At 46.4% G+C, this 104,569-nt stretch overlaps 2 protein-coding genes across 2 annotated transcripts; both read left to right on the forward strand.

Annotated features, from left to right (window-relative positions):
• Window positions 1-838: 838 nt before the first annotated feature.
• On the forward strand, window positions 839-56,645 carry KDM5B (lysine demethylase 5B). The gene is made up of 27 exons (XM_066203753.1): window positions 839-1,298; window positions 13,857-13,934; window positions 15,181-15,303; window positions 16,163-16,333; window positions 21,598-21,732; window positions 24,857-24,950; window positions 26,096-26,199; window positions 27,656-27,814; window positions 28,368-28,487; window positions 28,938-29,096; window positions 29,547-29,728; window positions 32,523-32,685; window positions 33,677-33,796; window positions 35,449-35,643; window positions 36,191-36,372; window positions 37,109-37,233; window positions 37,559-37,709; window positions 41,643-41,757; window positions 44,076-44,431; window positions 45,531-45,669; window positions 47,417-47,596; window positions 48,396-48,554; window positions 50,272-50,757; window positions 52,642-52,753; window positions 54,082-54,236; window positions 54,896-55,222; window positions 55,779-56,645. The coding sequence occupies exons 1-27, from the start codon at window positions 1,161-1,163 to the stop codon at window positions 55,914-55,916; spliced, it is 4,566 nt and encodes a 1,521-aa protein (XP_066059850.1). The 5' UTR covers window positions 839-1,160; the 3' UTR covers window positions 55,917-56,645.
• A 6,028-nt stretch (window positions 56,646-62,673) lies between these two features.
• Window positions 62,674-102,309, forward strand: IPO9 (importin 9). The gene is made up of 24 exons (XM_066203874.1): window positions 62,674-62,828; window positions 73,154-73,215; window positions 73,840-73,926; window positions 74,867-75,068; window positions 75,503-75,591; window positions 75,870-75,956; window positions 77,616-77,735; window positions 82,693-82,793; window positions 84,070-84,128; window positions 84,616-84,767; window positions 85,818-85,916; window positions 86,049-86,155; window positions 87,315-87,454; window positions 89,094-89,253; window positions 90,225-90,451; window positions 90,644-90,792; window positions 91,646-91,774; window positions 93,027-93,302; window positions 94,922-95,088; window positions 97,051-97,184; window positions 98,682-98,801; window positions 99,672-99,773; window positions 100,548-100,624; window positions 101,239-102,309. Exons 1-24 carry the CDS (start codon window positions 62,678-62,680, stop codon window positions 101,347-101,349), a joined length of 3,108 nt encoding a protein of 1,035 aa, XP_066059971.1. The 5' UTR covers window positions 62,674-62,677; the 3' UTR covers window positions 101,350-102,309.
• The last annotated feature ends 2,260 nt before the right edge of the window (window positions 102,310-104,569 follow it).

Here is a 104,569-nt window from a genome sequence, read left to right on the forward strand (position 1 = left end):
TTGTTTGTTTCATTGTCGGACGCGCCAGGACCCGGGTTGGCTCCGCACTGGGCCGGTGACTTGAAGCACCGAGGATGACTTTGTGTCTGCAGGGCCCGCGGAAGCCCCGGTCCCGGCGGTGCGGGGGTCCGTCCCGGGGGCGCGGGGCCGGGGCAGGGAGCGGGGCCGCCCCCCCGCGCACGTGCGCTACGTGCGGCGCCTGCTGCGGCGGGGCCGCCCCTCCCCCGCCCGGCCCCGCCCCCCGGCCCCGCCGCCGGGGCAGGGCCCGCCCAGTGCGGGACCCCCCGCCGGGGGGAGCCCCGGTAACCGCCGGGCCCTGGGGGGAGCGCCTCGCCGCGCTCCCTCGGGAACGGGAAGGCTCCTTACCCCGGCGCTGCCCGGGGCCGGCGGGCAGGACAATGGCCCGGCTCCCCCCGAACAAAGGGGCCGGGCCGGGGCCGCGGGGGCTCCGCGGCCGGAGCAGACAATGCGGCCGCGCGGAGGCGGACGGCCCCGCCCCGCGCGTGACGCGACCCCAGCGCAGCCAATGGCGGCGCGCGGAGAGGCTCTTTAAAAAAAGAAGCGCCGGCCGTGCTCCGCTGTCAGCTGTGCGGATCCCTCCGCGCATGTAAACACAGCGCCGGCGGCTCCGCGCGGGGGGGCGGGACCGGCCGGCCCGGGGCGCGGGGGCACGGCGGGCGGGGGGCGCGGCCCGGGGGCCTCCCCGAACCAGCGGTGCTGGGGGGAGCGGCGGCAGCGCCCCCGGGGCGAGGGGCCGCGCACAAAGGCGGCGGGAGCGGGGGGGGGGGGGGCGCGGGGCTGCGGCCCGGCGGGGCGGGGGGCACCGGGAGGGACTCCCAGCGGCCGCGGTAAGCGGCGCTCTTGGGGCCTCGCTCTCTCCGGGGCCCGGGTAGCGGGCGTGGGACCGGCGCCGCGCGGGCCAGGCCGCGCTCTCGAAAAGCCGCCGCTGCCTTCTCCTCTCACCCCCAAGGGGCCGTCCCCGGTCCGGCCTTGGCGCCCCCGCACAAAGGCGCGGGCGGGGCGGGGCAGCCGCGCCCCCTCCCCTGCCCGGGCCGGGCGGACTCTTTTCCCAGCCCCGGCCCCCCCGCGGACGCGCACGGAGCGCGGCGGCTGTGGAGATTGTTCGGAGCGCGGAGCGGAGCGGCCGCCCCGGCCGGGCCATGGCCGAGTTCTTGCCCCCACCCGAGTGCCCCGTCTTCGAGCCCAGCTGGGAGGAGTTCGCCGACCCCTTCGCCTTCATCCACAAGATCCGGCCCATCGCCGAGCAGACCGGCATCTGCAAGGTGCGGCCGCCGCCGGTGAGTGCCCGCATGGCGCCGCCGGGAGCGGCCTTTGTGTGGGGCCCGGCTCGGCCCCCCCCCCGGCCCGCGGCCGCACAGGTGACCCCGGGCAGGCGGGACCGCTCCGCCGCCCCTCGGAAGTTTCACCGGGCCGGGGCTGAGGAGACCGAAGGGACCGACCGCTCCCCCCGCGAAGTGGCTCCTAAGTGTCGGAGCTCCCGGTGGGGGAGTCGCCGGAGTGGCCGCGGAGGGAGCGGAGGTGGGGGGGCGGCTGCCCCGGCCGGGCCCGGCCTCTCCCCGGCTCCCGGCGTTGGCCGGGGCCTCGCGCCCGGAGCGGCCCCTCCGAGCCCCGGAGGAGGTGCTGGGGTGCTGCCCTCCATGTTGGCATTGTGGCGGTGTGGGGCCGGGGGGAGCCGCTCCCCGCCGCCCCCGGCCCCGCCACGGCCTCCCCGGCCTCGGCGCACTTTTAGCACAAGGAACTGTTTCTCAAGTTGGACAAGACCAAACTCCGCAGCCGTGAGTTTGGCTGGTGGCTCTGCGAGCTGAAGCCTAGACAGACATGGCCACCATTTTAGAATGCAATCCACAGTGGGAAGAAGTAGTAAGCCTTCATCTTCATCATCGTCATCTCGACCGATGGTGTAGAAAGCTCAAAATTAGGGTATGAATTCTGATTTCCCCTTGTTGGTCGACTCAATTTACTAAGAAACGGTGTGACGGTTTTAGAACCATAGTTTTGTGTAGTCAGAATTGTTAGTTTGTTTAAAGGTATGTACACCCACACCGGTGAGGAGAGGGGCTTCTTGAAGTAAAAATCGAATTAAACAATGTGTGAATCATCTCTATTTTGAGTGAATCGCTCTTCCCCTAAGTGGAGCGTGGTGCGAGTCTTGGGGTGGTGCAGCCGGGTAAGGCAGTTAACATGACGGCAACAACTAGAATGTTAAACAGGCATTGAGCTTACATCTCTCCTCCAGCAAGGGGGGAAACTGACAGAACAGTTCTGTAGACTGAAGTTTTGTGAGGGAGTCTTTGACTTCAAAGAAATAATGTTCGGAAACGCACACTCCTCACTTTTGTCTTTTGGTTGTTGCTGGAACTCCTGTTGTGTCCATCCTTTTCCTTCTGAATTAAAATAGTAGTAACTTGCTGAGTTAGTGTCTGAGGTGGCAGAAATGTTTGTAGCAGAGTGAATAATGTGAATCTTGCTGGAGAGGAAGGAAGGTTTCAGCTCTCTGGGGGAAGAATTCTCCCACCACCACCATTGCTGTGTGAAGATCGCTTTTGAATTTGTGTCCTGGTAGAATGTGCCAGGGCTTCTTTTCATGCAGGTCAGCCAGATGCTTAGAGTTAAGAGGGTGAGATGGTTTTTGTTAGAGTAACCACTGAAGTTCTGTAGTATTTATCAGTAGATGTTTTGGGGTTTTAAGTTGCCAACAGTGTTTCAGCAACTGTGACCAGAACTGCTTTTTTTGTTTGGTCGGGTTTCTTGGGGGGGGTTGTTCATTTGTTCGGGTGTTTTTGTTTTTGAGGGGGATGTCTTTTTATTTGTTTTAGAAACATCTCATCTAAGAAAATCCCATCTTTCTTGGCGGCTTGTCTAAAAAGCCAAAACCTAATCAGAAAACTGCTTGTAGGATGTTATCTGTTGGAGATCATAAATCGACAGCCCTCCAAAGGACTGAATTACTTATTGCAACTGCATTTTCAGCCGCTCTCATCATCTTTTCCTGAAGAGGCAGGTATTGTACCAGATATTGCACCAGGTGTTGTGCCTGCCTGGCCGTGTGATCAGCTCTTTGAGCATATTTAGAAGCAGGATGAAAATAGTTTGAGCTGCTGAGGGCTGAGCAGAGGTAGTTCTGTGGAGCCTGGCCTTGGGAGAGCTGAGCTCCCATGGCTTTATCTGCCCTGGATAATGCCTGGGATGACTTGTGAAGTGCGTGGTTGGTTCAGCGGCCTGGAGCATAGAGGGAGCTCTTCCAAAGCGACCAGAAAAGCCTTTAAGTTGACGTAGTTCCTGGCCTTCCCCCTCTGATCAGGAGCCGCAGTGGATATTCACTTATTGTTCTTTTTGGTGTAGTCGAGGGGTCTGTAATACTGTGAGCTAAAGACTGCACTACCCTTTGCACAGCAGTGTGTGCGTTCCAGCTGGATGCCTTGTTTGGTGATGGCTGAGGTTTGGAATCTTCCTGCATCTGAGGGAATCTCTTGCCGGCGTGCGCAGTCTGGTTACGTGCCGGGAAGCAGGTAGGCAGCACCATTAGCTGTCAGAATCTGTGCCGAGAGAGGAATTGAAAACTTGATGGTTGGACTGGCATTATTTTAGCTTCAACTCTGCTGTGTAGTTATCAGCAGATGAATTTGTGTTTCTGTATGTGAGCAGCAGTATGGAATAGTGTTGTGTGAGGCTGCTGGTGCCCAGCTGTAGCTTCCCCATTTGCTCACGGACAAGTCCTTGCTCCAGGGCTGGCTTTGATGCTCCAGCACTGGAACATGCACAGGAGAGCTCCCTGGACTCTGTAGGACTGGCAGCAGGGCTTTCTCTGCTCCCTTTGTGCTGGCATTAGCTAGGAACCAGGTGGGCCCAGAGAAAACCACACCTGCGGTATCTTCTTCTGTGGCAGCTTTGGAGGACAGTGTCTTGTTTAGGGAGGGGTAATCGAGGTAGCTGATGGGCAGAAGACATCTAGGTGGAAGACAGGATTCTGGGTGATCGCTGCATGTTCACAAGATGAAAGAAAGTCCAGGAATGTAACAGGAGGTGCAATTTCTGCATGGCAGTTTCCAGCTGAGCACTCAAAAGGAGTTTTTTTTCCCTCTTCATTCCAATTCAGTTTGTTCTAGCCATCACCAATGACTGAGTTTTGCTCTTATTTGGGGATTCTGAGATGCTGCAGTGACTGATGGAGGGTGCAGCAATAACCAACTCACTGGCCCTGTTCTCTGTGGCATTCTGTCAGCAGCGCAGAGCGTGAGTAGAGTCCCATTGGCAGCACAGTGCTCGGATGGTGGTTGTTCCTGGTGGTTAATGAGCTGCATAGGGTAGAGATTTAAATTTGAGTTTGTTGCAGATCTGTGGGGGAAGGGGCAGCTGGATACAGGAAAGTGGGTGGGGTACAACTTGCTTGCAGTCCATCAGGTGCCATTTTGTAGTTAAAATTTTCTTCTATGAGCCAAAACCACCTTTTATTAGGAATTCTTCATTTAAACAGTACCTGGTAGTTTGGAATAAAGTAAGTTTACTCCAAAACTTGGCGTGTCAAGTGGCGGCCTTGTACTCTAGAAGCTTCTGATAGCCCTGCAAATCAGTGGAGGCATTTAGGGCGTCAAATGAAGAATTTCTTGAGAATGGAGTTTAAAATGGAAGCAAGCAGTAACAAATGTGAAGGTTAGCTTCAAGAGTTAAGAGTACCATGTGGAGCAGGAGTGGTATCAAATGCTCCAAGCCTTTCTTGAAGATGGAGTCTTCCTTCACTTCATTGCATCGTTGCTTTGCTGCTGTGAAGAAATAATAAATGATGATTACTTAAGCCTTACTTACCATACAAATTCATTTCAAAATACAAGTTATACAATGTACTAGAGACATCATAACTTTCCCAAGGCCAAGCATGAAAATTGAGAACATCCAGACTAAATTTCATTGCTCTAAATAATGTGAATATGGAGAAGTACTGTTAAGGCTTCCAAGTAACTTAAACCAAGCACTTAAAGATTAGAACGTCTGTATTAGCAGAGCTGGAATTTTGAAGGCGTTGACACTGGAGTTATCAAAATTATTGACTGTTAGTTTTCAGTAAATCCTGGAATATTGGCGAACTTGAGAATGGGGAAAATTAATTTCCTTCATGGTTTAAGTTCTTTGTGGGTGCAAGAGTCGACCCCCTCTAGCTCCATAGTGGAAGAATGTCTGGAATAGTCTCGGATAGGAACTTGGAAGGTGATCGTATGGAATACAACTGTATGAACACTCCTGTGGTCAACTTAGTTTTATTTTTTTCCATGAGACCATGTATTTGGATAAGTCGGTTGGGTTGTTGTTGTCTGAGATCTAGAAATTGTGTTCAGTATTCTAATTATGGGAGTTACTATTGTGTAAAATTAATACACCAAATCCCAAATTATTTCAACTACGGTGCTTGTAAGGAACCCTTCCTAATGGTGTCTCACAACCTCAAGCCAAGGGTATGTAATTTTCATTACAAGTCGAGAAGACTTTCATTAGAAGTCTAGAGTGATTCTGAATGGAGTTATGGTGGTGGCTTGTTGCTTTACAGGGATCCCAGTTGCCCAGTAAACAATGGATATTATGAAACAGTAATCACTTAAGTAGGACTCAATGAGAAGGTTTACCTTTGGAACGAAGGGGCATAGAGCACCTTAGAGGAGGAAGGAGTGTAGAAAAATAACGGTGGATCCCTGTGAAAAGCAGGTTAATGGTGGAATGGGAGCTCTGGATCAGCCAGTGCATGCAGCTCTGGAGTTTCTTAGTGGTAAATGGGGGGGGTTTATCTCTGGTAGCACGAGAGTAGAAAATTCTGCATTCAGGATTCCACACTCATTGGAGGATTTTGAAAAGATTTGACTACTGGAGAGAGCACAGAGAAGCATCAGAAAAGTTTGGCACATGAAATCATGTATTTTGAAATATTTAACCTTAGCAGAACCTGAGTGGTGAAACCCAAAGGCTCAGGGCTTGGGAGAATTGGACCTGCTCCTCCAGGAACATATTTTGAGGAGCAACATTGATTTAAATGTTGTTTAAACCTCTTAAGGTCTGTTTAGGCTTTTCATTCAGCTGGCTGCTTGATTTATTTTCATTTTTCTGGAGAGAAACAAAACACAAAACAAAAAAACAATTCCGTTTTGGAGCAACTTGACTGAGGGTTCTGGCAGTCTGGTCCTGGAGCTGTAAAACAAGCCACCACTAAACCAGGAATGAATACAGAGAATTGTGATACTTTGTCTGAAACGGGAAGCTGCTGGTGATGATCCTTCATATTTGATAATTCACAGAGGCTCAGTCAGTTGATTTTATCAAACAGTAAACACAGAGATAACTCAATTAGAACACATAAGTGAGTTTCAGTGAGAGAAACCAAAGGTGCTGCCACGTCTGTCAGTCCTGGCGAGCTGAGCTGAGCCGCTGGTCCTGCTGAGCAGTGGCCAGGCTCAGGTGAGTCGGGAAACAGGGCATTTCTGACTGAGAGAGGATCAGTGGGAAGGGGAAAATGAAGGATATAAAGTGATGGATCTGCCACTTTTGGGAATTTTGGGATCAAGAATGAATGAAGTTTTGGGAGGGGAGGAGATATTTTAGTGCTGAGGTTCCTGTTCCTGTGCTGTCAATTCATGTAAAGAGAAATAGATCAGCTACCAAAGGTGATTAGGAAATATTGGCTTTAAATGAAGTCATATTCATCACAGGGGTCATGTTATGGAATTAGGTAAATTCAGAGTAGGTTATTTACTGATCTCTAATTAGCAAGAAAATATGCAAAAGAATAATTAGTTTTAGTTTATTATTTATTTTACTAATGACAGTGGCCATGCACAGGGCTGCTATGGTCACCATGGATGATTTCTGCTCTTCAGAAACACTGAAACATTGGGCCAGGCTTAAAAGACAATGAGAATTTCCTCTCCTTGCTTCACTTTCTTTCAGTGAGGGATTTTCGTCACACCCTCTTCAGCTCATCGAAAATTTAAGGTGAAACAATTTAGTCCAGAACTTTCCATATGGGGCAAGAATAACATGGATAAAATTTCTGTAGGTTTTTGTTTAAGGTAGTCAGTTAGCTAACAGCTGGAAATGGGGTTTGAAACTAAACATGGCTCCCTTGCCCAGCATTGAAACCAAAGCTGCCAGTGGATGGAAGCAAACCATGCCACGGATCCATTAGGATGTGTTTCCTCTCAGTCCCAGGTGGCTGGGTTATGTCTGAGATGTGTTGGGAGGGAATGCTGTGTCCATGTCCAGGAGACCAGGCTGAGTGTTTTTTAGGAGTCAGGAGGAGCTTGTGGGATCTTCCAGCCTGTCGCTCTTAGGAGTGTCTGAGTGGAAGGTCTTCCTTGGGAGCAGGTGCTGAGCTGGGGTGGTGAATCTGAGAGCTGGAAAGGGAGGATGTTGTGGAGAGCCAGGGCAGTGGATGGTGGGAGCTGCGGGGAATCCCTGGGCAGCCGAGGCTCCGCAGCTGTCACGGTTGAGGCTGGTGGAGTTGTCCATAGCTGTTCTGGATGGCTGTGAAGTTCAGGTCTTTTCCTAATCTGAGTTACACTGGGAGTGAAATGGAGGTTTGAAAGCTGCCAGTTACAGCTCTGAAGAGAGTATGGACTCACTCCAAGGGCTGTGGTGGGACAACCCGAGGAACAGGGTGCACTGTCTGTGCCGGTCACACACGCTCCAGGAGCCTACTGGGGATCAGAGCAAAGGTCTGTCCATGGGAGGTCCTGTGCCTTGAGGGGAGGTGACAGAGCTCTTGTGGTCTGGTGCCCTCAGACACTGACAGCTGGGTCTGGCCCCAGCCCTGATGGATGCTCTGTTTCAGGGTCTTGGTCAGTGCCTTGATGTGAATCAGGGATCTGGGATTTGCTGATCCCAACACCCCATCCGTCCCCAGCTGTGCTTGCAGTGCTGTTGGTACAGTGGTGGTGTATCTGCTCCTTGCATGCAGGTGTCTCCCTGGAGAGGAGCCTGGCATCTCCTGTGTGTGAGCCTGGCTGTCTGTTGTGTCTGCAGGTTCAAACCCTGTGTGTAGTTTCTGTCCTGTCTGCCTTTGGATGCCAAGGAGCAGCTGGCCCTGATGCTTGAGAATCATCTCCAGCTTACCTGAGCCTTTATTTGTCTCCAGGCGTGGAGCTGGCACAGAAACACTGGGGTTTAGAGAGGTGATTCCCACTGTACATTCATCCTTGGCTGTGCTTCTCAAATGGGAAGGATCAGTGGTAGTGTCTGTTCTACCTTGCAAGCCTGCAATACATAACAGAGCCCAATTTTGTCTCAAATAATAAATACTCCACCAGGTTTCTTTTTGGGGAGTATTGCACATGAGGTGGATTGGTGCACCCAGGGTCCTTTACTGGCAAGGAGGATTTCAGGGGGTTGATGGAAAAATCTCCTCCATTCATAATGACCAAGGAAGAACTGTTCATCACAAACTGGGTTAGCTGATGACTGGAGTTCCCAACTAATGTTAGCCTTTAACAGGGTCACAGAGGGATTAGTTCCCGTTAGACAGGAGCTTTGTGGCTGACCCACTGCCGGGTGATAATGGGTTTGTGTGGATTCTGCCATCTGAGCTCCAAGTGTGGTTTTAATGTAGTCATAAAACCAGGAGACTGAAGGGGACCTCCTGAGTCACTGAGTGTGCTCCCTTCCTCTCCGAGGCAGCAGTCATGGAACACCTTTGCCAAGGCAAGATCATAGATGTGGAAACAAAGAATGTAGGTCAGGCTCACAGGGTGGGCATCCCAGGAAGAGGGGAATTGCTGCACTTCACTGAATGAATGTGTTTCTCTGGCAAGAATTGCTAAGATATTCCTTTGGATCTTACTATGAACTGCTGTCTAGCAAAATAATGAAAGGGCTGTCTTTTTTTTGTGTGTGTGTCTGAGACTGGAGAGACTGCAAGTCAAATGCTACTTGCAGTTTTCAAAAGATGTTGAAAAAATATAAGAGACTTCAGAAAAAAGCCCAAGGAAAAAATAAACCCTTTTGTTTGCAGGACTGGAAAGCTGGTTCTGTAAAGAGAAGGAAAAAGGTATTTGTTTATTGAAAAATGCCTTGAAACATGTCTTCTGGGAAGGATTCAGGAATAGCTGCTTTGGCAGCCAGCAGTCAAGGGATTTGGTTATAAAGGACATGAGGATAAGGGAGGAAGAAAAGCTGAAGCCAACTAACTTGTAGAACAGCTTAGCAGGGACAGTGGTAATTCTTGTTCGCTTGAATTCATAAGGGTGGGGGGGGGTTAAATTTTAATTAGTAAGTTTGGGTGAGGTGCAGGTTTGCCAGCTGAAATGCAGTGCTCTGAAGCCTGACATCCCTGGAACAGCTCATTTGGGAGCTAGAATATGGAATATCCTTAATATCACAGAAATAATTCTGCTGGCCATTTGTAGTTTGCATTACTGCTTGAAATATTAATGTGCTCCATAGACATGCCTTCTGCATGGCTGGTTTTGTCCCTCAAGTTTAGAGAAGAGTTTGGAATTTTGCAGTCAGTCTCCTTTTTGCCTGGGTTTGATGACAGGTTTATAAGAATTGCAGGCTAAGGTGGGCGCAGGATTTTGTTTGTCTCTTGCAGTCTTATAACAGGGATGGACAACAGAACACAGTAGAGTCATTTGAGATGAAGAGTCCTGCTGGAGTAAGAACTCCTGATTTTTTTTAGGAAATTGATGTTTTCTTGCTTTCTGTGTATACTTAATGCTCAGCATGACTGTTGGAAGACACTTAAAACTGACCTTAAACTTCTTTTATTCATTTTTTAAAGCAGGAAGATCCAAACCAGTTCCTTTGAGGAGCTGGATGGAGAGGGCAAGTCTTACTGATTCCCAGACATGAGCTTTAGGGAAGAGGGCCTGGAGAGTTGGGGGTGGGGGCTGGTCTCTTCCCCAGCAAAGCTGCTTATGTGGCTCAGCAGCTTGGCAAGTGAATCCTGCACAATAAGGCTCCCTCTCGTGGTGCTGCTGCCTTTCCAAGTGCATAAAGGCATTTCTGTCACACAGAAATGTCTTTTCATGGGCCTGCAAGTGAGCATTGCATTTGGCTTGGTAACTTGTGCTTCGAAATGCGTCCAAGCTTTTTGTTGAGTCAATAGTACTTACTAAAGAAGGGTTGAAAATATCTTATTTAGGAATTGAAGAACTTGCCATACTGTGGCATAGAGAAAGATAAATGTTATCCTTATTGGTTATATCAACTTTGAGGAGTTTGGATGCTCCAAAATAAACTTGTTGTGACTTTAAAATGACTCAGTGACAGTCAGGATGGATTATCTTCTACACCTGCTGTCATTTCTCCAGATGGTGAATGGCTGTGGGTCTATAACAGTGTCATCTGACACAGTCTGTGTTCAGTGGGACGTGCTGTTGTGCGTTTGTAAAGCCAGGAGTGGTTTTCTAATAATCTAATGTGATATTATATATATATATATAAATTTATAATATAGGTATTATATATATATATTCATTTCCGTCAGCTCTACCTGCACTACTGCGGCCTCACCTCAAGTCCTTGGTGCAGTTTTGAGCACCACAATATAAAAAAAGACATTAAGCCATTGGAGAGCATCCTGAAGAGATGGTGAAGGGTCTGGAGGGGAAGCCTCATGAGGGGCAGCTGGGGTCACTTGGTTTGTTCAGCCTTGAGGAGACTGAGGGGAGACCTCTCTGGGGTCTTCAACATCCTCATGAGGGGCAACAGAGGGACAGGCACTGATCTGTTCCCTCTCATGACAAGTGACAGGACTCATAGGAATGGCTGGAGCTGAGCTGGGAGACGGTTAGGTTGGGTATCAGGAAAAGGTTCTTCCCCCAGAGAGTGCTGGGGCACTGAACAGGCTCCCCAGGACATGGTCACAGCTCCGAGCCTGTCTGAGTTCAAGAAGTGTTTGAACAACGCTCCCAGGCACAGGGCAGGATTGTTGGTGTGCCCTGTGCGAGGCCAGGAGGTGGGCTTGATGATCCTGATGGGTCCCTTCCAACTCAGTATACTCTATGGTACCTGCTTAAAAACCCCAGAAGCTTCAATCCATTGTAGCCTCTCATTAAGCCAATTTACCATCACCCAGCAGAAGCTCTTGCAATGGGTTTCTCCTTGCTAAAAGTGAAACACTTTTAAGGCTGTTAAATGTTTGATCTGGCTGTTGTGCCCATCTGCCTGACAGGCTGAAAAGTCACCTTCTGAAAATGTTGTTGAATAAATGGAGTTCCCAAAGCTTATCTTTGAGAAACAGCTGACGTGCCATCAGGGCGTCTTGGTGTGTGCGTTGGTCATTCAGTCATCAGTAAACTTCAAAACTGCAAGTGTAGGAAATGCCTGTTATGGCAGCTTGTGTTGTCTGGAGTCATGTTACTCTTCCAGCACAGTAGGTGGCTGGTGCTTTGCCAGAGCCGGTGTCTCTGGCCAAACAGGAAAGATTGTGCCCAACTATGCACCAGTCAGTAATAAATAGACACATGAAGATCATGGAGATAATCAGCTAATTCTGGAGCAGGATGTTTTGGGTGCCATGCTGTGAATGAGGTGTTTCTGTAAGATCATGCACATAAACTTTCTCATTTGCTTCCATAAGCAGAGGGGACTAGTCTGCTCTGTGCTGTCTGACATGGATTTGGTCTGTGTCTGCCCTAGGCACCCTTAGAGCTGGATGTCTTTAGTCTGAGCATGAGCCAGAGTCTGTAGGAGCAGGTCGAGATCCTGTTCCTCCTGTTGTGCCCAGTTGCATGCAGGCTTTCCTCTGGGCTCTGCCCAGAGCAGCAGCCTGTGCCAGCAGACATGTGGCCAGACCAGAAGAGTCTCCTGTGCTGTCCCCTTCCTCCCTTGGCTTCCCTGATGTGTTGCCAGTGCAGTAACTGCAGGTGGTGGCCCTGAAGCGCAGCCTCGACTGCTGACAGTTTCAGAGATGGTGTCATTGCCTCCTGAGCTGCATTCTTGCCCCTGTTCATCTTATTCCTGGTTCTTGTCCCCTGCAGAGCCTTATTAGAGGATCTGGTTTGGGGTAATGCACAGTCCACCCCAGGGACGGCCTTGGCTCACTGCTTAGCAAAGCCAGAGGCAGCACAACCCTCTTGGTTTCATTTACTCTCAGCCTAAGCAAAGCTCCCTACAGTTCTTCCTTGGGCAGTTTAATTCAGTCCCCAGTGTCTCAAGGGTCCTGTGTGTCATTGCCACTGTGTCCCCTCCTGGTCTCGGTGCCTGTCTCCTGTCTCCCTGTCTGTGGTACTCTGGAGCAGACTCCCGAGCTGTGACTAATGATGTAACCAGTTGGTTCAGCCTGAGAGTCAGATTTGTCCTGTTGAAGTACAATACTTCAAATCCTGCCCCACTGTTCCCACTTGTGCTTCTCATCTTACAGCTTGAGGGCCCTAAATGATTAATCAGACAACAGGATATTAGAAAAGAATGTCAGTTCTCTTCCTCAGACCTGATGGTTTCATTGCATTTGGTTTTCTGGCGTAGGGAATAGGCAGTCAAAGAAGGGTTAGTGTTATCGAGTTTCTCAAGAACATGTCTTTGGGCACCAGGCAGTCTTGTGGTTGAAAGCAAGAGAATAATCAAGAAATGTGTCCCACTGGTCTAGGATTGAGTGTTCTCTGGACAATTTGTCATCCTGACCCCCTACATTATCTAATTTCTGACTCAGATGTTAATTTCAACGGGCATTGTCAAGTTGTGATGTTCTGCAAGTGCCTTGCAGGATCAGAAAACTTCTATTACCAGTTTTGAGGTCTGAATTAGTCAATGCAAGCTTGGTGAAATGTATGGATTTGTGGCCCTCTTTGCGCTTCAGCTTCTCCATACTCTTGGTGAATCTTGCTCCTTACTTGTTTGTAAGGTAATTGCTTTGGAAATGACATATGGTTGGTTTTAACTCCAGTTTTCATATTCTCTGTGAATCTAAAATAAAAAATACTTAGGGTGCTAGTCTGACTTCAGTTGCCTCAGTCGCCCAATGCTGAAGAAAGGTTTTCTTTTTCCTGAAGGAAAGCTCTGTCTTACTCCACTGTCAGTAGCTCACTTGTGCGTTATCTTCATTCTGTAATTAGTGGTAACAAGATAACTTTATATGTAATAAATTCCTGTCAAGTTTAAATCAAATCTAATTTGGTTTTGTGAAGTTGTGTATTGCCAAACCAAGCGTGTGCAGTAGATGTCAGAGATCTAAAAGATAAAACAGCTTTGTAGTTGTGATTATAAATAACACCTAAGTTGCAGGCATTTTATCAAAGTAATAATAATCTTTTTTTTAAGTTGGTCATATTCCAGCTCTTCCTGAATGTTTGCAGCCAAGGAAATTGTCATGCATTGGCACAGGTCGCCCAGGGCAGTGGTGGAGTCACCATCCCTGGAAGTGTTCAAAAGATGTGTGGATGTGGCACTTGGGGACATGGGTTAGTGGTGAATGTGGTGGTGGTGGTGGGTTAAAAGTTGCACTCAATGATCTTAAAGGACCTTTCCAGCTTTTACGATTCCATGACTCTGTGGAGGCTTACAGTGCAGGGCAGATCTTCAGTTCCAAAATGTGATTGATTTTGTGGTTCCATTATCTATTTTTGAGGCACAGTGAAGTGTTCTAAGGGGTAGACTGTGGCACTCACTGAACGTGTCTCACCATTCCTGCTGTCCTGGCTCGTTCCCGGTGGGGCTTTGGGTGTCAGCTGAGCCCTGGCTCCCTGGCAGGCCGAGGTGTAACTGAGTCCCCTCCGCACCAAGTGCCGTGCTTTGGTGGGGCTGAGGAGGCTCTGGAGGCCACGGGGGCCTCTTCCTGCTTCAGGATCCCCTGGCTTTTCACTGTCACAGAAACTTCTCTCCTTTTCCTGATCTTTTGATGGAACCCTTCTGTTTTCCAGGACTGGCAGCCTCCATTCGCATGTGATGTCGACAAGCTTCACTTCACACCAAGGATCCAGAGGCTCAATGAACTGGAGGTAAACTGGAAAGCTGAGCAGTACTTCTGCTCCCAAATGTGTCTATGTGTTTTTGGGAGGTGATGTTTGCCAGAGTTGGCCATGAGCTGACAGCACTCTGGACCATGAACAGCAATTTTTAATTAGCACAGAAATTCATCTGTTTCAGAACCTAGTTAGAAACATTCCAGGCATAAAAGTAATGTTAATGCTCATTAAAGGAACATAATTTAGGCCTTTTCCACACATGTGCTTCTAAGTAGTTAAACTGTCCAGGGCCATAGATCTGTGTCTGTGTTTTGCACTCATACAGCATCTTTCAAAAGGAAAAGAGATGAAACACTTGGAGTGCTTTAAAAATAGCCAGCCTTTTGGAAGAAACAATTGCAAAATCTGGATTCACTTTGTGGAAATTTGCTGTTCACAAGCACTTTCATTCAGTTCTTCAATGAATTGACACTAAAGGGGAATGTGAGGAGTCCTGGTTGGCTCGGTACTGGTATCATTTGGGATGATGGTGACTCTGTGCCTGATTATTCTCCTGATTCTTGGTTTTCAAAGCCCTGACGTGGTTGTGTGAAGTGCTGGTGAGACCTCAGATGCTGGCTTGGAATGCTAAGGGAGGGATTTGTGTGTCCACAAGCTGTTCAGAGCTCCCTGGAGTTTGCAGACTAGCTAATCTGTACAGACATGGCCAGTTTTTACCTTAAGATTAGAAAATGTGCTGAAAATAAAACATGTCAAAATGTAAGTTACTGCTCTTACATAGCGGCATTGCAGTGATTTTACTGTGGTAATTGCTGTGCAACCAGCCAGGCTTTCCCTGCCTGTTTTGGTTGTGAGCGAGAGGGGATAATAGAAAAAAAACTTAAAAAATTATTTTGTTGAAAAATTACTAATTATTGCAAATAAACCAAATAGTAATAAACTACTGCAATAATTAATACAATAAATGCAATGAATCCTGACAACGCAGCTGGTTTAGAGAGTTTTTAGCAGTAGTAACTCACTGTTTGGCTGTTCTCCAAAAGTACTTTTTTCAGTGCAGTAAAAGGTAACAAAAAGTGACTCAAGGAAAGATACAGATGCCATCAATGGTATCTGCATGGAATTTATTTTTCTTCAAAAGATGAGAGGGAAAAATGCAAAATGACTCTTGCAGAGGGCAAAGCTGGGCAAGCAGCCGTGGCTGCAGTGCTGTAAACCTTAGACAAAACCTACATCTGCTTTTAGCATGCAGTTCACTTGTTTGGTTGGTTGGTTTCAGGCCCAAACTCGTGTAAAGCTGAATTTTCTGGACCAGATTGCGAAGTTTTGGGAGCTTCAAGGATGCACACTGAAAATTCCACATGTGGAGAGGAAGATCTTGGATTTATTTCAGCTTAACAGAGTAAGACCATTATGGAAAAACTAAAAACTGAAAAGCTGCTGCGTTACCTCAATTCCTGGGATGATATCACAGCTGGTCAGGGAAGGTTTTGTGGTATATCTAAGCTGGAAAAAGTATTCCTCAGCTAACATAGCTAATGGGGCAGTAAGAGTAAGAATACATTATCAAGGAAAGACAGTAAGTAATACATTATCATGGAAGTTTTCCTGTGAGCTAGGAGTTCATCTTAAATTTACAGCTCTTCTTTAAAATTGAACTTGGGTAAACTGGTCAGGAATAAACTTAGGCTTAATTGGAGGAGGTTCCTGTACAGTGACAAAAGTGAGAAAAAAAAATCCATTAGAAATATGGAAGAAAAGAAATCCAGGTACCTTTAGGATGAAACTTGTTAAACTTCTGGAAAAGTCAATGAATATTGGTAGTAAGAGATGGGATTCTCTGAAAGGATATGTTCTTTCTTTTTTCTTTATGTTTAGGGCAGTTTTTATTGGGAATTTTTGAGCTTATTTTATAGCACTTGTTCCAGGGTAAAGAACTGAGTGTCCTGTGCTAGAAAGTTGTGTTGGGATACAAAGTGACAAAGTGCAGCCAAATAAGTTCTCAGAGTAGGCTGGGTGACTGCGCATGGAACACAGGTGCTGACTTCTTTGTAAAGTAATTCTACAGGTTTGTAATTCCTGAGTAGGTTATGTGTTACATATTCCAGTTATTGCCTTAAAAGAACTTCGATGTCATGTGTGGTTTTTTAAATCCGTATTTTTGTGGTTTAAAATGTCATTTGGGATGTTGTCCTGCCTTTTTCCTCGCACGCTGGTAATTTTACCATTAAATATGTGACCGTTTTGTTTTCACTTTTTAGCTAGTTGCAGAACAAGGAGGATTTGATGTTGTTTGCAAGGAGAGAAAATGGACCAAAATAGCCACGAGGATGGGCTTTGCCCCTGGCAAAGCCGTGGGCTCTCACATCCGCGCGCATTACGAGCGAATTCTCTACCCCTACAACTTGTTCCAGTCAGGAGCGAGTCTCTTGGTAAGCTCTGCTGAAACCAACTGCTCAGTTAATGTAGCAGCCAGTCTGGGAGGGTTCTTTTGATTTCTGGGATATTTGTGAAGCTGCATTTCATGCTTGGTGTCATGCAGGTGACCAGATGTCACGGTCAGCAGTTCAGAAAGCCACAGGCAAACTTTTCATTAGAAGTCAAGTTTTTAGCAGTAGTCCTCGAGGTAACCCCTGACTCCTGCTTTGAACAGTGTCTGTTGGTAATTTCTCTCTGCAGTTTACAGAAGCCTCATGATAAGGGACGTTCCTGTAGTGATTTCTGTAAGGCCAAGAATATTCATGGAACATTCCAGATCCATCTCTGTGCCACAAGTGCTGTGGTCCTGTGTCCTGTGCCTAGAGTGACCGAGGGACTGTGCCAAGCCAGGCAGTGTTGTGGCACGTTCTCTAAGGGGTACGAGTTGCAGAAAACTTCCTGGCTGTTCTATTGATGTCAACAGCGTGACTTAGGATTTTTTCCAAGCTTAAATCTTCATCCTTCCTAGTCATCAATCTTTGATTTGGCCATTAAAGCAAAATTCAGGGTTCACAGAGAGTGGAGGCCACATAATCTCTAATGAGGAATAGGTCTGTTCTTTTAGAGCAGCAGTCATTTATTTGGAAAACCAGAATTGGTTGCAGTTGCCAACATCCATTTTTATTTCTTTGAAATGCTCTTTCCATGATGATCTTTCAAAGACAGGAGTGCTGACCTTTTTTAAGCAAAAAATGCCCTAATCCTGTTACAAGCAATATCTCTGTGTACAGAAATCAACACAGGCCTTTACGCAAAGCTACCAAAATGAGTAAGGAATTTGTTGTAAGTCCAGAGCAGTTAGAATTAGACTTCTTATTTAGGCAGTGACAATCACTTCTCAGTGAAGAACAGCTAAGTTGTACTGGCCCTTCAGAAAAAGGATCTTTTGCAAACAGTATAAGAACAAAATAAGAGTTGAAGATAAAAATCTTCATGCTGAGGAAACTGCTGGATCAAAAATATTTTGGCTTCCCTCAAACTTTCATGTTAAGTAATGGAAAGCAGCACCATTTTCTAAAGGCATTTAATTGAAAACTTGTCATTTGTATTAGGTCTGAAAACTCTGATTTCTGTTCGGAGTTTTTATTGAGCTTGTGTGTTTGTTCACCTGTCTTTGCTGCCATATTTTTGAGGTGCCATTGCACAGGGAAAGATCTAATTAGAAGTTGTAAAACAGTGAATGTGGTACCATAGTATCCTGGGAATGGAAATTTCCTGAGAGCATCTGTCACGCAGTGAATACTCACTTCATGGTTTGCTCAGTATTAAACCCTTTCAGAAGAGGGAAAACCTCCTTAGATGAGGACTTGCTTAATTTTAAATGACTTTTCAAGCTCTGTCTTGCAATGGGCACTGGACATCTGTCCAAACTGATGTGGAGGCAGTTCTAGACTGTGATGCATGTACGGTTAACTTACTTTTTTAGTTCCTCCCGTCCCCAGGCAGTTAAAATATTCCTGTCCTATATGTGGCAGACACAGATTTTTTTAATGACCTGAGAGAATCCACAGAAATAAGTTGGGTTTAGCTGACTTTCCACTCTAATTCTTTTTTTTTTTTCCCTGACAGTGTTGTCTTTCAAGTGAGTTTATTTTACAATACGATTTTTAAGTATCATCTCAAATGAGATTCTTTTTGATTTCTTTTCACATATTGTTATTAAGTGGTGCTTACCCAGATGCTTCTTGTGTAGGTGTCTGTTACTGTGTGTCTGTTCACTGTTTTCCTGGGAATCTAAGCACCTGAGGTGTGTTTTTGGAGAAGCTGTGGCTCTTCAATGTGACAGCTGTCAGTCGGAGATGTGCTTCCTCCTTCCTCCAGCCTGTTGAGAGAAGCTCTTCACGCAGCTCTGGTGATGATCCAGACAAGATTACTGCTTGTATCACTGAGTCTTTTGATATTTTTTTCTTTATTTGGTAATACTTGAAATATTCATTGCCTTCTTTCCTGCAAAAGCCAAAAATACAAAATTATGTCGTTTCCACGGACTGTGCCATAACTTTAATCTCATCTAGATCTGTGTATAGCATTAACTATTTGTGTGGCTTCAATACACGTTAAACTGGCTTCAGGAGTTATTTTGACAGATACTCCAGCTGGAGATATTTCGATCTACATGCTGAAATAGTGAAACTCTCTGGAGCTGTTCAGAAGGGAATAGAGTGGAATAGCATGTTTTCATTAAAGCTCATGTTCAGTCCAACAGCAAAAATTGCTTAAACCAGCCACTTTCTAATACCCAAAGCAGCTCTCTACACAGGATGTTTATTTTCCTCTTATTTTGAAATTGGACTACATAGGCCTCAGGTGTCTCTAGAGTAGCTGCAGTGAACCTGTTGGTGCTGCTTCCTGCCACCTGTGCCTCTCATTCCCAGCTGTAGTAACAGTGTGTCATCCCAGAGAGTCACACTGAATGCCCAGAGGGAAAAGTGTCCCCTGCACGAACTGAGGCATCCGGAATCTTCTGTCAGTGCATTTGCTGTGGTGCGTTGCCCAGATGTTTCATGATTTAAAGTGCAGCTACATTTTGGGGGCCTCGAGGTGGTCTTCTGTTTTTCAGTGAATCCAGCTGACTCAGTAGTTGTGCATCTGGTGTCTTTTCCAAACTAAGGCTTTAGTGGCCTTAGTGGGATTTGTATTTTCAAAGGTTTATATGTGTGTGCCTCTGATAAAGATGTTTCAGTGCAAGATGGTTCTCTGGCACCTTCATGGTTCCTGGAGATAAATGAGCACCTCTGGAGTTTGGTGGGTTTTCCCCTCCATGGATGTGTAGCAGGGTTAAACCAGTTGTGTTCTACAAGTACAGGGTTGGTTTTTTTTGATTGTTTGGGGGTGGGGATTTTGTTGTTTTTTTGGGGGGCTTTGGGGTTTTTTGTTGTTGGGAGTTTGGGGTGGGTTTTTGTTTGGTTTTTTGGGGGTTGTTTTAGGGTTTTGGGCTTTTTCTTGTTTGGGTTTTTTGGTTGTTTTGTGTGTGTTTTTGTTTGTTTTGGGGCTTTTTTTGTTTTGGGTTTATTTGGGCATTGCACTGAAGTGAGGCACAATCTGTTGGTTTTCAAGGTTTTCTTACACTTTTGTTTAGGAAAAGCTGTTTGCCTTCTAGATCTTTGTTCTCAAGGATCATATGTCCTTTATTATATGAAGCAGTAGAAACTCCTTTTTTTTTTTCCTGATAATTTTGGTTTTCACATGAGGAAATGATTCAAGGACCCAGATTTTAAAGAAATTCTTTTCTGTTCTCTCATTTTCAACCTTTTCTTACTGATTTGCTCTTTTTGCTTGCCTGTTTTCTGTTCTGAGAAATTGGATTTTTTTGCTTTCTTCCACTGACGTTGATGTCACATCATCTTCTTTCATCTTTGGTAGATGCCTCTTCCATGGGAACATTTAAGGCCAGGTTAGATGGGTCTCCACCTCGTTTAGTGCAAGGTGCTTAGAAGAAGGTGATCTTTGAGATCCTTCCATCCCAACCCCTTCTGTGATCCTGTGATTCCGGTTCCAGTGGGAGCTTTAAGGGACCAGGCTCTTGTGAAGAGGCAGCTGCAATGCTCTGTAGCTCCAGACCCAACCTCTGAGCATCTCTAAGGACTTACTGTTCATGAGCTGTGAAGTTGAGTGGTACTGTGTATTTAATGCTGAAATAAAGTCAGCTATTTGCTTTCAGAATATAAATCTAGGGTTTACAAAGTCTGAGGCTGAAGGCAGTCTCACAGCAAGCAGCAGTTCTAGAGGTTTCTTTGGTGAGTCTTGCGGGCTGTCTGTGGGTGATGGTTAGTGACATCCTGCTGCTCTTGACTGATACTGCTTTTTTGTTAAATACATCATTTTTCGGCATAGACTTCTCTTCTAAAATAACGTTTTTTCCTCCTTTTCACTCCCCCGTTCTGACTGTCATTTGTTTCTGAACGTCTGTTTTCTGTGCTGTCTATAGAGCACCATCGTCCTTACACCTCTCTGTCCTTTACTGCTCTCCCTTGCTGAGAAAATGCTTGTGATGGGAACAGAGTAACAGAACTGGGGAAATGTGGATCCAGCTATTTCATGAATTACTTCCTGGCAACATGAGATCTTTTCTTTCTGTAGGATTTGTTGTTTACTCATTAAAAACTGTTACATTTTGTCTGCAGTTACTGAGTGTTGTGTGGCTTGACAAATGGGGAATTGTCATTAATTATTCTGTTTCTTGCCTGAGGTATGCGCAGTTTTCAGCAATTAAATGTGTTCATTCAGCAGCTTGAAAGAACTAAAACTGTTTTTGCATCTTCTCCCTTCTGCCCTTAATTCAAGCAGCAGTTGTCCTCCCCAAAACATGTAAGGAAGGGAGCTCCTGCAATGTGTGTAGTGCAGAGCTGTTTTCAGTTAGGACAGGGGTGTTTGATAGCTTGTGATTTACTTTTATATTGCTCTGTATGTTGGCATCACAGCCACTCAACCTTAGGACATTCAGCAGTTCCAGAGTGCTGGTGACCCAGTCTGCAAAGGCCCCATCTGCCAGAAGAGTTGGCCTTGGTATTCCACACAAAGAAATGTTTGGTGCTCATTAACACTTAAAGGATGATTTCAGCTTTATTTAAGATCTATTATTATGGCTATTGCAGCTGTTAAACTGATAAGAAAAAGTGATGTTGTGTGAGGATCCCTATCTTTTCTTCATGTTGGAGCCGGCATTAATGCATGGGACGCAGTTTTCGTGTTCAGACTCAGATGTTTATTAATCCTTATCAATAGCACAATCTCACGAGTTGTGAGTTCTAGCTAACAAGGTAGGAAATAGCTCTGTCTCTAACTCTTTCCAATGTCTTTTAAGTGATAATTGCCCAATAACGAGATGACACCTATATTATTTATACTTTTAACCCAATAATTGACCACCCAAGGTCTGCAATGCGGATCCTTTCACCCAATAAGAAAAAGACACCTAAAACCATGAAGAAGAAGGAAGAAAGTGAAGAAGAATGACTTAGACAATGCCCAGAATCCTCCATATTGCTTCACGTATATCACTATATACCAAAATCTCAAATTCTAAGTTTCCAGAACGCCAACAACGTTGTGCCTAGTTCGGATAGGTAACGTTACCATTGTCAGACATGCTGTTCATTAACTCAGCACAGGAATCATTAGGACCCTGTCTATGTTCTTTCCATGAGCCAGGAAATTGTTCTACACGGTTCATATTGCAAGGGGAGGCAGAAATGAAGTGATCAAACTGTCTCTTTAGTGCTTGCAGAAGCCAGAGCTGAGCAGTGACACGAAGGACAAGGAGTACAAGCCCCACGACATCCCGCAGCGGCAGTCGGTGCCGCCGTCGGAGAGCTGCCCGCCCGCCCGCCGTGCCAAGCGCCTGACGCCCGAGGTGAGCCTGGGCAGGGCAGCAGAGCGCCCTGAGCACATCTCTGTGTGTGTGTGTGTGTGTGGGAACAGCTGCTTCACTCTCTCAGGGACCCCTGCACGTTTATAAATGCATAAATTGTAAATAAGGGGTAAGAATTGTCTGATACTTTACCAGCTGTGTTACTGGGGTTTGGAGTTCTGCGAGGCTCTGCTGTGGAAGCTGTTGGTGAGTGTGTACAGTAGGGTTATGCTTTCAGCATGATGTAGATACTGTGAGGCTCTTAGGTCAAAAAACGGGTGACAAATCCTGGAAATGACGCAGCTTTGATCTGTTGTTCCTCAGTCAGTGAGCAGCACTTATTCTTTAAATGTACCAGGAGGTTTTTGTACATCTCTCATGAGTTGAAGCCAGTTATTAGAGCAGAGAAGATTTTGATTATAACATTAGCATTGTTCTAATTCATTTTTCATTCTTGAGGTCTATCAATTTGTGTTAATTTACCCATGCAATATAAGGAAAAATGTATGCCATCAAGTCAGTGTGGTTTTGTACAATCTTACATGTCCCTAAGAAACAATATTTATTTGGGTAAGCATGAAAGGTATTGGTTATATCTCAGTATTTTCTGTGAAGGCATATTTTAGGAGATCATGTGTCTCCTTTGTTGCTGGAAAACAGTAATACTTTGGCTTCAGCCTTTCCAGCCTGATGATCCTATCTCCAGAGAGTTCCTATTTCTTTTGTTTGAGCAGTTGAAGGGTAGGGGAGGATATTCCCAGGAGAGGGTCTGATTAGTGGTGACATCATGAGTTAGGAAGGTCACAGTTTGTTTCAGACTCTTATTAACTCCCATTGTTCTGGTCTTGGTCTTTATTAGTACCAATAGTACGGCTTAGCTATTGCAAATTCTGCCTGTAATTATGCTTGGTTAATGAGGTACAATTAAGGGTTTCTAAAGCTTTTCAATTTAACTACCTGGTTACAAGTGGATTTGTAATTCTGAGCTTCAGTAAAACTTCAGTAGTTTGGGCTGAAACTTTCCATTTGAAGTGTCTGCCTGTGGTTGAAGGATACTTGTTCTCATGGATCCCTTAGGAATTGACAGCAGGACAAATACACACTAAAATTCCGGCTGTTTCTCTGGCAGTGGTGTCAGAGAGCATATTTTTGTCATTTTGGGGGAAACCAACTGCTCATCCTTAGCCAAAAGGCAAGGCTGCCCTCTCAGCTCTTGCCCCAAGCACCACTGATGTTGTATACCTCGGTTTTTTGGAAAGAAAATCCATAATTAAGATAGTAACTGGAACATACAGTGCTAAGGCTGAACTGAGCAATGGGGACTGGTTGGCTTAGCCAGGAGCTGTAGTCTTATAAAACAGTAATTTCCCGAAGTTAAGATTTGTTAATATGAATTTTGCTGCTCTATGTCAGTGGAGTCAGAGAAGTGATTAAATCCTTTTTATTCAACATTGGAGCTCCAAGCAGTTGGAATTTGCACTGACCTGGTTGCAAAACAGTAATGTTTGGTTCACGTCTCAGTTTTTGCTCTAATGAGATACACAACAATTTGTCAGTGTCTTAAACTGTGAGTCTTAAATTCATTCTCATGTTTGCCAGTTTGATGTTTCCTGCATTTCAAGGGTTGACCAAAAACATTTAGAAGAAGTGAACCACAGGGAAGTACTGGAAATTATTGTGGCCCATAGGATAAGTGTTAGTTTGCAGTTGTGAGACACACGCAGTTTTACCCTGCCCTTTTCCTACCTGGTGAGTAAACAGTCAGGAGAAAATGATAGTGAAAAGGGAAAAGGGCAATGACTGTCTAGGCTGGGTTTGAAATGCAAAGGCTTTAGGTGCTTGATGTAGAATAGTTCAGTGTGAAAGACCACAAGGATGCAGGGGAGGTGAAAGTGAGATGACTTGATGTGATAAAAGGCTCAGGCAAACCAAGAACTGCTCTTGTGAAGATCGGAATCAGCTGAAGCACAAAAGGCACAGCTCAGAGGAGCTGAAGATGCAAATGTTGGGGGTCTGTCCTTGCACTTGAGGTTCAGGGGACTGCTGCACGCAGTGAACAACTTCTGTTGGTGCTTATCTTAAGCAATGGGACCTCTGCCTGGTCTGATGGAGATATTTGCGCAAAGAGAACACAAAAAGTGATGAGGAAATAATGCCAAAACCAGCTCTGTAAAAATCAAAGTTAAGCAAACTATGCATACAAAAAGCACTAGATGAACAACAGTTCCCACCCCTTGGAGTAGCTGGGGCTGTGTCTAGTCCTGCCTTAGACCTGGGCCACACATCCCATCTTCTGGGCTTCAGGGGGTGCCTGAGAGTGACTGACTTGTTGCATGACCTCATTTCCTTAAAAAATGGTGTTGGAGAGACCTCTTGTAACACTGAGGGATTTGGGAATTGTTCTCCCACCATCCCAAAACTTCAGGGAAGAAATGTAAGAATTTAATGGAAGAGCATTATTCTATGTTGAAAGTTCCAAGATGCACCAACAAAGGTCCCTGCTTTGGAGGCTAGAGCGTGTTCTGCTCCTCAGGAGTACAAGAAAATCTGTGAAAGCACCGAGGTGCTTGTTCTTTGCTTCCTAATGGGTCCCACTGAAAGCAAAGCCAAATCCTGCTATCATTATTGGCATGGACATTTTGGAGGCTTTGCTTTTGAATCTTCCATGTTGTTCCCTGCATTATTTCTCTCTGAGCTACTTGTGTATAATTGAAGACAAGTATTTCAGAACTCCAGGTGTCTCTTTAGATTTAGTGGTTTGTAAGTATCAAATGGTTCTGAGTTTATTTGAAATCCTCAGAGTTCTCTGACTCTCACCTCCCCGCCTTTTTCCTGGGATGAGGCAAGTTACGAGTCTCAAGCCCTCCTGGTACCTCACTGAGGTGTTTGTGTCTCACACCAAGGAGTCGTGAAATGGAAGGGACCTTAGAAAATGTTTAGTTGGGACTGACAGAGCCAGCCTTTCTCATAGCCAGCTGGAGATTCCAAACTCATCTCACTGTGCTCGGGCAAGCGGCCAGATCAGCTGGCAGTGAGCATCTTCCCAAACACAAGTGGCAAACGAGAGTCTTCCAGCTAAGGATGTTACTGAGGCATTTTTCCTTGTTTTGTTTTTTCTTTTTTAAAGGCAACCAATGTTAAAACTGAGACTGACCCTCCAGAAGCCAGAACTCACAATCTGAGACGCAGAATGGGCTGTGCCCCTCCTAAGAGCGAAGGCGGTGAGTGAAACACAGCATGAATGCAGTTTGTTACTTTGCACAAATGCATTTTAAGACTAAAGCTCAAATCAGCAGTTGGAACTTTTCAAAGTATTTTATAAAAACCTCAACTTCCAGTTAATTTTAAAATTGGATTTTTTTGATAAAAGTTCTTTTATGGGTTTGAAGTATTTCTATTTCTTTTTCTTGTAAGTGGTTGAGTTTTCTTGAGGATGATATTTTTATTTGTAAAAGACTTACACTTTTTTGAATTTGGGTGTCTCTTCTGGAGCAATCAGAAATGAGACTGAAGCCATGTTTTTGGTTTGTATTTTAAATAACATCAGTCCATGAGCTTTAAATAGAATGAACTCTTCTAAGAATCTATCAGATATCAGACATTTTTAGGAAAGAATTTGGACTTGAAATCAGGAAATTAAACTCATGAAAGCAAAAGATAGTATGTTTTGAGCTTAATGATAAAGTTCTCGTAATATGATTAAATTGCTGCTATCAGCAGTCCTGAGTCTGTTCCTTCCTTAAGAAATAATTATTTGAGACTGAGAAAGAGTATTAAATGCTATCAAACAGTAGAACAAGTTTGCTAATAAATAGTTTAGCCAAATAAATACAGGAACCATTTACAACTCCTCAATAATTGAAATTACCTGAGCAATCTCTCAGTCTCATTTGTTCATTCAAAATCTTTTTTTCAGTAATTTGTTTAGATTATGGTGTTTGTAATTTGATTTTTTTTCTTCAAGGAGTCTCTAAGCGCTAGCCTCCCTCCCCCAAGAGTAGAAGGAAAAAGCTCCTGACAACATTCTTTAACACCACATGGAAGGAAAACTTTTGCTTATAAACCTGCTCATAATTTAATTAAAATTAATTGAAATGGCATATAAAGTACTGAAAAACTGTGGGCTGTGAAAACCAGTGCTGGTTCGTGGTGGTGTGCTGGGATTTTTGCATAATACTGGCTTCTGGAGGCATTGCAGGAGTTCAAGTCTTGCCCTGCACTGACTGAAGCAAGTCTAGGGGGGATAACAATTCACCAAATACCTTGTATGATGCAGTCTAACAAGCAATAAATAAAACAAATAATTACAAAGAAGCATTGAAACATTTTGTAATACTCTGTTCTTTTGGGGTTTTTTTTTGCCCAGACAAGGAAATACGCAGTGTGGTGAAACTCCCTGAGAAGAAAGAACTTTCTGGGGAGCCAGAGAAGGACAAATCCAAAGTCAGATCTAAAAAACCCACCAATGCTGTGAGTACCCCCTGCTGTCCTGCAGCTGCATGTTTTGCAGGGGTTTCTGGATTTCTCTGGGGTGTGTAGTAAAATCTGTTGTCACTTTGTCATGTGGAAGACTCTTGTCTTCTTGTTGGAGGCCTGGGCTGAAGCACAGCAGTGTTTGTGCCTGCTGGAATATCAACACTACCAAAGCTTCCTGCTTCACAAAGCTGGAAATGACAGGATGGTTAAGTTTCGTTATCTATAACTAAAGTAACTTATTTTCTGTCTCCAAAGTACAGTCTCAAAATAAGCATTTTGAAAGCATAGTCCAGTGGAAGTGGTTCTTGTGTTACCTGATCACTCCCCACTGCTTTGTAACCTCGGGGGAGCTCCGTGCAGGCTGTGACACATGGCACTTCACAGACCTGCCCCTAATTCCACAATCTCAGCACTAAATTGGAAGCTTTGTTCAAATGCATCTTAAACCAACCCCGTTCCTGCTCCAGCTCTCCACACACCACCAACTATCCCCCCAAAACCCCCACCTGAGGGCAGTGGCCGAGATAATGCCAACATTCTTTCTGCCCGTGCCACAAGTTGGGTCCCTCCTAAAACCCAACATGTTCTCATTCAATCCACACCTGTAGCTGGTACTTGAGAATGAAGAGGGCAAATACCAGAAGCCTGACACCCTCATGCCCCAAATGAGAAAAGCTTGTGGGGAGGAGCAGGAGATGCTGCTGCTTTTTTTAACAACATAAGACAAGAGGTTCTGCCTGTCCTCATGACTCTCTTCTGTGTTTGGGAAGAGCCTTCCAGGCTATTGCTGGTGAGAGCTGGGTGTAGGACAAGCAGTAGAGAGCCCATCCCAGGTTGGAGTGCCTGTGCTTGTTCCCTGGGGCTTGGGAGCTGCTCTGTCAGAGTTAATAGCTGCCCCCCCTACCCAAAGCTGTACTGGGAGGTTGGTGCCTTCTCTGGTGAAAATAAGGAACGCCTCTACCAACAAGGAACCCCTTTCTCTCCAGATTTCTGTCTTCTACTGCAATTGGTCTCAGAGGGGAATGAAACACCTGAGGCTGCGTAGGAGTACCCGTGGTCTCACCTTTCCCAACAAGGCTGCACTTGGCAAAAGGGTTTGTGGGCCCCCAGCAAATGTTGGGTTATTTCTACCCGGCCCCAGGTGTTGGGTTCTACCTGCCAAGGCCACAGTGCTGCTGATGTGAACTATCCTGGCACTCGGTCAAGTCTTCTGGCATTTGGGGAAAAAAACCGCATGGAAAGGCTTGCAGCTCTTACGGTTTTTCCTTCAGTTACAGAGGGAAGTATTTAAACTTCTAAAAGAATATTCAGGGTGTGTTTGTCTCATTTCCATTGCAGAGACAGAGTAAGAATAATCTTTGGGAAGCGTCACAGATGGGAGTTACCAAACTGCTTTCACCCTGAGTTACTTTCAGCGCACCCATTCCTACTGTGGAATTTTGTGTTGCAGGTGGATTTGTATGTGTGTCTCCTGTGTGGCAGTGGGAATGATGAGGACCGACTCCTGCTGTGTGACGGCTGTGATGACAGTTACCACACCTTCTGTTTAATTCCACCCCTCCATGATGTTCCCAAAGGGGACTGGAGGTGTCCCCAGTGTCTGGCTCAGGTAATCTGATAAATCACTACAGTTAGGCCAAAGGCAAATTTGTATTTTGTGGGGTTTTTTTTAAACTGATCACAGGATTAGAAAGTACATTTGTTGTTATTTAAGGTTGTGCAAACAAGGTGATAGAGGTAAAGCTAAAATGAAGACTGGGAATGCTTTATATTGCGAAGCTGACACTTACTGTTTTGAGCCAAAAAATGGCCTGCCTTTGAAGAACATTTTGGATTTTAACTGACATCTTTTCTCTGTACTTAAAATTGCAGTCTCACTGGGTACTTCAGTGTGGTGGTTTATAGATCTTATCCTGCTTAGCTCTACTAGAGTAAGGAGAAATTAGGGATTCATTAATGTTTATGCAGATCTATAAATAAATACTGTGATTTGGTGAATCAAGCAGAGTTTCTTCATCTGACTTTGCCCTTTGGGAGTGTTTTCATTTCAGTGGTGTCCTTCTTTCTTACTGCTCAGAAGCTGTTACAGGAGCCCGTTTTTGTAAATCTGAGCACAGTGTTGTGTTAACATGTTACAGAAACAATTACCTTTTCGCTTGCAGGAGTGTAACAAGCCTCAAGAAGCCTTTGGGTTTGAACAAGCAGCACGAGACTACACTCTCCGCACGTTTGGGGAAATGGCTGATGCCTTCAAGTCAGACTATTTTAACATGCCAGTACACGTATGTTCCTGCTTTATCCTCATGTTGTGTAGAGTTCATTTTGTGTGGTTAACTAAGATAGGTAACTCTGGGCAGGGGGGAAAGAAGGGATCCTGGTTTTGAAAGGGGTGAAATCCCAAATCAGAGGTTCTCATTTACATCAGCGAATCCTGGTTCTTGCTGGTGTTGTGGTTTCTTGTTCCACCAGCTGCTTGTGGTTTTATTTGGCTTTTTCCCACTTTAAAAGAAGTGTCTGTAGGGAAGAGAGCAGTGACTGTCAGCCATTCCTGAGAGAACAGGGCAGCAGCATCTCCTGGAACCACACCTCTGCTGCAGTTGTTTTTCTCTTGTTGAAACAATTTTAAAATGGGGAAAAGCTTCAAGCTAATGGAGGTTCCTCCCTCAGACAGCTTTAATGCACATGCTTCTTATCTACTGATTCTTCAGTACATACTCCCTTTTCATACCTAGATGGTCCCCACTGAGCTGGTTGAAAAAGAATTTTGGAGACTTGTCAGTACCATTGAAGAGGATGTGACAGTGGAATATGGAGCTGACATTGCTTCGAAGGAGTTTGGCAGTGGCTTCCCAGTTAGAGGTGGGAAGTTTAAAGTTAGACCAGAAGAAGAGGTAGGTCTTTGAGTTGACTGTGTATGTTTTTATTGCAGTTTTTCATTGAATGACTCTCCTTGGTTCAAAGCGCAATGATGGAACTGGGTTGTAAAGTGTTTGTTTTGTGTGTCTGGCAGAGTGTTTGAAGAGGAGAACTACATTGGGGTTTTGAATGAATAAAACTTGTGATCAGCCATTCAAAGCCATAGGTTTATTCTAGTAGTTAATAAATGACTTCCAAACCAAATAAAACCAAATAAAACAGGTCTCGTTTTAACAAAGCAGGCCAGGTCAGGGCTGTGAAAGAGGCAAAGACAATGGAGGGTTTAGTCTTTGAGTCACTGATCTGATTCTTACGTTCCTCAGTTGGGAAAAGTGCTTTTCTTCTATTGCTCTTGTGCAGTTTTATCTTCTTGGGTTTTTCAGTTCCTGATATATGAACCTGTGACTATTCTCTTCAATTTTCAGGAATACCTTGATAGTGGCTGGAATTTAAACAACATGCCTGTGATGGAGCAGTCTGTGCTTGCTCACATCACTGCGGACATCTGTGGGATGAAATTGCCCTGGCTGTACGTAGGAATGTGCTTTTCCTCGTTTTGTTGGCATATAGAAGACCACTGGAGCTATTCCATTAACTATCTGCATTGGTGAGTTTGAGGAATAAACCCAGTCTAGGAAGCAATCTCCCTTTATTTCCCTATTCCCCTTAATTAGTGGAATAAAAGCAGATTCACAGAGCTCAGCCAGAGTAACCGTTGCTGTCCTGTTGCAGCAGGGTCAAATCTGACAGTGTAATTCTTACATTGATTAACTTTTGGACAAGAGGTCATATTTTGGAAAGAGACATCCATTCCCAGTTTAAAAAAATCCATGAGAGATGCAGCAGATACTCCATCAAATGTTTTATTATACTCAATGTAAACTAAAAACCATGCGAGTTTTCTTTTTAAAATCATCCAACTTCAGCTAGCAACTCAGTTCCGGCACGTTTTGTCTGTTAGATGGATCATGCTGTCATAAATCCTCTCATCAAGCCAACACTTGTCAGCTGTAATCAGGACAGATCTTTGCCATCTCTTTGATATTCTAAATAGACTGAACTCCTTGAACTTCTCACCTTACAACAGCTTTTCTAGAGTCTGGATTATGGTTGTCACTCTTCCTGAAACCTGTCAAGCTCTTTCTCTTTCCTAGTACATATGAGTATTCAAGCAGAATGGTAAAATCACATCCCAGCTGCTGTTCAGTGAGTCCTTTTTGGTTGGTTATTCAGCTGCTGCTCCTTGAAATAGCAGCTTCTGCAGTGCAGCCCAAGAGCCAGTGACTTAATTCACTTGTTTTCATGTGCTTACTGTTACAAAAACAAATGTTTGAGTGAGGGTGAGTGAAGGAGTGACAGGATTACGTGGTAAAGACGATCATTTTTGTCATGTGTCACTGCTTTTTTTTTCCCTCTTTGTCTGAGCCTTTAGTCAGACTGAAAACTGTGGGTGGGAGAGGAGATTGCAGCACAGATTTCATTTCTTCTGGGAGTTTTCCTCGCTGTTCTTAGAATGGCTTTCTGTCCTACACAGTGTGTCCCCATTGCATTGTCTGCAGAAGGCCAGACAGGTGTCAGTGCATAGGTGTATTTGTGCATACACAAGATTCATCCAGACACACATGCAAATTGCCTGATCTGCTTTCAATTTATTTATCTTCCAGCAGGAGAGTCCTTGATGTCCTTTCATTTGCAGATGTTCCTCTTTATTTCCCTTCAGTGCAGAGGTTTAAGTCTGCATTGGAGTGCAACGTGTGGTTGAGCTTAAAACTGTTCTTGGCCAGAGCAGTCTGAACAACCTGCTTCTGCAGAGACAGTGCTCCACAGTCTGAATCAAAGACTGCAAAAAGCAGGACTGGTTCTTGGGAGAGCCCAGGGATGCCGTGTCCGTCTTCAGTGTTCCCACGTGCCTTGGAGGAGCCTGTGTCCTGCCTGGTGCAGTGTTGTGAGCAGCTAATCCCAAGTGACCCAGGCTGCAGCAGCAGAGCTTTCCCAAGGTTGAAGACAGTAGTCCTCGTACAGAACTCTGAGTCCTGTGTTAGTTCTAGAAATGGTAAAAGGGAAAAAACCCCCAAACGTTTGCTTCTAAAGATGCTTGGAAATGAATAAGATGTCAGTCCTGGACAGAGGAAGAATTGCCAGCATTGCTGCTGGTATTTGTACAGGCAGAGATGTGGAGCAGTCAGGAAGCGGAGCAAAAAGACCTGTGACCTCCACTGCTGCTCCCTCAGGCTGCAGGCACCTCAATACCTGCGGGACAGCTCTGTTACTTGGTCCCCTGAGGTCCAGAGACCCCCAGTTCCAGTATCATGCTCCAAGTTTAGCACAGTTAATATTTGTCACCTATTCCTCAATGCTGGCATCTATCAGGGAGCAGAACTCTCGACTAACCCAGTCCAGACATGGGATGGTTTTTAGTTGTGTCTGTGGCTGGTCTTCCTGGATTTCTAGAGTTGTCCCAGGATGATGGCCAGATGCAAGGCTGCAAAGTTGTTGAATACTCTGTAATAACTCCTTGTGATACCTTGTGTGTAACTGCCATCCTGCCACAGTCCACAGTCCATCCTGCTGGCTCTCCTCTTCCCCTGGCTGTGTGAGTACAGGAATCAGCTCCTAGGGATGAGAGATAGACTTCTGGATTCACACTTCACTCTTTTCTTTTGGAATTCTCCCAATTACTTCATGATTGATGGAAGAAAAGAACACTGTTGGGTCAGTTTTAGTCTGCCAACTCTTCAGAAGTCTTTGAATAAGTTGATTTGTCTGTTTTCCTTTCTAAATACCTTTTCTAAGTTATTTCTTTCTAAGGCCCTGGAGGTGTTTTTGTCTCAGTGCTGCAGTGAGCCAGTGTCAGTGTAAGCTTGAGACAGTACTGTTGGAACACATCTGCATCCCCTTACTTCTCTCTGCTGTCTTGCATTGGGTAGAGCTGGTGCTGAAAGTTCTTTGTTCCTACTCTGGATATGCTTTTTTTTTTTTCCCCCCCTTGAAGTCTTGCTTTATTTGGAAGTTTGATTTCTACTTCCTGCATGTTGCTTTTATGGCAGTTATGCATAAGACAGAAAGAACTGGCTTTGGTTGTTGGACCCAAGAGGGAGTTTGTGTTCATGGGAAAAGACAAGCAGCTTATGTTTTGAAATTGTGCTGGAATCAGCAGAACTTCACTGAGAACTTCTTCAGATTTTTTTTCTCCCTCCCCCACAATATTTGAAGTACCTGCTCAGAAGTGTAGGCAGGTCTGGAGAAGAGGGACCTGTGTAAAGTGTGAAGATTCAGGAAGGTACAGAACCTTTGCATTCCTTCCTGGTGATATGCCCTATACATGGTGTATTTTAAAGCAGAAGAGTAAAAATGTAACTTAAAAGTTTGCTTATATTTAACTTTTTTTAATAATCTTGCAGGGGTGAGCCTAAAACGTGGTATGGAGCCCCAGGGTACGCAGCTGAGCAGCTGGAGGATGTAATGAAGAAACTTGCTCCAGAGCTATTTGAGTCCCAGCCAGATCTCTTGCACCAACTTGTCACCATAATGAACCCGAACACTTTGATGGCCCACGGGGTGCCTGTATGTGTCGGACTCCTGTGCTACTCCCCCAACCCAACCCAACCCTCTTTGATTAGAGCGTGACTTAAAGCTGATAAGTGAAGCCACTTTTATTACAGAGGTGCTGTGGTGGTTTCCATGTGTGTTGAATCTTCCTTATCCACTATAATGTGCCAGTGTGAACAGATGGGCAATGGAATTGTTGCCTTTGGAATTGACTGGCAGACTCTTCTCTGGAGATCCATCTTGCATATTTCTATTTCTGTGTCTCAGCTGGACGGTTTAGGCTTTACCTTTGGAACAATGGCAGGAGCTCTTGTATGTCTGTTCAATCAGACACTGGTTTTTTTGGCACAGAGTTTCTGTCAAGGGCCAAAACCCCATTCTTCCTTTATTTGTCATCCACATTCTCTTATTTTTCCTGGATAAGTCCTTAGGTATTTAAAAAACATTTTTTCATCAGATTTCATCTTATTCCATACTAGATTATTCATGGGAATTATGTCCCTTTACAACTTAATTGGATTTTGATGAGCTGACCTTGGGACTTAAAGGAATATCTGGAAAAAGTAGCAAAATTTGTGGTGTCTCCTATGGTAGTCTCCAAAATGGAAGGATGCAGGAAGACTTGCCTGCTTTCATGATGACTGTATAGCCCCAACAGTCTTAGATGAATAATGATAAGAATGTTAAGGTTCCAAATTATTCTTCCCTTCACCTGCACGTTGGAGAGAGCTGGATCTGTGTTGACCTTAACCCTGAGGTGTGAGGAACACACGGCCCAGGCAGCTACCCTAGAACTGTTCAGAGTGGAGTGTGGCTGAGTGGAACCCTTGGCTTTCTGGGGTTTTACGTGGCACTTTTATCAGCTGCCAGTTCTAAGTCTTTGGCTTATGGTTTAAAACTCTTGGAAGTCCTCTCAGAAGTTACTGCAAGTTGGAAATCCGTGTTCTCCTTGCAACTGCCAGCTGTGTTTGGGTGTGAGCTGACAGTGGCCTGTCTGTCCCCCCAGGTGTACAGAACCAACCAGTGTGCTGGGGAGTTTGTGATCACCTTTCCCAGAGCTTACCACAGCGGCTTCAACCAGGGCTTCAACTTTGCTGAAGCTGTGAACTTCTGCACCGTGGACTGGGTACGTTCCAAACCGGTTTTTCCCTAAGTGAGCAGTTCCAAAGCTGTTCCTAGCGGATGTACAGCTTTGATTTATTGCTGATGCACAAATCTAGGCCACAGATCAGAAGGAGCCCGTTACTGGCTGCATGGTGTTTGCTGAACTTGGACTGAACTTGTGAGCTTCCTCTGGTTCTGAAGGTTTGGTTTGCAATTATGTATCAGGGCTCATGCAGCTTTTGCAGCAGGAGGGAAGAGCAGTCCTGTGCATGCCTGGGGTATGAGTGAGATACACCAGTGCTACTAGAGTTTGCTCAATTTCGTGTCCCCAAATTCCATCTCAAATCAAAGGCTGGAATGAAATTGCTCAGTTTATTGCACTGGGAATTCTCTAAGAGGTGCTTTCTGCAGCTGGAAACCAAATCCAACTTGAATATCTTTTCTGCTTTAGCTTCTGTGATAAAGTCAGTTGATACATTCAGCACATTTAAAACAGTTAAAGACATTGATAGTCTTCTTGTGGGGAAAAAAAATAAAAATTGCGTCTCATGTGAGAGCATCCTTTTAAGTAGCAGAGGTGCTCTAGGTTTTTAGGGAAGAACACCTTAATGAGAAAAGAGCAGAAAGTTCTCAAGTTCACATGGAAGGTTTACAGAGCAGTGTATCATTCCCAGTAAGCCTCACTCAGCTCACTGAACCAGCAGAGATGGGCACACATTACAGTTATGAGGTAAGAGTTATTGAATAAAATCTTTTTGTCTTTTTAAAAATAAACACAAATGGAGGACAGTTGCTCCTAAGTTAAAAGTAATTTTACCTTCACAGCAAATGACTCAGACACACAGTGCTGTCTGATCTCACAAAGACTGTTTGAAGCTTCTGGTATTTCAAATTCTCTTGTGATTTTTATCCTCCCAAAAGGTCTTGGCTATTTGTAAATGTAGCCCAACTAAAACATTGCTAGATGTAAAAAACATTACTTAGAAGAGGGAAATGACTAATATTGCAAGAAAGCTTTCTGCACTTGAGTGTGCTCACTTGTCAACTGGTTTGGTTTGGTTTGGTTTTTCCTCTTGTCCTTCCATGAGTTTCACACTGGACCCAACACATAACCTCATTGTACTCTGAGCATCCCTGTGTGCCTGGCCGTAAAATAGAGCTGAGTGACCTGCCCAGCTCAGGATGAGCGGTGTGCTCTGCCTGCAGCCAGTTCGGGACATCAGTGCTCCCTGAGCCAGCACAGTTCATGTCAGCAGGGAGGAGGCCCAGGGTGTCCTGCCCATGCCTGGGATGGGGAAACAGGCCAGGCTTATGTACTTGTCCTTATGATGCTCCCTTGGCCTCAGCACATTTTTATCCTTGATCTTCCTGAGCCCACTGTGGTTTAGTGAGTTAGTAAATTACAACCTTAATTACAGCCTCTAGAGAGGGCATCTCCCTCAGCTACACAGCTCATACCCATAGAGTCCACTGGGAAAGAGCCATCAGCATTCCTGGTGTGCACAGCTTGGGGTCTTGAGTTCTCTAGTTTTACACTCTGAAGTAGAAATATTGTTGCTGGGTGGATTTGTCTTGGCCTTTCCTTAGGGCAGTTTTTGGTTAGTAGCATACGTAGTGTGAGTACCTTGATGTCATTTCCCACGTGCACCCCCTGATGCCGTGTCTGCCCCGCAGCTGCCCCTGGGCCGGCAGTGCGTGGAGCATTACCGCCTGCTCAACCGCTACTGCGTCTTCTCCCACGATGAGATGATCTGTAAAATGGCTTCCAAAGCAGATGTCCTGGACGTTGTGGTGGCATCTACAGTCCAGAAAGACATGGCTGTTATGATTGAAGAGGAGAAGAGGTTGCGTGAGAAGGTTGATAAACTGGTGAGTTGTAGGAAATCGTGGTTTGGGTGGGAAGAGACTTTGAAGTTCACCTTGTTCCATCCCCTGCCATGGGCAGGGACGCTTTCCACTAGACCAGGTTGTTCCCAACCCTATCCAACCTGGCCTTGAACACTTAGAGGGATGGAACTCATTATAATGAATGAAGTAACAGTTGAAACAGTGATGTGAGAACATTCAGGTTCTTGTACTGGGGTGTCAGAGGCTTAGAGGTACCCAGTCCATTCTTAAGTTGTGGATTTCAGAGGACCACCTGGGTAATGAATCACTGATCATGCACCTTATTTTAGTACCTGCCCTTTAATGTTGTTCAGAATGTCACTTATAAGGTAATATTTGTACTTCCAGTCATTTGGTCAGAAAAGCTGATTTTTTCATTAACCAAGATTTCTGTCTACCTGGGTTGAATATTTCATATCTAAACTCCATTATTCTTTTGATGAATTTACCTTGTGATGTTTTAGCTTTGAATAGCCTCCTCTTTGTAACAGTCACTTCTTCATTAGTCTTTGATGTCACACTCTTGCAGGGAGTGACTGACTCGGAGAGGGTGACGTTTGAGCTGTTCCCTGATGATGAGCGACAATGCCTGAAGTGTAAAACCACCTGCTTCATGTCAGCAGTTTATTGTCCCTGCAAACCTGGGCTGTTGGTGTGCTTGTACCACGTTGAGGACCTTTGCTCCTGTCCCACCTACAAATACAAACTGGGGTAAGCTTGAGGCTAACACCATGATCTGGAAATAGTATTGTCTGTGTAGATACTGTGGTTTGGTAATCTCTGCTGCCAGTGGAGCTGGTCTCTGTTTGTGTTTCAGTCCTTTGCAAATCCAGTGCCCCCACAACAATGGGACTGTTTTGTGCTCACACACAAAGCCTCTTCAACATTCAGCTCTTCTTGCTCTATAATGGCAAAATTTGCTGGCTAAGCTAGTTTGCATTTTTTATTTATAGCAACCAGGTCATTGTCCCTTAGATCCAGTCCTTGCCAAGGAGTATTGTTTTGCTTTTTGGAGCTTTCCTTCCCGTTGTTAACTTTCCTGTGCTATTTAGTACATCTTTTATCCTACGTGAATGTAACTTGCTGTAAGACAGTGTCACAATTCCTTAACTGTCCCATAGAAATTGCTTTTTGAAGAAATTACAACATGGAAATTATCTCAAAAGGAACACAGTGTGGTTGTAAGGTCTTAATTGTGTAACCCTGAGCGCAGAGAAGCTTATTTCTTTGTTGTATGGACAAACGCATCTTAGAATTACCAAATGGTTTGGTCTGGAAGGGATCTTAAAGCTCATCTCATTCCATCCGTGCCATGGGCAGGGACACCTCCCAGCGATCCGGGTTGCTCCAAGCCCCGTCCAACCTGGGTCCTCATCTTGGTGCCCCTCCTTCCACCCTCCTGCTGCCCGCAGTGTTGCTGGAGGTTTGAGTCGTGTGCTGCCCGCAGGTACCGCTACACCCTGGAGGAGCTGTACCCGATGATGAACGCGCTCAAGATGCGCGCGGAGTCCTACAACGAGTGGGCTTCCAACGTCAACGAGGCCCTGGAGGCAAAGATCAGCAACAAAAAAAGTGAGGATCTTACCTACTGCCTGTAGCACATCATTTAAAAGGACTGTTTTTTCAGTTTTTAGTTTCTGGACTGTAGTAACTTTTTTCTTATGTGACAATCAAAAGAAATCATTCATCACTTCATGTTTTTAAGTAAATATTTTAGCTGTTACAAGTCCCAGAAATGATGCTAAGCTGTCTCTGTGTGACAAGACTGTAGATCACTTTGACACAAAGTGTAACTGAAGTAGAAATAGAAATACATTTAATGTGTTGTGTTTCTTAGCCTTACCATGGAAAATGCATCTCAAAGGGAGACTTCTTAACTTAGTGTCTTTCCCAACAGGTCTCATCAGTTTTAAAGCTTTGATAGAAGAATCAGAAATGAAAAAGTTCCCAGACAATGACCTGCTTCGACACCTCCGGCTGGTGACACAGGATGCAGACAAATGTGCCTCGGTGGCCCAGCAGCTGTTGAATGGCAAGAGACAGACCAGGTAAGTGTCACTCCTTGTCTGCAGCAAAACTGGAGCTCCAGAGATGGATGTCAGTGACCAGTGATGGATGCAAGTGCTCTGCAAGACTTAAAAATTAAAAGAATCTTTCTTTCCTCGCCAGAGCCATCTTTGACAGAGAGATTCAGCTTTACTACGTGTAATAAGTTAAACATCCTGAGTTTTCAAATCTCTTCTTCCTCTGTGTTGGACAGTTAGTATGTAAATTCATTCCATCTTTCCCTGAAAAGAAAAAATGGTATGGTATGGTATGTCCAGACAAAGTGACACTCAGCAAGATACAGTCCCCGTGTCTTTGTGCTGTGGGCACTGTAAATCTGTCCGTAGTGCAGGTGTCGTCGTATTCATTACTCTCTGTGTTGTGGAAGAACACAGTGCCTTAACTCCCTGAGCTGCTTCTGGTGGGAATGTTGTACGAGAGCTCTGAAAAAATACCTGCTCTTTACACTGAATCTTTTAGGCAGGTTATTTGCTCAAGGGATTTGAAGTAGGGCAATGTTCTTTATGAATTGCATGTCTGGTCCTGCTGGTGCTCCATGTTTGAAATTAGACAAAAAGCGCCAGAACAGAAGGCTCAGGCCAGTCCTCCTCATTGCACAAGCCTAGTTGTGCCTGTATTGATGTAAGAGCCTTTGTCTCAGGATTCACAAATTACCATCTTCTGTTGTGTCATTCTTCACCCATAGATCCCAGACTAGTGTGGGTTGGAAGGGACCTTAAAGCTCATCCAGTTCCACCCCCTGCCATGGGCAAGGATACCTTCCACTATCCCACGTTGCTCCAAGCCCCGTCCAATCTGGCCTTGGACACTTCCAGGGATGGGGCAGCCGCAGCTTCTCTGGACAACCCGTGCCAGAGCCTCCCCACCGTCACAGGGAACAATTCCTTCCCTGTATCCCATCTAATTCTGCCCTCCTTCAGCTTAAAGCCATTGATTAGGGCACCCAGACTCACCATAGGCACACCAAACCTTGCAGGATGGCGGTTTCTAAGAAAATGTTGAGTTTATGGATGTGGAGAACAGTATGGCTCATGTCCACCAATCTTAAGGGTGAAGTACTTCAGAAAAAATTGACTGTCATTTGTCCCATTTGGAGAATTTTCATGCATTGCTGCTGCTTAGAGCAACGTGTTTATTGGAGCAATTGCCTTTTGTGATGGTAGAAGTGCACATGTGTGGTTCCTGCCTGTCACCTGCCTCAGCAGGGGTCGTGCAGCACATCACTCCTGCACGCCTGCTGTACTTTGAAGACTGGCTTGGAAGGACTTTGGAGGTGGAATGTTCTGCTGTCTCACGTAGATATGGTTCTTGTTTTCCTTCCTGTTCCCTCTGTAAGCCTTTGTAGTAGGAACTTGATAAAAATTCACTTTTGCTGTCTTGCACACGCAGGAGGATGAAGCCTCTGTCACAGCAACATAAAAATACTGCAACAGGGAATGAGAAATTCAGCACTCCCACAGGAATGACTTCTGCCAGATAGGGAATTTCCAACATAGAGATTTGAGGCACCATCATCAAGGGACTTGTCCACTTCTGATCTCCTCCTCCATTTGGTGTTGAGCCATCTCTTCTTCTGGCATCCCCAGTCTGTTTTCCCATCCCTGGTGCTTGTTTTAGTCTCCCAGCTTCTCTGTGCCAGATGGGTCCTTCCTGCACTGAATGTGTCCCTGTCTTTGGCCTGGGAAGAGCTGGGAGCAATATTTGTCTTCATCTCCTTGACTAGGTCTGTTCTTTTGTTGCCGTGAGAGGCGCTCAGCCTTCCTCACAGCTGGGCCTGCCAGTTCCTGCAGCATCCCAGACTGTGATGAGTAATTGACCGCGTGCTGCTGCTGTACACAGTGTCAAGGCAGTGCTTGCATTGAGATTCTTATTTGATCTACAAGTGGTTTTAGCCCTTCTCTCACAATTTATTCTTGGATCTTTTTTTGTCATGTTTCTGGGAAAAGTCCAGTTTCATGTCTTCATAATTTTTAGGAGTTTTAAAACCCGTGTTACTTGATTATTTTTTTTTCTTATAAGGTTGAAGTAGGGAATGCTCACAACTTTTGCAGGAAGATATAAAGAAGAGAATTATCTGCTTAAAGTCTTAATACATGTTACATCACATGCAGATCCGTGTGCCTGAAGCTCACATCTCCAGGATGCTTGACAAGCCCCATCAGGCCCAATGTCAGGTGTTGGTTAGGAAGGATTGTGGATTCTGCCTGAAATTTCGTTTGTGCTTTTGGCAACCTTTCGACTGTGGACTGAGCATTTAGGTTTGATCCCAAGTTAGGAAGAGTCTTGCAGAAGCCTTGTCTCCTGTAGGAAGGTCGTCCCTGTCAGTGACAGCAGTCAGTGACACTGGGGGATCTCCTCCAGTACAGTAAACACAGCAGTTCATGGGGAGAAGACCAGGACGGAAGGTAACAAATCATAGTAAATCCTGTGACTCCCGCTGCAGAGGAGCTCACCAGTTCCTCTGCAGCACCTGAAGAGATGCAAATGGGCTCTACATCCCTTTTTCCTCTGGTTCTCTCAGTGCTGGGGGATTGAACCCTCACAGATGCTGGCTTGGAGATGTTCTGTGAACATCTCAATGGGGCTGGAGCACCGGAGCACAGTGTGGCCCTTGTTCTACTGGCACTGGAAGTCAACAGTGTTCCTGCCCTGCTGCCACGTTTTTCCTGTCTATCCCCTTCCTTCTCCAGGTCTCCTGAAACTGTTCTGTTCCTTAGAGTCTCTGAGAATTTGTGCTTGTGATTAATAGCCATGGATGGTTATGGGTTTGGCTTCTGTCAATGGTTTTTTTTAGGCTCGTGTTATTTTTGGTTTTCCAAAACATCTTGTGACAGCTTTGCCATTTAGATATGTGTGTGTATATGTACATAAATATTTATGTATTAAAAACTTGTGCTTTTTCTTGGAACACACTGTGGAGCTTACTCAAGAACCAGTAGAACAGAGCAGCCTGTAAAGAAACCTGTGTTGTACCTGAGGCTTTGAATCATTTTATTGTTCAGCTGACTGTGGGGTTTGGAACTCCCAATGTGATCCTGAGCTTCTGTTAAAAGTACCTATTTTTAACACAGAATGGTAAATTAAAATTTATTTTATAGTGTTCACATTCCAGTCATGCTGGCATATCCTGCTGGGCTGTTTTCCTCTTTTGTGTAAAAACACACTGTGGATTCAGTTGGAGCCAGCATTGTGAGGGATATCTTTCCTTTTCTGTTCAGAGTTCTCAGACCTCATTAATACTGGCTTGAGTTTAGAGAGGCTTTTAATTTTGGGCAATTTGTTAACACTTATAAGCCACTCATTTGATACAAAGCTTTTAGATAAAAATAAAAACGCTGATTTCAGTGTAGAGAGGATTTTTCAGAAGTGCCTACACAACCTGTCAATATAAAACCCATTCAGAATTGGGATTTGTTCTCTTTTGGCATTGGCATGGGCAGAGCTGACTACAATAGCTACTGCAACATAACTGAATAGTTTATCCACAGTTGCTTTGTGTTCTGGAAAAAAATTGCTTAATTTTATTCCATAATAACCAGTGCCCTTCCAAGGCTGAGTAGTTGTTCCAGAATCCTATTTATTGTGAGTGTTTCAACGATAGCTTGTTCTGCAGTGGCAGACTGAGGTTTCCCATGTGTGTTAGCCCTGGGCTGCTTGGATGCTTGTGAATGTTCTGCTGTTCCTGAAGAAGGCCTGGCTGACATGAAATCATAAGCAGATGTCAGGGAATCAAAAAATCACAGAATGGTTTGGGTGGGAAGGGACCTTAAAGCTCATCTTGTTCCACTCCCTGCAGGGACACCTTCCACTAGACCAGGTTGTTCCAAGCCCTGTCCAGCCTAACCTTGAGGTTCAGTGTTTTGATCTTTATTTTTTTCAGTGATAACCAAGAAAGCTGAACGGTGTCGTTGCAGGTACCGCTCCGGGGGAGGGAAGTGTCAGAACCAGCTGACGGTGAACGAGCTGCGGCTCTTCGTGAGGCAGCTCTATGCCCTGCCCTGTGTCCTCAGCCAGACACCACTGCTGAAGGTAACCTGGGAAAGCCTTGGGAAGGGAGCAGGAGCATTTACAGAGTGGTGGGTTTGCACTGCATTCATCTCCTATCTCACTGTTTGCTCCAAGAGTTAATACCTGGGCATTGGCAGGCTGGGGTGACTTGTGCACATGGGATGCTGAAGAAAGGAGCTCTGACATGCTGCTGTTTGTGGTCACCAGAGTTTTTATACTGCACGGATCAAACCATTCGTGTTGTATGAAGGATTGTAGGAGAAGGGAGCAGGATGACCCGGGAAAATACAGGTTAAAAGTTTGGGGTCCATTATCTGGTCTGCTCTTATGGGTAAAGCCAGGCCAATCTGGGAGCATTCAAACTCTCCAGTGCTCTGAGGGACAGCACTCTCGTTCTTACCACTTCTAACCTTCTTTGTTAATCCAGAATCAGCTTTCTCAGTCTTGTAATTAGATCCCTTTTTGTGCTCTCAGCTCACATTCCAGGAAATCCCACAGATAACTCCAGCCAAACCCAGCCCAGGCTGGCCAAATCCTCTCTCTAGCAGAGAACCTGCTGCTTGGCAGATATCAGATCACTGTGAATCCCACGACCACCAGCTGTGCTGGTTCTCTGCTCCCCAGATGATGAGCGCTCAGGCAAACTGAAAGTAATTCAAAATCTTGTTTCAGAATTTGCCAAAATGTTCCATATCACACTGAAGGGCAATTAAAAAAAAAATCTGTGCAACTGCAATTCCTGTCTTAAAGGAGAAGGGCTTTGCATATTCGTGACATTTGAAACCAAAAGATGCCATGTCCAGCTCTTGAACTGTCCCTCAAGTATCCACCCAACACCGAGACACTAGATGGTGCCATGTAAATGAATGGGAATAAACGAGTTCAACTCAGCTATGACTGCTGTTTTGGAAGCTTTATCTGCCCTGCAGTGTGTGGATCAGATTTGATGCAGTCCTATTTACAGTTATTTGTTTATAGCACTGAAGCTGTGAAGTTTTCTTGCTGGTTGAAAAGCAGAATTTTGGAAATGCCAGACATGCAAACAGTTCCTCTCCATCTGGCATTCCTGAACAGGGAAATAACAAACACATATGGTCAGAGTGTTCCTTTGTATCATCCTCAGCAAGCCTCAATTATATGTCATTGTGCAATTTAGGCTGTTAATATAAATGACCAATGGAGATGGATTCACAGTTCAGTCTGTCTCTTAAAAATGTTTTATTCCATGCTGGGGGAGGTTGCCCACCCTGGGAAACGGCCTCGCTGGCAAAATGCCAAGGTGTCAGCTGTGAGGGAAGAACTTCCTGCAGAAACGGCATTTCAGGCAGTACTGGGAGTACTGGGCAGGTTGCTCCATGCAGAATAATCCCAGCCTTCACTGTGGGATTGCTCTGGATGACTGTCCTTTATCCTGGGGAAAGTGAAACAGCCCCAGAAATACCTTTTGGGGTAATGAGCTGCTGAGTGCGTGGAGGGAGAGAAGGTGTTGCCCTGCATGAGGGAGTAAAATGCCTGTGGCTCACTGGGACTATGGGGTGCAGCTCAAAAGCCTTAGCAGTGCAGCAGAAATGAACCCCATAACCTCTGGGCCCTTCCCAGTGTTTTACAAAACCTTCATAATCCTCACCTTGCTGTTCCTCAGCTGCCCAAACCATTCCAAAACAGAGCCAGACTGCAGCACCCATGGAACGCTCAATTTCCCTTCACATCCTTTCTGTTCTTCCAAGACCTCTTTCTGACACCTCTGGGACTGGGATTGCCTTGTTCTGGGATACCCACGCTTGTGGCCATGTTACATATGAGGAGGTGCTGGCAACACTGTGTGTTGAAGACACTGTTGTAGTGTTTCAGCCCTCGGGGTAATTTGCCATGTGCACTGTGTGCATTGCAGCGGGAGTTTGCCAGGAGCCTGTGCTCCCACTGTCAACCCTGTGCTTCCATGGTTAACTGTAAATATCCCCCCACAGCCCCTCCCTGGGACTAGCTCTTGAGAGGCTTTGGAGGGATATCTCAGAGGGACAGGACAAAGGGTTCCAAAACAGGCTCTTACTCTAGGATTATTCCAAGGCATTTATTCTCAGAGGGTTCCAGGGGGCAGTAGGAAGAACAAGGAAGTACAGGGGTCTTATCTAGTCTCACTCAGGGAGGATGGCTGGCACTCAGCCAGTTAGGTCAAGAAAGGAAGGAAAGGTCAAACCATATGGTTACAGGCATTAGGGGTCTTGGGGGGAAAAAACCATTCCCCAGAGAAATGCAACAGCTAACTTTGCCACTTCCATGGTCAAGGGACTTTGGCAGAGGACTTTTGTCTGATTTATTGTTGCATTTGTGTATTTCAGGATCTCCTTGACCGTGTGGAGGCTTTCCAACAGCAAAGCCAAAAGCTCCTTTCTGAAGAGATGCCCAGTGCTGCAGAGCTGCAGGAGCTGCTGGATGTCAGCTTTGACTTCGATGTGGACCTGCCGCAGCTGCCAGAGCTGCGGACGCGCCTGGAGCAGGCGCGCTGGCTGGAGGACGTGCAGCTGGCCTGCTCAGAGCAGAGCTCCCTCACTCTGGATGACATGAGGCGCCTCATAGACTCCGGGGTGGGGCTCGCGCCCTACCCGGCGGTTGAGAAGGCGATGGCGAAGCTGCAGGAGCTCCTCACCGTGTCCGAGCACTGGGATGACAAAGCCAGGAACCTGATAAAGGCCAGGTACAGCTAAAGCTCAGTGTTGCCTTTTGTAGTTCCATGGGTTGTTTCAGATGGAAGTGCCCTGAGTCCAGGAACGGCTCTCCTTTGTTCGTCCAGTTCCCAGCATGAGGGCAAAGCTTGTGCCAGCCAGAATGGACGGGGTTGGAGGAGGGGAATGAGGGATGGAGCAGTTTCAGGTGTCAGGGTTGCCTTGCAGCGTTTGTGTTGCTCAACCATCTTGTGAAAATTTTCCTTGTGCCGCAGGGAAGGGGTTTAAGATGCCTCTTCCTTCTTTTCCACCTTTCCCTCTCCCCAGTTTCAGGATGGAGGACACATGTTCAGATCAAGCTCAGATAGGTACCACCAGCAGGTAAAACTTCATAGTCCATAGAGGTCCATGTTGGACCATTTCTAACTAACAAGGAGGAGATTTTTCCAGATTAATTGGTGCAGGGAAGAAGGAAATAAGCCAAATACATCCTCACTTAGAAGGTTTTCTTGTGGTTTTTACCTTCTGATTTATAAAGTAAAACAGGGGACAGCACAGTGTAGTTAAAAAATAGGAACGTGGCACAAACATATGTGCCAGGTTTCTTCTCTCAAGATTCCTTCCTCTTTTTAAATTTTGTTGTACTTGGAGTATTGGAACATTTCTTACCCACTACTCACCACAGTGTTTTAAGACAACTTCATATAGCACATTACTGACTAAGCTTGGGTTTAACATTTGATAGGGAGCTGTGTTGTGTTTGTATCCCTCTAAAACCTCAGAATCAAACTGGGAAATACAGAAAAGCCAATTTCAGGGGTTTAACCTTCTAATGCAGACTCCCTCAGCTGGTGCTGGTCTGGGGTTTGGTGGGCGTTTGTCATCAAAAAGTTAATAAAAGGTAAATCTTCCTTAAGTCCAAATGTGAGAATATTTCTAGTAGGAGTCTAGAGTAAGCAAACAGACATTTCTAAACCTCCCCTGCTCCTGACGCCCCAGCTCTGCTGGGTGCAGCCAGTACTGAATGTGGCATCCATCAGTTGGTGTGGCACTCTGATTTTAATAACCCAGGTGAGGGGAAGAGCCCTCCCATCAGCAGCATCTCACATCTGGGCTGTTGTGTTCCCCCAGGCCCCGGCAGTCCCTGAGCAGCCTGGCAGCAGCAGTGAAGGAACTGGAGGAGATCCCAGCCTACCTGCCGAATGGAGCAGCGCTGAAGGATGCGGTGCAGAAGGCCAAGGACTGGCTGCAGGAGGTGGAGGCTCTGCAGGTACGTGAGCCTGGCTGCTGGGAAGGGGCAGTGACCCTGCCCTTGCCGCCAGAGCCGCCTCACACCCCGTGCATGGCGCTGATTCGGAGCGCCTGCTCTGGGACATTGGTTATCTCAGCCATGGAGCAGCTACACTCACTGCCCTGACTCTTGCTTCTGTTTCTGATCTGTATTCCTTCACCTTTGCAACTAACTGCCTGCAATAAAATCCAGAAAACAGCTATTACCAAAAATCTAAAGTTAAAAGGTTACTGCATTATGGAACTTCAACTTAAGGTCACTTTTGCACAGTTGCTCAGTAACAACTCCCTATTAATCACATTTTTGTGTACTGCACTGAGGTACAGAGTGGTGATACAGAAGTAGCTCCTTGCAATGTTCAGGTCAGGGGTCAGTGGGACTGCCCAGACTGGACCAGGGTGGCACTGTGATAGCCCTGATTTCACATTGGTATAAATTGCCAAATATTTTCATTTGTCCTCATTTTTTTTTCTATAAAGTGAGCTCTAATCTAACTTAGGAGTATGTTCAGGCCCCTCTGGCCTAAATTGGATGTTGAGCTTTTATTTAAAAAAAATAATTTTCCTGGATTTAAATATTTTGAAGGAATAAAATCCATGTAATACTAACTCCCATTTGAGGGCTCTCTTGAAAGAACTTGAGTGATTTTTTTTTTTTCTTGGCGTTTGCTAATTTCTTGGTCTGGACTCTGACATTCTACCTCCTGAATATGGGAAAACTTGTTGTATCTGTGCCAAGAATTTTCACTTCGGTTCTGTGAAGGTTTTGTTAAATGCCTGCAGTCACTGTGACTTGCAGGAAGTTCTTGGCATCAGGACTTTGAAGTTGCTAGAGGTGTTGGGGTTGTTTTGGTGAGTAGTTCTCCAGTCCCACATCAACTGCCTGTTCTAGAAATTACCTCTGGAATTACCTCTTGGGCTGCTTTACTCCTGGGTGTGTGGTACCTGCATTGCCTGAAGCGTGGGGTGCCAAGGGAATAGCCGGAGCTTGCTCCTGAGTGGCACACGGGATACTGGAGGTGATTCTCACTCTTGGCCTGGAACAGCCTGGTTAAACTTGTCTTGTGGTGCTGTAGCTCCCTACAGTGCCTGAAAGGAGGCTGGAGCCAGGGGAATCAGAGTTTTTTCCTGGGGAACAAGGGATGGAATGAGAGGAAACTGCAAGTTGCATCTGGGGAGGTTTAGGTTGGATGTTGGGGAAAATTTCTTCACTGAAAGGAGTGGCACACCCTGCCCAGGGTAGAGTCACCATCCCTGGAGTGATCTGAAAGGTTTGTGGATGTGACACTTGGGGACATGGTTTAGTGATGGCTTTGGCAATGCTGGGTTAATGGCTGAAATTGGTCTTGGAGATCTTTTTTCCATGTTAATATCTCTACGATTATATGATTTCAGAATTATTTTGATTTTCTGCTGTGAATGCAGTGTGAGACTGGGAGGCTGCTTATATTGTTGGCAGTCTCTGGTTTTGTTCCGTTTTCTTTTTCAAGGGTCATTTGGCAAGTATATTCTTGCTCCCCAGCCTCCAAATGTGTTGTTTTGTCTGGTAGCCAATGACTAAGTACACGAGCAGCACAAATGTTGGACTGATAGCGCAGGTCACTGAGCTGTCTGAGCATTGAATTCATTTGTACAAGTTCTGCCCTGAATTTCTTGAGCACTTGCTGTGTCTTGGGCAGTGCTGTGTCGTGGGTGCATCCAGCATCTCCTCATTTCCCACCCGGCAGGCTGGGGGCCGTGTGCCCGTGCTGGACACGCTGGCGGAGCTTGTCACCAGAGGTCGGTCCATCCCAGTGCACCTGGATTACCTACCCAGGCTGGAGGCCCTGGTGGCCGAAGTGCAGGCGTGGAAGGAGTGTGCAGCAAACACGTTCCTGTGCGAGAACTCTCCGTATTCCCTGCTGGAGGTGAGAGGCCTGGGCTGCGGATCAGCCCGGTCAGTCATGCACAGGGACTCAGTGTGCGCCCAGCAAGGAGCAGTAAATATTAACCATATTTGCAGAATTGCTTTAGGATGACATGAACTATCTTAGTAACAACTTTTGTTAGTGACCTATGCTTCTAATAATAGTTTTAAACTTCTAAAATGCTTAAGATTTCGCTATGTTTTCTCTATTCTTAATCAGTGGCTAACAAGAGCAGGCAGTGCCAGTGTCTAACATTTTCCATATGAACATGGGAATACTGACAAATCTGTGGCGCTGGATTAACTCTAGTGCATCAGGCCGAGCTGCAGGCGAGCAGGTTCCTACCTGCTCCATCCTCCTCAGGATCAGGTGTGCTGTGTCACACCTGCAGTCCTTGAGCAATGTACACTCTGCCCAGCACTGAGGTCCTCTGAGCCCCCTCCTGTCCGGGGGCAGACAGGAATGTAGGGCAGCCCCTGGAACCTCTGCTCTTTCCCAGGGTTTGCAGTTTCAGTCCCATGGAGGCTGTTCAGCCTACTGGCTGTCCCTCTCCCAGCAACCCTGGGAGAAACACAAGGGTTGTTTGGGTCTGGCCATTTTACAAAACTGAAGTTCCAACTTTCCAGCTCTCCCTACCTTCCAGATAATCGTACCCTAATCCCTCAGAACTTTGATGGAATAGCTGCAGGAGCCCTAGTTCTCACCACTTGCCTGTGGCAGCATCCAGGCAGGAAGGTGCGTTAGGAACAGTGCAGGTGTAACGCTGCTGCAGGTGGGACACTGCTGTTCTGTCCCTCAGGTGTTGTGCCCCTGGTGTGACATCGGGATGCTCAGCCTGAAGAGGAAGCAGAAGAAGCTGAAGGAGCCAGTGCCAAGTGGCAAGAAGAAAAGCAGTAAGCTGGAGACGCTGAGTGACCTGGAGCGAGCACTCTCTGAAAGCAAGGACACTGCATCCGCGGTATGTGATCAGAGCTTTCCTAACTGGAATTTCTTCTGAGTTCCTTGAATCCTTGTTTCTGTTTGCCTCCTGTGCAGGAGTGTGGCTTCCACCCTGTTCTTTCTGTGCTGCTCTGCAGGACTTCTGGGGCTGCACTTTTCTGTGTTTGCTTCAGACTTCCCAAAATTGCTTTCAGTGGAAACAACATGTGTTGCTTTGCGCATTAAGCAGCCTCACAGTTTGCTAGGCAGTGTCCGTAGCTGAACAAAGCACAGGAAAACAAAAATTGGAGACCTGTTTTCCCCTACCATACCTTATTAGAAGTGGGATAGGGTTTACCCAAGTCTGTTCTTTTCAAAGAATACAATAATCCAGTACCATTTATAATTAAAACAAACACTCTAAATAATTAAAGAAAACCTCATGTGTTATGGAGTCACTGAAGCACTGCTCTGGGCGGAGCAGACTCAGTTGCTGGTGGGGAAGGGCTTCATTCCAGCTGACCTAGTGTAGAGCCTCTGCCTGGGCTGGGTCACGATGTCCTGTGGCTAATGAGATGCAGTAGGGGCTCATTGAGTGGGGCTTGAATGTGATTTGATGTGGGACATTTAAGTTTTAATCTGTGACAACTACTTGAAACTTGTACTTTGAGTGCTTTGGTGTTGGCCTCTCTTGTCTGAACCTCAGAGCTGGAGCAGTGTCCCTGTTGTGGCACTGAGGGGACAGGCTGTGCCCTGGGTGACACTCAGCCCTCTGTGACTCCAGCACTCCTGGCTAAGGAGACCCAGGGCACTCCCAGAGGCTGCACCCAGGAGAGGGAAATCATTCATACGAGGGGAACCAGAACCTTCCCACACTCCCAACTCAGCACCTGTGTGCACATCAGAATGTGCTGTGCCCCAGTCCCATGTCTGCCCAGGATGGACACAGCTGTCTCATTTTTCCAGAGATGATTTTAGTCCAGGAATTACGCTTGAAAGCCATGCTGTGAGAAATAACCACTTTGTATGTATTTACAAACCCTCTTTGGTATGTTTATATACATTATAAAATGCATAGAATGAATTCGTTGCAGCTGGTTTGAACAGCCTTTATGGAACTGAAATATATTGCCGTCTTTATAGGAGCTAGTGCTAAAGATTCCTGAAAAAAGGATCGTGCGCATCTGCAGAGAAGGAGAGCAGCACATCCAGGGTACACCTGAACTTTGCCAATCACCAGAGCAAGTTCATAGGTCAGGGCATGGCCCTGAGCACTGGGCAGCGTGTACAAAGTGAGGGTCAGAGGTACATTTGCATTTGTGAAAACTGCCCAGGAAGCTTTTCTGAGTATCCAGAGTCAGACTGTTGAGAGACACAGTCCCAGAGCAGTGTCTGCACTCCAAACTTGCACTTCTTTGGGATCTGAGCTGCTTTGAAGGCAGACCATGTTTTTGTAGTACAAAACACAAAAGCCTGGAACAGAGAAGGGCTTAGGAGCTATTTTTTTTACAAAGGGTTAAGCTTTTTCTCTCAGGGCCTCATGAGAAAACAGAAGGGAATTGAAGTCACACCACTGCACGTCCCCGCATGTGCTCCTCCAATCCCATTTGCTGCCCCACTGCACATTCCCATCCTTGCTTCATTCCAGCGTTTAAAGCCCTGAAGACCGGCGTGTCCGCAGGGTGACGGAGCAGAGGGCCCCGTGTTTGTAAGGAGCAGTGTTCCCTTGGAGGTGCCATCCTTTGACTCTCTTTCAGATGGCCACGCTGGGGGAAGCCCGGCTGAGGGAGATGGAGGCTCTGCGTGCCCTGCGAGCAGCGAACGAGGTGAAGGTGCTGTCGAGCGAGGAGGACGCCGAGCTCAAGGTGTGTCTGTGCCAGAAGGAGCCGGCTGCTCCCATGATCCAGTGTGAGCTCTGCAGGGGCTTCTTCCACATCAGCTGCGTCCCGGCGCCCGGCGCCGCGCCGGGGCCGCGCGTGTGGCTGTGCCCGCACTGTCACCGCTCCGAGAAGCCGCCCCTGGAGAAGATCCTGCCGCTGCTGGCGTCCCTGCAGCGCATCCGCGTCCGGCTGCCCGAGGGGGACGCCCTGCGCTACATGATCGAGAGAACTGTGAACTGGCAGCACAGAGCACAACAAATGTTGTATTCAGGGAATCTAAAACGCATCCACGACAAAGTTGGCTCAGGATTACTGTACAGCAGGTGGCAAGGCTTGACGGGCCAGCTGCCAGAGACAAACAAGGTGAGGCTGGGCTGGGGCTGGGCTTCCTGGCGCTGGGGGCGCAGGGTCGGCAAGGACGGGGTGACACTGCTCTGGGTTTGGGTCTGCTGTAGCTCCCTACAAATCCCAGCGAGGCAGAGGGTTTGTTCCTGCTTTATAGCTGTCAGGACCCGGATCCTTCTGTGCCCCTTAGCCAGGATGTGTGTGTGCCCCAGCAGCAGCTTCTGTTCCCTTGTGCTGAAGTCCAGGAACAATTCCTCCCAAAGAACCTGTTTTCCCCTCTCCCAGCTTCTGTGTTCTGTGACACAGCAGGCTGTGACACCACTAATGAAAGAGCTGCTGAGTTATTGTTTCAGGAGGCCTCACTATTCAGTTAGGCTTTATATTCTGCTCCTACAAGTGTTCAAACAGGGTTCTTAGTGTTGAGAAGTACTGACAGAGGCACAAACTGTCCTGTGCATTACCAGCTTGGTTCTCAGACAAGGTTGTTTTCAACAAGTGTCTTCATCCTTTGCTGCCTCTCCTCACTTCCACTAGACCTCCCAAGCTGGATATTCTGCTCATATTGCTGGGTTTAGCCACAGCAGCTGTTTCAGGTGGGGTAGTGAGGGAGTTTTGTCTTTTTTTGGTTAAGATCTTTCAGCTAAAAGCACAAAAAGCATAAAGAAGGAAAGGAGGTAAAGAATTGTCATGAGATAACAAATGCAGAAAAGTGTCAGAAATCAAAGCTCTGTGCTGTGTAAACAACATGAAACACCCCAAAATGCAACGTACTCTGTTGCTTTTACATTTTGAAACACCTTAGTTTTGCTAGTCCAGTCCAGTTACAGTTAGGCTGTGTTTCTGTTTTCGTGCTCACTTATGTTAAAACAAACCATGCCACACATGCCTGATGGGGTGTTGCAGCTCCTTCTCATTCACCCAGCTGTGCCAGTGGCTCATGGACCAAATTTTTCAAGCAGGCAAGTCAAGATAATAGAAATCAAAATATCTTTAGGTATTTAAGAGAATTGTTCTGGTCATTTAGGTCTGAAAGTATAATTTTGCTAGGTCAGCTAGTGTAACTGAAAAGAACTGGCCAAGATTTTGGAAACAGAAGTTGATGTTTCAGCCAGAAATTGAAACAGTGAGTTTAGTTTTATTTGCATGATGGTATTAGCGCAGTGTGGAACTGTGAGGTTCCTCCCACCCAGAGCAGTGTAACCATTTTTGAGGGGTCCGGACCTTAAGTCAGTAAACCTTCCAAATCAGGATGTTTCTGGCTGAGCTAGTCCGGGTCCCTGTGACTACATTTCCCAAAACAGAGGTCCCTGGGAAGCTCAGTGGAAGGGCATCTACCAGGTGCCTCTGCCTGAGTGCCTCACTGAGCCAGGGACCCAGCACACCTCGGTGCAGGTGTGAGCTCAAACTTCAGTCTCTGTGGATTTGAGGTGGTTTTCTGGTGAATCCAGTGTCTCACCATGGCTGTTCTGTCCTGTCCCAGTTCTGTTTTCCCTGTCATCTGGGCTAGTTCGCCACTCACTTCCCCAAAAGAAGCTCTTCAGTAACCACTGGAGTTGGGCTGTTTTGACACTGGCTAAAGTGAGGAATGTGGGAGAGCTTGAAAAATGCCCTTGAGAGCAGCAGTGGGAATTGAGGGGAGCCCTGTTCTGCAAGGGTCCCAGGCACCTGGGTTAGTGAGGCAGAGGGTGTTGTGGAAGATTCCTGGCGAGATGCCCGTGGCAGTGTCAGGAGGTGCAGGGTTTGCTGTTGGTGTGTCCCTGTTGGTTTGCTGCTGTCTTTAGGACCAGGGCAGTGAGATAGAAGATTTCAGTAGCTGTAAGAGAAACAAGTGTTGGTCCTGTCACAGTTATTCTGCATTTCAAACTCCACGTTTAGTGAAACCATCTGCATTTTGTTTTCTAGGTGTCACAGACAATTGGAGCAATGTCATTCTCCATGCCTCATGACTGGGATAACAGAACCGTGTATTTGCATTCTCCATTCTCTACAGGACAGCACTGCATCCCACTTCATGGTTTGTAATCTTCACTTTGGTTTGGGGGGTTTCCCCCTGCCCCTTCCTTTTATCTCCTGAGTGTGATGGGGCAGGAAGGGTGTCCTGGTCACCAGGAGCTGGCTGAGCAGGCCTGTGACTGCTCAGCACTGGTGCTTGTTTTCTCCATCTTCTCAGCAACTTTGGAGCTTTATGTCCGGCTTTGGCAGAGGGGTGCATTGCTCAAGGATAGAAATTTCCCATGTGTAATGAAGAGATGTGGCACACTGGGATGAGAAATCAGGAGAGCTGGCCCCTTCCCACAAGAACAGCTCCCGCAGGCTGTGTCCCCGCTGAGCCGAGGGGCAGAAGGGGGAAGGAAAGGGGAGGGAAGTGTAGGAGGAGGATGGGAACAGCAGGAGTGTGGTGCTGGAAGCCGTGGGATACTTAATGCACAGGACACGACTCCATGTGAGCTTTGTGCAGCACAGCTGTCCAGCTGTCAGTCTGGAGCTGCCCCAGCCCCCGTGGGGCTGCTCTGGTGGGGTCACTCAGCACAGGCTCACATCCTCACCTCGGACTCGGTGGGCTGGGCTAACAGACAAGCTGTGAATTGCATCATGTTATGACTGTGACAGAAATTATTTATCATTTCTTCCCTCCTCATGCATAATGCTCCAGGGACACAAGTCTAGACTCACCTTCGTGTCTGTGCAGCTCAGTCCATACCAGTGTTGGAAAAGCCATTTCAGTGGAATGTTACCTTTCACATCAAACAAAGCAGTTCTTTGTGTCACCAGGTTTATTTTTCATATTTGAGTTGTAGTGTATTAATGAGCTGTTATTTATACAAAGATTTTGGCCTCCCCAGCTGGGACTGTTTCAGAGCCCCGTGTGAGCTTTGGAGCCGCTAGCAGCAATGGGTAGTGACCGTAGAGCAGGACCTTGTCCCCAGGCTCGTCCTCTCAGCCTGCCTTCCTGTCCTCTCATGGCTCCCTGTACAGATGTCCCTCAGTTTGTTCATTTTGCCCACTCATTCGGGAATGAGGGGATTGTCACACTCCCGTAGCTCCCGAAGCTGGAGAATTTGCCAGGAATGATGGCAATGTCTTATCCTTGAACCAGCCGGGAATGGGAGCGAGGCAGGGTGCTGAGCCACAGTGCAGGAACTTCTGTGCAAGCCTTTGCCTTTCCTTTTAACCCTGCTGTTAAAAATGAGCAGTCAAGAGGGAGCAGATAAGAACTAACTCATTCAGTTGCAGATTAAAAGTCTTTCACCATTTTTTGTTGTGCTACCAGAGTTTTTTCATTATCTGTGCAGTTCTTGTCACTGAAGAATTCCTGCTGTGTCTCCTTGTCTTTCACACTAGTCATTAGCACTGAGCTGGATGAGCTGATGATGGAAGCCCAGCTGCTGCAGGTTTCTTTGCCCGAGATCCAGGAGCTGTACCAGGCCCTGTTCACGAAGCAGAGCCCTGCCCTGCAGCCAGAGCAGAGGTCACCCAGCGCAGCCACGAGTGAGAAGGCAAGTGTCCAACAGCAGCACTGAGCTGGAGCACCCTGGGGAAGGGCTCTGCCTCAGCCCTCGGGTTTTACAGGGGTTTGTGTGCGTGGCTGCACTTCCATGAAAATACATTTTCCTTGTGCAAAAGGAATCAAGAAGTCGATAAGAAATTAGTTAGAAAATATTGAGTACAATTTGTGGACTAATTCCTTTTTGAAATTTAGATGTGTGTTTATGGTCAGTCTCTGTACTTTAAATACATCTGTCCTGGTTTCATAGAATTGCAGAATCCCAAACTGGTTTGGGTTGGAAGGGATCTTAAAGCTCATTTTGTTCCACCCCTTGCCATGGGCAGGGACACCTTCCCCTAGAGCAGATTGTTCCAAGTCCCATCCTGGCTTTGAACACTTGATTCTTGTCCTGTGTCAAGGCTTTCCAGGGGAGCTGCTGTGGAAGCTGTGGGCTCAGAGGCAGGAAATGAGGATGGTTTTCTCTCTGAGTTCTGTCCCTGGGGCCTGACCCTGCCCTTGGCTCCTCTTACACGCCTCGTGCTGCTGAAAATGCAGCACTGTCAAACACTGCACTTGTACTTAAACCTTTTCCTAAAGTCATGGTATGGATAACAGGATAATGGGTGTTAGCTGCATACTTCCAACCTTGCCAAAATGTCTTTCCCATAGAACGAGTGTTGCCGAGGGAAAAAGGATGGGATTAGTTACATGGAGAGAAAACTGAAGCGGCGTTTTGAGAGAGAGAGCTTCTGTGGTGAGAAGAGAGCAAGAGTAAAAAAGATGAGAACACCCAAAAAGAAGAAACTGAAACTGAATCACTCAAAGGATCTGTGCAGTAACAAACTGGAGAGAGAGCGGGAGCGGCTCCTGGAGCTGCAGCGTTCCAGCGACAGCCACTTGCTGCCCTCAGACGCGTCGTTCTCGGAGCAGGAGGACTCTGAGGATGAGGATGCCATCTGCCCAGCTGTGAACTGCCTCCAGCCCGAGGGCGATGAGGTCAGGAGGGGCAGACCCACTGTGGCGTTCCGAGTGCTGGGATCTGGGACAGGGAGCTGCCCTGGGACTGTTTGACTGCAGGAAGGCAGTTCATGAGGAGAGTGGGAGGCCCTGGCCAACCCTGGGCCGGTGTCCCTGCAGCTGGGGTGGGCAGGACCGACCCCACCTGCCCTGGGGCAGCTGTGTGGCATCAGAACATCTGCACGCCGTGGGAGGGGGCAGGTGGGGCCGTGCAGACTCTGTGTCCATGGCTTGGGATACAGGTGTGGATGGGCTCTGCGGGTGGGGGCAGTGCCCGGGGCTCTGCTCAGGCCCATCCATGCTGGAAGTGGAGAAGAGAGAGTTGAGTCTCTGATAGGTGGCAGAGCAATGGGGAGATAAGGGAGGGTGTGCCCTGCCCACAGTGGGGAGAGCAGGGAGCACGGTGAATATCCAGCAGCAGCCAGCTGTGGAACAGGACATTTCTCATGTAAATAGACCAGGAGCCCCGGGATGACCCACAAGTGCGGGGAGCTTGCCCGGCCCTGCTCTGACCCCTGTGTCTGCTCTTCACCAGGTGGACTGGGTCCAGTGCGATGGCAGCTGCAACCAGTGGTTCCACCAGGTGTGTGTGGGCATCTCCCCGGAGATGGCAGAGAAGGAGGATTACATCTGCGCCAGCTGCGCTGGGAAGGACGCCCAGTACAGGAAGTAAAACCCCCATAAACCCTTCAGGACTCGAGTAAAGAAGGTTCCCAGTTTTCCAGTTAAGCCACAGGGGCTGGTTTAAGAACCAGATTGCAAATGGTGCTACTCCTATCCTTATGGGATCATTTTCCAGAACTCAAAACAATTTTTGACACTTTTGTATTTTCCCTTGATCTGTTTGTGGTTGTTGAGGTTTGAGATGCTGACTGTTTGCAGGGGTTTCCACCGATTGGGAAGGCATTTGACACACGCACCTTTATTGTACAGCATTCAGTTACCTCTGGGATTTACCGGCGTATTTAATTCAGCTTGGTTTGGGTGCAAAAACAAACAAACAAACAAACCCCTGCACCATGAATTTTCCAATAATCCTCTTTTGAGGAAATCCCTGTTTACTCTGTTAACTCTTTGGAGACTTTAGTTTTTTTCCACTTTGTTTTTCGTAGACTAGGTTTATTTATCTGAGCAATAACTTCTATGTCTGGTTTCAGTGACTGGAATGACAACTGAACAGCGTGTTGCTTCTAGCATTGGTTGATGTACAGACAGCAAATGTTAGATCCTAGTGTCACTGAGGGCCCTGTGATGTAGAAGACAGGAAAAAAAATCTGTAAAGTAATTGCCACAGCTGTATTTTGGCTTTCTCCTTTTTTGGGTAGCTTGTATCAAATGTTGCAGTTTATATTGTGGAATAAACCCCTGGTTATGTTATAAAATTAAATGTTGTTGTTTTTTAGAGAGTTTGAAATGCAGTTTTATTTCCTTCTGAATCCACACTGTATCACTGGGTTCTCAGAGTCAGGAAATACTCACTTTCCAAAGATGCAGTGCAGAAGGTGTGGTAGTTCTTGTCTGTTCAGGTTTGGAAGGAGGAGGGAAGTCAAAATGTTATACCAAAAAGAAAAAAAAAAAGCTTTTCCAAGATTTTTGCAAAGCTTTTCCAGAGGTGAAATTATTTGCAGGTTGAGTGCATGAAGAATTGAAGGTACGGTTTGGGGTTTGGTAGGGGCAGGAATGGGGGGTTCCCCAAGGTGTGGGGCAGCTTCTCCTGCCAGCCCTGCCCAGCTGCAACAAAGGAAAGACCTTCCCTCACTGCCTGGGCTGGTGGCCACAGGAAGCTCTGCTCTGCCTCTGGGTGGACTCCCTTCAGCTGCCTCCGCCTGCCTTTAGCCCAGAAGCCTGAGGAATGAGGAGATTTCTGGTTCTCCCAAAGGCTTTTCCGGGCCTGTAGCTGGGGCACTGCAGGTGTGGCACCACGGTGCTGCCAGTAGAGACTGGAGCTCTGAGCAGCACAGCTTGAGTGCTCAGGCCCTCGTGGCACTTCCCACACGGGGCTGCACCCGAAATCCCTTGGAGAGCAATCACTCTCCAGCTGCTGGACACAGCTGGAAGTGGCCCACCGACAGGGATGTGCCTCCAAGGCCTGCCACAGGTGGAACTTCTGGAGCCCAGGGAGATGGGAGGCCTGGACATCTTTGTCTCAGGGAGAGCACTCTCCGTGACAGTTTGTCCTCCCCAGAACCGTGGTGGGCTTGGTGTTCCCTCCACTCGTCACCAGAAGGAGTTTGCTGGTGAGGTTTCTCCCTGCTGGTTTTACCTCTTTTCCTATGGGCAGAAGTGCGCAGAGTCACCGGGGTAGGGCAGAGCCTTGGAGCATCTGTGGCTGATGGTGGCATGGAGGGTCTGTGGGTGGGATCAGAACTGTGCAGGAAATTGGTCCCACACGGGTTTGGTTAGTTGGGGTTTTTTTAAACATTAATTTTTCACTGTTAAAGGAATCTTCAGCCTGGCCCAAGTGATGTGTCTGAAAGCGCTGGGGTGGGGGAGAGCCTTGAGCCTGTGTACATGAGTTTGTCTATGCTTCCATGGTATAACTGGTCCTTTTTACTTAAGTGCCAAAAGGATGCTTTGAGAAAGAGTAGTTTGGTTTTTTTTTTTTCCTCTTTTTGCTTGGAAGAATCTCAGCCCAATGCTGAGATAACAGTCTGAGCTGAGGAAAAACACTGCTCTGTAATAACTTCCTTTCAGAGGGGACAGGCAGACAAACTGGAGCAGGAGCTGGAAATGGAGCTGGCACAGTGTCCGATGTAGCTGAATCATTACAGATGTTTCTCTGAGTCCCCTTTATTTTTTTTTTCCATTGAAGAAATGGCTGTTTATCAAAAAGTGCCGGAGGAAATGGGATGCAGTTAAGTTCAGCATGGTGATTCCATACAGGACCAACCATTGTCAGTCTGGGGGCTCGGGGGGTCAGAGAAGACTTCTGGCATCCCAACAGCAGCATTTATTATCAGGATTATTGACTGCAGTAGAATTGGAGTGCAACTTTTTGGAAATGACCACATTGTTGCATGAAATTTTTCAAGAAATGGAACCCCCAGTCTGTGTGTGACCTGTGTGAGCCCAGGACTGCTGAAGAATTGGTGTCTTTTTCCTGCTGGAGCTGTGACCCCTGGACAGTGGCTGGAGGCTGGAAGAGGTGACAGTGCTTGCCATGCCACAGACCCTGCCCTTGGGTTTCATCCCAGGGGTGAAAGGTGATGTGGATGCCCAGACTTGATGAAATCAGGGTCTGACTTCTGTTAAAAAAAACAAGAGAGAAAAGAGTTCACTTTGGGGTGGGCTCCGCTGTGGTGCCCTTTGCACATTCCTCATCCTCAGGGAGGGTGACGAGGGCAGAACATGCTCAGAGTCGGGGTGCATGAGCTGCCCTTTTCACCCCTCCTTCTGTGCACCCCAGATTTCCAAAGGCTAAGCCCAAACTGGAAAAAAGGTCTCTCTCACCTCATTCTGCTGCTTTTTTTAAAAATTTTATTTATTTTTATAATGTAGCAACCGAGTATATCAAACCTCCCTGGATTGTTCAGATCCTAATTCTTTATTTAATAAGAATAGTTTATGGCTTCTACATTAGTTTAATCATAAAACAGGACAAAAATGAAATTAAGTAACCCTACCTGTGGATTTGAGGCTGAAAACGTTGGTTTAAAGCCTGCCTGTACCATGTGCCAAGATCCTGAGATTGACCGTTGTGCCACCCTCAATCCATGGGATGTACCTGTGTTGTGTCGTACCCCAGGAGCATCAGAACAGCCCAGTGGTCACACAGCACCAATAACTCCCCCAAGGAAGGGACAGGGCTTTGATTCCACCCATTTAGGTGCTACAAAGATGCTCCAAGGGGCGTAGCCACTCTGCTGTGGAGCCAGGCTGAGAGGGCTGGGAGTGTTCAATCTGGAGAGGAGAAGGCTCCAGGGAGACCTCAGAGCCCCTGCCAGAGCCTGAAGGGGCTCCAGGAGAGCTGGAGAGGGACTGGGACGAGGGCCTGGAGGGACAGGACAAGGGGGAAATGGCTTCACGCTCCCAGAGGGCAGGGATAGATGGGATATTGGGAAGAGATTCTTGGCTGAGAGGGTGGGGAGGCCCTGGCACAGGTTGCCCAGAGCAGCTGTGGCTGCCCCTGGATCCCTGGAAGTGTCCAAGGTCAGGTTGGACAGGGCTTGGAGCATCCTGAGACAATGGAAGGTGTCCCTGCCATGTCAGGGGGTGGAACTGGATGGGCTTTAAGGTCCCTTCTAACCCAAACCAGCCTGGGGTTCTGTGATTCTACGAGCTTATCCTTTGGATACAGAACATGGAATTCACTTGAACACTCTCCATCATCCAGGATTTATGGAAGATAAAACCAACATTGGTGAGCATTTGCTGGGTGTTGGGGCTACTCCAGGGTCAGTGCAGCTCAGGGAATTGGGGCTTCCAGCAGGGGTTCAGCTGCCAGGACCCTGCCAGGGCACACAAAACACCAACAAACAGGAATCATGAATGTTTTGGCTGCAGGAGATACGTCTATTGTGTACAGCTAGGAAGGAACCATCTCCAGAATGCACACACAGCCACATAAGGGGCTGAGACGGCTCTTCTGTGAATCTGGAAACGAGTGTGCTCTTCTGAGAGAGTGGCTGAAGTACAGCCCTGACAAATGGCATTATCCTTCATTCAGGAGGGAACAAGTCTCATACTGAGAACTCTCCTTGAGGATATGAACACCTCAGTCTGTGAAGAAACAGCTCCTCACCGAGAGCAGCATCCATGGAGATAAAAGTCTGTCTGGAAGAGGAGATAAAGCAGCCACAGGAGAAGAATGCAGCTGCAGGTTCAACACTCAGCTGCTTTGAGAGACAGACAGGACTGGGATCGGAGTTCCTGCAAAAAGGCCTTGGGTAGAAGGAACAAATATTTTATGACAAAGAGAAAAGCCTGTGTGATCATGTGATAGACTGCCAGGTCCAAAATTCCACTTGCTGAGGGGAAGGTTTGCTGCAAGGTGGTTGAGAAGAAATAGTGATGTACCCTAAATTCAGAGGTGCAGCTTCGCAAAGGCTCCTTGTGCACCTCAGTTCGTCAAGTTCTGAACAACTGCTTACAGTTGTGTTTTAAAGGAATTTAGCTGTTTGTTTAATCGTAATACTGGGCCAGATTATGTATATGTGTGTGTGCATGTGTGCTTGTCCCTTGAAATCTGTGAGAGCTGGGCTTCTGAACACGTGTAAGTTAAACCAGCAGCCCCCTGTCTAAAGCACATGGAATTTACTTGAAGAGACTCTCCATTGTCCAGGCTTTTTTGAAGATAAAACCAATATTGGAGAGTGTGGGTCAAGCGTTTGAGCTGCTTTGGTGTCTGTTGGGATTTGGGCTTTTCATGTTTTTGTCACTGTCTGGAGTTAGATTTTAACCAAGCAGGGGACAGGCTGGGCTGGAACCTTCTAATGCAGGCCGATCCTTTGCCTGCTCCACGTGCTGCCCTGGTATTTTTTGGGGTTTTTTGCTGGTTCCAGTAGTCCCATGCTACCTTTCTGTGGGGTCTTCCTTGGCATGAGTCTGTGGGGGGAGTTCAGAGCTGTGCTTTGAGCTGAAACAGCAAAGGGAGAATCATGAAATACCTTTGCATACCAAGAACTTGGGGTCTTTTTGTGGTCAGGGAACTGTCCTTCCTAAAGAAGGTCGAAAAAAAAAGGATGACAGAACTGGGATTGGGCTTGGAGGCAGAATCATTTGACCAGCAAACTCTGAGTGCTGACTCTGCATGAGGGATCCCCGCAGAAACCTGTGAAGAGCCTGTGCAATGCCCAAACAGGTGGGAATTCAAACCTGGAAAAGGCTGGAAGATTCAAATAAGTGGAGTTTCTACAAATACAGGAGGATGAGTCGGCACATTCAGAGTGGGTATGCATCACTTCAGCTAAAAGGAGGATGGCTAGACTGGCATTGCTCTGGGACACCCCTCCTCTCCCTAAACCACAGCCTCTTTTTTGGCAGTATGTTTGTAGGGCAGAGGAAACAGTTGCCATTGTGATCATTTTTGTCCCCTCCTAACAGATACCTGCGGAGATGTCTCAGATCTGATGCTGGCACTGAGAGCCGGTGATAGCCTGGTGTGATGGAATCAGAGAATCAGAGACTCAAAAGGGTTGGAAAAGCCCTCCAAGACCATTGAGTCCAATCGTTCCCCCAGAACTGGGTGAGCCCCCATGTTCCCCACTAAACCATGTCCCTGGGTGCTTCACCCACACAGATTTGGAACACTTCCAGGATTGGTAACTCCACCACTGCCCTGGGCAGCCTGTGCCAGGACCTGGCCACCCTTTGGGGAAGAAATTTTCCCCTCATACTCAACCTGAACCTCCCCTGGAGCAACTCGAGGCTGCTGCTTCTTGTCCTGTCCCTTGTTTCCTGGGAGAAGAGATCTGGACCTTCCTGCCTCACTGATTTTGGTGCAGCAACAGCAGCAGCTCACTTGTGTTTTCCACTAAGCCAAAATCCTGGGACAGTGCAGAGATGAGGGATGACCCTGAGCTTGCAGAAGTTACATTTATATAAACATGTATTTATTCCTGCAGCAGAAGCAGCATTTTGGGAAGAACAAGAGAGAAACATAAAATATTCCCCTTCCAGAGACCTCTCTGGGGCCAGCAACGACAGAGGGATGGCATGAACTCCCTGCCTCTGCCACTCAGGGCAGGGCCCAGTCTGGCTGAAATGTGCCCTTCTTCTGCTACAAAAACAATCCCAGGATCCCTAGATGCTCCTGGTGGAAAAGGACAAAAGTCAGAGCGTCCACAAAAAAATCAGTTTTATTAGTAAGTCACACACTTGTCATGGAAATTGCTGTGTTAATCCCAGATCTACTATATAAGCTCATGGCAGTGGGGTTTGGATAAAGGGGTAGGAGGAAAGGGAAAAGAGAAAGGAAGAGGTGAAGAAAAGAGAGGGGGAGAGAGTAATCAGTCAATCAATCAATCAGCAGTCCAGTTCCAGCACGTTGATCCTGCTGTCCGGTCCGGCCCGTGGGCTGTCCAGGGTCCTGCCGGGAGCGTCGCATTTTCTGGACGGGTTTCCCCAGCCTGAGCCAGGTCTCTCACGTTCCGTGCCGGTGAGTTCTCCGGCACAGCCCCTCCTTTCGGACCCTCCTGGAAATGGGCGGGAGGCTTTGATGGCGAACAGCCCCTGCCCCTGCGCGGGGGCTGCACTGGGCAGCGCCGATCCCCAGAACTACAACAAGGAGGTGTGTCCCAGAGGAGCGCAGTCCTGCCCGCGGGGTCCCTTGTCACCCCGTCGTGCGGCTCACCCCCGGCGCTGCCCGGGCTGCCACCGAGCCGGCACGGCCGCGGTCCGCCGCGCCGCCAGGGGGCGCTGTGCGCGGGGGCCGGCCCGGCCCCGCCTCCCGGCGCGCGGTGCGTTTGGCGCGCGCGGCCCGCGGAGGGGGCGGCGATGGCGGGAGGCGGCGGCGGGCCCGGAGCGGGGCCGGTGGCGCAGGGGCTGAAGGAGGCGCTGGTGGAGACGCTGACGGGGATCCTGTGCCCGGTGCAGGCGGTGCGAGCCGCTGCGGAGGAGCAGGTGAAGGTGCTGGAGGTGACGGAGGGTGAGTGAGGGCCGCGCTGAGGGGATGGGGGGACTCCAGGCCGCCGCCGCAGCGATCCCCGGTACCGGCGCCTCATGGCTGCGCCCTGGCCTCGGCCGAAACTTCCAGCCTCGTCGCTCGGGCCGGCGGGAGCAGGCGGCCGTGGCTGGTTTCCTGCCGGCTGTCGGTGTGCGTTCGATGTCTCTCACGGAATCACAGAATAGTTGGGGCTGAAAGGGACCTTTGGAGACCGTTCAGGCCAAGCGCCTGCCCAGGCAGGGTCCCCTGGAGCGGGTGACACAGGGACACGTCCCGGTGCGGTTGGAATGTCTCCAGAGAGCGTCCTCCCTGGGCACCTGTTCCAGCGCTCTGCCTCCCTGAATGTAAAGAGGTCTTCCTCATGTTGAGTTGGAACTTCTTGTGGTACAGTTTATGGCCATTGCTCCTTGTCCTGTCCCTGGACACTACTGAAAAGAGTCTGGCACCAACCTCTTGGCACCCGCCGTGGAGGTACTTGTGTGCATTGCTGAGATTTCCTTCTCAGTCTTCTCCAGGTAAAACAAGCCCAGCTCCCACAGTCTGTGCTCACCGGAGAGATGCCCCAGACCCCTCATCATGTCTGGCCCGCTCCAGGAGCTCGTTGTGATTCTCCGGAGCAGCCCCTGGCCCGGCGCAGCGCCGGGCGCCCGGAGGGACGGGCTGGAACCGCCTGCGGCGGGGTCCCGGCGGGGCTGTTCGGGCACTGCTCTGCCCGGGGCGGCTGGAGGGCTCTGCCGGGGCTGTGTGAGATCTGGCCTCCGAGGAGCGCTCTGAGCTCACCGCGGGTAGGACGTGGAGGGCCCGGGGTGCTGAAGCAGCAGGGCTGTTGCTCTGGGTTCCCTGTTCCACCTCAGCTGGAGTCCTCAGGGTTGGTCACACGAGGGTCGTGGAGAGCCTTTTCATTTGTAGACCCTGCCCTGCTCCCACAGGGATCCTCTTCCCCTCCGGATGTGTGTCCTGGTGTGTGCCCATGTCCTGCAGGTACATCTGTACATCTGTACATGGTGTGTTTGAGGTTTGGGGTGGTCGGGATGTAGCTGTGCCCTCATCCAGTGTGAAACTCCAGTGTCTGTTATGGAAAGCTGAGGTCAAGCAGGACGGTGGAGCTGGATGCCAACTTGTTTATGGGTTTGGAAAGAGAGATTTTAAATTAACAAGCACCCCAAGTTCAAGCAGTGTCTCTAATCATTCCATTACTCTTTGGCCTTCTTCTGGTGGCACTATGTTAGTTCATGCACTGGCTGCTTTTTCTGTGTGGAAGATCCATTTAAAAACCTATGAATGCTAACATTTTATTTTGCTTCAGCCCAAATGACTGCAGTTTGTAGAAACCACAGGAAGATTTGCAGATGATCTGCTGTGATGGGAGCTGAAGAGTGCAGCACTGCAACCCCAGGCCTGAAGTTTTGTCTGTGGCCTGGCAGCTTGATGGGCTGGTTGGTTGTGGACCCTCCTGGAAATTTTGCCTTACCTTTAGTCTGATTGCACTATTTTGAAGGTGTTTGGTGAAGCGTTTTGTGAACTCTTTCTGCTCCTGAACTTCAGCTCAGAAGTGTTACCAGAGGCAGGTTGTGGTACAAAGAGGGAAGGTGTAAAGGTGAGACAGGGTCAAGAGTGGTGTTGTGATTTTGCTGCTCTGGGAGTGAAGGCAGGCAGACTGTTTGATAAAATGTTTGTTGTTGTGCATTCCCTTAATGTGCTTGTACCACACTCAGCTTAGCTCTTCCTGGCATTACCAGGAATTCTGTGTGTTGCTCCCACAGCTCTTGGAGTCTTATTGAGTAGTTTGATGACATTGCAGCAGCACAAGTCTGGAAGTGCTGGGAGGTTCACTGACCATAGAGCCTTGGCCTTCACAGCTACTACTTCACTGGCAGCTTCTCCCTAAAGAGTCTGAACTTTCCATAGTCTGTTTGGGTGATGAATTTCCTGAGAGGAATGTTTTCTGAAGTTCTAGGCAATGGATGTCCCTGAGGTACCTTTGAAAGCCCAGGATTGCAGAATTGCATTTAGTGGGTATTGGGGTAAGAGGAATGGAGTAATCTGCCCTTCTATTCTGTCATGGTTTTCCAAATCTGCTCAAGTCCCCGATACTTCTCTGCTGTTGTAGGGCTGGAACTCTGAGGTCTGGTGCAGGATCTGTCCCTGTGACCTGGAGGAGGCTGTGGAACACCTGCACAAGCAGTTTGCAAGTGACACCAAACTGGAGGGGAGGCAGTTGATGTCCTGAGGGCAGAGCTGCTGTCCTGAGAGCCCTGCAGGAACAGAGCCAGAGGAATTCAGCAAGGCCAGACAGAAGGCACGTTCTGCTCCTGGGGCATCCCAGTGCTGGGATGTGGGTCAGGCACTGCCTGGCCGGGAACAGCTTTGGGACTAAGGGCCAGGAAGTGCCAGTGGACGGGGCAGCTGTGTGCCCTGGAGGCCGCCTGCCGGGCTGTCTGAGCAGGGTCACAGGCAGTGATCAGCCCTCTCTGGTCAGTGGTTAGACCACGCCTGGAATACCTGGGCGGTTTTGCTCCCACCCCCATGATGGGACACAGCAACAGAGGGGAGTGAGTTCAGCAAAGGCTCGTGGGTTGGGTGGGGGAATTGCAGCACTCAGCGCGTGAGGCGTGCTGGGGTTGAGGGGTTTTCCACTGCGGAAGCAAGAGGGTTTTGGGGGTGGGTCTGACAGCAGCTTCTGGTAGTTATGAGGAGATTGTCGGGACACTGAGGTGGGAGAGGATGAGGGATAAATGGGCGCAAACTCGAAACAAGAGGTTCCAACTGGATTTAAGGAGTTTTTAAGCAGATTGTCTGTAAAAGCTGTGTCGTTTCCATCCCTGAATATCTCCAAGACCTGCCTAGGAAATCTGAGCACCCTGGTCTAATGCTGCAGATTCTGCTTTGATCATGGGGGATTGACTGGAAACCTCTCGAGGTCTCTTTCAGGGAATTATTTTGCACACCTTTGATTCCTCCTCTCTTGTATTAGTCAAGCAGCATAGGAAGAATAAGCTATATTCTCCATTCTGTGCTGTCTTTGGTAAGGAGAAGCTTGCAAAAACCAAAAGGAGGAGCTACAGGAATCGGGTGTGTGCCAGCACCATATTATTGAGGTAGAGAAATGTAGATCAGGTGTGTCACAAATACTTAAAAAGAGCCAAGAATGTATCATTAGGCGGCATGAAGAAGATGCTGAAGTAGAAGCGAAGGAGTAGGAAGGAGCACAATGTTGGCACTTTTAATGGAAAACAAAAGAAAGTAGGGCAAAAAAAGATTGAGAAAGAACTAGTTAAAGTCATAAAAACTTAAAATGCTTTCAAATGTTGCAGAGGCTTTGTACACCTCTGCACCTTTCAGAGGTGTTCAAAGTCAGGGATGACTTGGGAAGGTCCATTCAGTGCAGAAGGACTGCAGAGGAGCCACATTCCTTGTGCTGATGTTGACTTGTGACAGTGAGGAGCCTCTGCAGGAGACGTGCTGGGCAATCCATGTCACATTGAAGCCCGTGCAGAAGCAGGTCCACTCACCAGTTTGCCATAAACAGCAAATGATAAAGAATGGATCTCCCAGAGTTTAGAGGGACTCAAACATTCAATTACTCTGCAAAAGCTGGGCTGTAAAACTCGCCACTTAGGGACCAGCTAAGCATTAAGCTGGTAAACATGGGACGGGCTTTAGTGAGGGCTCCAAGGCAAGGAGCAGCAGGGGCTGGTACAGGGGAGTGGGTGTGGGTTTTGCACTGCCTGTTATGGTTAAAATTCAGCAGTTGGGGTGAGAAGAGACAGGCGCATGAAGTTGTTGTGGCAGAAGAATTGTTTGTAGGAGTGCTGGGACTCCCAAAAAGCTGCTAGGAAGTTCACTTGCTGAAACTTTTTGCAGAAACTGAGCTGCTGAGCACAGCTCTTGACTAGCAGGGTCCAGAGTCCCAGGTGAAGCTGAGCTGCTCAGCACATCTGGAAATGATGTGGAACGGAGTGAATAGTGGTGGGACAAAGTTGCTGACAGTGCTGCTCAGTCTGGCCAGAGTGAGAATCAGTGGCACAAATTACAGGATGATTTCACAAGGTGGGTTGAATGCAGACACTGAAGCTAGTCAGTGTTGGTCAGCAGAGTAGTGTTGGGGGAGGGGAGACAGTCCAGATAATGCCCTAAAAAGTTATGGGCGGTCCTAACTATTGTCCTTGGGAGAAGAAATCCCATTGTCCGTGCGGAGAGTTCCCTGAAAATAGCCAATCGCTGCTCTGTCATGCTCCAAAAAGCCAAATGGACCGTTAAGGAGGGAATAGAGAACAAAGCCGACATAAATTCCTCATGCCAGTGCTGCGTGCATTACTGGCCTGCTGCTTTGGCAGGGATCAAGCAGGGCAGCAAAAAGGCAGCACAGACACTCGCAGAGGTGTGGAAAAGCTTGTTTTTTCAAAGGACCATTGGCTTTTCTGCCTGGGAAAGGGTTAGCAGAGATGGAGGCCCTGAAATAATAAGCTACAGAGAAGATGAGTTAGGAGGGATTGCTTGTGACTTCTCATAAAGCTGAGATCACAGAATCGTGGAATATCCTGGGCTGTCAGGGGAAATGAATCTGAAACAGGCAGAATTAGGCTGTTGCCCCAGTGTGCAAGCTGTGGAATTCATTGCTGCTGGATGTTAGAAGTAGAAATGGTTTTAAAATGATTTAACATTTCTGGAGGAAAAACCTCATCAAGAACCGTTGAGCACAGTGGTTGGATGTAACACCCACTTCAGGAGGTTCCTAATGCCAGCATTTCCTAGGGAGTGTTGGGGCAGCATTGCTCTGCCCCCACCTCTTTTTCTAAGCTGCTCACAGATTGGGTTGTATAATGTGGTTAAGCCAATGCAGCTGTTGGCTCTCCTGTGTGGTGTGTGCTGCCCTCTCTTCCAGGCAGGATTTAGCCACGTCAGGATGGTTCAGGTGTTCAGAGGACGCAGCTGAGCTACCTGAAGCAGGTTGACAGTGGATCTGGCCAGTGCTTGTGCAAGGAGATGAGTAGCAGTGCACTGTATAAGCCTCTGGAACAGGCTGAACTGTTCAAGGGGAGTCTCCTGTCTGACCCCATACGTGTTCTCTGGAGGAATATGGGATGTCTCCTCTGGATTAAGGACATGGTAGCAGTTTCTTCCTGTCGTGTCACCCTTTGGCAACTGCCAGACATGTCTCAGCAACTCACCTCTCACCTTCTTCTGCAACTTCCTTCTCCTGAGGAAACAGGCACCGCTTGGGGCAGCTTGGGGATGGGAGATGCTTTACTGTCGGTCTCTGGAAAGAGGAGAATTCACCTGGTGACCTTTGTTGTCTCTAGATTTTAGTGGAACATAAATATAAGCAATGCCTGAGACTGCAGGGGGAAGGCAGAGAAATGAGCTGCAGCTGTGGGGTGGTGCTGCTGTGTGTCTAACTCGTCTTGACTGTGGTATCATCATGTTGCTGGTGAGCTGGGGCTTCTGTTCTCGTTATCTGGTCCATCCAGGTAGCACCACGCACCACCCCAATGGTGTGCACTACTGCCTGAGTACTGTCATATGACCTGAGGATAATTACCTAATGTGGAAAAATGATCTCTTCCTCTAGGCCTTACTGTATTGGGGAACATGTGTGGAGCCCAAGTCATCTCCAGGAATGTCAGAGCAGGGCAGTGGCACTCGGAGGGAAGTTCATACCCAGCAGGAGGGCTCAGACTGCTGAGAATCACAGACTGTTCTAAGTTGGAATGGACCCACAAGGATCATCCAGTCCAACTCTGTTGAATGGCTTCCGCCCTTTGGAGTGGAGCAGTGTCTGCCACACAGTCCTCTGAATTATGTGGATAAGGAGGTTTGATGGCGGCTTCTCAGACAGCTAGAAAACACTGCTCCCTGCAGTCCAGGTTAGATACCAGGTTTGATGTTTTATGATGACAGTATTTAGTTTCTGAACTGTCTGCTCTTGTGCTCTGGAAATGTGGTGAGAGATGAATGGCTCCAGGCTGGAGAATTGCCTTTCTTTTGCCTGTCTGCCTTATGTGTTTCTGTGTGTCCTTTTTGCAGGTAGAAAGGCATCATAAGGCCATCTTCAGCACGGTTTGTGACACCCTGTGTCTGAAAAGGTGCCTTCAGCTCAGTCCTTTACAAGGTTGTTTGTTGCCAAAAGCTGAGACGTGCAGGTGGCTGTGAAGATGGTGCTGACCCTGGCAGATTGACTCTTGTGTCAGTCTGGGCATGCTGATCCTCTTGTCCATCTTGTTTGAGACTGGTCCTGTCTAGGAGACAACCAGTGCTTTGAGCTGAATGTGATTTCAGCATGGAAGCTTGGCTTTATGGATCTTGTAAATGTTCTTTCACTGTCTCCTCTTCCAGAGCAGGTAGCTCAGCACGGTGCTTTAAAGCTTGTTGTTTCTCTGATGGTATTTTCATGATAGAGTTTGCTGTCCGTTTGTACCAGAACACCTACAGCTGCCATAATGGCACAAAACATATTGCATCACTTGTGCTTCCCTGGTTCAGCATGTCTTTGCTTATGGTCAGCTCCTTCCCAACAGAACTGCTTTAATATGGCTTCAGGAGGGATTTCAGTGTTGCATCAGGTACTCTGTGAATACATAATTTTATGCCATAATCCCAAGCATTGTTTGGAAGGAGAGATTCTGGGGAATATAAAGACATGACCACAACATGTGGTTGTGTGGTGCTCTTTTGGCTGTAACTTGAATTGTAGTAGAGTGAGTGATGGGCAGAAATGAGTGGAAGGCCTGTGGGTGGATTGAGCTGAATTCATAACAGGAGTAAACTTTAACGTTGAACTGATTTGTAACGGGGAAGTTGAAACAAGAAATGGCCACATTGCAACATAGGATCCTGTCAGTCCGGAAGAAAGGTTATTCACAGCAGCAAACACCAGTGTTTGCTCTGTGAAATGCTGCAATTATGTTGAGTGTAGAGAGAAGTTGTAAAGAAGGAATTTCAAAGGAGGTACTTAAAACCAGCCCAGCTGCTGGAGAAGTGTGACCTCAATCTTTCTGTCTCTTGCTGAGAAATCAGGAAAATATGAATGCAGTTTTAGAGGTGTGCTAACAAAAGGAGTGCTTTTGGAGCAGTTCTAGAGCATCATGATGGAGGATGAAGAAGTTCCTCAAAGCAGTGTGTGTGTAGAGTGTCAGAACACTGGTTAAGCATTAGATTCTTGCTTGATGTTTCCTCTTAGTCTGTCTGCAGATCCTCATCCTATTCTGTGCTGGTCTAATCTTGTGGCTGACTCTGCTGTGAGCAGGAGATTGGACTGGGTGACCTCCCGAGGTCCCTTTCAACCCAAGTTGCCTTATGATGTTGTTATTGAAAGCCAGTCCCATGGAAAACATCTGTGCCTGTGTGGCTGAGGACCACGATGGACAAGGGTGGGCAAGGTAAAGGAAAGTCAGTTTCTGGTGCTGCTGTGGTGGTGGTGAGATCCAGCCTCTGCGGACCAAGTGCTGCCCTAGTTTGGAGTGTCAGTGGCCAGGGGGCCGCCTGGACTCACCAGACTGGCTGCAGCCCTTTCCTCCACCTCACCCTGTCTCTGCCCTCAGCAGGGACAACGAACCTTTAACAGCTCCTAAGCCAGCTCTGCATGCATGTGCTGAGCTGACTTCATCAGTACTGACCCGCTTCAACTAGGCACATAGGTGCAGATAGAAACTTCTGCTCATTTATTCCCTCCTTGCTTACTATTAATTTTGGGGTTTTTTGCTTAGTTTCACTAAAATGTTGGGGGCAAAGAGGTTACATAAACTGGTCACATGGTAGATAGAGCTTGTTGTGAAAGAGGAGAGTTTGATTTAATTAATATTGCGGTTAATGAAGAAGAGAAGCAGAGCTGGGAGAAAATGTGTTTACTAAGTGCTCTATGCCAGGCCCTTCATTAAAAGCTTCTGATCTTTGAGGTTTACAGACTTTATCTCGGGGAGAAGACTTGGTATTTCTGATATCTCAAATCTACAAAATATAAGGGGAGGAATTGCCTATCAAGGTCCATTTGAACTGCATTTACCCATGATAAAGACGAAAGTTTCCAGCCAACTGGGAAAAAACCCAACCATAAACCAACCCTTTGAGAAAAGAGGAGCCAGTGAGCTGTACAAGGGTCAGTGTAATAGCAGTCCCTGAAAAGATTCTCAGAGCAGCTCATTAAACAGCTTGTCAGTGTCTATAACAATAGGATAAATAGTTGCTACACAACTAGTATTGTTTTATGTGATCTGTTCTTGATAAATCCATCTGATTTTGGTTTGACAGGAGAGCTGGCTTATTGCTTAAACACGTGCTGGGTATGAGTGATCTGAATTGGGCAGGATTCCTGATAGGAATTTGCTGCAATGGTAATTTATCAGTTAAGAAGATATAGTTTTGTAATATTTTTAAGCAGTACATCAGGCTGAAAACCTGGGTGGGGGAGGAGGGGGTTGTCAGTGACTTACTGCCACACCCAAGGGGATTTTTATGACAGAACTCTTGGTCACTGCAGCAGTGAGTATCTCTGGTGTCCCAGTGATGGCACTGCAGTCTGCCTGGGGAGCAGAACTAAGGTGTTGGAAAATGGAGAAACTAAATATTATAAATCACAGGCAGAGGACTGTTTGCAGAGAGAATACATCCAGTTCATACACGTAAACAAATTAAGAATTGTGAACTAGAATACTGAATTGTAGCTGTGTGAAGCTGTTGCAGTTACTCTGGCTTCTTTTATACCTATTTTTACCCTTTCTAGCTTTCCATTTATACTCTTTATACCCTTCCAACTTACCCTTTAATGATGAGGCTGAAATGCAATGCCACACTTGAGCATGGAAATCGCAGATAGCACATAGAATAATGACTGCTTCACTTAAGAGAAGTATTATGTTAAGTACATCTTGGAATGAGGCTCCCTGCTTTCACAGCTGGGATAAGAGGGTTATTTTCCTCTTTTTTAAATGCATGATATGTGAAGAAAGGGTAAAGGAACTGGGTATGTTCAGTGTGTGCTGGGGAGAGGCAATTATCTGCCAGCCCAGAAAAGCCTCTTAGCAGTGGGGTGGGTATCAGGAGACGCTCAATAACCATTTGTGGAGCACTCAGATGTGCTGCTGAGGGAAGTCAAAGAACTCCTTTTGAGAAGAATTTTCAGTCTGTTTTTGTCAGGGATGCTGTCAGCACCTTTAGCCTGTCTTCAGGAGGCAGGGTGTGCTGACAGGACCCCAGGGCATAACTGTCACACTTTGGGACACGAGGGAATGACGCAGGCAGCCGGAGGGTCAGCAGGAAAGTTCTGTCTTTAATTTTCTGACTCCATCTTACATACAATTCTTTCAGAAGGCACAAGATTGGCTACATAGGTTGCCACGTCTTTGACCTCATTGGTGAAGACCACCATCAGTCACCTTTCTCCTCCCAGAGGAGAAATATGTAAACAAAAAGATAAATTCTAAAAATATACATTGTTTTCTTGAAGCTGCGTGAGAACAAAATGCAAACACTGAAAAGCAGGCAAAGTTAGAGCAACATAAAACGGCACAAATGTGTTTCTTAAGCAGACCAGTGAAATTAAGTGAAGTATTTAGGACAGTTATCAGCTGCTTGGAACTTAAAATTACAATTTTAAGCAAATTTATGTGTGGATTTACCATACCAGAAGAGCTGCTCTTCCTGGCTTTTATTTCCTAAGCTCAGCATCAATAGAATTGTTACAAGTGTTTGAATTCTGCCTTTGTCATGGAGCTTGCTTGGCAAGAAGCCACAAGAAGCTCTTGGTTTTCCTGGAGAGATTCTTTGCAGGAGAAGGTCTCGCAGCCCCAAGGATTGTCCAGGCAGTGCTGGTGTCACTGTGCTGGGCAGGGTTTGCTTGGGAAGGTGTTTGGTGTGTCCTGGGCAGTCATACCCGCACATCCCTGTGGATTAACCCAGGCTGTCCAAAAAGGGACTGCTGGCTGCCAGCCTGCTGCTGTTTTGCTCCATCCTGGATCTTTTCCATGCATCTCTCCTGTAGGAACTGGAGTGATGATTTTACATTGTAGGTAAGATTTTTATATATGTATTTAAAGTTTAAATAATTTGTTTGTTATTAGCCTGCATTGCAAAATTTTCTGCCCATGAGAGAAGAAAATTAGATGCCAAGACAATAGATGAAGTTTTTGTGAAGAGCACAGGGGAGAATTAATGCTCATGATTTATTTGAGTAGCTGTGCTTTGGAATTGCCTTCTCCTTCCTGCGTATGAGTCAGTCAATTGGTATGAGGTCCTTCTCCAAAAATCTTGATGACTTTTGCTGTGTGGCAATAAAGGTTACAATATCAATATTTGTTTTTTTTTCCTTGCAGAATTTGGTGTTCATTTAGCAGAACTGACTGTGGATCCTCAGGGAGCTCTGGCCATCCGGCAGGTGAGTTTGCCTGAACTGCAGAAAGAATTTTGATGGAAATTTCCTTGGGTTTTAAAATATTCTTCTATGTTTTCAGGTGAAAAATTTGGAGTAGCTTTCTGTTACTGTTTCTCCACTTTGTTTTACGTTTCTCTAGAGCCTTTCTTTCAACACTGTTCAGGTGTTACACTCTTATATTTTTGAAAAAAAATTTTTTGGACTTTATAAACCTGGTGCTGAGACAATACTGTACTGGAAATGGACACAACTTAGGAGGTGGGTGGTTGACATCAGCAAGCAAAAGTGTGGCTTCTCTTTGCAGAAGCTTTTTCTGTGGGTGTTTTCCTCCTTGGAAAGTAAGTTTTGATTCTGTATTTCTTTAATTACTTTGTGACCTGTATCTCGTGCCTTTCTAGAGCTGCTGCCTTGGGTCAGTGCTGTGCAGGCCATTGCTGCTCAGTGGATATCCAGCAGTTCTTTTTACTGCAGTAACTTTGTGGTCCATTTCATGGATTTTTTGCATTTTTGGCAAGTCCTGATGCCCCTGTAAAAGAAGCATGATGGGACAGGAGGCTGAGCAAATGGGTCAGGAGTGATCCTTGCACCAGGATATGTCCCTGATTCCTGACCTCTCTCCTGATACAGCTGGCGTCTGTTATTCTGAAACAGTATGTGGAAACTCACTGGTGCTCTCAGTCTGAAAAGTTTAGACCTCCAGAGACCACAGAACGGGTAAGACTTGGTTTCATGTTATCCTGTTTGAAACACTTTATCCATCAAGAATATTAATTCTGTAGGCAGTTAAAGAAGTACCAATGCCCTTGTGAATTTGGAGGATTAATGGCTTCAGTTAAGGTTTTTTGACATTTTCCACTTCAGAAATCTGTTTTCAGTTGCTTAAAACACCACTGGGCTTGAGAAGCTTGGGCTGCTTTCTGTAGGGAAAGTTCAGCCACAATGCTCCTGCTACTCTCAGAACAAGACTAGAAGAAAAGCTGCTACTTAAGTTTCATGAATACTGATTCTGGCACTCCTTTTTTTGAGATTTGCTGAATCTTTTGTTATACGTCTTGGGACTTAAAAGTTATTTTCCCATGACAGATTTTAGTTTAAAGCTGCTGGGTTTCGTTAAGAACCTGTTCAGCAGGAGTATTTAACAGCTAGGATGGCCGGAGATTCCAGCCCTTTCCACTCTGACTGTTGACTGGAGCATCTTTCGTATCTGGAGTATGATTCATCCCATCCAGAGATAATTGCTTGAATTATGCCCCAGAAGTGGCTTTTATTTTTTCCTGTCCCTTCAGGGCTGGGTGACTGTTCTTGTTTACTGAAACCTTCCAAAGTAAGCAAACATAGTCCCTGACACTGGAGCTGGAATTTATCTCAGCTAACTCTGGATGTTTTCCATGTAGATCTGTACATCCTGTGTAGCTGCAGCTGTGAGCTATTTACTCTGTGCTTGTCTGATGCTGTGAGATGATGTTAAAACACACCATGCAGTTTTCCCTAAAAAATTACGGGGTGTAGCGTGCAGTAGTGTTTTTGTCTCCTGGATGTTCGTTTTGTAAAACCAATATTGAACCAATATCAGGATACAGTCATAGCTGTAGATTTTCTCCATTAGATTATGCCAGGGCTGTGGATCTACTCTAAATGCTGTTGTTTTCTGCAGGCAAAAGTTGCGATCAGGGAGCTGCTGCCCAACGGGCTGAGGGAGTCCATCAGCAAGGTGCGCTCGAGCGTGGCCTACGCCGTGTCCGCTATTGCCCACTGGGACTGGCCCGAGGCCTGGCCCGAGCTCTTCAACCTCCTCATGGAGATGCTGGTCAGCGGGGATGTCAACGCAGTGCACGGCGCCATGAGAGTGCTCACAGGTGTGTGGCTGGGCAAGCTGCTCTAGGAAGCTCTTGAGGCTTTTCCTTGTGCCGCTATTCTGTCATGTTTCATCCAAACTGAAGAAATTGGAATTTTCTTCCTCTCTTCCCCTGGGCCCGGTGCCTGTCTCTGGCTGTGGAATCGTGTGCTCAGCAGGTGTCATGAGGGCTGGGGAAGGAGGTGCTGAGCTGCAGGTTAAAGCTCAGCAGGGACTTGGATTGTAACACCCTGCTTTCCAGATACCTGCAGTTTCTATTGTGATATTTTTCTGCTTGCCTTTGAGGATTGCCTCTGGTAGATCAGATGACCCTAGTCTAGTGAAGTGCAAATCAACATGTTCCAATGCACTTAGTGTTTCCCAACGGTTCTATTTTTGCTGCTCCCTACAAATTGGATTTCTTACAAGTACTTCTCTTCCTTTTCCATTTTTTAGAATTTACCCGAGAAGTGACAGACATACAGATGCCACTTGTAGCTCCGGTTATTCTTCCAGAGATGTATAAAATTTTCACAATGGCAGAGGTATGATCTTCACAGGAAGGTTGGTACTGGATGAAATTAGTGGGAATGTTTCTTGGAACAGAGAAACTCCTGATTTAATGGTTAAGTCATCCTGTATATGACTTAGACTTAAAGGATTTTCTTGATGATGGCAGCTAATGTTTCAACAGAAAAGTTGAAGCCAATAATAAAATAAGAGAATAAAGCTAAAGCAAAAATGAAATACAATTAAAAGATAATTAAAGGAAGTATCTTGTGTAAGAAGAATGTTGTGTTCCTGATGTTTAACTCTTCTCTAGGTGTATGGGATTCGCACGAGGTCACGCGCAGTGGAGATATTTACAACGTGTGCGCACATGATCTGTAACATGGAGGAGTTGGAAAAGGCAAGAATTTAACTTGACCTATAAGATACTTTGAATTCAAACTGAGTGAGGTTCTAAATAATTGTTAATATGGAAATGAAACACTGGAAAATTACATACTGTGTCAGCTGGAATTCGGGGGAAGAGGCTGTAATTTAATACATGTAAAGTGGCTGACTCCCTGCTTTACATGCATGCCTTGATAGTGGGACTCGGTTTCCATAATTAGGGTTATTTTATTGTTTATCAACAGACATGTTTGTAAGAGCTCAGGAAAGGGAGGAGTCAGCATGGGGAGGAGATGGAGTATCATCCCTTTGTTTGGAAATGCCTGGCTTAGCTTTCAGCCTTCAGGGAAACCATGTGTCCCATCACCTGCCAGGCCTTGGGTACCTGGGTGACAGCAGACCCTTGGGCGAGGCTTTGGTTCCAGGCTCCTGGAGCTTCACCCGTGCTTCAGGAGGTGCCTTGGCCTTGTGGGGGGTGGGGGAAGCCAAACCCAGCCCAGTTTTGGAAGAAGAGCTGTTAAGAAACAAACACAGTGGTCAAGCAGCTTTATGCATGAGTTTCCTGTCTGGCTCTAACTGAGCACATCTGCATTTTAAATGGCTTTTGACAAGTGGCTTTTCCAGCCCTCTCAGACAATAAATAGTTATTTTTGACTTTTTGGGGTGTAAGGGTAGGGAAGGGTGACTCTGAGTCTAGTGGCTGGTCACTGCTGAGTGGCTCAGTGTGCTGTTCCCTCCCTGTTTGCACAGGGAGCAATCCAGTGCAGACTTCTGGAAAGTTCTGGTAATTACACTGTATCTATACTGCCTTGACAAGGTTATTCATGCACTGTATGGTGCACCTGGTACTGGTATCCAATAGATAGTAGTAGGTCCTCACTCTTATTCTGGAGAATGGCTGAAAGTGTCCTTTACATTGAGTATTAAACCTTTTCTATTGCAATTTTACTTAGAAGAAGGGAATCTTTTTGTAAATGGAATTTCATAATTGATTTAAACATAGGACTTCACTGTCCTGGCTGTGGAGTTATGAGGAATAATCTCAATAAAATTATTTTGGTCCTGTATTACTTGCTCTGCCAAGGACTGCTTATGGAGTGCTCTGACATCTGGAAAAATACTTGCTGAATTTTCCTAGGAAGAATCATCCTGTTAATCTTCAGGCCAGCTGTTGATATTCAGCTTGTTTGGTTTGGGGGGTGGAGGCTCTGCAGGGAGATAAATGCCAGCCGCAGGGTTTGGAGTAATTGTGTGTATGATGGAGCCACCCCAGGTTGGTTTTGTAGCCTGGGGGTGCTGGGGTGCAGGGCAGGATTCAGCTCATCACATGAAATGCCTCTCTAGGAGGGGGTGAGCACTCTTCTGGGGCTCTCCAGACTGGATTGTCTGGATCTCTCTTGAGACTCCAAAGTAATGAGTTGGATGCGTGTGTTTTGTGGCAACCTGTGCTGTGGGGTTCTGAAGAGTGGGATTCATCTGAGCTTAGTTCCTAACACAGAGAGCCCAAGTGATGTCTGAAACAGCTTTCACGTGACTTTGCAATATTCTGCAGTTGCCATGCGTTTCTCTTTTGTACCAAAAAATGCAATTGCTGTTGCTTCTTGTTCTTTACCTGTCAGATGTGGGGGTTCTGTATCTGGTATTCAGCTGTGCTTGCACTGTCTGTAACCAGGGTGCTGCCAAGGTCCTGATTTTTCCTGTGGTGCAGCAGTTCACAGAAGCCTTTGTGCAGGCCCTGCAGATGCCTGATGGACCAACATCGGACAGTGGGTTCAAGATGGAAGTTTTAAAGGTGAGTCACTTAGGGCTGATTAAGTGGAGAAAGAGTTGAATACCAACACACTCAGATGTGCTGGAAAGCAAACTCAAGTGGCATATCTCCTAATATTGCTCATGGTATGAGCAGTGAAGGCTTTTGGCTCGCAGCACCATCCACAGTGAAATAAATTGTTCGCCTGTACTGAAGATACCTATAATGAGATCCATGAGGATCTCTCTGTAAAATGATCCATAGGAATCTGGTCCATAGGACCATCTGTCCTTGTCATTTCTGATCTAATGTATCTTGGGTATGTCTTGGACACCATAATCTGTAGTTAAATACCAATCTTTTTTAAAGGTGCTGCAGAATTCTGCTGCAGTGAAGTTGTAAAAGATTATTAAGTGCAGGTGATTTTCTGGAACTTGCCTGCTCTTTAGTGCTAAATGATCTCAGAAAGAGAGTTGGAAGGTCTTTGTACTGTCCTGGTTTCCTGGAGAAAGGAGATTGGATTGGAGAGCTCTGTGTGCATGGGGACGAGAGCCAGTGCAGACTCCTGTAACAGCTTGGGAGGCACTGGGAGTGGTGCCTGCAGCATGGGAGAGCAAGGAGCCAAAAGCATCAGTTGCAGGATTAAATCCAGATCTTTCATTTCCCTGCCTGTGTGTTGGGGTGAGCAACACTCAGGTCAGTGTACAGGTTTCTGAGGTTGGGCACTGAGGCCCATTCAGTTCCCTAAAGAAAGCAATAAGGGAGTTACTGAAGACAAGTGTCAAAAGTTTTTCAGGATGACCAACTTTGTGCTGAAATAATGAAAATACATGATGGGAGGGTGCTGTTGTGTTACACAAACCAGCAGTTCCTGAGCTCTGTGTTGTGGAACTTGTCTCTGTCCTGTTCAAGGCAGCAGTACCTGGTCTGGGCATCCTGTGGCTTCTCAGTGAGGGGCTGCAGGTCTCATACTCTAGGAACAACTGGAGCTGTTCTTGCTGTGCAGCACTACTGAAAAGGAGTTTGGGGAAGGATATTAGCAGGTTTTGTTGAGTATCTCTTGTGGTTTTTTTTTCCTTTCTGTTGCCTATGCACTGGGATTCCTGGGGCAGTGATATACGGCAACAGCAGCATGAAAGGAACGCTGCAGGGTATCATCTTGGTTAGAACAGGCTGCAGCTCAAGAGTGTTTGGATCTCTTACTCCAGATACTCACATTTGGATTGTTAATGAGTACTGGTATTTTTCAGCCTCCACAGAAAGCAGTTGTAACTGATGGCTTCACTCTAAACCAGGCCAGACCAGTTCTGTTCTCATTACATCCATGTATTCTGCAGCCTTTTGTGTTTTTTTAAGTGAGTGTTTTCTGGCATTGGGCTGTTTGCATGGGTATGTCAGCACGGGTCCCACCAGGGGGTTCTTGAACAATGTGTCAGGCTGGGAAAGTCTCTGAGAAAATGTCACCATGTTCTTGCTCTGCTCCTTAGCTGTGTGAGGGCCTCTGTCTTTGGCCTCTGCAGGGGAGGTACAGCACAAGAGGATTTGGATGTGAATACACTGCTGGGTGTTGGGTGGCATCGATGGCAGCAGAGAATCATTGTGGATTTAAACAGTAAATTCAGATCTGCTGCTGACAAGTGGTTTGTAGGAGGCTCTTTTTGAAGAGATGAGTCTTCTGGCTGGTGACTTAAGGCAATTCATGGTTTTGTCACTTTGGGTTTCTAAGCTGATGACAGCAATTTTCTGAGGAAAAAGGGATTCAGGTGAAAGACCTGTGAATTGCCTTCTCTTCCAGAGAAGTGGATTTTATAGTCATTGTAATGCAGAAGTAAGAAATCTAAGGGGATTATTTAAACCAGCTCTACAGATGAGGTCATTACAGGAACTCCTTGAAAAGCTGATGCAATGGAAGAGGCAACTGAGACTTTTTTATAGCACATTTTCAACCAGATGCAGACTCAATCTCATCTTCTTTCCCTTAATGAAGTGCTGTGCGGCAAATGACAGGAGGACTTTTTTTTCCTTCTCTGTCACTTGAGGGCTTTGTACTCCAAGGTTCATGAAGTTCTTGATGGAAGTTAGAGGCAGCCCTGACCTAAACTGTTGTGCTGCTCATGTCAGAGTGTTCTGCAGGATAGTGGCAGAAGCTTTAAGGAATGCTATTGAAGTGTGCACATCTGCCTGATCCCCTGGGACAGTTATCCTGGTTAGGGGAGTGACTAGTTTGGATCACTTCATGGGGAACCACTGTGGGTTAATGTGTCCCAAGTTGTTCCCAATACAGTTACAAGTTTTTAAGCAGTTATCAGCAGGAAAACAGGGCCTTTTATCCTTGGAGGAGATGGGAGGTTTGGCCACAACAAAAATACCATCAAGTGTGAGGACTAGAAGGAAATACCCATGGTGTAATTTATTCTTGTGTTTGATAGTTCAGCATGAATTAAATTGGTGTCTCTAAGGATGGATGAGCTGCAACTGTGCAGTTCTTGAATCCTAATTCCGGTGTTGAACATGCTACTATTGATTGTTTTCAGAGAAACAAAGTGATTAAACATGACAGGTGACAGTTTTAAGGTAAATTTCACAACAATGGGATACAAATTGGAATACAATGGTGTACTTAGTGCGCGGTAATATATCAGGAACACCAATTAACACAATCTTGCAGCCTTGCTGTTGTGCTTCTTCATTTGTGCTTAGTAGTTGTTCAACACCTGTGGGTCAGAGAAGTTATGCTTACATTTTTCTTGATGCTGGAACAAATAACTAGCTAGAAAAAATAATTAATCATAACCTTTTTGTCCTTGGATGGAAGATGAGGTGGTATCTGTGTCTTGTGGCAAGCTTCCCAAGTTTATGAACAAGGTACTTCACCTGCCTCTGCTGAACTCTGACAGTCAGCTTTAGTGTGCTCTCTAAGTATTTCTTAAGCTTTTTATCCAAAAATTTAGGGATTCCTTCTCTGTTTAAAGATGCAATCAGGAAGAGAAGCAATAAAAGGCCTTGATAGAGTGACTTGAAGGAGCAGTGCTCTGAAGAGAGAAGGATAAGGGCTTTCTTGAAGGATTAATAGGTGGTGGAGCAACACGTGGGGATTGGCAGAGGATCTGTGAAGCAGTTCTTTGAATTCAGACAAGCAGTGGGAATTGGCAGAATGAGGGGCTAGGGGTTGAAATACAACATCTGACAGGAGAGTGCTCTGATTTTTAATGACTTGCTCTGCAGGACTGTGGTGACCTTGCAAATGCAGCCTTCTATTGTTACCGCCACAGAACCATTGACTTGAAGAAATCCCTTAGCACTCCAACAGCGCTTCCTGCAGAGTTGGTTGGGCGTAGAGCTTAGAAACATTTACATAGGGTTCATATGCAGTGGCTTATGGAGCAAGTCTGTTTGGATGCTCCTGTGGCCCTAGGCAAGGTGTTGAGTGTGCTGCAGTCCTGAAGATCAGGTTCACATCCTTTGCCAGCACCTGCGTAATTTTTTTCCCCAGACACTTCAGCAGGTCTTTTCTGTAATGCTTCCTTCTAGCACCTGCCAGACTCATTCCCAAACCCACATATCTGGGTTATTCCTGATGCCTGCACATCATGATATTAGATTGCAGTTGTTTTCCTGGAAGGTGAATTACTGGTTTTTTTGTTTCTATTAATGTACCCACTGCTGCAAACAAACAAACTTCACAGAGTGGTTTGTATTGGGTTGTAGTAGTTTGAAGGCAAAACAAATGAGAGGCTCCAAGTCAGAGATACAATTTAATAGGAAAAAAAAAAAAGGAAAGAAAGTAAAATAAAATCGATGCAATAATACAAAAGACCACTGACAGAGTCAGAATACAACCTGAGCGTAGTGATGGAAGCAGTCCAGATGAGGTGGTCTTCCTGAAGCAGTGATCCTGTAGAAAGGTCTGGTAGCTCGGGTCCTCTGGGAATCCAGTGGGTAAGTGCCCCTCTGGTGTTCAGAGTCTCAGCTTATATCCAGGCTGGAATGTTTGGTTTCTCCCTCTGGGCGGAGCATCCCACAATGGGATGGTGAGTCATGTGATAAGGCCTGATGGGCCCATTAACAGGAGGTAGTCCAGGAGGGGGTTATCTGTGAGCTGTGTAGCAAAGGTGCTGATGGCCCATTAACAGAAGATAAGCCAGAGTGGAGGAGGCAGGGAGCACTGCCTCACCTGGTTTCAACAGTTCATGAAGATGGTGATAGAATATACTTCAACCCAGGACATGGGTAAGCACAAACAAACTGACATCCATGTGTCTGGGAGCAGCCGCCTCTCAGGCAGTTTGTGAGGAGCTGTTCTGTAACAAGTGTGACACAGGTGGAGCTGTGTCCCTGGGGAGGAGAGGGGGGAGTGTGAGCTCTCTCACTCCTGTACGGTCCCAAAAGGCTTTTGGCAAGTGTCAGTGGAAGGGCTCCCCTAAGTCAGGATGATCAGCTCCATGAAAGTCCAGGCACAATCCCCTGTGGAGCTGCTAAGCTGCTCCCAAAGCAGCCCCTGTGCTGGGCTGGTACAGCCAGAATGGGAAGGGAATTGATCCATCTCCTGTGGGTGTTTGCTTCTCCAGCTACTCCCTGGGTGTGCAATGGATTTACTGCTTGCATGGGTAGAAGTGTGGAAAATGGGCAATAGTCTGGTTTTACATGACATTAGAGTTCATTATCTGGGACAAGACACTTCCAGGATAATTGTGTCCAGACAGTGCTGCACTATGTTGTGCTGTGGATTTGAGTGATTGTCTTACCATTGTGTTATGGCATTGTCTTCACTCCAGAGTGCCACATCCTTTTGCTTCCCTGCAAAAGAGGAAACACCAAGAGATGTGTGTTGGTCAGTGTTTGAGCAAGAGAGGGGACTGTGCAGTCAGGAGTGAGAGGCAATCTCAGTGACAGGAAGACTTTGGAGGATCTCAGTTGTTAATGAAACAGCAGCCTGTGATTTGAGTGTGTTGATGGTTTTCCCAGTTTCACTTTTGGCTGATATTCTTTTTGGTTCCAGGCTGTGACAGCACTTGTGAAGAACTACCCAAAGCACATGATTTCATCAATGCAGCAGATCCTGCCCATCGTCTGGAACACCCTGACGGAAAGTGCTGCTTTATATCCTTGGTAGTGAAGGGATTTAACTGGAATCGAACGAGACAAAGTCTCATACCCACTAATGACCTGACTGCTGGAGAGGCACAATACATGGAGTGCTCTGCCCTGCCAGACAAAATGGCATCTGTCTGTTACTTCCGGAGGCTCCGTTAAGTTTCTTTAGCTTGCAATGTATGCTGGTTGATGCATGCGCCCTGTAGAACTGCCATCATGAGCTCTGCATTGTTTCTGGTACTTTTTGGTAAAAATTGTCTTCTTAAAAAGATGCTGGTCACAGTGTAAAGGCTTCAGAAGAAGGAGAACAAGCAGTACCCCATGCTGCAGCAGAACTAATGGCTGATTGCACTTGCTGCAGAGGCTGATTCGCCGTTTGAATTTTCAGTCAGTGCTCCACTGCACACCCAGCTGTGTCAGAGTGGTCTGTGGGTGCATTGCCCAGTACTTGAAAACTGACAACTCAAATCTCTCCATATTGTTTTTTCACACCCCTATTAAAATACAGTGGAAGATGTCCCTACCCATTGCAGGGGGGTTGGAACTACATGGTCTTTAAGATCCCTTCCAACCCAACCATTTTGTGAATCTGTGAAAATACAAGGAGCTGTTTGTTGGATTTTTGATGGTATATTTTTCCCTCTCCTGTCTTGATTCCCACTACGGTCCTGCTGGTACCTGAGCTCACAAAATGGGCTTTTGTTCACAAAAAAGGGGAGAGTCTTGTTCTTTTTTTCCTTGTGTTTGCTCTGGTATTTGTTGGATCTTCAGTTCACCATCCCCAAAGAAAACCCCTTCCTTCTTTCCCCCAGGTTAGTTTTCTGCCATTTCCAAGGGCAGGTGCTCGTGGAGAAGCTTGGCAGGAAGCAGGTTGGATGTGGGAGCATAGGGTGGCTCCTCATCCTTGGGCAGCACTGAGGTGTTGAATTAGCTCACATCCTCTGAAAAGAGTCTGTCTGGGGGATTCTGTTCTTGCAAAGTTAACATAAATGAAGTTTTGGGTTACCTTGGTGAGTTTGATATAAGTTAATCAAATAATATGAAAGATGTGCTGAAGTGATGTGTGAGTGGTCTGTGGAAAGTGGTCATGGAACTTGGGCAATGCACAAAGCCAGGAGCTCCTGGGGTTGTTGTCTCTGTGAAGCACAGGACTCTACACAAAATCAAAGGGTTTTTAAAGAACAAAACCTTCCCAAGTTACCAGGAATTTTAAGACAGGAACAGATTAATTCCAAAACAGATGTTGTTCTTTAGAAAAAAACATTTTCTTAACTCCATCCACTTATGTGAGAACAGAAGTAAATTACACAGAAGAGGTGGAGGATCCTGTGGATTCTGATGGTAAGAACTTGCACTTCACTTTTGCTATTTGAAGAGGAATGGAGTTACCTAAATATTGCTGTCAAAACAGTGACTGAAACACTGTGGGAGATTGTGCTAAAGGTGCATTTACCATGTTAGAATGGTGTCCATCACTTCTTTGCAAATTATGTGTGATTGTGATCAATGAAGCCACACAATTTAAGTTTTCTAATGGCTCAAGGAGTGAGTTCAGTTTTGAGGTAAAAGTAATGGGACAAAAGAAAATCAAATAGGTTTTAGGTTGAGGTTGATAAATTTTTATGAGGAGTGTATGGTGGGAAGAGAGCAGAAAGTGATGAGGTCAGAAATCCTCCTGGGGTTGCTGCTGCACTTGCTAGTCCAGGAGAATGAATAAATATCTGCTCAGACTAGCTAACAGTTTGTAATTATTTTCACATCCATTTGTACCTTTTTGTATGTTGGCATATTCAGTCATGTTCTTTCTTGTTTTTTCCACTTTGTTCAGGTGAAGTTCTGGGCTTTGAAAATCTAGTGTTCAGCATATTTGAATTTGTTCATGCCTTGTTGGAAAACAACAAATTCAAGAGCACAGTGAAGAAGGCTCTACCAGACCTGATTTATTATATCCTGCTTTACATGCAGATCACAGAGGAGCAGGTGAGCATGTTTGTGTTGTGTAGGAAACAAAGGAAATGAGAGATTTAAACCAGCAAGTGTCCCGGGAAGAGTTTAAATGCATGGGAGCTGCTGTAGTCTAACAGGCTGTTCCATCACTTTGCTGTGGCAGCACTTAGGAGGTTCCAAAATGGTGCAAGGTGGACAATAAATCACAGATCACAGAAGGGTTTAGGTCAGAAGGGACTTTAAAGCCCATCCTGTTCCACCCCTTACACTGGGCAGGGTCACATTCCACTATCCCAGGTTCCTCCAAGCCCCATCCAGTCTGGCCTTGGACACTTTAAGTGATGGGACATTCACAACTTCTCTGGGCAACATATCTGGTGTCTCAGCACCCCCTCAGTAGGGAATTTCTTCTGTAATCTAAACCTACCATCTGTCAGTTTAATTTTTTTGCCCCTTGTCCCAGGGCCTTGGTAAAAGGGCTTTATTTTTAAGGCAATTACAAGGTCTTCCTGGAATCTTCTCCAGGCTGAACAACCTCAGCTCTTTCAGGTTTTCTTCCTTCATTCTTCCATGATGCATTGTGCTGTGGAAATGAGGATTATCATGCTGAAAGGAATAAACAGCTTTCTGTGAGAGCAAAAAATGTTGTGCTAGTAGGGTGAAATAATTTGTACTGTAATTCTGCATAGCTCCTGGCCTCTCAAGTGTGACAACCATCATCTTTTAGTTTAGGTAGACATGCATAAAAACAAGCACTCTGTTAAAAGATTTATCTGCTTCTCCCATTCCTCATCTAAAAATAAAGCTGCATAGCATTGATTCCAGGTCAGTCATTAGATCTGTCAAACTCTGATTTCAAATGAAGGGCAGAAGAGCAAGATGAGCTCAGAACAAAGAGAGTTTCTTCTTTTCAAAGGTTTCTCCAATGGAATAGAAGAAAAATCAGTTGAGGATGAAGACTTCTTATGGCAGAGAAAAATTCTGAAAGTAGTTTTCCAAAGCAGGTTGCAGGGAACAGAAAAGCTGCCTTGTACCCACGGGGTCCTGAATTCTCACCTGCCCTCTCCTTTTTGTCTCCTCTAGATAAAAGTTTGGACTGCGAATCCGCAGCAGTTTGTGGAGGATGAAGATGATGATACATTTTCCTACACAGTGAGAATTGCTGCTCAGGATCTGCTGCTGGTATGAAATGTTTTCCACGTTTAGATACTGAAATAGTAATAACAAGTATCAAACCTACCTTCAGGAAGGGCATTTAGAGAAAAGGCCAACTGTTGTCCATACAAATGAGTGCTATCATTTCCTTGTGCACAGGCTGTGGCTGCTGATTTCCAGAATGAGAGTGCAACCGCTCTGGCTGCAGCAGCAACGAGGCATTTGCAGGAAGCTGAGCAGGCTAAAAACAGCGGCGCTGAGCACTGGTGAGGGGCTGGGGCCGAGGGGACGGCGCTGGGGTGGGCGTCAGGCTCACCGGCAGCACTGGGTGCACCATGATTTAATCAGATTTCATTTGTGACAATGCTACTGATGGGCAGAGGTGGAATTGGAGAGCTCTGATTAGAAGAAGCAAAAAGAAGTACAGCAATTCTTGTGCCAGATAATGAAATCTTCATGTGGAGTACTTTGGGCAGTTCCTAGCACAAGCTATCTGTGCCAAGACTCCCTCCCTTCAGAGCTTTATGTTCCTTTAAACATCTTATGGGAAACAATAATTACTTACACAAAATCAGAAGAGAAATTTGCAATGATTCATGTTCAGTTAATTGGGATAAAAATTTCAGGAATGTATATATATGTATATGTAAATTATTTTTTGACTCGGTGTCAAGAAGGGCAGTGTTGTATGCAGATGTATGTTTGTGTTCAATTTTTAGAACTTCAGAGTTGCAGTTTTTAATGTTATTTGGGGATAGAAGAAGAAAACTCCACTGCTGGAGTTACCTGGTTACCTGGTCCACAGTGATTCTCTCCTGGTTTTATAGTGCATTGGTTCAGTGTTTGTGTTTATTTTGAATGCTAGTGTCAGAGTGGCCCCTCTGATAATGAGCAGCAATGGAGTGGCTGCAAAATCAGACAGTAGGTCCCCATCTGCCTCAGCTGTGAGAAGTTGTAAAGAAGGTTCTTGGCTTCACAAATAACAAGGAGAAGTGTATTTGCACATAGTTCTATATCATCATAATTAACAAAATGTTAATGCAAAATTACATGTTTTTAAACCTTTCATGTACTGGGCATCCCAGTGCTTCTGCACATAAATTATGAAGGCATGGCTGCAATGCAAGCTTTCATGGAAGAGGTTCTTTTTTATTATGAGAACAAAATTGGTACAAGTAACAACTATTCCACCGATATTTTAGGAAGTGACTGAGAATGCTGTCCATCCTGGGGAGTTTCCAATCCCCCATCTGGAAGTTTGTGAATGTTAATCTCTGAGAGCTTTTTTGAGTTCTCGTTTGGGATCAAGGAAATAGTTGTGGTAGCTTAGACCAAGGAATTACTTGTGACTTCACTTCAGAATATGTATTTATTTCTTAAGTGATGATGGAGGAAAAGGCTTAGGGCATCTGAACTATTTTGCAGGTGGAAAATACATGAAGCCTGTATGCTGGCCCTGGGCTCAGTCAAGTCTATCATTACAGACAGTGTGAAGAATGGGAGAATACACTTTGATATGCATGGCTTCCTGACTAATGTGGTCCTGGCAGACCTCAATCTTTCAGGTATGTGGGACCCTGCATCCCTGGGAATAACTGCTGGGTGCCAGGCACGGGGAGCCTCTGATGAATCAGTCAGGTTGATGTGTGCACGAGGTGTCGGGAAATGAACTTGTGCATCTTACTCATGTGAAAAAAATCTTGTGAGTTCCCATGTGCTCCCAGTTCTAGTGTAAATGTGTGGGACTGTGCTTTCAGCTGGATCTCATTGTTGGCTGGATGCATGAGCCTGTAGGGCTCGGGGAGCTGGGTGGAAAATAGCTGTTCTGATGTCTTGTGTCTGTTCCTGGGAAAGTCACCAGCAGTCTTTAACGGCCTTCAGAATTCCTGCTGCACCATGTCATCCCATTTGTTTTATGCTGAGGCTGACACGCTGTAGCACATGAATTCAAATAATGCTCCTGGCTAAATGGGATTCTGTTATTGGGAACTCAGCAGGATTTTGCTCTCTGTGTTATCTTACATCAATGTGCAAGAAAATCAGAGGAATTGTTGAAAGTCAGACCTCAAAAGCCCTTGGAAATTAAAATTCTAGAAGTTAAAGGCAATGTGAGCATCATTGATGAGTCCACATTGAGTTGTCAGTGTGGAAAAAACTGATTCCTGAGTTCCTTTTTCATCAAAGAAACACTTATTTAGCCCACTACAAAGAAGGGTTTTTTTCTTTTCTTTGTGTTAATATTGGGTGAAGAACTAGTGTGCAAAGTGCATGGTGTGCAGTGCATGTAAGAAACCAACCTCAGCAATTTACATATATTTACATTCATTTACATGAGTGGCATTGGGTTGTAAATGAGCTGCTGTGCTCGAGAAGGGCTCCCAGAGTCAGCGGGTTGATGGCTCTCCAAGGATAGCCAGTTAGTGGTCAGTAATGGTACAGACAAAAAAAATGTTTTATGATAACTGACTTAAAAAAACAAAGCTCTTCTCTTGCTGTACGTCTTGCACAGAGTGTTTTATGTCCTCATCTTAAAGTTAGTACTTGCAGGAACATAAATAATGGCAGTAAAAATGCTGAGGAACAGAGAGCATCATCACCTTGAGGCCAGCCTAGGTAGGTAAGGAGATTCATAGTCTGAAAAGGCAGCAGGATTAAGTGTGGTAAAGATATATCATACCTTGATGAGTGCAAGCAGGTGAGTGGATAACGAATGTCCACTGTTTCGGTGGTGCTGGTGAACCACAGAATTCTGTTCTGTAACTGCAGGGTGATGGCTGCAAATTAGTAATGTGATCTGTGAAAGGTCCCTGGGTATGAGCTCTGTTATTCTGATTCTCCTCCCTAAGGTGTTGCTGTTTTCTTCAGCTGGGGACAGAATATTGAGCTGGATAAATGGGAATTACTGGAAAAGCCTCTGTTCTCTTCCTTTGCTTTTGTTCAGTGATGAACAAATTCAAGGGTAAATAGTTGAAGGGAAGAGGTTTTTTAGTACATGAGAAATTACTCTTTGAAATAACTAAGAAAATAAACTGGATTCTGCCCATGAACAAAAATTCTTTGTATGTCGGCACACTTGTCTTGTGTGTCACGTTTCAGTGTTTTCCTGTTGGGATAACAAGATTTTAAATAATGGATGGAAGCAGCTGTGATTTTAAACTCATAGAGCTTATTGTGAAACCACTGAGGTGTTTTGCTTTGCTGCAGTATCCCCTTTCCTCCTGGGCCGGGCCCTGTGGGCCGCCAGCCGTTTCACTGTGGCCATGTCTCCGGAGCTCATCCAGCAGTTCCTGCAAGCCACAGTCAGTGGATTGCACGAAACCCAGCCCCCCTCTGTCCGGATTTCTGCAGTCAGAGCCATCTGGGGGTAAGCAAACCCTGGGCTATTCCACAGCCCCAGGACAGGGGCATAAATCACACTGATAAACTGGTCTGTTAAAATAGCGTTTCCGTTTGGGCTGTGGGAGGTTGTACTTTGAACGAAATAGACATCAGCTTAAAAAGTGTTAGCAAACAGGTTCAAAATAGAGTAACTATAATGAGAAATAGGGAATTGAGAGTCAAGGTTGGCTACAGTAAAGTGTTGTGATGGATATGGTCACAGGGAGGAGCAGCACTAAATAGTGTTGGAAGGCACAGGGATGGAACCCAGATTGTTCCTGTTTCATCATAAAGGTGATGATTGGCATCATACAGGCCTATGGAGCCAATCGCAGCAAAAAGGAGTGTTTGGGGCCTGATTTTCTTAGCCCATTTTTGTCAGAAAGAAGCTCTGCTGTACTCATTCTGAAGTAAAAAATGAACATTAGCATAAAATCAAAAAAACATGCTAAAACCTAACTGTTCACCACTTCCAAACAACACTTTGTCTCTTATTTGCACTGAAATGTTAACGAATAAATAAAGTTAGATTTAGGACCTAGTTATTCCTGAAATTGCTTTATCATCCCCCAGCTCGCTTGTAGAACATGGTAACAAAACACTTAGTAAGCAGTGTCTGTCCTAGACTTTTTTCTTTTTCTCCATCATCAATGGGCAGTTCTTAGGAAGGGTCTGTCACTGAGGGGCAGTAGAACCTTCCAACATCACTTGGCTCAACTCTGCTTTGTGTGGAATGTGGAGGGAAGATTTCTGGCGAGTGCTTTCCTCCTCCTTCCTGCTGACCTGCTGGGAGGTCAAGCAGTAGTGGACTGAAGGAGAGAAGTCCTAGAGGAGTGAACTTATGGAGTAAGAATGGACAGGATAGAACAACTCCTTACGTATTATCTAGAATGCAATATATTTAAGTTGCTTCAATATATTAGGAATGTATTTTTGTATCATAAATTTCTCATCTAGCTACTGTGACCAGCTGAAGATCTCCGAGAGCACCCACGTGTTGCAGCCTTTCCTTCCCAGCATTCTGGATGGCCTGATCCACTTGGCAACTCAGTTCAGCTCTGAGGTGCTGAACCTGGTGATGGAGACACTGTGCATTGTGTGCACGGTGGACCCGGCGTTTACAGCCAGCATGGAGAACAAGATCTGCCCCTTCACCATTGCAATATTCCTCAAGTACAGTAACGGTATGCATTCCACTTACATTCCCAAAGCACAGTTGGTTTTGCTGTTGAAAACTTAATCAATGGTCATTGAATGAACATTGATTCCCTTGGTAAAGGCAGAGGGGTCACTGGCTGCTTTGCCCAGCCAGAATAGTGGTGGCAAAGATTAAGGGGTGTGTGTGTGTTTTAGTAAATGGTGCTTTCTCTCTCCAGATCCTGTTGTTGCTTCTCTTGCCCAGGATATTTTTAAGGAGCTAGCTCAAATAGAAACCTGCCAGGGTCCAATGCAGATGAGGCTGATCCCAACCCTTGTCAGCATCATGCAGGCCCCAGCTGACAAGATCCCAGCGGGGCTGTGTGCAGTAAGTGCTTCAGCGGGGCATGGGCTGGGCTGGAGATGTTCCTGTTCTGTAACTCCCGGCGGGCTGCTCTGCAAAGGGCAGAAAGGCTGCTCTGGACATGCTTTGGAGCAATGGCTTCAGTCACTGGGGGAGGTTTCTCTGTTAAGAAGAGACAAACTGCAGGTGCAGGAAGATGCTTCCAAAAGTTTGCTTTAAACTGCTTCTCTGGCTTTCTTCCAGTCTCCACAATATCAGTCATCTCCAGTCATTTTGCCATGACATTGCCATCTTTCAGCAGGAACAGTCTCTTCTCCCAGTAAACTACACAACTTTTCCCTGCCCTTCTTACTAAGGGTTTTTCTGATTTATGCATCACGTTTGTATGAATTGGAGATAAATGATACAGGTGCCCTAATAAAAGGTGAAGCACTGACTGTGCAGAATGATTATATGGAATTAAATCCATAAACATCTGTATCAATATGCATATAATCTGTTAATTGGTATGACTGTAACAATTGCTTATGGGTAATTAAAATAAATTAAAGTCAATATGACCAAAATGGAACAAGTCAGCTAGAACAGTTCTCTGGCTGTTCCGATTAGCTTGCATCTGTCTGCCATGTTTGAGTGGTGACACTGCTCTTAATGTGGGAACTGTCTTGGGAACTTCTACAGCTCACACCAGTGATGCTTGGGTGTATGACTCCAGGGTCCTTGCATTTAAAAATTATTCTAGACTGTGAGTTCAGGGTGGGGTTGCAGCAGTGGCCACATCCCTGCAGGTCTCACCTTTGATGTTTGCAGCAGGGGTGGGTTGTGCTGACTTCAAGTTCTGTGGTTGCTGCTGTGACAGTTTGTGCTTTCCTTTCAGACTTCTATTGATATACTGACCACAGTTGTGAGGAATACAAAACCCCCTCTGTCCCAGCTCCTCATCTGCCAGGCATTCCCTGCAGTGGCACAGTGCAGCCTGAACACAGATGACAATGCTACTATGCAGGTACCCCTGTGGGGAGGGGGAGGCAGGCGGCACTGTGGGGAGGGGGAGGATTGCAGGGCTCTACCAGTCCAAGAGAGGTGACACAGCCTTTGAGGAAGCCCAAACTGTGCTTGCCAGTTGCTGTATCAGCAGCCTCCCAGAGCCACTGCCACCTCCAGTTTATACCATGAAAGTACTGTTGTTCAGGACCTGCAGTGGCTTTTCCTAATCATTCATGAATGTGAAGAACTACAGGGAGAAAGGCAGCAGCCTGGATGTTTCTTCTATTTTAGTGCACTGGAGCATGTTAAAAAACCAACCAACCAAAGCCCAAAAACGCAAAAAAAAAACCCTCAAAAAAACCAAAACCCCAAACAACCAAGCAAACCTGTAATGCTTTTCTGTCCCCATAACATTTATCACACCTGGTAGTGGCAGGGGCTATCTTCAGGAACATTCACAGACACAGGACAGCAAAAGCTCTCCTAGCCCTCCTCCTCTAGCAGCTTTCTGCTGTACTCATTTATGCGGGAAGGGGAAGGCAAACTTCCTTTTGATTGAGCCAGGTGTGGGATAAGGGTAAGCAGGGAATCACCAGCATCAGTACTGCCTGAGCTGTGTTTGCTGGCAGGCTTGGCTGTGGCCTGATGTCTTTGGAGTATCTAGCAAGGAGGAAAAAGCATCAGAGGCTAGAAGTGCAGGGAGCCTTTTCATTCCAGCTCCTAGGTGGTATATGAATAACAAGGGTGGTTTCATTCTTGATGTAAGGAGTTCCTTAGTGGCAGCTACTCTTTGCCATGTGAATACAGACCATGGGAATATGGTCTTTGCCTAAACAACAGACCAGTAAGAATAGGCTGGAGATGGACCAGCCGACAGAGATTGTAGATCTGCATATTGGTTGCTTTGCTGGATCTCTGTGCTAAGAATTGAAAAGGACTGCAGCCTAGCTGCTGAGTTCATGTCACACTTCTGTCTTCATCTCTCACTTGTTGAAAACCCTTTGAATTTCTTTAGGTACCAAGATTGGCACAAAACTGCAGCTACTTGAGGTGGTTGGCGTATTTATTAGTTATCTTGATTGCTGCTGATTGGGCAGTGAGGAGTAGTGTATCTGATAATGAGCTGGGGTCTGTATAACTTAACTTGTAAATCTTTTACAGGTGCCACTGGTTTTCCCCTTGCTTTCATCTTGGTTGAGGGTGGTTTTGGGATGGTGAAGGGGATGTCTGCCCGTGCCTGCCTGTTCCTTACCCACTGCTTGTCTCTGTAGAACGGCGGCGAGTGCCTGCGCGCGTACGTGTCGGTGGCGCTGGAGCAGATCGCGCAGTGGCACGATGACCAGGGCCACAACGGGCTCTGGTACGTGATGCAAGTGGTGAGCCAGCTCCTGGACCCACGGACCTCGGAGTTCACCGCTGCCTTTGTGGGCAGGCTGGTCTCCACTTTAATTTCAAAAGCCGGGAGTGAGCTGGGAGAGAATCTGGACCAGATCCTGAGAGCCATCCTGAGTAAAATGCAGCAAGCAGAGACGCTCAGTGTGATGCAGGTGAGCAGGCTTGGCACCCAGGAAACTGAGGAGAAGCACCAGGAGAAAAAACTGTCATCGTTTTCTTTCATTTCGTGCCCGTTTATTTATGGCTCATGCAATAGGAGGGTCTGTGTATCCTCTTGAAGTATTCCAGAAAATGCCTACTCTGATCAGAGAATCATGGAATCTTCTGAGTTAGAAGGGACCCAAAAGAATCACTGAGTCCCACTCCTAGCCCTGCACAGGACACCCCAACAGTCCCACTCTGTCCTAACACTCCTTGAGCTCTGGTAGCCTGGGGCGTGCCCATTCTCTGGGGAGCCTGTTCAGTGCACCAGCGCCCTATGGGAGAAGAACCTTTTCCTGATACCCAACTTAACCTTCCAGTGACACAGCTCCATTCTGTTCCTCAGGTCTGAATTTTTTTGTCAGGTTACTGGGTAAGCAAGATTCTCCTGGATAAGCTGTAATTCACCTTCAGCAGTCCCTCATGCCCTTGTACTTGCAAGCCTTCTTTGGAACGATAGGCATTGCCTCAGTAGGAATGTTATGGCAAAGGCAGCATGTCTTTTTGAGTGGATTTGTTCTGTATTCCAAGGATAAATGCCTGGGACTTGAGACAAGATGAGCTTTTGGTGGCTGGGAGGTGTAGTTGCCCTGAGTGAGGTGAGAGACCAGATGAAAAGCATCACCATCTCTTCTAGCCTTGACCTACTTGTAGTGACACAGTTTTCTGGAGTGATCTTTTCCCAGTGGTCTTCATTCTCTCTCCCGTCTTTTTTGCCCATGCCCTCAATCTGAAACAGCTCGTGCTGACTGCCCTGGTTCCTCGGTAGCAGCTGGGGGAAGACATTTTGCTGGCACTGCTGAGCAAGATCCCATCTCTGCCCCCTGTGCAGCACTTAGCTGAGCTTCACTCTTCTCTAACCATTTTATCTTATTTCTCTGATTTTTGAATGTGCATTTTTCAAGGCAGCATATGGTGCCACAATGGCCATTTCAATGTCAGCAGATCTCACCTGCTTTAGGATTTTTTACCCCTGGACATACTGATGATTGTTAACTGTTTGGAATGGCTCTCACTTTGCTCGGTTTTGGATTTAAAAGATACAGAAGTTTAGATCTGAAGCAGTCCCATGCAGCCCTTGTAGCCAAGCATTTCACAGTGCTGGATCCCTGTGTTAGCCTTTAAGATGGGCCTCTGGAGATGGGCAGCTTTTCCCTGAGGAAGGCTACAGAGATGCCCTCAGACTGAGAGACTGACATTTAAACATACACAGCAAATCAGTTCTGCCCCTGGTCTTTGGGAGTCAGACTGTAAAACTGCATGTTGTAACGAAACCTTTTCACAAGTTATAGTTATTTCCCTAAAATCATGTTCGAAATGCATTCAGAATTGGGAAGGTGCTGCTGAGTGATGATGTGATGGTGTTTTATTGCCTGCATTTGTAGCACAGTGTTTTGCAGCTAGTTGTACTTTCCCTTCCTCCCGGGGTTGGTAAGCACAGCCTTCACTTCTGCAGGGAGCTTCAGCTTCCTTCAGTAAGCACAGCTTCACTCCAGCTGCTTAAATATTTGATAAAACATTTCCAGCTGTTAAATTATGTACAGCCAACATTGCCTTTCTCCTCCTGCAGTCCCTGATCATGGTGTTTGCTCACTTGGTTCACTCACAACTGGAACCACTCCTGGAATTCCTGTGTAGCCTGCCTGGCCCCACTGGCAAGCCCGCCTTGGAGTTTGTGATGGCCGAGTGGATGAGCCGGCAGCACCTCTTCTATGGGCAGTATGAAGGCAAAGTCAGGTGGGACCCACAGATACTCCTGTGTTAGCTGCCCTTATCCCATTGTTTTGAGTGCTGGGCGCAGGGAAAGGGAGCTGGCTCAGATGGGAGCAGTGTGTGGGCAGAATTGCTGCTCCCTGTGCTGTCAGTTCTGCTCAGGAGAGCTGTGGTAACTGGAGCAAGCTCTGATCTTCCTCATCAGTGCTCCTGCTGCCTTGTGCTCCTGTGCTGGAACAGAGACATGAGGGGGAAGGGGGTGTCCTGCAAATACAGGGCTGCTTTTGGGACTGAACATCTGTGAATGGGATGAGAAGAGCTTCCACACATGAAATTGCGTTCCTAGATGATTGTAGAGTTCTGGGGTGTTGTACAGGGTTTCCTAAGAGAATCTGGTGATTTCTTGATCTATTAAAAGTCGATCAAGAAATCGATTGCACCAGTGTTCTCTCCCTTTTGCTGTAGGAGCATGTTTGTGTTCTGGTGGAGGCTGAGTGCTGTATTCCAAAGCATGGGACAACATTTAAATGTTGTCACAGCTGCTGTATTAGATTTTTCTGGAATCGTGAAGCCTCACAGACTACTCTTAGGGGTCTCACCAGCTGTTAACTCACTTAGTGTGTGTTGTTATGTCATTGCTATGGGCAGTCAAATAGCCTGTGAAATGAATAATGAGGAAAAGCAGGTTCAAAATGGAAGTTAGTGAATGATCTTGAAGCACAAGCAGCAGATTTGGGGATCCAGTGCTCTTTTTCATCACACTTTGTTGGTTTCATCCCTAAGCCTGCTGCTTTATCCCCATTTTGACAGTGCAGGCCTGTCTGCAGGATCTCTTGAGGCTTATGGCACAGGGAAAAGCTAAGGCTGACCAGGAGAACAAGATTAAAGGTGATTGTTGAGAGCTGTGTTGTCCAAGATGAGAACTGTTTGCGTACAGGTGATGTAGCAGGGCTCCACGCTGTATTAAATGCTTGGATTTGGTTGGTTGTGGTGACATTTACCATGCATTAGTAAATGCTTGGTGTTCCTGTGTCCTGAGGAAAAGCAGGGCCTGCTCTGAGGAGCCTCTTGTTCAGGGTTAGTAGAAGGACCCTGAAGGCAGCTGACACCTCCTGTGTCTACAGCCCCCATCCACTGGGGGGAAGATGAAGAAGTGGCTGTTGGGTCTTGATGAAATGATGGGAAAACTTCGGGCAGCTTGGGGTGGCAGGTGAGACCTGGGCCCAAACCAGAAGTCAGAGCCACAGTGTGGGAGAGAGAGAGGGTGAGAAATGAAAGCACAAAAAGAGTTCAGTTCCACAGAACTCCAAAGCTTCAGTCTGAGATTTGTGGAGTCAGGAGAAGAGAGGGGTTTAGAGGTGCCAAGCACAGATTGTCAGCCTTGACCTGTGGTCAGCATAATCCTCAATATGCTTGAAAACAGCATGAAACTGGAGAAGGTTTGAAGTGTGGAGTAGAAAGGTGAGCATCAGAAATGGAAAGAGCATGTAAAGGAGAGGAGCAAGCTGGAAGATCTGAGTGTCGCAGAGCCACGAAGGACCAGAAGTGAAAATGAGCATTGAGACTGGAGAAAGGGGGCAGATCATCTCTGCAGATCAGCCAAATTACTGCTTTCTTGCCACTGCTTTCCTCTTAATTCCATCTTCGTGTGCATGTGGCACTGCAGGGGCATGTTTAACCTGGTGGCCCTTCTGACCTGGAGAAACTAATGGATGTATGGGTGATGTCTGTGCTGTTGGTGGTGCTAAATCCAAAGCTTGACCAGTTCCCAGCTTGCTGTGCAGGTCAGGAGCTGAGTCCAGTTTCGGATGCTGACATAAAGCAGGAGACATGGGAAAATTCTGTCATGCTTGTTCTTGGCAAAGATGTAGAAGAAAGGGCATCTGGGTATCTGCTATGGGCTGTGTTCCCTGTTAGAAAGGGGCTATGAAAGCCAGACAGTTCGGGGAAATTCCAGTCTCTAATTTTCCTATTCTCTGCTCCCAGCTCTGTAGCACTGTGCAAACTCCTGCAGTATGGCATCAACACAGATGACAAGAGACTTCAGGACATTAGGGTGAAGGGAGAAGAAATATTTAATATGGATGAGGGAATTCGGACACGATCCAAGTCGGCCAAAAGTAAGTAATTATTTTGCTGGGTTTAACAGTTTTTTTTTTTTCCTGTAAGTAGGTGCTATGAAAGGCCTCAGACAGGTCTGGCAGATCACACAGAGCTGTGGGAGAAAGTTCCTGCAGAAGGCGCGTGTTGGTTTTTAGAGCTAATTCAAACATTGTGGACTTAATATATCTGTTTACCTGTATCTATTTACCTAAATTCTGCCAAAGACTGGTTTGGAGGACTCCTCATGTCTGATTTAATATAACTGGATGAGGTGATTATGGGATGGAGAGTTCTTCACTGCTGTTTTGCATCATGAGAGAGAATTGATAGTTCTGAATGCCTGGTAGCTTCTCTGAGAGGAAAGTGTCTTTAGTGCATACAGACATTTAAAACAAAGAGGGGTCTTTTTCAATGAGACACTTTCACAAAAAGCAATGATTCAACAAGTTAGAGATTTAAGGAAAGCTTGACCAATCTCCTGCATAAGACTTGTCTTATTTTTAATAGGTTGGACACGAAGTCTTTGACTGGAGGTTGCTGTTGAGATTAATATTTTAAATCAGAGAGAGCAGAGCCCTGGGCAGTTTTTCCTGAGGTCTGAGCTCCAGGGGGAGGGCACCTGGGGGCTGCTGTCCTGGGCCATCAGTCAGACCTTGTTTGTGCCACCCGCTGTGCCAGAGCTGGTGTGTGACTGGTGGTGGGGTGGGATGTGGAGGCTGGACAGATCCAAACTTGGGAGCCTGTCCAGACAGTCGGTGCTCCTTGAGCCTTCAGCTGCCATGGGCTTGGGATCTGCCGTGATGCAGTGAAGGACTAAGGTGACAGCTAAGGAGATGAATAGGGGCAAGCACTAGGGATTTTAAGAGGTGAGTGGTGGTCACAAAGTACTTGCTACCTGATTATTTTTGGCTTAAAAAACCCAAACCAATGAAGGTCAGACAGAAAAATGGCAATTGCCAGCATTTGAGTTAAACAAAGATTAATACTAGCATCGGGAGGAGCTAAAACTAATGCTTCCAGATTCTTTATTTGACACTTAGCTTTAGTAATTAAGGGCAAATATACTGTCTAGCTGTCCCTGTGGAATTAAGCCCTGCAGGAACACTAGTAAGGAGAAGTTGGAGCTTACAGTGCCTCAGGAGGGGCAGAGCCATGCCTGCACTGCTCATTTACATGAAAGCATTTGTGGATGTGCAAATGGACTTCAGGAAAGAAAGGTTGACTCCGGATGACTCCATTAAGCAGCCTGCAGGAGTAGAGTCACACATTGATTAAACTGTGAAGATTTTCCCCCTACCTCCTCTTCACTCGGAATATGCAAGCTTGAAATTGCATTGAGATCTTTGGGAATGTAGCTCTGAGGGTATATGCAAAGAATCTTTGGGGGATTTATGTCAGTTGTTTTTCTCTCCCAATCTCCCTAACAAAAAACCCCCACCTCAAAAAAAAAAAAGGGTCTATTTTATAACTTTTAATTAAAAGCAACATGAATACATGTATTTCTTCTCTTACAGATCCTGAGCGCTGGACAAACATTCCTTTGTTAGTAAAAATCTTAAAATTAATAATAAATGAACTCTCTAATGCCATGGAAGCAAATGCATCTAGACAGACGACTGCAGATTGGAGCCAAGGTAAAATACTGGGTTTGCTTTTTCTCTTTGCATGGCTTAAATCTACTTAATCTTCTCTTGAAAAGTATGATAAAGGAACTTTGTGACAGTAAGTCATGTACCTGTAACTACAAAGGCTTGAATAGTGTTCCAGAGGACAAGCTCGTAGAATCACAGAATCCCAGGCTAGTTTGGGTTGGAAAGGACTTTAAAGCTTATCCTGTTCCACCCCCTGCCATGGCAGGGACACCTTCCACTAGCCCACATTGCTCGAAGCCCCGTCCAACCTGGCCTTGGACACTTCCAGGGATCCAGGAGCAGCCACAGCTTCTCTGGGCAGCCTGTCCCAGGGCCTCACCACCCTTGCAGGGTACAATCTCTTCCCAGTACCCCATCTAACCCTGCCCTCTGGCACTGGGAAGCCGTTCCTCTTTGTCAAAGTCCCTCTCCAGATCTCTTGTTTTGTACAGTTCATCATGAGCACAACGTCTCTTAGTTCCCTGTGCTGTATTTAAGTGCTACCAATCTCTTCTAGGTAAAAATAAATAAAATGGGAGAATAAGATCAGTCAGTGTTGTGTATCCTTAGACCTGAAAATTCTTTTGGGCTAGTTTGGAAGATGGGATCTGTTAATGTACGAATAAAATTACCATTTCACGGTGTACCTCCTTTGCCTTTCTTCCTAGTTCAAGTATCCATTCCTGTTGTTGCCTTTTGCTTGGCTCCAGTTCTGGAATCATTCTAAAAGGATAAGGAGGATTGTAGGTCTTTATCTTCATCCACCCACACATGCCAGGGATGTGTTTGCCTACAAACTCCAGTCCCGTATAGAGTGATCACAGAGTGGACCTCTTGGATTCGGATCATTTCTAGAATTTTTTTTCTAAACAGATGATTCAAATGATATGTGGGAGGATCAGGAAGAAGATGAGGATGAAGATGAAGGTTTAGCAGGACAGTTCTTATCAGATATTCTTTCCACAAACAAGTATGGTGAGTAGCAGCTTGAAAGTCCTCCTTCAATGCAACAATCAAGTAGGTGACATCCTAGTCAAAGTTTTCTTCCGTTGCCAGCAGCAAACAAAGGCTGCAGGCACTGGGAAGGAATTCGGCTCTGGAATTGTGAGTAAGGACCATCTGGAGAAGACATGGCTTTGAGCAACATGGTGATTAAATTGTTGCATTATAAATAACATCACCTGGGAGTTCACATGCTGCACAGGCTTCACACCTGGCAGGCTCCTGCAGGTATTTCTTCTAAAGAGGAAATTGCTGCTCAAAGCTGTAGTTGTAACCTCAGCGTGGTGGTGTCTATGGGATGGATGAGCTTGTTTGTGGAGAGACCTTGAGGAGCAAGTGCTGCATAAAGAGATGAGAGAGTGCATCGTCTCTCATGTAGCCTCAGAAGGGAGAACTTTACAGGGAAACAGCAAGGGACACCGCTCACATTAGCTCAGAACTGGCAAAGTGTCACCCTCACATGGGATTAAGATCCTGGTTCATGGAATTCCCAAACGTGCCTGTGAGTGTCCCATGTGCGCTTGGCTCACCTGTGTGTTCCTCGAGCCTCCACTGGCCCTGGATCTGGGCCTCAGTGGTTTCTATCACATGACCTAAAGGAGCAAATATTCTGGATACAATTTTCATTTTCCCAGCAGTGCTGAAACTATTTACTTTTGGATCCTTGGGTTTCAGTAGCTTAATAGAAAACTTCCTGAGATAGTCTACTCTTTTTGATGTTAAAACCTACTGATTTGCCTCTGACAGATGAAGATTACTATGAAGATGATGAAGAGGATGATCCAGATGCATTAAAGGACCCTCTTTACCAAATAGATCTCCAGGTGATGCTCTAGAATGAGGGGTTTTATCAGATTCCAATCATTCCCTATTAGCTTTAATTTTTTAAATGTTGTACTTTAACAAATACGTAAGCACTGGAAACATCAGTTATTGATTGTCATCCAGAAAGCACCCTGTTAGTTGAAATTACTTTGGAAAAAGCCGAGTGTCCCAAGCATTTCTGCAGCTATTTTTCCTTATCATTAATATCTATAACGTGGAAATGTGAATTAACAAAAGTCTTTGAATAGAGGGAGATGAAACTTTTCTACCCATGAGCTTCACAGCTACTGGCAGAAGTCAGGAGTAGGTTGTAGTGAACATGACAGAATTGCATACTCCACTTGGAGATGCTCCCACCCAGTCAGCCCCTGTGTTACCTTTTGCTCCTGCTTTTCCCACCGCCTGCAGCTGCTGATGGGCCCTTCCCTCTCCTCCCGCCCTTTTTCCTCTGCTCCAACCCTTCCCTCTGATTCCACTCCTCCTCATGCACCACTCCCTTCTGTTCCCTTCAGTCCTGGGGTCTTACTTGGTGTTGGGATATGTCTCCTGACACGTGGAAGCAGCAGGATTTCCCAGGAGGGCGGTGCTGACAGGGTGTTTCTGTCCCTCCCAGGCCTATCTCACCGATTTCCTGTGCCAGTTTGCACAGCAGCCCTGCTATGCCATGTTCTCTGACCACCTCAACGACAACGAGAAGCGAGTGCTGCAGGCCATCGGGATATAGACCCACTCCAGAGACCACACCTCCCACATCTGAACAAAAGGTTATTTTTGGCTAATTCCACGTTTTATGATTGGACATAAAACATTTTCCAGTGTCTGCCTGCCTTGTTCCAGGTCGACGATGGCCTCGTTGTTTTGAGCCTCATCTTAACACGCATCTGCTAAGGGAAGGAATTGTGAGAAAGCAGCAAGGACATTGCACATTGGTCTCACCACAGGAGCACTTTCATTTTCCACAGTAACTTTCCAGGAAGTTCTTAAAGATAAAAAATAATGTGTCCTTACTATTTTTGAAAGGAAACTGTCTCTACCTGTGAAGAGGCGCTTTTAGTTTCCCACAGCACAGTCAGACAGAAAAAGGAACCGGGTCACTTATGGATTGCTTGAGAAGTGGGAAGGTTGTTCCTCTTGGCTGTTGTTCCTCCTCACGTAACACGGGGTAAATATCTTGATCCTACAACGTGACTTCTTTTGTAGAACCACAGACTCTTTTCAGAGCTGCCTGGATGGGATGGAGCTAGCTCACAGGAGTTTGGACGGGAAGCTGAGACAATGAACCTGAGTGCATATCTTCTTTCCTGGTGTGGACGGGGCTCTGTCGCTCACATCTCCCATGGGAGCAGTTCTTCACTAACACTTGTGTGTGCACATGCTCAGAGGAAGCCACCACTTAAATTTCTGTTCCTGTGGCATGTGACTATGAAAGACTGGTTTTCTGGAACACAAGAAGCCACAGTTTTTAGGGGAAAAAAAAACCAACCTGATTGTATTTAACATATTTGCTCCATGACAGCCACTCTGAGCTCCTTTGCTTTTTTCACACTCCTGTGTGTATTTTTATAGAGTGGTAAAATAACATTTGCAAATTGATTTCCCCATGAGAACAGTGTGATGTATCTCACAACACCTCTCTGCCTTTGGTTCCCTTTTGGGGAAAATTAAATAAAACTATTAAAATGTACATTGGTATCCTTCTTATAAAACAGATTTAAAAGGAACTTACGCTTGTTTCCTGAAGTCACTTTTTAAAGACTTATTTCTCCTTAGGACACGTTCTGTATGTGCTGCCAGAGGATGTTTGGGTGTTCCACAGGAGTCACCTGGACAGAAAGGGAGTCCTGTGCTGTATCTGCTGCTTAAAACAACAGGCTGAGCCATTACCGTTTCCTTTTAAGAAAGGCACTTACTGTTCCTTTGTGGAATCATTTACTTTGACATTTTATCAAAACCTCCATAACCTGGAGCCCTTCTGTATCTCACTGGTCTCATGTTGTGCCCAAGAATGGGCAGAGCCAGGGAGGAACCCCCCATCCCCTGCAGACTCCTCTGAGCCGTTCTCAATTTTTTGTGTACCTAACTAACTCTGTGAGAAGCAAAGTTTGAAGCCTGTTTTCTATGTGTCTAACAAGGTACAAGCTCTTCCCATGCCATTGACTCTCAGTGTCTTTATTCCTTGGGGATTCTCTGGTCTATAAGAATATCTAATAAACAGGGCACTCTGACTCTCCTGTCATACAGTCCAGTAGGAGTTTTGTTCTGAGGCCTTTGCCTCTCAGCTTTCACTGAAAGGGCCAACAAGTTAAACTGGACAGTGCAATTTTGAAAACCCACCAAGAACCTGATGACTGCAGTGGTGTGTCCACATGGCTGTTCCAGAAAGGTCAGGAGTGTCCTCAGAGGAATTGGTCCCAGCTCTGGGAAGAGGCAGGACCGGCTTTTTTTGCCATGTGTGTCAGCAGCAAAGGCTCAAACCCGGCCATCCAGACTTGGAGAGAAGTTGATGCCAAACATCTGGAAGCATCGAGGTGTGGTCAGGGTCTCAGAGTAAACAGCACATTGAAGGCTGGTTAGCCTGGGCTCACAGAGGCGCTGGAGGGATTTGTGTGCACTCCAGTGGGAGCTGGAGCTGGCATCCTGTGCCTCAGGGTGGGATTTAGCCAGGTTGGAGGATGGATTTAAACAAGACTATGAAAAATGAGGCTGACATTAGTACAGACACTGAACATCTAAGGGTGTCTGTGTCATTTTAAGTTCCAAAAGATGGATGGGTCAGTGCCATGTTCCTGCTGGAGTTCATCTGTGTTGGGTAAAAACGGTTTTGATTTGCAATTATCAATGTTTTTTCAAGGAGTGTGAGAAGGAAAGGATGGGGGGATAAAGTGGCACTGTCTCTACATGTAAAGATTCACTTACCTGAGTTTCCCCCAGTACAGATGGACAGAAAAAAACCACTGTGTCCCTTACGGATTGCTTGAGTAGTGGGAGGGTTGTTCCTCTTGGCTGAACTGGTGCTCTGCGCTCTCCCTCCTTCCTCCTCAGCTCGGATGCAGCCTGAGCTGGCCGGGCACGGTGCTGCTGCATGGCAGCTGAAGCCTGGGACCAGCCTGAGGGGCAGGACTGGCACAGGGATGGTGTGGTTGTACAGCGACTATTGCCAGCACCCTCGCCGCGTGCAGGGTGGTCTTGGCAAGAAATACTCCGACTCAAGCAATCCCTAAGAAGTGGCTGGATAGGATCTGAGAGAGTGCATGAGGGAGATGGTGTGAGGGACCTCAGCAAAGTCCTGCTCGTGCTCAAGACTTCGTTGCTTTTCTGCTTAACCACCGTCCTCTTTCCTAATAAAATTCTGAAGGCTCCGTGATGTGTCTTTATACAAAGATTGTTTGCTGCAGGTATTGTGCCAAAAAACCCCTGACCCATAACACAGCAATTGCTCCGGATGGAAACTTGCTGGACTCTGTGAAGCAGTGTCTGAGGTCTGGTTTTGAGGTGCAGCACCACTTGTGTTGTCTGCTGTTGCGAATAAATGAAACTAACAGTCCTAGAGGTGACTGACACCATGGTAGGAAACACAAACTAAGGTAAAGCAGAGGGTAGGCTCTGGGCGACTGCACAGCTGGGGGCCCGTGCGTTGGTGCCTGGCACACATCTCCCACTCGGGACTCGTCTGTGGGGATGAACTGGCCGTGTTTGCCCACTGGCCCTTCTCCGGGGAGCAGCACAAAGCTCCGACCCCACGGGCCGTGTTGAACCAGCGAACCGCCCAGCTCGGACCCTGGAATGAGACTTTATGCATATTCATCAGTATTTTTCTTTTTTGGGAGTGGGGTTTTTTACGGAACAAATAAACTCTGGTAATGTAGGACCCCGCCTGGCTTTCCCGTCTTTACCCGGGCACTGTCGGTACCGGCTGGGCGCGGCGGGCTCGGCCCCCGCCCCGG

Source organism: Chamaea fasciata, unplaced genomic scaffold (genome assembly GCF_029207755.1).
Source record: "Chamaea fasciata isolate MVZ Bird 193981 ecotype frontalis unplaced genomic scaffold, bChaFas1.0.hap1 SCAF_25, whole genome shotgun sequence".
NCBI lineage: Eukaryota > Metazoa > Chordata > Aves > Passeriformes > Sylviidae > Chamaea > Chamaea fasciata.

Coding starts and splice junctions, on each gene's coding strand:
- IPO9 (XM_066203874.1), top strand. CDS start 62,678: ATGGCGGGAGGCGGCGGCGGGCCCGGAGCGGGGCCGGTGGCGCAGGGG. Junction 93,303..94,921: donor AGACGCTCAGTGTGATGCAG/GTGAGCAGGCTT, acceptor CTCCTCCTGCAG/TCCCTGATCATGGTGTTTGC. Junction 100,625..101,238: donor TTTACCAAATAGATCTCCAG/GTGATGCTCTAG, acceptor TGTCCCTCCCAG/GCCTATCTCACCGATTTCCT.
- KDM5B (XM_066203753.1), top strand. CDS start 1,161: ATGGCCGAGTTCTTGCCCCCACCCGAGTGCCCCGTCTTCGAGCCCAGC. Junction 29,097..29,546: donor AAGTTAGACCAGAAGAAGAG/GTAGGTCTTTGA, acceptor TTCAATTTTCAG/GAATACCTTGATAGTGGCTG. Junction 37,234..37,558: donor AAAGATCAGCAACAAAAAAA/GTGAGGATCTTA, acceptor CTTTCCCAACAG/GTCTCATCAGTTTTAAAGCT.